Source organism: Rhododendron vialii, chromosome 6a (genome assembly GCF_030253575.1).
Source record: "Rhododendron vialii isolate Sample 1 chromosome 6a, ASM3025357v1".
Classification (NCBI taxonomy): Eukaryota; Viridiplantae; Streptophyta; class Magnoliopsida; order Ericales; family Ericaceae; genus Rhododendron; species Rhododendron vialii.
Window position 1 is genome coordinate 3,665,614 of NC_080562.1, and position 144,179 is coordinate 3,809,792.

Genomic DNA, 144,179 nt, shown 5'->3' on the forward strand with positions numbered 1-144,179 from the left:
GACTCGTTTAAAAAAGGACCAATGAAAATACTAAGCAAACAAGCGCTCATTAATTACTATATGTATACATGTCTAAAAACTGCTTCTCTTGAAGGTGTTATGTTGCGGAATTAAAGTTGTCAAGTCATCTTCCTTTCACACTTCCAAAATGGTTTTTGCTAAATAGGCATTTTGTTTGTGAAAAAAGAGAGGAAGCTGATAATGTTGACGATGACCTGTCTCCGATAGTTTAGGTACACAAGTGTGGTACAAGTCGTTGATGAACTAGAATTTTGACATTATCCGCATTCAAAATAAATTACCTTAAACAACGATATCTCGGTATATTAAGCAGGGAATATTGTGACCACATGTAGATTCTAGTCGTTGAGCGGTTTATTCACTCATTTAAAGACTATCAAAAAATCAGCACTTGTTTTGTCAACCTTTTGGGCATTGTAAATGCATTTCAGGCAATACCCAATGTAGAACGGAGGAGCTAATTTAGGCCAAAGTCCCCCTAAGTCATACCCAATGTAGAACGGAGGAGCCAATTTAGGTCAAAGTCCCCCCAAGTCATTTTGAAGAGTATGAAAAAGGCAAATACTAACAGTTGCCCCTGAGACCGAAAAAGGCAAATTTAATGCTAACAGTTGCCCTCGCTTGGTGCACAAGGAAAAACATCTACATAATAAGGGAGAAGAATTTTTGAATCTTATTTCTCTATAAATCCTAACCATTGATTTGCTTCATAAATCATATGGCTCTTCCTCTCAAACAATATTAATTGCACAATTGCTACTAATTAGATCTCTCGTTGCGCCGTGCCTTTAGGCGTTCTCCAACTACTTGTATTAATTGTGGTTGAGTAGTATCAACTATTGATAGTATCAAATCTACCCCGTATGCAGTTTGGTTTCAAAAATTAAACTCAAAGTTGATGTGTTTTATGCATTCACATATTCACATAATAAATGACTGAAATTTTCCGAGAGGAAATCGGCTTGCTATATTATTTGGATGGTTAAAAAACACAAGGATACGGACGGTTGTTGCTGTTGGACCCATTTGCATGCGGGTCCATAGTCATCGGACCTCCTATGTTTTTAATGGTCGTCAAGAAGATCAATAATGCTAGAAATCATGCACAACAGACGTCGCTCAATGCAATTTTTTTTAACACATATATATAACTTTAAAAAAAAATGGTAAACTAAATCAATTGGAAAAATTGATTGAAATTCGATGAAAACAGATTTCGACATGACGATTGTTCGCGGCAAGTTTCAAAGCAAGAAAGATTACCCAACAACACAACTCAAACTTTGAAAGAAACTCGAGAGAATCTCATTTTGAATTATAGATTAACCACCATGTAATATATCTACAAACTGAATCGATTGGGAAATTGAATGAAATCCGACCAGTACAAATTTTGACTTGCCACGGTCACAGCAAGAACGACTACCCAACAACACAATTCAAACTCCGGAAGGAACTCGATCCAGAGAATCTCATTTTGAATTACAAACTACCCTGTAATATCTACAAACTATAGATACAAATTTGGTTCTTGCAAATCCTTTAATTTCGTGCATGAAATGAAACATGAGTCGTCAGGTATATATTGGTCAACGGACTCGAACTAAACAAATTCGTTCATATGCCTTCAACAGAGCTCACCATCCAATTTGTTCATATGCCTTAATTACTTTCAAACTAAACAAATTATACCCGAACAATCAAGCAAACAACAAGCTTCAAAAAAAAAAATTAACCGAACAAAAAAAAAAAAACTCTGGCTAGAGACGATATGAGCACAGATGGTGTGTGGGGCCGACTCTGAAATTCTACACAAATAATTCAAGTCATTCATTAATTTTGAAATTATTTTTTAATTTGTCTTTTCTAAAATCAACTCAATTGGACAATTGTAAAAACTTGATCGAATTGTCTAATTTTCTTCGAATTTTCTATCTCACCGGAGTTGCGGTTGTGCAATTGTAGTTTTCTCTCTCTCTCTCTCTCTCTCTCTCTCTCTGGCAATGAAATTAAATTGAGAATCATGGGTTGCTATTAAATTGTTTATGGCAGTACTTCCCAATTGTTGGATTTTCATATTACGAAAATATACATTGTTTCTATTTCTTAGTTTTTTTTTTTCGAATCAATAAAATTGTTCATTTGGCCATAAATGATATATACTCTAGAGATAGTGTTGCTCTTTAATTCAATCTGTTCATTTATTGTTCATGTACGTTGTTCAATGGTAAGTGAAGAAAAAAACAAAACGAGAATCTGAAAGTCTTATATACTTATTATGATCTCACCTACCTAATTTTTAAAAGGACAATTAGGGTAATATTGTCATTAGAAAAGAGTATTATAAAAGCACTTATAAGTTTATAACTACTATATAGAAAATAGGAGTCTAACATTAATGTTTTGTGAGTTCCCATTAACACAACTCATATAGATAGGCATATTTTTTTTATTTTTTTTCCAATCGATAAAAGAGGCAATTTTACATCAGATGTGAAGTACATAGTACGAACCCGGGATATTGCATCAATTGTAAGAGTTCACGAGACAACCAAGCTCAACAACTCAACCAATACAAGAAATAGGGTAAAAACAAAAAAAGAAAAGAAAAGCCCTTTAAGGCAAAACACAAATGGGAAGACTCGAACTCCTGATCTCCTAGTGAGATAAAAGAGTTTTGACTAGCTGAATTAGCCTCAATTAATTTAGATAGGTATATTTATTACACCTAAACTATCGCCACCGGGGCACCTATATATTAGTGGGACCGTATCAAAAATCACGGATTGCGTTACCAACTTTGTGTGAAGTAAATGCGTTCCAACTTGCTTGCATTATTTCTTAGAAAGATGTTCACTTAAAAGCATTCTCATCAGACGATCAAAAAATTTGAGACCAAATTAAACCTCAAAATGCACTTTTGGGAATTATCTACTAGGGTTGTACACGGTCCGGATTGGATCGGATTCCTATAAATTCAATCCTAATCCGCAAGTTACGGTTTTTAGAAAATACAATCTATGTCTAGATCAAAAGTCCTACAGTTCGGTTCCAATCCAATCCAATCCGTGAGTCACAGTTCTCTTCCGATTTTATCCACGGATTGCCTTCCAAAAAATAAAATGATGCAACTGTCATGCCATTACATATGATATCATATTCAAACTAAAAATGCAAACCCTAATTAAATTCCATGACAGTACAACAAGTCATCATCAATGTAAATATTGCATAATCATATTCCAGATTACTAGTCCAGATACCTGCCTTAGTCCAGATACCAGCAACGCAACAACATTAATGTGAAATTGCACAATGTCAGTCCAAAGTTACAGCTAAGTGTTATATATTGCCACATTAATGTAAAATTATTTAAAAAAATTCATAACAATAAGTAAAATTATGGTAAATGACATAAGTAACTCTCAGAATGTTGAATCAAACGAAGTGAGTGTAATTTCAAAGCCATTTTTCTTTATTGTTTGGAGTGCATCCATCAATTTTTAGAGTGTCAACATCATTTTTCAAAATTATAATTATTTATAAACATTACACACACGCACATATATATATTTATATTTTTTGAAATATCTCATGGTCCGGTTCGGTTAATTCACGGTTTTGAAATGAAAATCCAATCCTAATCCGTATCTCACGGTTTTTTAACTTTTGAATCCGTGTCCAAACCATTATTCCACGGACAAAATCCAAAAGGCACGGATCGATTTAGTCCGAACCAGTTTCACGATTTACGATTTTTGTTGAATAGCGCTATTATCTACTCACTTTTTCAAAATTAAACACACATAATCAGTCTCTCTTTTTTGTTTCGAGAATCGACGTACCGGTGCTGGTAGTTCAATATGACCTAATAATAACATAAACAGTCCGGATCCCATAAGGGATCCCGCACGGTGCTACCGTGCATGACTCCTTTTTCCCAAGCCAATTTTGATGATTTGAGCCGCTCAAAATAATCAGAACATGATTTTAAGGATACCAGCGAGAAATCGGCAAAAAAAATAATCGGGAAGGGCTTGATCCGAGCAGTTTTTTATTGAATGGTTCAGCAAAAAATTACTCGGATTAAGCCCTTCCCGATCATTTTTTTTTTGCTGATTTCTCGCGGATATCTTTAAAATCACGTTCTGCACACTTTTAGTTGCTCGAATTGTTGAAATTGGCTAGAAAAAGGGGAGTCCTGCACGATAAGGCCGTGCGGAATCTCTTATGGGATCCGAAGTGATAAAATAAATTAAGGTACTGCCCTACTCAAGGATATTTGTCGCCACCGGAGGAAATTAGGTGTGTCCTATATAGAGTACATGGTCGGCTCCAACTTGGAGAACGTCGTCCTAGTACTGATCGATCTGAACTTTCTGTCTGAACCACATGTATCGTTGTCCATAAACTGCATTCATCTCAGAATTATTGTCCTCCTTTAACTAACCCACCGCCACTCACACACCGCACGTGTGCCGGGTCCACTCCGGCCACCGGACAGCCGATTCAAGTAGTTCCAAAATTCTATAAAAAAAAAAAACCGAGTGGGCTCTTGTGAGATTAAACGGCATCCGACGTGTGTAGGTGCTCTATCCGAACTTGCAAAAGTCAGATGATCCGAACCGTAAAAAAATGGAAGATTGGTTCGAGCACTTACACATGTTGGATGCTGTTGATTCTTGCGTAGGCCTATTCGTTTTTTTTATATAATTTTTGGACAGTTCGGATCGACCATCCGGTGACTGAAGTGGGCCCGAGGCACGTGCGGTGGGTGGTGTGGTGGGTGAGTGGCGGTGGGTGTATCATTACCGTTTAAGCAAGGTAATTGGAAGCAGCAGTGCTACAGTCACCGACCTTGGGGTCGGTGACCGGCCACCGACCTCGTGTGGGGTTCACTCCGGGCCCCGCACGAATGATCCGAGCCGCTCAATAATTTAAAAAAAAAAAACCGAGTGGGCTACGTGAAAAATAAGCTCAATCCGATGTGTGTACGTGCTCGTTCCAAACTTTCATTTTTGAACGGCTCGGATCATCTGATTTTGGAACAGCTCGGATCGAGCACATACACACATCGGATTGAGCTTATTTCACATGTAGTCCACTCGGTTTTTTTTTAAAAAAATTATTGAGCGGCTCGGATCATTCGTGCGGGGCTCGGAGTGGACCCCACACAGGGTCGGTGGCCGGTCACCGACCCTCCCGGTCGGTGACTGTAGTGTTTTCGAATTGGAAGTCCCACATTTTAAGAAAATGAGATAATTCTTCGTTTCTTTTTGAAACCAGATGTCTAGACGAGCTTATGCACACCTCGGTTAATTCCAGGGTTCTTAACTTAACGACGGCACAAACTCTACGGTGGCCCCCAAGGTTTAGAATGTTCAGCTTTGATGAGATTCGAATATGCAATCTCATGAAGGACAAACATTTACTATTTGTTTTCCCACGTTTGCTTAGCCAAATCCCTTCGGGTTTATATAATCATATATTCTTTTTCAAAATAGATAAATTTCCCAAAAGTATCAATTTTTTTTTTTTGTAATGCAATGAGTTTTTTTTAGTCTTTGAATGCATTTTTCCCTACACTTTTGTGTTTATCTGAAAATGAGAATGAAGGGCAAAAAAGAAAGCAGATCATTTTTTTGTGTGGATAAGTTAAGATAGACAGACCCTGTTTATTTAAAGATTTTGAATTTTGAATTCTTATCATTATTCTATTTTCCTCCAATTATTACTTTCATTTTTTGCTTCAATCATTACCCTTATTTCTTTCTACACTTATTACTTATAAATCTAAATCCAAAATCTCAAAACGAAGGGGTCACAAAGATTATGAAACATTTAAAAAAAAGAAAGATGGACTAAATGTTGGGACGGATGGTCTATACTCTATATATAGAGCAGCACAACTCCCATGTGTACAACTCACAGGCATATTGAAGTGAGTGTGTGTGTGTGTGTGAGAGAGAGAGAGAGAGAGAGAGAGAGAGAGAGAGAGAGAGAGAGAGAGAGAGATGGAAGTGGTGCAAGTACTTCACATGAACAAAGGGGAAGGAGAGACAAGCTATGCAAAGAATTCGAGTCCACAGGTAGTTGGTCGTTTTGTGTCTTTAAGATTATCCAGAGGCATCTTATAGGGTCCATAGTTCCATTCTTGAGTGGTTTGGCCGGTTTACTACTACTACTACTACTACTACTCTCTCTCTCTCTCTCTCTCTCTCTCTCTCTCTCTCTCTCTCTCTCTCTCTCATATATATATATATATATATATATAAGAATCTTTAGTAGTATTACGTAAATTTTTTTGAATTGTTGTTTGCTGGCCCGACACTCAGAGGAGAAATGCTAGCTTGCTAGATAACTGGTATTTTTTATTTATCTTGGTGAAAAGAATTTTAAAAACTAAAAAATTCATCAAAGAAAAAAATAATACAAAACAAACAGATTTTTGGATTATTTTTGTTTTCCATGAACTTTTTTTAATTTCAATTTCTTTACACATTTTTTTATTTCTTTGACTTAATTCTTTCGTTGAGACAAATGAATAAAAAAAAAAATTAACCCAATAACTGACACAATCATTGAGTTAAGTTTAGGGAAAATGACGATCACTGACGTATTTTGATAATTAATACTCGTCAAAGACATGCTAAAAATATTTATTAATACTAAAAATATTCTTAGTAGATATTAATTATCAAAATCGGTCAATCTAGTTGAAGCCCAATCGTAGGTGAGCTTTACCCACCCGCTAAAAGGCCGAAAAACAAGTTCAGATAAGTTTGACTAGAAAGTGTAGTTTTTCTGTTCCTATTGAACACTATACTCTCTTGCATGAGAGATTTTCAGTGCGAAACGGGTATATTTCACGTGGTATCCGTTCGGCGTAATCGAGCAGTCCGATATACTTTTGGACGGCTCGGATACCCTCTCTTTCCTCTCATCCCAATACTTTCTCTCTCATTTTCTCTCCAAATCTGAGCCGTTCAAAAACGAAATGGACGACTCGGATGCGCGAATGAGCACCATGTGGTACCCGCTCGGCACTTAAAAAATTTCCCTCTTTGCATGATTGATCTATCCAATATGCCAAGGAGAAGTTTGTGGGTGCAAATTGGGTATCAGATGGCGATACTCAGCACGCATCCTACTAAATATGTTTTAGACGGTCCAGATCCAAGCACTCTCTCTCCTCTTTCTCGGCCTCTAAATCCTGGCCGTCCAAAACGGTTTTTGATGACTCGGATGCGCGCTCATGTACGAAGTGGACTATTCCATATTTGCACCCAAAAATTTCCCATTTGCAAGGAGCCTAAAAGTGTAAAAAATCCTAGTATATATTTTTCTGGTTGTGAAACTGGTAAAACTAAATCCATCCTTCACTCCTGCACAGAGAATGTAGTAAATTCACTCGCTTTTTAGGTGGGTGAAAGAAGTAATTTCTATCAGTATTCGTAACCCGACTAATAGATTGGATTTTGCATATATGCAGCGAGAAATAATATCGATTGCAAACTCTATAGTAGAGGAAGCAGTAGTAGGAATCTTATGCACTAACTTTCCTGAGAGCCTCGGCGTTGCGGATCTGGGCTGCTCATCAGGGCCCAACACCTTCATAATAACATCGGAGATAATCGATATTGTTCACGCGACAAGTTGTCGTTTGGGCCACCCAGTTCCGGAGTTGCGGGTTTCTTTGAACGATCTCCCGGGAAACGACTTCAATTTCATATTCAAAGCGTTGCCGGAATTTTACAAGAAGTTGAAGGAAGAGAAAGGTGGTGGTTTCGACCGGTGTTTTGTTTCCGGCGTGCCAGGTTCTTTCTATGGGAGACTTTTTCCTAGCAAGAGTCTGCACTTTGTCCACTCGTCTTCTAGTCTGCATTGGCTCTCTCAGGTACTACTACTTGTTTGGCACTTCACGTTGAGTCTTTAGGCGGATGAACAATTAATAAGGGAAATGAATAAAACAATGTACATGCCTGTTCTTTTGATATAACAATTTGTTGAGAGAAGGTTAATGCTACGGTATCTCCTCTTAATCACTCGAAGACACGACATTATATCACCGGAATGCATGACATTTTTTCATAACATTTTAGGCATAACGTTTTTCAAAAATGGCATAATATTTGACCACTCGAAGGCATAACATTTTTCAAAAATGGCATAACATTTTTATTAGTATTATAGTGTTTTTTTTATTTATGGTGTACTCCCGTCATAACATAACAACTCAAATATATATGAGCATGGGCGGTTTCTCCTCTCATTGCCAATTAATTTCGAATTGGATGCTTTAACAAAGTATCAAAACTAGAGTTTCAAAGACTTTTCCCCTCTTGTTTGTGTTATAAGTGCACTATTGTTTGTTGTGATCCAAGTGTTATAGATCGTTTGTTTACCTCTCCACATGCAAGTCGACTGTTGCACGTGCGGGAGAGTGTTGAAGTTTATCCCACATCGGATAATTATCTCCTTCAAAACTAGTATATGAGTCCGGATGGTCTCTCCTCTCACTACCTATTGATTTTTAGTTGGATGCTTTAACACATAGTTAACGTATATAGTATTCCATAGACATATTAGACAAATATGTCTATGGAATCGGAATTCTCTACTCTCACTGTACCTATGGCCTATTCCAAGGCAGATTCCACCAGGTTTGGACAGCAGGGAGGGCATACCATTAAACAAAGGGAAACTGTATCTTTCCGAAACAAGCCCAGTTCGTGTGGTGGAGGCATACTTATCACAGTTCCACAAGGACTTCTCCCTCTTCCTCAAGTCACGAGCCGAGGAAATGGTCCCCGGCGGACGCATGGTGTTGTCGTTCATGGGTAGGAGAGATATTCACCCCACCACTCAACAAAGTTGTTTCCAGTGGGAGCTCTTAGCACTAGCTCTGATGAGCTTGGCTTCAGAGGTACCTACCTTTCTCTAGATCCGTACGTAAACTATCCATTTCTATTAACCTTCAACAACATATATATTTTTATGATGGGATATATGTATAGCCAACTTGTGCGCACCTTGACTAATTCCGAGGTTCTGAAGTTAACTACCAGGCAAACCTTTAAGCAGGGACGAAACAAGGGTTTTCTATACGAGGGGACCGGCCACAACATGAACAAAAAGATTTTAAATTTTCGATGTTAAAGAATATAAAATATTTGAATGACCAAATAATACCCAATCCTCAATAAAGACGGGATATAAATGAATGTGCGACTTGTCTGTGGAATTCCCAACCAAAAGGGAATGACTTGTTGGAGCTAACAAACACAATATTTAGGTGATTTTAACAAACCAAAATTAAACATGTAAAAGGTAGGAAAAAAATAGAAGTTTCTCAATACGTTATACCCAAAGCATGTATCAAAATAGAATTTAAAGATACCTTAGATTCGAAAGTAATATATGATTGAGTTACAACTAATTTTTGCTGTAATTTCATTCTCAATTAATATAACTAAAACATTTGTGAGAAATTCATCATCCATCCGAAGTAAGATTTTTGACAATATTCATAGTTGAAAATGCCCTTTTTGGTCCACTATTTTTTATTCGGTGGGGGCCACCATGTATAATTTTGGTATTTAGACAAAAAAAATACTTAGATAATTATGAAAATTCAGAACCATGGGGAGGCCGTGGCCCCCATAAGCCCACATGTGCTTCCGTCTCTACCCTCAAGCGACTTTAAGGTTTAGAATAATTTGATTTCCGTAGGATTCAAACATGCGACCTTATAGAGTAATCTATAACATGTTACAAGGTCGGTTCATATTTATCCAACACTAATTGGTGCAGGGTCTGGTTGAAGAGGAAACGATTGATTCTTTCAACGCCCCCTACTATGCCCCCTGCCCAGAAGAAGTAAAATTCGAGGTTCAAACAGACGGGTCCTTTCTAATAGACCGTCTGGAGACATTTGAATTTTACTGGGAGGACCAGATGAGGACTGAGTTTGAGGAACTTTCGAGCGGGCAACGAGTTGCAAAGACTATCAGGGCCGTGGTCGAGTCGATGCTCGAGTGTCATTTCGGGAGGGAGATACTGGATGTCCTGTTTCGGAGATATGGCGAAATCGTGGACGATCACTTGTCCAGAAACAGAGCCATGTATGTTGATTTGGTCGTCTCTCTGATTAGAATGGGGTAATTGATTGGAATGGAAAGAGAAGAGAGATCCTCAAGTTTGCAAAGCAGAAAATCAGTAAACAAACCTACAGTGTATTTTTTTAATAACTCAAGTGTCCGGGCCAAATTATATTGTATGTTTGAAGCATAAATAAGAATTTCCCGTATGAGAAAAAAAAATGATAAGGAAGAAAAATCTGCCTAAGTAGTGTATTTTGGCGTAACTATTAGCCTGGTGTTGATTTTTCTGAAAATATGATGCAGCGGAATTAATAATGAGATTAGTTACGTACTAATCCAAACGAATGATAAACTCGAGTCCACAAGAAAAAAAGACAAAGTCTGAATATTATTTATAAAAAGCTGCTTTTACATAATAAGGTTACAACCCTTTTATAGAGAACAGACGTAACTCTAGCAAAACCCTAACTTAAAAACAAAGTTTCCCGAAATTTGGAGAAAATAATAAAATTAGAAAAAGGAAAGAAAAATAAGGATTACAAACAAATTTGCCGGTCCAAAGTATCGCCATTAGAGTTGAGAAAGTTGATTGCTTGATTGAGCAGAGTCAGATTCATTTCTATGGAAATAGGCTTATCCCGGCAGGTAGCTGCCATAGAACAATTAGCACCTCTGATAGCCTATGCTTCTCCTGCCAAAGTCGAACCCACCTTGATGTTTCCACAAAATTGATGTCAATAACAGAGCCACAATGACTGGGACCATATAATAGACTTTAGTGATCATCCGGACCACCGAATAATATCCTCAATTTCTTGCGGAGAAACCCCTGATGTGGTTGATTGCGTTGGTTTCCTAGCCACATAATATGGGGTCCTGATATTCTCCAAACATTTCTCCCAAACCATCTGTCAAAGCTTTTCACTACAAGTTGACATCTCGTTAATGAAGGCATCTAGCATCTCGTTACCGCATACGACAGCCTACTTCATATCAACCGGTTCCGAACACTCTTGGAATTACTTTTGAAATTTGATTTTGTAATTGTTACGTATTATACTTGTTTATATAAATTCATTTTTTTTTTCATAGAAAAGCCACACAGAATGTTGGTGTTTTTCTGTGATCGTACACTAATGTTGAGTTCGAACTAGTAATTATATAAGTGGGCAAATTGAACTTTTATTTGAAGCATTTTCTCCATTTTCGGCGCATAAACTATCTTTGTCAACCAAGTTTGTTCAGTGGTCGTAACGTAAAAACGGGTTGGGATTCAAAAGAATTGGGCAATTTACTTTATACCTAATATTCAGTGAGCCTACTGCATGTGTGTTGACCCATCCAGCCCATCCAAATGAACAGCTAAGATTTCATCTCGGCAACAAACAAATAGACGGTTGGGATATGTTCGGCTGAGATGAAATCTGAGCCATCTATTGCAGAAAAAAACTGCCCAAATGGGGTCAACACACATGCTCGTTCTTGGTTTTTGGTCAGAGCACTTGGGTTTTTTTTTTTTTTTTTCAAACCATGAAGGCTAACAAAAACATTAGGTAATGACGTTAGAATCCAAACTTCAATTTGATAATGGTGCATATATATAGGATCAAGTCTTTTATATATATATAAATATATATATAAATATATATATATATATATATATATATATATATATATATATATATATATATATATATATATATATATATATATATATATATGGGAGGTAAAACCAAATAGAACAGATTTTTTGCGTGATCACTATATTTGTAACTGAAAAAGGGAATGGTACTGTGATGGCAAATTAGGCATGAAATGGACATTAGTGGATGGGGACCCAACTATTTCCGACAGCTAACGATAGGATAAGGAAGAAATTTGCACTCACAATAAGAATGATCAATCCGATACATATATGTTCATTGAATTTTTTTTTTCTTGTTCATTTATGTATCTTTTGAAAGAAAATCATCGTTTAGCTTAGATTTTTTTTGAAAGTTTAGATGAAAAGAATCGAAAAAGTAACAAGTTGGCTCGTTCAAAAAACTAAGCAAACAAGCACTCATTATTAGATGTATATACATGTCTGAAAACTACTTCTCTTGAAGGTGTTACATGTTGAGGAATTAAAGTTCATCTTCCTTTCACACTTCCAATAATATGGTTTTTGCTAAATAGGTAATTTTGTTTGTGAAAAAAAGAGAGGAAGATGATACTGTCAAATTTAGGTACACAGGTGTGGTACAAGTCGTTGATGAATTAGAATTTAATTTGACATTATCAACACTAAAAATAAATTACTTTAAAAAAAGGTAACTCAGTATAATAAGCAGGGAATATTATGACCACAAATTCTAGTCGTTGAACGATCTATTCACTCATTTAGATGTTCACTTAAAAAAGCATTCTCACCAGACTCGACAAATTTGAGACGAAATTAACCCTCAAAATGCGCATAATCGGGCTCTATTTATTTACTTATTTTCCCTAAGCAAAAAGATTTTATTAATCTTTGAAGAAGAATACAAAGATTAAACGGATCTCGGGCACACCGGCAAAACGCCACCCGAGAACCAAACCCAAGGAAGGCAAGAAACCAACCGACCAAAAATCCTACAACCAAAACCAAACATGCCAAAAGAACCTGAAATCGGGCTCTCTTTTTTGTTCTGATCAGAATCGATGTACCAGTGCTGGTAGTTCAATGACCTAACAATAACTTAGGTAACATTAACTAATTAAGGTACTGCCCTACTCAAGGATATTGTTGCCACTGGAAGTTAGGTGTGTCCTATGTACTATGGTCGGCTCCAACTTGGGGGGACGTCGTCCTCGTACTGATCTTTTAGTTTTAGATGATCAACTCTGTCCGAACCACATGTTTAGGGATCGTTGTCCATAAACTGCATTCATCTCAGAATTATTGTCCCCCTTTAACTGCTAATTAATTAGAAGTCCCACATTTTAAGAAAGGAAATTGATATTCACATTCCCTTTTTTTGTTATTTTTTTTTTGACATGCTTTTTTTTGTTATTCATATTTTAAGAAAGATGGAATAAAGGTTGGGACAGATGCTCCATATATAGAGCAGCACAACTCCCAGGCATATTGAATTGTGTGTGTGTGATTTAGAGAGAGAGAGAGAGAGAGAGAGAGAGAGATGGAAGTGATGCAAGTACTTCATATGAACAAAGGGGAAGGAGAGACAAGCTATGCAAAGAATTCGAGTGCAGAGGTTGGTCATTTTGCGTCACTAAGATAATCCAGAGGCATCTTATAGGGTCCATGATTCCATTAATTCTTGAGTGCTTTGTGATTTGTTTGGTTTGTGATTTGAGTAGTGTTTTTGGATAATAAGTGAAGAGAGAAATGAAAGCAATGATTGGAGAGAGAGGTAAAAAGTGGAGAGAGATAGAGTGAGAAAATCACACACACACTTTCCAGTATATGTTTCAAATATCTAATATATAACACATACATTTAACATTAAAATATACTTCGAACGACATTTTGAACCTTTAAATATTAAAATTAGCAATTTTTTTTTAAACATGAAAGTTGTAACCCTTTGTGTTATTGTTCAAACCCAATTTAATTTAATTGCCACTTTTTCGTTACCGAATATACTTTTCCTTGTAGTGCTATGAGAATTTTTATTAATATCACGTCAATTTTTTTGAATTGTTGGTTGCTTGCCCGACCCTTAAAGGGGAAATGCATTGCTAGCTAGCTAGATATCTGGATTTTTTATTCATCTTGAAGAAAAGAATCAATAAACTCAAAACTCAAAAATTTCAACAAAGGTAAAAATAATACAAAACAAACAGACTTTTGGATTATTTTTGTTTTTTATATGAACCTTTTTTATTTCAATTTCAATAGTACGGAGTACACGTTTTTTATTTCTCTGATCTTTCTTGTCGAGACAAAAAAAAAACAAAAATATATAACTCAATTATTGAAAAAAAATATCATTGAGTTAAATTTAACTCGGAAATCTAGTTGAAGCCCAATCCCAATAGGTGAGATTTACACACTAAATAAAAGGCCGAAAAACAAGTTCAAATAAGTTTGACTAGGAAGTGTAGTTTTTCGGTTCCTATTGAACACTATACTCTGATGCATGGTTGAGCTAACAAATACTATGTGCAAGGAGAAGTTTGTGGGTGCAAATTGGGTATCACGTGGCGGTACTCAACGCACATCCGAGCAGTACAAACTTGTTTTAGACAGTCCAAATCCGAGCATTCTCTCTTCTCGGTCTCTAAATCCTAGCCGTTCAAAATACTTTTAGACGGCTCGGATGCACGCTCATGTGGTTCTCAAGTACCACATGAACTATACCCTATTTGCACCAAAAAATTTCTCATTTGCAAGGAGCCTGAAAGTGTAAAAAAGAAGTAATTTCATTCCTGCATAGAGGATGTAGTAAATTCACTCACTTTTTAGGTGGATGAAAGAAAGTAATTTCTATCAATATTCGTAACCCGATTAATAGATTAAATTTTGCATATATGAAGCGAGAAATAATATCGAGTGCAAACTCTATAGCATAGGAAGCAGTAGTAGGTAGCTTACGCACCAACTTTCCTGAGAGCCTCGGCGTTGCGGATCTGGGATGCTCATCAGGGCCCAACACCTAATATCATCGGAGGTAATCGACATCGTTCACGCCACCAGTCATCGTTTGGGCCGCCCAATTCCGGAGTTGAGGGTTTCCTTGAACGATCTCCCGGGAAACGACTTCAATTGCATATTCAAAGCATTGCCGGAATTTTATAAGAAGTTGAAGGAAGAGAAAGGTGGTGGTTTCGACTGGTGTTTTGTTTCCGACGTGCCAGGTTCTTTCTACAGGAGACTTTTTCCTAGCTAGAGTCTGCACTTTGTCCACTCGTCTTCTAGTCTGCATTGGCTCTCTCAGGTACTTTGTTTGGCACTTCACGTTGTCTTTAGGCTGATGAACAATGAATAAAACAGTATATATGCCCGTGCCTTGTGAAATTAATTATACAATAGTCTAGGAGTACCGCCACCCAGTACTCCGGACCACTTTATAGTCACACATTCTTACGGGGTCTCATTAAGTGTATGAATCCCATATGAACGTGTGGTTGTAAAGTGATACAAATTACCACGCGATAGTATTCACAGACTATTGATATAACAGATCGTCTGCTATATATGAGAGTGAGACCCAACTACTACGTCTACAACAATTCGAGAGGAATCTTGTTGGCCAAGCTATATGAACAAGTTTTATTTGGGTGTTTTCAATTGAATTCAAAAAGTCTTTTGTAACCCTAACTTCTTCTCCCCCATTTAAAAATATGATATTCCCTTATCTTCACGAAATCAGTAAATTAATTTTATTCTGTGTTCTCCCATCAGCCACCACTATCAAAGCGACATATATACCCTTGCCCTACTTGCACCTCCTTCAAAATGAAAGGATATATGTATGGTGGTGGAAGGCCAACAATGAGTTAGGGTAGCGACTGAAATCGGTAGCTGATAGGTGAGGATAGAATTAAATTCAAAATTAATAAAGTTACGGATTGTTAAATGTGCGATTACTTTGAATTAGATTAAAACCTTTAATTAAGTGGATGTGGGGTGAAATTAGGTCCAAAGCAAAAAAGGATGGTAATTTATTGTGCCTTGTTTAGTTATTCTATCATGTGGATATTGCGGAAACAAACGATCGAACTAGAACACAAACACACACACAAACACAGAGACAGAGATTTACATGGTTTCCTATGAATTAGGTACGTCCACGGAGGGCAGCTGGATTATATTTAGGAGGAGGAGGATTACAAATCACTCTACTCACACTCTCACAGACTTAAACAAACAGAATACAGAACTCTTGCTCCCAGTGGAATATTCGAAATTCTCTAATATTTCTCAGTCCCTGTATACGGCCTATTCCAAAACAGATTCCACCAAGCTTGTATTCTTTAGTCTCACATTGGTTAATTATGTTGTTCCCGTTTTTGTAACCTATTATAAATAGGGCTTTTGGAGAACTTTTAAAGTATCTTTTGGGCTTTCATATTGTGGCATTTCTAGAGTTACGGATTATAGCCGGCTCTTTGTATCTCTTCTTCACGTTGGTTAGTGAATCCTCTCTCTCCTCGCCCGTGGACGTATCCATCTTGGGGAATCACGTATATCTTGTGTCTTTGTGATTTCTTGTTTAATTTTCAATTTCTCGTTCTTAACTTGCATTCATAGCGTTCGTTACAACAAACTGGTATCAGAGCCTTGGGTTGCAAAAATTAGGGTTTCGTTTTCGATTGTGGCTGTGGTGGCTAAATTCGAAATTGCGAAGTTTGATGGGCAGAGCAGCAGTTTCAGTCCTTGTAGAGTAAAGATGAAAGCGTTGTTAACCCAACAAGGATTGCACAAAGTTTTGTTAGGCAAGACTAGTTCTGGAATCAAAGAGGAAGATTGGGATGATACAGATGCCAAAACTCTGAGTTTTATTCAGTTGAGTCTGGCAGATGACGTTCTTCGAGAGGTGGAAGAAGAAACTTCAGCAGCAGAAATTTGGCTGAAGTTGGAAGGCATATATATGACGAAGTCGCTCACCAACAGGTTATATCTCAAACAATGTCTTTATACGTTTCGTATGCGAGAAGGTATACCTATTAAGGATCATTTAGACGAGTTCAATCGTATTATTATGGATCTAAGCCCTAATTTTGCTATGTTCTTTACCATTTTCGTATGAGCACTTTGTTACAACCCTATTGTATGGCAAAGACACGATATCCATGGAGGATGTTAAGGCCAGCCTATATTCGAAAGAATTGAGAAAAAAGGTATCAGGTGAGGGTGATGCACATGCGGAGGGTTTGTTTGTTAGGGGAAGAATAACAGAAAGGGTGGAGTCGAGTAATAGGGGAAAATCTAGGTCATTAGGTAAGAAGAAGGGAAAGTGCAATTATTGCGAGAAACCCGGGTACTGGAAAAGTGACTGTTTAAAACTCAAGGAGAAGGAAAAATAAGATCAGAAAGGGGGTAAAGTAATTGCTGAAATTGCAGAAAGTTCAGATGAGTCAGATAATGTGTTATCAGTTACAGAGGGCGATTCTCGCTCTAATACCGAGTGGGTTCTAGATTCTGGATGTTCATACCATATGTGTCCGCATAGAGAGTGGTTTTCTACTTTTGATGGGCAACAACATGGCCTGTAAGACTGTTGATTCAGGAACGATTCAGCTTAGGATGCATGACGGTATTGTTAGGATTTTATCTAAGGCTCGACATGTTCCAGATTTGAAGAAAAATCTTATTTCCCTGGGTGCTCTTGATTCTCATGGTTGCAAATTCCTTGGTGAAGGTGAAGTTTTGAAAGTCTCAAGGGGTGCATTAGTATTGATGAAGGGTCAGAAGCGTGGTAACCTCTATATACTCCAGGGCAGTACAGTTATAAGTGTTGCAGCAATGGTTGCTTCATCAAAGGTTTCAGATTCAGACTTGACTCGTTTGTGGTATATGCGACTTGGGCATATGAGCGAGAGGGGGATGACAGTTTTGAGCAAACAGGGTTTGCTATGTGGCTAGAAAATTGAGAAGCTGGATTTCTGTAAGCATTATGTTTACGGCAAACAGTACAGGGTAAAATTCAGTACAGCTGTTCATCGCACTAAAGGCACGGTGGATTATTTTCACTCGGATCTTTGGGGTTCCGCAGAGGTAACTTCTAAAGTGGTTTTCGATATTTTATGAGTATTATCGATGATTTCTCTCGTAAAGTGTGGGTGTATATGTTGAAACATAAGAGTGACGCCTTTAATACGTTCAAACAGTTTAAAATTTTGGTTGAGAATCAGACTGGTAAGAAAATAAAACGTTTGAGAGCTGATAATGGTATGGAGTTTTGTCTTGACGAGTTTGATAGGTTTTACAATGATGAAGGCATTATGAGGCATCACACAGTGAGAAAAACCCCTCAGCAGAATGGTGTGGCTGAACGTATGAACATGACTATTTTGGAGAAGGTACGTTGTATGTTGTCCAATTCCGGATTGGGCAAAGAATTTTGGGCTGAAGCTGTTTCCACAACATGCTATTTGGTGAACAGATCTCCATCGACTGCTATTGAGTGTAAGACTCCGTTCGAGGTATGGTCAGGTCATCCAGCTGATTACTCCGTCCAGCTTACGCTCATGTGAATGAGGGTAAATTGGAGCCACGGGCCAAGAAGTGTATTTTCTTGGGTTATGCAGCAGGTGTCAAAGGGCACGGACCGTCTAATAGCACGACGCGTCTTACGGAGAATAACCCATCTTACCCAGTTATCATAAAGCAATTAAGAATCATTGTATGAACATGCATAAAACCCAGGAAGTCATACACAAGATTTGATAGAGAAAATTAATACTGCAAATAAATCCTCAAGTCATACAACCACGATTCGAATAATAAAAACCCTAAAACAAAACATAAACATTGTTACTAGGAGTTCGAGCTTCATCTACGCCCTAGAAAAAAGATTAGCTGGACATCAGAGTCGGAATCCGTGACCAATTTCTATTCTGTTCCAGCCGAACTGTTCTCTTTTTCGCCCCCAAGGTTGACTGCCGCAGTCAGTAGGTTAACTTCTCATTATATAGGGTTTAATCAAAGCATTAATTACATTAGAGACATGGGACTTCATGTAATTACTAATCAACAATTCTTCTTTAAAGATCTTTACACTTCAGCCCCAGTCTTCCATTAAATTTTCTTTATATCCAATATTCTGAGTAACGAGCTTGATCATCCTGTAGACACAAAAAAAGAACAAAATAATATAAAGTAACATAGATAAATGACTAACAAATGTAGTCTGGAGGGCCATAATATCAATATTTTGGCACTTATCAATGCCGCTGTGTTACAACTTATTGTCATGCTTTCCGATGTCTTTTCCTTCAACAATGGAGTTGAATCCTTACAATATCATCTAATTAATGATCCACTTACGACCTTCACCAGTGAGACATGAAGTGAATATTATCTCATCATTGGAATCTTGTTTCTTCAACCTCTTATGTTTGGAGGAACGGTCAATTTTGGTCTGTATGATGTCCACAAAACTGCCAGTGACCAGGTCATCTTCCATACCAAGGTTCTCTATTTTTTGAGCTTCTCTTAAACATGGGGCCTAGTGGCGTTCTAGTCTGTTTTGGATCCACTGTTCTTGTTATTGAAATGCTTCAATCTAAGTTTTTTGGTTCCGTTATCTGGTTTTGGATTAAAGGGAGAGACATCTCTGTGATTTGGGTTTCGAAGATTAAAGCTACAGAAAAGCGAGGGAAAGAAATCATATGGCTCTTCTCTTTCTTCCCAACTGTCTAGCACGTAGTATGTTTGATTCGCCTCATGAAAAGCAGAATCCAGTACGCAATAAGACTGAACTAAAGGATCTTTACCTTTAGTCTTGGTAGTGGCACCGCTGGATAACTCAGAGGAAAAGTTGTGAAGCAAATTACCAGTGTGAAGCCTACTCACTTCCGTTTGAGGAAACAGTTGAACTCCAGTTTCCAGTCGGCCTTTGCAACTAAAAACCAGTCGGTCGAGAATCCATCTAGAGCCTCAACCATCCATTGAGGAAGCATAATTTGTCTATGGAACCAGAATTATGGAGTTCCTTGTTAAAACATTTTGTAGTTTCGAGCATGGAATTCAGTGATTCTTTACATCAAAAGAGAAAAAAGTGAATGCTCCCGAGGAGCAATTCATATGCGCCTGAGGCGCATTACAAAATGAGAGAAAATAGGATGCGCCAGGGGCGCGTTCAATTGCGCCCGAGGAACATTACAAAAAGAGAGAAAATGCGGATGCGCCCGGGCGCAACTTAAATGTGCCTGGGGTGCACTTGAATTGCGCCTGGGGCGCATGTGATGCAGAATTTTTTTTTTAAATTTGTTTAAGAAGACTAAAAAAAGGCAATCCCTTAAATATTATAAGGATGGTTAAAGCATAAGAGAGGCAAAAGAATCCCGTATGAAGTGATTCCATGAGTTCCGTCTATGAAGATTTCATTGACATATGTTTTGATTCTCAGGTTACACGATTCATAATTTGTTCTTTAATGCTTTGCATGTTGTGTAGGAGATCATGGAGTTTCTGAACCTTGGATTTGAGCTCACCCAAAAATCAGTTTCAGTTCTATTGATAATGCCAAATCATCCCAGTTTATCCATGCTTATCCTAAACATGTACGCAGGAAGCGGAAGCATTTCTTATGCTAGATTATGTTGTGATAGCGTGATAAATAGAGAACTCGTGACATGGAAATCGATGATTGAGGGCTGTGGAGCCCATGGGCTAGGTTTTGAAGCCCTGAAATTTTTTCGTCAAATGGTGGAAGAAGGAATGGAGCCGAATATATAGTATGACCTTCGATCTTAAGGTTATTATTTGCTTGTAGCCACTCTGGCCTTCTAAGTGAAGGCTGTAGAATCTTTTATGCCTTGAAATGGAGATTCGGAATGGGATTCTGAGAAGCTCAACGAGGATTTGTTGGGCCGGTCTGGGAATGGGCATTTGGTATGATTCTAAAACTTGTGACTTTTCCATGTGGCATGTTAGGATTTTGGGAGAGCTTTTGGCAGCTTGTAGAGTTCATGGGAACCATAAATGAGGGAAATATGTAGCAAAATGGCTCTTTGATTTGGAACCTAAAAATGCTGGCTACTACACTTGGTAAAGTTCAAGTTGTTGTTGAAAGTTGGTTTAGAGTTGAAGAACGGAGAGTATGAACGACAACGATATGATCGACCCATGGGTTTGTTTCGGGAAATCAATCACACCTTCAAATTCTTGAAATCTATGAGCCACTCGATGGTATATGTAGGAATGAAATTACATCAACAGAAAAAAAAAATTGAATGCTCCCGAGGCGGAATTCAAATGCGCCTGAGGCGCCCTACAAAATGAGAGAAAATAGAATGCGCTTGGGGCGCGATTCAATTGCTCCTGAGGCGCATTACAAATAAAAAAAAATTTTGGGTGCACTTGGGGCGCAATTTAAACGCGCCTGAGGCGCACGGGAATCGGGATGCATCAAATATTTTCAGTTCCATTTTCAATGATTTTTTTTAGTCCTAAATGGCTGGAGACTATAGAAGGCCAGCCTCGAAACATTATAATTGTTGTTTAGGCTGTTGTTAAGAGGTGGGAGGGGGTTAAGAACTATGGAGATGTATGAACGACAATGATTTGATGAAGAAGCCGGGGTGGAGCTGCGTTGAAGCCAAAGGATTGATCCATGGTTTTGCTTCTGAAGGTCAATCACACCCTCAAATGCTAGAAATCTATTAAGCCCATGGATGTCATATGTAGAAATTAAATTGTTTTGTTTCCTTTTGAAAGTGCCTCAAGGCCCAAATTTTTTGTTCAAAATTTGTCTCATAGACAAATAAATATGAGTTAATACAAGAACCCATGACCTCTGGAGTTGACAGTTAAAACATTTTGCACTTTTGAGCATATTTGCAGGGAATTCAATGGTTCATTACATCAAAAGAGGAAAAAAGTGAATGCTTCCGAGGAGGAATTCAAATGCGCTTGATGTGCAATTATAAAATGAGAGAAAAAAGGATGAGCCTGGGGTGCATTCAATTGCACCTAGGGGTGCATTCAATTGGACCTAAGGCACATTAAAAAAAGAGAGAAATGTGGATGCACCCAGACACAACTTAAATGCACTAGAGGCGCAGTCGAATAGCGCCTGACATGCATGTGATGCAACAAATATTTTTAATTTGTTTTCCGAATTGGCAGGAGACTAAAAAAGGCAATCCCTTAAACATTAGAAGGATTGTCGCATAAGAGAGGCACAAGAAGCCCGTAAGAAGTGATTCCATGAATTCCATCCATGAAGATTTCATTGACATATGTTTTGATTTTCAGGCATACATGAGCCAAAAGTTTAGAAATGGTTGAAATATGCAAGTAATCTGTGGTTCTTGGCTTGGGCCGGTTGGTTGGTGTTCTTATTCTCGTAAACTGAGTTAGAATTAAACACGAGAGTTCACCATTGATGAATTACAATTCCTTGATGTCCTTTCACTGTTATTGGCTTTTGTTGCAATTCCAATGGTTAAATTCTTCAAAATTTGCAAGCAGACAGGAACTGGTACATGTGTATGTACATATATGTCTAGGAGTATAATGCATTTAGATGTGTTTGTTCACTTTGTGGTGTATTGATTTTGAATCCTTTCAGCGGATGGAGGTGGCGTTAGAGCGAAAAGACGAAGACGATTGGATTTATGGAGGGGCCGATCCAACCGTTCATCTAGGCGATTGACGGCTTGGATATTGATCAAGCAATGAATGGTTGAGAGTTATATGCGCTCGGATTCAATCCGAGCGATCCGTGCCAAAATGAACGGTCGGATGCCACTTGGCACCCGCTTGGCACCGGGGTGCTTGGTAGCATCCTTTGGCACCGTTTGTGATCCATTGATTCCATTCAAGCGAGAAATTGGAAGGGCTAAAAGATTGTGGTGTATGCTTGGACAGTCACTTGGACAAGTCTCTCTATTAAAATGTTAAATGAATTGCGCAGACATTTTTATTTTCTTGTCAAACAGAATATTCTTTTGTCTTTATTCAATTTTTTTTGCATTTGTTAGTTTGTGTCAAATTTTTGTAAACTATTGATTCGTCTCGACGAGATGAGTCAGAGAAGTGGAAAATTATGGCCCAAACTCAAATATTTTTGGAAAAAATCCAAAAAAGGGCCAAACAATGTTCAAACTTTTTGGATTTTTTCTTGGCTTTTTTTTATTTGAGTTTGGGTCATAATTTTATAGTTCTTTGATTTCTCTTGTCAAAACGAACCAATAATCCATAAAAAAACTTTGACCCAAAACTAACTAATGCGAAAGAAAATTGAATAAAGACAAAAAAATTAGGGTAACATTAATCTTGTAAAAGTATAAATCCCCAAAATAGAGCTAGGAAAATATTTTGGGCAAACTGAAAGATTTTTAAAAGTTTTTTTCCTTGATCTATTTCAATGGGTTCGGCTTAAAATGAGGTGGGCCAACTTGTGAAGCTCAATTTAGTCCACTAAGTTCTAGAGGCCTACTTCAAAACCCAATTCCTCATTGGAAGCCCAACGCTCCGGCCACGATGACGGGTATACTAGTACGTCACGCTTTCATAAAAACATAGCCAGGTGTCAAACAAAGTGGCCAGTAGTAATAAAATGCGGCCAAGTGTAATAAGACCTGCAAGATTCCGAAAATGGACCATACACTAATCGTGCTTTTACCAGTAGTAAGCAAGAAGCAAACGCGTGTTCCACAAACACGATTCAAAAAAACACGGCCAGGTGTCCAAATAGGAGTCCAACAGTAATAAGATGTGGCCAAGATTTTCGAAAATAGGCCATACACTAATCACACTTTTACTAGTAATAAGCAAGAAGAAAACATGACTAGCTTGTCTCTCAGGTCACAGCAGCGTGTGTGTGTGTGTCTATATATATATATATATATATATATATATATATATATATATATATATATATATATATATATATATATATATATATATATATATCACACACACACATAGACATTCTTGCTTCTCCAATAAAACTGGCAAATCTGGGCTTCAGAGTGTTGAATTTGTAGGAAGCGTCTTCGTCATTGCCTTGCCACTTTCTCGTCGTTTTGAATTCGTTCCAATCGTCTTGTTTTAAGAGTTATTGCTGAAAACTATTGCAGTAATTGGAAACTTGTTTCTCCTGGTTCTTTATAGTTAATTAGTAAAAGCATAAATGAACACACACATTTTTGCTTCTCTAACTGGCACGTCTGGGGTTCAGGGTGCTGAATTTGTTCAAACCAGTCTTCGTCATTGTCTTACGATTCTCGCCTTCCTTTGCAATTGAAGGGGGCAAAAAAAATTGCATTTCTATGTGATGAAAAACTCAATTTTGAAATTGTATAGCAATGCGGGTAGTATCGATGAGGTAGATATCTTTTTCAATGAAATTGATGGAAAGGGTGCTGTTTCTTAGAATATGTCGATTTCTCGGTACATTTCAAGAAAGGATATTGTGGAAGGAGAAAATAGGTTTAACAAAATGAAAGGTGAAGTAAGGCCTAGCAGCTAGTGGGACATTGACCTCTCGTATCTCTGCTTCTCGGAAGAATGGTAATCTTTTTCAAGGCAACAATTTGTATGATTTTGCTATTGAAAATGGACTTTATCAAAGTATTCTCCAAACTTCATTGTTTGATTTTTATGCAAAGTGTGGGGACATGGAGAGGGAAGTTCATGGGAACCGAAAAAATGGGGGAATATGCAGCAAAAAGGCTCTTGGATTTGGAACCCAGTAATGCTGGCTATTACACTTTTAGTACTGTTCAAGCTGTTGTTGAGAGGTGGGATGGAGTTGCCGAACTACGGATGTATGAATGACAACGATTTGATGAAGAAGCCGGGGTGGAGCTGCGTTGAAGCCAAATGATTGATCCACAGTTTTTCTGCTGGAGATCGATCATACCCTCAAATGCCAGAAATCTATGAGCCCTGCCATGGATGTCATACATAGGAATGAAATTGTACAGTTTCCTTTTGAAAATGCCTCGAGGCCCAAATTATTTGTCATCAACGGTGGCAATCTTTGTTGGTTATGTTTTTGATACAAGAGAATCAATTAACCTCGTGAGTCCTTGTGTCCCAATTATAGTTGTAACTGCTGAATTTAGTGAGTATCAGATTGTTTAAGAACCAAAAAAAAAACTCTAAATTAGCTTGGAGAGAAAGTTGAACTCCTAATTTCCTTTCTCCTAGCATTTAAAGTGCACTCCTAATGCCGTTTACATCCGAGCATGAAAAACACCCCATTTTCTAAAAGCTGTATCTTATAAGCTTGGTCATAAACAAGTTATAATTGTTATCGGCTTCGAAGATTTGGATAGTTCTCTTTTTTATCACCTTTTCAACCCAAGTGCTGGGATTGTAATCGCGGGCCTCCAATCAATTTCATATAATTTTAGTTTTCAAAAAAATGATGTTGAAAATATGGATCTTGAATTACTTTTACAAGAAAGGTGTATTGGGGTGATAACAAAATTTTGAAGGGTTGTTTTGGATTTGCTTCTATAGCATTTGAAATGGAGGTAGGCTAAGTCCAATAGAGCTCAAGAAGTCTAATTTGAAGACCTAATTTTTTTTACCAAAAATCCGAAGTCACGGCCATGATGCACGACTTTGCGGCCATCTTGTTAAAGTTTGGGCCATGATACATAAGTTTGCCGCCATCTTGTCAAAGTTTGTGGCTGAAATTCCCTTATTAAAAAGGGAAAATGACGGCCCAGGACGTGTTTTGATAATTAATACCCGTCAAGGACATGCTAAGAACATTTAAGAACATTTGTTAATGCTGAAAATGTCCTTGGAGGGTATTAATTATCAAACACGTCCTTGGCTGTTATTTTTCCTATTAAAAAACCTCATGGAAGGAAAATTGAAAGCTGTTAAACCTTCTAATCCCATTTTCCAGAATTACTTGGTTCTGATTGGGGTTTTGTTTGGAAAATAAAATGGGTTTTGAATCAGATATGTATTTCTGCAATACAATAATAGATGTCTATGTGAACTGTCTGTTCATAGGTTATGCCTCTTGGCTGTTTTATGGAACGTCTAATAGTGATCTGGTCTCTTGGACTCTGATAATTGCGGGTTATGTTTTTGAAGGAAATATATGTGGTGCTTTCGACTCGTTCCAAGAAATGCGAATGGATTTGGAACCCAGTAATATTGACTAGCTATTACGACACTTAGTACTATTCGAGCTATTGTTGAGAGGTGGGATGGAGTTGAAGAACTAGGAGATGTATGAACAACAACAATTTGATGAAGAAGCCGGGGTGGAGCTATGTTGAAGCCAAAGGATTGATCCATGGTTTTGCTTCTGGAGATCGATCACGCCCTCAAATGCTAGATATCTGTGAGCCCATGGATGTCATATGTAGGAATGAAATTGTTTTGTTTCCTTTTGAAAGTGCCTCCAGACCCAAATTTTTTGTTCAAGATTTGTCTCATAGACAAATAAATGTGGGCTAACACAAGAACCAATGACCTCTGGAGTATTTTTTTTTGGATCCAGAATTATGGAGTTCACAGTTAAAACATTTTGAACTTTTGAGCATGTTGGCATGGAATTTAGTGGTTCATAATCATTACATGAGAAGAGAAAAAAGTGAATGCTCCCGAGTAGCAATTCAAATGCACCCGAGGCGCATTATGAAATGAGAGAAAATATGATACGCCCCGGGCGCATTCAATTGCGCCTTAGTCACATTACAAAAACAAAGAGAAAATGAGGATGCGCCCGGGCGCAACTTAAATGCGCCTAAGGTGCACTCGAATTGTGCCTGAGGCGCATGTGATGCAACAAATACTTTTGAGATTTTCCTTTTGAAGAGTTATTGGATTTACAAATGCATCCTTGTACTTGGTAAATGAACTTGAATTCTAGAATAAAGTGGAGATAAAACGAATCAGATAGCATGCTTCATTACGAAGACGGTGCAATGTAGCAAATGTCGCTCGGCATTCAATCCTAGTGATTCGTGCCGAAATTAACGGTTGGATGCCGCTCAACACCCGCTTGGCATCGGGGTGCTTGGCAGCATTCTTTGGCCCCGTTTGTGATCCATTGACTCCGCAAGAAATTGGAAGGGCTCAAAGATTGTGGTGTATGCTTGGACAGTCACTTGGAATGGTCTCTCTATCAAAATGTTAAATGAATTGCGCAAACATTTTTATTTTCCTGCCGAACGGAATATTTTTTTTGCCTTTATTCAAATTTTTTTGCATTTGTTAGTTTGCGTCAAATTTTTGTAAACTATTGATTCGTCTCAATGAGATGAGTCGGAGAAGTGAAAAATTATGACCCAAACTCAATTATTTTTGGAAAAATCCAAAAAAAGGCCAAACAATATTCAAACTTTTCGGAATTTTTCTTGGCTTTTTTTTTTTCGAATAATATTTGAGTTTGGGTCATAATTTTATAGTTCTTCGATTTCTCTCATCGAAACGAACCAATAATCCATAAAAAACTTTGATGCAAAACTAACTAATGCGAAAGAAAATTAAATAAAGACAAAAAAAATTAGAGAGACATTAATATTGTAAAAGTATAAATCCCCAAAAGTGAGCATGGAAAATATTTTGGGCAGATAGAAAGATTTTTGAAAGGGAAAAATGACGGTCCAAAACGTGTTTTGATAATTAATATCCGTCAAGAACATGCTGAGAACACTTGGTAATCCTTTGAACATTATATGGATTGTTAAAGCATAAGACAGGCACAAGAAGCTCGTAAGAAGTATTTTCAGCTTTTGGGGAGAATGGTAATCGTTTTCAAGGCAAAAATTGCATGGTTTTGCTACTTTAAATGAATTTTATCAAAGTGTTCTCCAAACTTCATTCCTTGGGTTTTTATGCAATGTAGAGACCCGTATTTTCTTTAATTATTGAAAATGATTAATAAATGTCTAAATGAGAAAAAGTGGTTTATTGGGTGATTATTTGATTTGGGAATTGAAGTGAAAGAATAGAGAATTGAGGGAGTGAGTGTGTGATTTAAGAATATATGAGTATATATAGTAGGTGTATAGTGTAGGAGATTATTTTCTCCCCTCCACTCTCTCTCATCCGTCTCTCTCTCCCCCTCTCCACCGGCCTATCTCTCCCTCTCCTCTCCTCACACAAAACCTCACTCAAATACCTCAAAACCTTCAAGAATCAACCTTCATTCGACCCTCCATTCGCATCCTTGAGCTTGGAAATCCTTGGGTCGGGCTCGAATCGAAGATTTGAAGTTCAAGAAAGCTAGGGCTTGTTCAAAACACGTAGATCTTGGTTATCGTCACGATGTAGGGATTTCTTTACCTTCTTTATGTGTATATATGTTGAAATGATGTAGAAATCATGCTTTGATCGTCCCCCTTTGGTGCTTTGAATGTCTGTCAAACTGCAGAAAATCGCCTCAAAACAGCGGGGTATTGTTACCCAAAAATGGGTATCGATACCCCATCCTTCTCTGGATTTCCAGCTGGTCAGGTATTGATACCTGATTCCGGGGTATCAATACCCTGTGTTGTCCTGGACAGCTTCGATGCAATTTTGCGTTCCTTCGATCGTTTCAACCCCCAATCGCTTTTAAACCTTTTCGGATACCTTCTAGTCTATCTTTTGCATATCTAATTGACGTCCTAAGATCAGTTGATGTTATTTGTGATCCTTAGGCCTTCCGTTAGTAGAAAATGATAAAGGTTTAATTGTTTAAAACTTTGTTATTTCGCATATTATTGATTGGTCGAATGTTTATGAACGTTTGTGACATATTTGCGATATGGTTGGCATGTCGTAACATATTCTATGTTTGATTGTGGTCTTGGGAAGGTCATAGCTTGTATATCGAGTAAGAAAATAGTTGTTTGTGTCAGAAGTTGATTTAGGATGTCTCGTAACGCAAAAGGTGGTAATACGACGACTTGGGAAGTCTCGTAACGCAAGAGGTGATAATACGACGACTTAGACGGTCCCGTAAAGCAAGGGGTGGTAATACGGTGACCCAAGTTGTTAGGGATCACCGTGACTCAATAGGTGGTAACACGGTAATCCTCGTGGTGAAGGGGTGGAAATACCGATGGAGGTGATTGGCGATAGTGAGTCGTGTCAAGGTTACTTGAGTTGTTTAACATCGTGTGAATTTGGTGGTACATTGAGTTATAAGCATGCATTAAGATGATCATATTGAACGTTGGAATGCTCTTAAATCTATTGTTATCTATCGATTGAGTCGTACTTCTTGTCTTTTTTTCACCTGCACATTTTCATCATGTTTACATATAGAGCGGTAAAGATTTTCCTACTGGGCTAGTGTATCTCAACCTAATCTTTTTTTTCAGGTTTAAATGCTGGATAGTAGATTGCATATGTTGAGTGCTTGAAGTGAACAACTTTTGGAAGCCAACCTCATGTAGTTATTTAATCATCTTTTGTAATGGACTTTCTTTAGAAAAGATGAGTTTGTAACTATTCATTTTAGAAATTCTATTTTGACTAAATTGTTTGTAACTTAAGGGTTAGTTCGTACAAATACTTAAGTTCTATTTGGGCCGGAGTGCCTAAGCTGTATAACTTTAATCTTGGGGACTTATTTTTGTAATTTGAATAGGTGGGAACTTCTTTGGGGTATTATATCTATGATAAGTGGAACTCTTTATTGAAATGTATTATTTAAATTATGTTAAAAATCGAGGGTGTGACATGCAAAGTTCGAGTAGATGGATAGAGCAGCTCAGATTGTTTAGACAAATTCCCTTTAAGAATAGCAGCACTAGTTTTAGAATCATACTCAAAATGCCCTCCATTTTGAGAATGCCATAGAACTGTTCCGGCAAATGGGCAATGGAAGTCTAGAATCTGTGGCTGATATCTTCTTTTTCTTTTTCTTTTTTTGAGGAGTTCTGCGGCTGAAATCTTTAAAAGTCTCATCGTTGTGTATACTAATATTGGCGGCTTGAAACTGTGGCTGATAGGATGATAAATAGTGAACTTGTGACATGGACATTGGTTATTGAGGGCTGTGGAGACCTAGGGCTAGGTTTCAAAGCCCTGCAAATTGTTCGTCAAATGATGGAAGAAGGACTGGAGCAGAATAGTATTGACCTTCTTGAGCTTATTATCTACTTGTAGCCACGCTTGGCCTTTTAAGTAAGGCTGTAGAGTCTTTTATGCCATGAAATTGAGATTCGGAATGGAACCCGATCTGAATCATTACACTTGTATCGTGGATTTGTTGAGCCAGTCTGGGAAGTTCAACGAGGCTTTCGGTTTGGTTATGAAACTAGTGGCTTTTCCATGTGGTAGTATTTGAGGAGCGCTATTGGCAGCCTGTAGAGTTCAATAGGAACAAAAAAAAGGGGGGGAATATGTAGCTAAAGGCTCTTGGATTTGGAACCCAATAATGCTTGCTATTACACTTAGTAATGTTCAAGCTGTTGTTCAAAGGTGGGATAGAGTTGAATAAGTACGGAGAGGTATGAACGACACCGATTTGATGAAGAAGCCGGGGTGGAGCGGCATTGAAGCCAAAGGATCGATCCATGGCTTCATTTCTTGAAATTGATGACACACTGAAATGCTTGAAATCTTCGAGCCACTGGATGTTCTATGTTGGAATGAAATTACATCAAAAATGAAAAACAATGCTCTCGAGGTGCAATTCCAATGCGCCTGAGGCGCGATTCACTTGCGCCTGAGGCGCATTACAAAAGTGTGTAATTCAGGATGTCTTAATACAGTGTTGATGTATGTCAACTGTCTGTAACCTTACATTTGATGCTTTTTAAGCCTTTTATTTCTTTTCAATGAAAATCTGAAACTTGGTAGGAGTAACACATACATGTATGGTAACTATAGAAGTTTTCAAGATCATGTTAACTACACTTCAGATATTGTTTGCCAATTGTCATGTTGGATGGTGACTTTTGATTTTCCATGAAAACAATAAATATTGCATCACATAAGGGCTTTTCTCATTTTAAAGACATTTGTCTGAGTCTGCAACTATTTTGCCACAACCACTTGCCTGCATGACCTCTCTCTGATTTCAAACGCATTTAGTTGACAGTTTGGCATATATATATATATATATTTGCCTGGCAAAAGATGATTTTATAAAAGCTCGATAAGTTTACAAACGCTGCTGTGTTACAACTTATTGTCATGCTTTCAGATGTCTTTTCCTTCAACAATGGAGTTGAATCCTTACAATATCAGCTAATTCATGATCCACTTACGACCTTCCCTAGTGACACAAAGTTAATACCATCTCATGTCTATTTTGGTTCGTATCATGTCAACAAAACTGCCAATACCTAGGCCATCATTCATACCAAGGTTCTCTATTTTTCGAGCCAATGAATCAAACATGGCCTTATGGTTTGTCATGGATGGCCTAGTGGTGATTGCAGAAGGATTGAACTTCTCTTAACACGGGGTCTTGATTCGTTGTGTATTCTGATCCGCTGTTCTTGTTGTTGAAATTCTTCTGTCCAAGCTTCTTGGTTCGGTTATTTGGTTTTGGGTGAAAAGGCACCTCTGTGATTTGGGTTTTGAAGATCAAAGCTACAGAAAAGCGAGGGAAAGAAATCATATGGCTCTTCTCTTTCTTCCCAACTGTCTAGCACGTAATATGTTTGATCTGCCTCATGAAAAATATAATCCAGTATGCAATAAGACTGAGCTGAAGGATCCTTTACCTTTAGTCTTGGTAGTGGCACCACTGGATAACTCAGAGGAGGAGTTGTGAAGCAAATTACCAGTGCAAAGCCCACTCACTTCCGTTCGAAGAAACAATTAAACACCAGTTTCCTGTTGACCTTTACACCTACAAACCAGTCGGTGGAGAATCCATCTAGAGCCTTAACCATCCATTGAGGAAGCATAATTTGTATTTGAAACCAGAATTATGGAGTTCACAGTTAAAACATTTTGCACTCGAACATGTTGGCATGGAATTCAGTGTTTCATTACATCAAAAGAGAAAAAAGTGAATGCCCCTGAGGGGCAATTCAAATGCGCCTGAGGGGCAATTCAAATGCGCTTGAGGCGCATTACAAAATGAGAGAAAATAGGATGCGCCAGAGGCACGTTCAATTGTTCCTGTGGCACATTACAAGAAGAGAGAAAATGTGGATGTGCCCGGGCGCAACTTAAATGCGCCTGGGGCGCACTCAAATATTTTTAATTTGTTTCTTACTGAGTTTTTCTAGTCCGAATTAGAAGGAGACTAAAAAAAGGCAATCCAACATTATAAGGGTTGTTAAAACATAAGAGTCGCACAAGAAGCCCGTACGAAGTGATTCCATGAGTTCCATCCATGAAGATTTCATTAACATATATATGTTTTGATTCTCAGGTTACATGCTTCATAATTTGTTCTTCAATGCTCTACAAGTTGAGTAGGAGATCGTGGACCCCATAGTTTCTGAACCTTGGATTTGAGCTCACACCAAAAATCAGTTTTAGTTTTATTGATAAATGTCAAATCATCCCAGTTTATCCATGCTTAAACATTTACGCATGAAGCGGAAGCATTTCTTATGTTAGACTATGTTTTGATAGCGTGATAAATAGAGAACTCGTGACATGAAAATCGATGATTGAGGGCTGCGAAGCCCATGGGCTAGGTTTTGAAGCCCTGAATTTTTTTTCGTCAAATGGTGGAAGAAGGTATGGAGCCGAATAGTATGACCTTCGTGAGCTTATTATCTACTTGTAGCCACTATGGCCTTCTTAAGTGAAGGCTGTAGAGTCTTTTGTGCCATGAAATGGAGATTCAGAATGGGAAGCTCAACGAGGATTTGTTGGGCCGATCTGGGAATGGGCATTCGGTATGATTTTGAGACTTGTGACTTTTCCATGTGGTAAGATTTTGGGAGCGTTATTGACAGCGTGTAGAGTTCATGGGAACAAAAGTTGTTGTTGAATGGTGGGATGGAGTTCAAGAAGTACGGAGAGTATGAATGACAATGATTTGATGAAGAAGCTGAGGTGGAGCTGAGTTGATGCCCAATGATCGATCCATGGGTTTGTTCTAGGAAATCAATCGCACCTTCAAATTCTTGAAATCTATGAGCCACTGGATGTTATATGTAAGAATGAAATTACATCCACAGAGAAAAACTGAATGCTTCCAACGCACAATTCAAATGTGCCTGATGCACCCTACAAAATGAGAGAGAATAAAAGGCGCCCAGGGCAACCGTCTACCACATATGGTGTGAGAGGAACAAAATAATTTTCTAGGGAAAGTCTCTGCACATACATAGAGAGCCTAGCCTGCAAAATCCTTGTTGACATCAAACCCTCTATGTTCTCTTGGAGAAGCAGCAGCTCTGTATAGAATGTGATAGAGTTGGTTCTAGCTTTCCGGTTTGTTTTTTCCTTAATGAAAGCAACTTACCAAAACAAACTTGTACTAAAGCTCTTTGAGTAGACTCGTGTTGTGCATCAAGGATCAAAACCAAATAATCACACAGGAATTAAGAGAAACTTAATTAACTATTATTGGATCATACGCAATAACATTAAAGAAAAACTCACCCCTCTGAGCTCTACTCCCTCTGCTATCTCTCACCCTCATACCAAGTACTCCTGCCTTAGGGCGAATCCTGAATCCTGATTATTTAATAAAGTATGGAAAGCCCAATGAACCTTGTGGACACTCTCACAGAATGATTGAGTATCCTAGAACTAGGGATGTGTGCATCGAATGGACCTTAGAATGTGTAAATGGGCGCGAAAACGTACTTTAGCCTTTGTCGCTCCAATGATCTTTTGAATCAGTCTCCCTTCGACCAACTTTTCAAAAACAAAACTTCAATATTTTAATTGGTCGTTTCCATCATCTTTTAATACAGTGAAAAATTAAACATTATTTATCATTATATAATTGGTCTTAATCCGATTTATAATGAATACGATACGAGCATTTTATTAAAATAATTTTAATTTGTTTTTCAACCAATTGAGGGTAAAATGGTCATGGATTTTGATGTGCAATTTTTTTTAATAAAAAAAAATTGGGTAGCAAAGTAGATTGGACAAGCTTTCTAATGGTTTAAACCACGGGCGAATTGGAGTTCGGGAGTGTCTGGGGTAAGTTTGCAAAGTTGGGACATGTTGTGCAACGTTCAAGATGCGCCCGGGGCGCATTGAAATGCGCCTGGGCGTGAAGGATTGCGCCTGGGATGCGTTAATGTTGCTCAAACTTTGCGGACTTGCCCCGGACATCCCCGAACTCCAATTCTAGCGTGGTTTGAACCGTTACAAAGCTTGTCCAATTTATTTTCTATCCCAAGTAGTTTTGATAAAAAATCATTTATACATCAAATGAAGTGACCATTTTACCCTCGATGGGTCAAAATATGATTCATTCCTGTAAAACACGTGTTTGTTTCTCATTTTAAATTGGATCAAGACACATTGTATATCAATAAATAAAGTTTTTAAAGTACTAAAAGATGGTGGAATCCAGCCATACAAATATTTTCGTTTCATTCTTGAAAACTGGATAGAAACAAGACAACTACAAAAATCGTCGAAGCCACTAAGTCTAAAACACGTTCTATGTTCGATTTGGTAATCAAATTACTATTCTAAGGTATTTCTTATTTTCTTCAGTGTTTCATAGTGTTCATAGAGTATCCAAACTTCTTCAAAGCGTAGGAAAAATTATTTCATCATTGACATTCGCCCAAAGTAGGGCTTAAATATTTTCAAGTTCAAATTTGGGTGTCTTGCTAGAAGTACCAACACAACAAAAATTGAGAATATTTATGAAAGAGAACACCGAAAATGATTGGCTGTATTTTCTATATTTCAGCCTACTGGCACCACATTACAACTAAGATCTTTATATAGTGCCGCCACAAGGGATTCCTAACATTCTCTGTCAGGAAAATATTTATTTCAACCCATTCCTCATTGAATCGCTAAAAATCACATATGTGTGCAAATAGCGGGAATATGGATGGAGAAAAAGGAACAGAAAACACTTTGAGATTAAATAGCTCCTTCATCTCCTTTTTGAGAACAACACAAAAAGAAAAACAAAACACTTGCTCGAACTTCTTCAAGGTTTGGTTATGCAATTATCTGCACATCGTGATCATATATTTCTCAGAGTATTTGAGTGTTGGGCAATAATCGGTTTGTAAAGTTTTGCTTCACTGTAAAAAAGTGGACTTAGAGATCATCATATTTTGAGGAAATAACATCATCCAACCCGGTTTAAAAGGAGGTGTATCATTCATGAGGGAGAGCGCAGTTCCGCGTGCCTCAACCAACCCCATAGGCTTTTCTAATATATTTTGGCTAACTATTTGATTACTTTTATTGGTGTGACTATGCAATTCTTCTAGCATAAAATCCTACATAATCTCGCATAGAATATAAAAATTTTCAACTGTAATTGGACATGACATGTTGATGTGCCCGGGTGCAAATGCGCCTGGAGCGCACTCAAATGGCACCTGAGGCGCATGTGATGTAGCAAATATTTTTAATCTATTTTTTTACTGAATTTTTTTCTAGTCCGAATTGGGAGGAGTAAAATATACACACACACACACACACCTGAAAACCGGAAAATATGTCAATGAAATCTTCATGGATGGAACTCATGGAATCACTTTGTACGGGCTTCTTGTGCCTCTCTTATGCTTTGACAATCCTTATAAAAGATTGCCTTATATACACACACACATGATTCAAAAGTTTAGAAATGGTTAAAATATGCAAGTAATCTGTGGTTCTTGGACATGGAGGCACTGTGCTCGTGATTCTCATGGAGCTCTATCTTGGGCCTGAAAAAAGCTATCAAAGAACCCCATTGAAATAGATCAATGAAAAAAAACTTATAAAAAAACGTGCAGCTAGGAGTAATAAGATGCGGCCAAGAGTAATAAGATACGGCCAAGATAAAAGTGTGATTAGTGTATGGTCTGTTTTTGGACATCTTGGCCGCGTCTTATTACTCTTGGCCACATCTTATTACTCATGGATGCCATTTTTGACACTTGGCCGCGATTTTATGAAAGCGTGTTCCGTAACCACGCTTTCTAAATATTGCGGCCAAGTGTCAAAACAAGCGACCAGAAGTAATAAGATGCGTCCAAGGGTAATAAGATGCGTCCAAGATGTCCGAAAACAGACCATACACTAATCACGCTTTTATCTTGGCCGTATCTTATTACTCTTGGCCGCATCTTATTACTCCTAACCGCACGTTTTTTTATAAGTTTTTTTTCGTTGATCTATTTCAATGGGGTTTGGCTTAAAATTAGGTGGGCCAGCTGGTCAAGCTCAATTCAGTCCACTAAGCACTAGGGGCCCGCCTCAAAACCCAATTCCTCAATGGAAGCCCAACGCTCCGGCCACGATGACGGGTATACTAGTCACGCATTCAGAAAATCGCGGCCAAGTGTCATAACGTGCGGCCAACAGTAATAAGATGCGGCCAAGATAAAAGCTGATTAGTTAATGGTTTGTTTTTGGACATTTTGGCTGTGTCTTATTACTCTTGACCGCATTTTATTACTCATGGCCCCACGTTTTGACACTTGGCCGCAATTTTTTGAAATCGTGTTCCGTAACCACGCTTTCTAAAAATTGCGGCCAAATGTCAAAAATTGTGGCCATGAGTAATAAGATGCTTCAAGATGTCCGGAAACGGACCATACCCTAATCACGCTTTTACTAGAAAATGCAGCCAGGAGTCAAAACATGCGACCATGAGTAATAAGTTGCGGCCAAGATGTTCTAAAACGGACCCTACACTAATTGACAGAAGGGATGTTGTTTCTTAGAATATCTTGATTTCTTGTTGCATACTTACATTTCAAGACAGGATATCATGGAAGTTGACAAGTGCTTCAACAAAATTCAAGATAAAGTAAGGCTTAGCAGTGAGACATTAAACTTAATTAAGTATTTTCAGCTTCTAGGGAGAATGGTAATAGTTTTCAAGGCAAAAAATTGCACGGTTTTGCTATTGAAAATGGACTTTATGGCAGTGTTCTCCAAACTTCATTGTTGGATTTTTATGCAAAGTGCGCGGACATGGAGAGAGAAGTTCATGGGAACCAAAAAAACAGGGGAATATGTAGCAAAGAGGCCCTTGGATTTGGAACCTAGTAATGCTGGTTATTACACTTAGTACTGTTCAAGTTGTTGTTGAGAGGTGGGATGGAGTTGAAGAACTACATAAATTTATGAACGACAACGATTTGATGAAGAAGCCGGGGTACTGTGGACCTGCGTTGAAGCTAAAGGATTGATCCATGGTTTTGCTTCCGGAGATCGATCACTGCCTCAAATGCTAGAAATCTACCAGCCTAGCCATGGATGTCATATGTAGGAATTAAATTGTTTTGTTTCCGTTTGAAAGTGCCTCGAGGCCCAATTTTTTTGTTCAAGATTTGTCTCAAGAATAATGGAGTTCCTAGTTAAAACATTTTGCACTTTTGAGCATGTTGGCATGGAATTCAGTGGTTTATTACATCGGAAGAGAAAAAAGTGGTTGCTCCCGAGGAGCAATTCAAATGCGCCTAAGGCGCGTTATGAAATGAGAGAAAAAAGAATGCGCCCGGGGAGCGATCAATTGCGCCTGAGCCACATTACAAAAACAGAGAAAATGAATCTGTTGGATTGAACTCCATGACCAAATAAACGAGAAGAGAATGTATTGTACTAAGCGTCTACTGAGTTTTCTTCCTCAATGAATATATATTTATATATGGTTTTTCAGATTTTCAACTTCTTACGGTGCATTCAATTGCGCCTGTAGCTTATTGGAATTATTTTTAGGTTAGACGGAGGCGTTTGGAGGAAATCATGAGAGAAAATAGGATGCGCCAGGGGGCGTGTTCAATTGGACCTAGGGCACGTTACAAAAAGAGCGAAAATGTGGATGCTCTCGGGCGCAACTTAAATGCGCCTGGGGCGATGTGATGCAACAAATATTCTTTTTGATTTGTGTTTTACTAGGCTTTTGTAGTCCGAATTGGCATGAAGAAGACTAAAAAAGGCATAAGAGAGGCACAAGAACCCCGTACGAAGTGATTCCATGAGTTCCATCCATGAAGATTTCATTGACATATAATTTGATTTTCAGGTATATCTATACTACTTCTTTTAAATGTACGAAGGTGTTTCCTACTTTTGATTTTTCATAAATGCCCCAATCACTTGCAATTAATACCTGCCCCATCCTACGTCTCTTTCCAAAATACCCTTAAGCACCGGCACCCTTTGACGTTTTTGGAAGCAAAAACCAACTGGTTCGTTACATGACGGTTCGGAAGGTTGGGAGCTTGCTTAATTCACGCCGAAGAGTATAGGCGCCCCCAACGGACATCAGTTTGTATCTTCATGCCTTACAACCTTTCAATCGAAAGAGTAATAAATCTCGCACTCAAACAAAATCTTCCATGACAGCAAGCGACAAAAGATCTGACTGAATGCAGGTTCATCTCTGTGTGTGTGTGTGTTGGGATTGAGTGGTTTTTCTTGAACAATAAACATATTCTTGTGCCACAGAAGTTTGACATATTGCCGCTCCCAGGTTAAAACACCCTGCGCATGCTAGCCCCGCAAATAAGTGAATTGAGCACCAGTACCCCCTTGTGCGGTGGACGATCCCCTGGATAAATTAATAGTGCAGAGTGCAGACCTATTGGAACTTACTTCTTAAATGCCGTAGTCCCTAGACTCCCTACTGGTATTGTTTGAAGTCTCCTTCTATGTTAAATTTTCTTTGTTTTAATGAATCCAATAGGTGATTTACTTCTCCAGTTTGAAAATAAAAACATGTGTGATTGTTCTTCGCCCCCCTCTCTCATCTTGTTTTCCATGAAATTTTTGTATGTTATTAGTAGACTTGATTTCACTGTGCGTATTTTGTATTGTGGTTATGACCTATTGTTATCAAGTCATCAATTGATCTTCATTACATACAAACGACAATTCAAGCTCCATCGGAGAAAATTCAAGAATAATTGTATGCATGATGACAAAAGTTGCACGGCAAACCAACTATATGCATTTGCATTTTGAGGGGAAAAAAAAAAAGATTATGATATCAATATATTACTTCTCACGGCCAAGTCCAAATAGATCCAAAGTTTTAGGCCTTTTCGTTTCATTTACTTCCGGACTTCAGTTTCTAATAAAAAATGAATTTGCCAACAATTATAATTTCATCCAACAATGCTACCATAGATGCCAAGAAATGAATAAACTTTTGTTTTCCAAAGTTATACAGTAAGAACATCGAAGAAAATGAAAAAGGCAGCCTTCGAAATAAATGGTAACTGGCCCATTGAAGAGTATATGATACAGGAAATTGATGAGCAAGTGCAATTCTAAGGATCCTAAAGTTCAGCCTCATCTAAACAGGTAAGTGCTACGTCTACTTCTTCTTCGGATATTTGTATAGAACTCAAATTATAATTAGGAACTTTGATACGGTCGTAGAGGTTGGCAAGATCATGGGTATTGTTGCCGATCAAAAAAAGGAAAAAAAAAAGATCATGGGAATTGTTTAAAAAGGGAATGAAGATAGTCACATAAACAGATTTGCAGGAATAAAAGCTAGGGACTTTGTAGTAGTTCATGCTTGATTTGGTCCACGATTTCTGGGAGATTTAGTAAGGGATTAGCGACGAGAAAAAGGCAGTGGGTTTGTCAAAAGTTCAAGCTGCATTTGGGGCATGCATATATAGGCCTTAGGTGGTGGTTCATTTTTTCAAGTTTTAAAGGACTGCGCTAAAGAGCAATTTGGGAAGATTTGGCGGTCTTTGGAGGTTTTGGCTGGGTAGGAATGACATTGCTTGCTATGGGACAATCTGGGTTGGGATGCTTTTTTGGAGCTACGAAATGTAAGGAGTGCATATAAAGAGTATCCATCCAATATTTCATCTATGTTCTTGAAGGGGTAAAAGCTTTTAAATAACCGAGAATAAAAATCCAGGTCTTTGGGTGATTGCAACTGAAGGCTACTCTATCATGGCTAACGAATTCGGTGCTGGAATTATCGGTCAAGATGTCGTATGCTTATGTCTTAGTTTGTATGGGGGATCATCTTTCGGTTGGTGTGTTACCAACTTTCTGTAGGTTTTGGCAAGCACCTGATTGGTCGAAAGGTTTGTACTAACTTAGTTGGAATATTTTTTTTCGATATTGATGCTAATTGTCACTTTCCTTATTAGCTTGTTGTCATATCTACTTAATAAAATTCTTCTTTCTTATCCTCCCCAAAAATTTATAAACGCCATACAACCTTTCTCCTGTGATATTATTCCCCCTACGGCCATACTTTGTGGCATGGGTACTGTTTGATTTGTCTCTGCTTTTTCTAATCCTAATAGTAGCTATTTAATTACACTTGATATGGGAAAGCATGAAAGAAGTCAAAGCCGATTTTTATTATGCTTTAAATTATTGCCTCGTGTGATGTTTCCAATATGTGTTGCTGGTTATACGAAACTTTTATGCTGGACTCACCGTGCGGTGCTTGCATTATCTCTTTTCTTTACACTTAGCACACATCTAATATGAAACCATCACGTTCAAAATCAATGAATTGTATTTCTATGCCGGATGAATCCAACTAGAAATCCATGTCAGCTATGATTTGTGGGTTGGCAAATGTTTTGAGTGTGCTTCATGATGTGTTTCAATGGTCGGTACTAAAGTAAACTACTTGAAGTTACATCTCTTTAGATTAAGTATCTTGTTGTCTGTCAAATTTGAACACTTTTTTAATCATGATCAATCTTTTTCTCTAATAGTGTGGGAAAATTTCCTTTCTATGTACACAAAAAATTGTGTTTGGGATTGGCCTCAATGTATGTGATTAATAAATTTATACACATTAGCTCATAGCTCATTTTGTCTAAAACCTAGAGCTTCTAAGTTTTGCCACCAAGGACACTTGCATATTCATTATCATGTTCCTTTTCTATGAACTCCTTGCACGTATAAATCCATGTGCGAAGCACGTGCTTAAACACTAGTATATATATAAAGGATTCAAAAGTTTAGAAATGGTTGAAATATGCAAGTAATCTGTGGTTCTTTGGACCTGGGGGTACTGTGCTCGTGCTTTTCATGGAGCTCTATCTTTGAACCAAAAGAGTGATCCAAATCATGTATGTATTTGACTCGTCAAGTTTGTCGCACATGCAAGAACTCTCACTGATCATATTAGTCTGTAAATTTTAAGCCAAACGTGTTTTTTTTCATGTTTAACACCGAATCACTACGATCATTACAAACTTTATGAGCCGAACAAGTAGGAACAAATTGAATAACTCATATGAGTTTCCAAAAGAACAGCAGGCCTACTACTAAACCCAATCTCGTGGTTATTCTATAAGCCAATGTATCTTCACGCTAAGTAGAAATTTAAATTGCTCGGTGCGCGCCCACATACTCAAATTGGTCTAAGAAACTAGTAATGTGGGAAGCAATTGCATTCTTGTGTGTTGAAAAAAATTGAATATGTAGCAAAATGGCTCTTAGATTTGGAACCTAAAAATGCTGGCCACAATACTTAGTGAAGTTCAAAGCTGTTGTTGAATGGTGCAATATAATGGAGTACAAGAAGTACGGAGAGTACGAACGACAACGATTTGATAAAGAAGTCGAGGTGGAGCTGCGTTGATGCCCAATGATTGATCCATGGTTTTGTTTCAGGAAATCAATCGCACCTTCAAATTCTTGAAATCTATGAGCCATTGGATGTTATATATAGGAATGAAATTACATGAACAGAGAAAAACTGAATGCTCCCAACACGCATTTCAAATGTGCTTGATGTGCCCTACAAAATGAGAGAAAATAAGATGCGCCCGGGGCAACTGTCTACCACATATGGTGTGAGAGGAACAAAATAATTTTTTAGGGAAAGTTTCTGCACATACATAGAGAGCCCAGACTGCAGAATCCTTGTTGACACCAAGCCCTCTATGTTCTATTGGAGAAGAAGCAGCTCTGTATAGCTTGGAATGTGATTGAGTTGGTTCTAGCTTTCTAATTTGTTTTTTTCTTAATGAAAGAAACTTACCAAAACAAACTTGTACTATAGCTCTTTGAGTGGACTCATGTTATGCGTCAAGGATCAAATCCAAACACTCACACACGAATTAAGAGAAACTTAACTATTATTGGATCATACGTAATAACATTACAAAAAAAACTCACCCCTCTGAGCTTGACTCCCCCTGCTATCTCTCACCCTCATCACAAGTACTCTCGCCTTGGGCGAATCCTAATTATTTAATAAAGTGTGGAGAGCCCAATGAACCTTGTGGACACACTTACAGAATGAATGAGTACCCTAGAACTAGGGATGTGTGCATCGAACGGACCTTAGAATGTGTAAATGGGCGCGAAAACATACTTTAGCCCCTGTCGCTCAAATGATCTTTGAATTAGTCTCCCTTTGACCAACTTTTCAAAAACAAAACTTCAATGTTTTAATTGATCGTTTCCATCAACTTTTAATACAGTGAAAAAATGATATTTATCATTATATAATTGGTCTAAATCCAATTTAAAATGAAAATGATACGAGCATTTTATTAAAATAATTTGTCTTTCAACCAATTGAGGGTAAAATGGTCATGGATTTTGATGTACAAATTTTTTTTAATCAAAACCAAATCGGTAGGAGAGTAGATTGGACAAGCTTTCTAACGGTTCAAACCACGAGCAAATTGGGGTTCGGGAGTGCTTGGGGCAAGTCCGCAAAATTGGACTTGTTGTGGAATGTTCAAGATGCGCCTGGGGCTCATTGAAATGCGCCTGGGCGCGAAGGATTTTGCGCCTGGGACGCATTAATGCGGAATAACATGTCAAACTTTGCGGACTTGTTCCGAACACCCCCGAACTCCAATTTTCGCGTGGTTTGAATTGTTAGGAGGCTTGTCCAATTTACTTTCTAACCGAAGTAGTTTGGATAAAAAATCGTTTGTACGCCAAATGAAGTGACCATTTTACCCTCGATGGGTCAAAATATGATTCATTCCAGTAAAACGCATGTACGTTTCTCATTTTAAATTGGATCAAGACCCATTATATATCAATAAATAGTGTTTTCAAAGTACTAAAAGATAGCTGAATCCAACCATAAAAATATTTGCGTTTAGTTCATGAAAATTAGACAGCTACAAAAATCGTCGAAGCCACTAAGGTTAAAACACGTTCTACGTTCGATTTGGTAATCAAATTACTAATTGTAAGGTATTTCTTCTTTGCTGAAGTGTTTCACAGTGTTCATAGTGTATCCACACTTCATCAAAGTGTAGGAAAAACCGTTTCATCATTGACATTCGCCCAAAGTGGGGCTTAAATATTTTTTCAAATTCAAAATTGGGTGTCTTGCTAAAACTATCAACACAACAAAAATTGAGAATATTTCCAAACGAGAACACCGAAAAGGATTGATCATATATTCTATATTTCAGTTTACTGCCACCACATTACAATTACGATCTTTATATAGTGCCGCCACAACGGATTCCTAACATTCTTTATTCAGGAAAATATTCTGCGTGCATGTTCTACTTCTAGACACTCTCTGCATTGGGAATGATTCTCTAACAATGAGTACTATTTATTTCAATCCATTCCTCATTGAATCTCTAAAAATCACATATGGGTATGCAAATATAGCTGGGAATATGGGATGGAGAGAAAGGAACAGAAAACACTTTGAGATTAAATAGCTCCTTCATCTCCTTTTGAGAACACAAAAAGAAAAAGAAAACACTTGCTCGAACTTCTTCAATGTTTGGTTCACATCGTGATCATATATTTCTCAGAGTATTTGAGTGTTGGGCAATAATCGGTTCGTAAAGTTTTGCTTCACTGTAAAAAAGTGGACTTAGAGATCATCGTATTTTGAAGAAATAACATCATCCAATCCGGTTTAAAAGGGGGTGTATCATTCATAAGGGAGAGCGCAGTTCCGCGTGCCTCAACCAACCCCACAAGCTTTTCTAATATATTTTGGTTAACTATTTGATTACTTTTACTAGTGCTGTTATGCAATTCTTCTAGCATAAAATCCTACATAATCTCGCATAGAATATAAAAATTTTCAACTGTAATTGGACATGACATGTTGATGTGCCCGAGCGCAAATGCGCCTGGGGCGCACTCAAATGGCACCTGAGGCGCATGTGATGCAACAAATATTTTTAATCTATTTTTTTACTGAATTTTTCTAGTCCGAATTGGGAGGAGTAAAAAATGGCAATCTTTTATAAGGATTGTTAAAGCATAGGGAGGCACAAGAAGCCCGAACAAAGTGATTCCATGAGTTCCATCCATGAAGATTTCATTGACATATTTTTTGGTTTTCAGGCGTGTGTGTATCTATACACACACATCATTCAAAAGTTTAGAAATGGTTCTTGGACATGGGGGCACTGTGCTCATGATTCTCATGGAGCTCTATCTTGGGCCTAAAAAAAACTATCAAAGAACTACAAGAAAATTACTCACAAAATGAACTGACTGAGAGTTCTTCGTATTTGGAGTCGGTTTGTATTTTTAGTTTTTTTTTTTTTTTGTGTAAGTTAAAAACTAAGAGTCAACCCAAAATACTGTTAGACAAAATACTACTTCTCAATTACACGCATCTGCAGATGTCAAGCCAACTAATTTGGTTCTAGACACGAAGTACAGAAACCTTTGAACTTGGTTTGGGTGGGGTGTGCTAGGCCAAGGCAATAGTTGGTTAATTTGTGTGGGGTGTGCTAGGCAAGGCAATAGTGCAACAACAAGGCAACGCAAGAGAGGCCCCAGCTAGTAGCGAGCTACTGTAGTGGGCCCTCCCCCTCAAAAAATTAATTTAATAAAGAGTGAGCCGATGGCCCACATATAAGATGTTAAACTAATAAGGACAAATACTACACTTGATCTTAGCCCGAAGGCCTAGAAAGGTATGTCTTCTCTTCTCTTTTGCTACTTATTTTATAGTCGCATTTTCTCTCCTCGTTTTTTTTTGCTTAGTCGATGTGGGAAAGAAACCCCAAAGTAACAAACTGGGTTTTGCTGCTTTTGCACATTCTGCTTGGTTTGTGCTCAGTTCGACTCGGTTGTTTGAACCCTCTAAATTAGCCCTGTAGATAGCTGGTTTCCCATCCTTTATTAGGGTTCAAAGGTTGAACATCTTAACGTCTTCCTACTCTCTTTTTTCTTCCTTCCCCTAAAACATGGTGATCAAGAGATTTTGATAATGAGTGCGCTATAGTTTGCGCATTTTGTACTAATCCATTGTTTTTTAGACTACATATTTGTGGAGGGATTTATGAATGGGGAGAGAAAAGGGCAAGAAATTTTGATTGATTTAAAGTGCGAGTAGGGAGCGCGGGTTTGAATTAGGTAGGTGAACTATTCACAATTCTACAATTTTATCATCCAAAGGTACACATACCCATTATTAGTTATTAAAATTTATTTTCCATATCTCATCTTCTTATTACCGTTGAAAGAATTGGATTCTCTGAATTACAGAAAACCGAGTGATCTAAAGCTGTGTGAAACTAACTATTATTGAGAAATGGTTTGGGATTCTCTCCTATTATTCTGGAGAATATCATTCCTCGGATAACAAGCCCGGCTAGGTGTTCGACCATGGCTAAACACTATCTCAATTTCTCTCTTTCAGCTCGCAACCATCTACCACATATGGTGTGAGAGGAACAAAATAATTTTCTAGGGAAAGTCTCTGGACATACATAGAGAGCCTAACCTGCAGAATCCTTGTTGACATCAAATCCTCTATGTCCTCTTGGAGAAGACAGCCCAATAATGAGTTCAATAAGTAGCTCTGTACAGCTTGAAATGTGATTGAGTTGGTTCTAGCTTCAGCTAGTCTTTTCTACCTCTTGAGTTCCCTTTGTTCTGCTTTTTAGCCCTGTAATTCCTTTCTTCTTTCTGTTTTGGTTTGGTGTCTTGTCTTGTACATGGCAATTTTTTGTGGTGGACTCTCAAGGGTATCCAATATCCCCTTGGTCCATGTTTTTTGGTTTCTTTTTTTCTTAATGAAAAGCAACTTACCAAAACAAACTTGTACTAAAGCTCATTGAGCGGACTTGTGTAGCGCTTCGAGCATCAAAACCAAACACTCACACATGAATTGAGAGAAAATTATTATTGGATCATACGCAATAACATTACAAAAAAAAAAAAACTCTCCAGAGAAGCACCTCTCCAAGATCGACTCCGGCCCTTTGGTTATCTCTCACCCTCAACACAAGTCTCGCCTTGGGTGAATCTTGATGATGAAACGATTTCTGATTATTTAATTAAGTGTGCAGAGCCCAATGAACTTTGTGGACACTCTTATAGAATGAACGAATACCCTATAACTAGGGATGTGCGCATCGAATGGAACTTAGAATGTGTAAATGGGAGCGAAAACGTACTTTATCCTTTTTTGCTCCAATGATCTTTGAATCGGTCTCCCTTCAACCTAATTTTCATAAATGAAATTTTATTATTTTAATTGATTGTTTCCATCAACTTTTAATACAATGAAAACCTTACTTATCATTATATAATTGGTCTTAATCCGATTTAAAATGAAAGCGATACGAGCGTTTTATTGAAAGAATTTGTTTTCCAACTAATTGAGGGTAAAATGGTCATCTATTTTGATGTACAAATTATTTTTCATCTAAACCAATTCGGTAGGAAAGTAGATTGGACAAACTTTCTAATGGTTTAAACCACGAGCAAATTGGAGTTTGGGAGTATCTAGGACAAGTCTGCAAATTGCAATGTTCAGAATGTGCCTGGGGCGCATTGCAATGCAGCTGGGCGCAAAGGATTGCGCTTGAGGCGCATTATTGCTTCATAACATGTCAAACTTTGCAGATTTGTTACGGATACCCCCAAACTCCAATTTTCGCCTAGTTTGAATCATTAGAAAGCTTGTCCAATTCGCTTTCTAGCTGAAGTACTTTGGATAAAAAATCATTTGTACCTCAAAAGAAGTGACCATTTTATCCTCGATGGGTCAAAATATGATGCATTCCGGTAAAATGCGTGCATATTTCTCATTTTAAATTGGATCAGAACCTATTATATATCAATAAATAGTGCTTTTAAAGTAAAAAGATGGCGGAATCTAACCATAAAAATATTTGCGTTTAGTTCATGAAGACTGGTTAGAAACAAGACAACTACAAAAATCGTCGAAGCCACTAAGGCTAAAACACGTTCTAAGTTTGATTTGGTATTCAAATTACTAATTCTAAGGTATTTCTTCTTTGCTCAAGTGTTCATAGAGTATCCGCACTTCATCAAAGCATAGGAAAAACCGTTTCATCATTGGCATTCGCCCAAAGCGGGACTTAAATATTTTCAATTTTAAATTTGGTGTCTCGCTAAAACTATCAACACAAAAAAAATTGAGAATATTTCAAAACGAGAACACCGAAAAGGATTGACAGTATTTTCTATATTTCAGTCTATTGCCGCCACATTAAAACTGCGATCTTTAGTGCCGCCACAACGGATTCCTAACATTCTCTATTCAGGAAAATTTTCTATAAGCCAAGTTCATTCTATGGTACTTGTTGACTGACTAGCAGATTAATGACCGTTGTATCAAAGTACGTTATAGGTAGGGGTTGGGGCTTTCGTTTCATCAAATAAGTTTTATTTTTCGCATAAGTTTGCTTGAATGCAAGCAATACTATATAATCTGTTTCGTGGAACGTTGTTGCATATATATGTGATGGATTCATGCACGAACTCTGCATTGTTACAACTTATTGTCATGCTTTTAGATGTCTTTTCCTTCAATAATGGAGTTGAATCCTCACAAGATCAGCTGATTGATGATCAACTTACTACCTTCCCAGGTGAAAGGAAGTTGACATACATACATCTAAACTTCCTCTGCTAACTCTGTGTATTTTCTTATAGGGGAAATTACAGTAAGCCCCCTCCAACTATACCTCGGTAACAAGTTGCTTCCTTCATTGTTTAACTCGGACACTTAACCCCCTTCATCGTTTATCGCGTGAACCACCATCCGTTAGTGAGCCGTTAGTCAATAATACATACAACGATACACACTCTCTTTTTTTCTATGAAATCTCTCTCTCTCTGCCCCTCCCAATGGTACTCTCTCCCTCTATCTTTTTCTCTGAAATCTCTCTCTCTCTCTCTCTCTCTCTCTCTCTCTCTCTCTCTCTCTGTGATGGAAGGTAGCACTGGGTCTCATTGTATTTGTGGTTGCAGACAAAATTCGGTTGTGAATTTTTCATCTGGGTCGACCCACCAAAATCCGAGAGCACCCAGTCCAACATAGAGAGCACCCAGAATTTACAGATCTACAAGTCAGAGTTGCAGAGAAAGGTTGATGAATTGGAAAGTAGAGTGGAAGTGTTGGAAGCAATGAAAGAACAAATGCATAAAGAAGTTCAACAAATGCAGAAAAAAATTTGGCAAATGTAGAAGGAAGTCCTATGTTTGAAGCAGTAACCGTGGTGGAAGAAAATAGGTTTCGTTTTGATTGTTCTCGTTTTTTTTATCCCACATGTACAAGAAAATGGAGACTGAAAAGTACCCTGCTTTGGCTTATGTACAATATGAATGAGTATTGGTTGATTAATGTAGTGCATTCCAATAAAGATTACAACCCAGAAACAAAGTACTGGAAATGGTAGTTGTTACCCAAAAAGGCAAGCTACTTTTTTTAATTGCCCCGTGCATCGAACGGACACAACGTTAGAATGGGTTAGTTTTGCCCGTGTATAGAATGGGTTAAACACTAGTATGGAATTTGTTGGTAGGAACTACAGTGGGAACTAGCCGTTGGAGGTCGTTTTACACTGGCCGGTTGACAGAGTGGTCGACCGGGTGGATGACCTGGTGGTCGACCGAGTGGACGACCGGTTTGTCATCAGGGCATCATCTTATTCAGGGCTGAAAGAGGGTAAATTGGTAATTTCAGTAATTCCGTTAACGGCATCTTCCATTTTGCGCGAGATAAAAGATGAAGGGGGTTAAGTGTCCAAGTTAAATGATAAGGGGGCAACTCATTACCGAGGTATAGTTGGAGGGGGCTTAATGTAATTTCTCCTTTCTTATAAATGAGGAAGTGACTATTTGTCTCAATAATCAAGGGCCATGTATGTGGGTTCAGGTTTGAGCGATTCGGCTTTTGATCTCTTTCCCCACATTGAACCAAGCTATATTATTGCTTCTGATTGGTATTTTGTTTGAAAGAAGGAATCTGAATGATATATTGTTTGGCAACTACCATAATGAGTTTTGAATCAGATTGATGGATGTCTATGTGAAATGTTTGGTGCATTGGTTATGCCCTCTTGGCTGTTTGATGAAAAACTGAATGTCTATTTCAGTAGTTCATTACATCATAAAGGAAAAACTGAATCCTCCCAAGGAGCAATTCAAAGGCGCTTTAAAAAATGAGAGAAATTTAGTGGTTCATTACATCAAAAGAGAAAAAAGTAAATGCTCCCAAGTCCCAAGGAGCAATTCAAATGCGCCTAAGGAGCATTACTAAGTTAGAGAAAAAAGGATGCGCCCGGGGCGCATTCAAAGAAATCAGTAGTGAAATTTCAGAGAAAACCACCCCAGAGCCAAGTCGCTATGGTATCTCCTACCCTGGCCATAGGCTTATTCTGTGTATCATAATGAGTTTTTTGAAAACAGAAATAGCGGAAATGGGACGAAGTGACAAGGAAACATAGCCCGACGAAATGGCTTATTATAGTAGATCACCCCCATATGGGGTAATTCACACAGCAATTTCGCCAGACGCACCGTAGAAATAAACCGAGTGAAATGAGAATATGTCGGATTGACGAGAAGCGGAAGGAGCTCGACACCCACGTTGAGTGGATCCCCGCTCAAAGAGAGAGAAGAAATCCAATTTTTGGATCAATCACACCCTCAAATGCTAGAAATCTGTACTAGCTTTCTGGTTTGTTTTTTTCTAGCTTTCTGGTTTGTTTTTTTCTTAATGAAAGCAACTTACCAAAACAAACTTGTACTATAGCTCTTTGAGTGGACTCGTGTTATGCGTCAAGGATCAAATCCAAACACTCACACACGAATTAAGAGAAACTTAACTATTATTGGATCATACGTAATAACATTACAAAAAAAAACTCACCCCTCTGAGCTCGACTCCCTCTGCTATCTCTCACCCTCATCAAAAGTACTCCTACCTTAGGGTGAATCTTGATTATTTAATAAAGAGTGGAGAGCCCAATGAACCTTGTGGACACTCTTACAGAATGAATATCCTAGAACTAGGGATGTGTGCATTGAATGGACCTTAGAATGTGTAAATGGGCGCGAAAACGTACTTTAGCCTTTGTCGCCCCGATGATCTTTTGAATTAGTCTCCCTTCGACCAACTTTTCAAAAACAAAACTTCAATATTTAAATTGGTCGTTTCCATCGTCTTTTAATACAGCAAAAAAACCTTATTTATCATTATAAAATTGGTCTTAATCCGATTTAAAATTGAAACTATACGAGCATTATATTGAAATAATTTGTTTTCCAACCAATTGACGGTAAAATGGTCATGGATTTTGATGTACAAATTTTTTTTAATCAAAAAAATTCGGTAGAAAACTAGATTGGACAAGCTTTCTAATGGTTCAAACCACAAACAAATTGGAGTTCGAGAGTGCCTGGTGCAAGTCCGCAAAATTGGACTTGTTGTGGAATGTTCAAGATGCGCCCGGGGCGCATTGAAATGCGCCTGGGCACAAAGGATTTGCGCCTGAGGCGCATAAATGTTGAATAACATGTCAAATTTTGCGGACTTGTCCCGAACACCCCCGAACTCCAATTTTTGCGTGGTTTGAACCGTTAGAAAGCTTGTCCAATTTACTTTCTAATTGAAATAGTTTGGATAAAAAAATCATTTGTACATCAAATGAAGTGACCATTTTACCCTCGATGGGTCAAAATATGATTCATTCCAGTAAAACGCATGTACGTTTCTCATTTTAAATTGGATCAAGACCCATTATATATCAATAAATAGTATTTTTAAAGTACAAAAGATAGCTGAATCCAACCATAAAAATATTTGCGTTTAGTTCTTGAAAACTGGATAGAAACTAGACAACTACAAAAATCGTGGAAGCCACAAAGGTTAAAACACGTTCGACGCTCGATTTGGTAATCAAATTACTAATTCTAAGGTATTTCTTCTTTGCTTAAGTGTTTCACAGTGTTCATAGTGTATCCACACTTCATCAAAGTGTAGGAAAAACCGTTTCATCATTGACATTCACCCAAAGTGAGGCTTAAATATTTTTTCAAATTCAAAATTGGGTGTCTTGCTAAAACTTTCAACACAACAAAAATTGGGAATATTTCCAAACGAGAACACCGAAAAGGATTGATAGTATATTCTATATTTCAGTTTACTGCCACCACATTACAACTTCAATCTTTAGTGCCGTCACAACGGATTCCTAACATTCTCTATTCATGAAAATTTTCTGTAAACCAATTAAGTTCATTCTCTATTGACTAGCTAGCGCAGATTAATGATTTTTTTTTATCAAAGTAATAGGTACCCCAATATTCGGTACTAATAGTCGGACTTGTGACCCAACTCTAATTGGAGGTGTATTTTACTAACTCAAATAATTACTTATTTTTTGAATTAAAATTGATATATTACGAGAGAATGATATATTTTGTAAAATAAAAATTAAGTACTTAAAAAATAAAAATCTTACCGGAACAAATAAATAAAAAAATATTTAATTTAGAAAATTGATATTCACACTCCAAAAAGAAAGAGCGTGAATATTAATTCCTTTAATTTAGAAAATTGATATTCTCAAGTAAGTTCTATTTTTTGCATAAGTTTGCTTGAATGCAAGTGATACTGTAAATCTGTTTCGTCGAACGTTGTTCTCTTTGTGAAGGATAAATGATTCGTTCACAAACTATGCGATGTTACAACTTGTAGTCATGCTTTCAGTCTTTCAAACTATGCAATGGATTCGTTCACAAACTATGCAATGTTACAACTCAAATTTAAAAATGTATAGTAATACGGGTAATATTGATGCGGTAGAAATCGTTTTCAGTGAAATTGATAGAAGGGATGTTGTTTCTTCGTACATTTCAAGACAGTATACTAGCGTCGTTCCCGTTCGATGCACGGGACAAACAACAAATTTTGTGTGAGCTCAATATTTTGTAGCATAATCACACAACTATTTTGTTCCGTGCATCAAACGGGAACCTGGGGTGCGTGCTATCCCTCTAGAACAACATGCGAGTTAGGCCATTCCGGACTGTCCATGCTCGGCATTAGACGGCTCATATTGCATCTCAGCAGAACAACAATGGATGGTCGAGAGCTGTTCAATTGAGATGCAATTTGAGTCATCCATTGCAAGTATGAATGGCCTAGATTGGCCCAACACACATGCTGCCCCCTTAATAGGCCCCCAAGAAAGATAGTTTAAGAAAAAAATATCAATGTGAATTTTTTTGGTTCTGTGTACTGAACAAATATTAAATCAAATTAAATTACTTCCAAAAATATTAAATCAAACTAATTTGTAACAAAAAATAAATAAAAATCAAACATTGTACACGTTTAATGCATGGGATAAAAAAATAATATTGATTTTTTATTTTTTTTTATCCCATGTATCTAATGGATACAACGCTAGTGATAAAAAAATATAGTTTAATAATTTTTTGGTCTCATGTTTGATGAATTAGGAGTACTACGTGAAGAGACTCCTGCTGGGCATAGAATAATTTTTCTAAGTCTCTCTCCCTCCCCCCCTCTCTCTCTCTCTCTCTCTCTCTCTCTCTCTCCACCTCCCCACGTTTTTCTCTCTCTTTCTTTTTTTGTTAAAAAAAAATTTCAAACTTCTAGGAATTTAGGATTGAGGATTGAGTGACTTTTGGTTTCAACTACATTTCTATATAGTATATTGATAGATAGATAGATAGATAGATTGTGGAAGTTGACAATTGCTTTAACAAAATGCAAGGTGAAGCAAGGTCTAGTTGTGAAACACAAGAACCAATGACCTCTGGAGTTTTTGTTCTTGTTTTTTTTTTTTTGGGTCAAGAATTATGGAGTTCATAGCTAAAACATTTTGCACTTTTGAGCATACTGGCATGGAATTCTGTGGTACATTACAGCAAAAGACAAAAAAGTGAACGCTCCCGAGGAGCAATTCAAATGCGCTTGAGGCTCAATCAAGAAATGAGAGGAAATGTGGATGAGGCGCATTTGATGCAGCAAATATTTTTATTTTGTGTTCTACTGAGTTTTTCTAGTCCGAATTGACAGAGGACTAAAAAAGGCAACCCTTTAATCATTATAAGGATTGTTAAAGCGTAAGAGAGGCACAAGAAGTCCGTACGAAGTGATTCCATGAATTCCATCCATGAAGATTTCTTTTCTTTTTTTTGATCAGCACCATGAAGATTTCATTGACAGATATTTTTATTTGCAGGTATATACATGATTCAAAAGTTTAAAAATGGTTGAAATAGGCAAGTAGAATATGTGGTTCTTCGACCTGGGGGCATTGTGCTTGTGATTTTCATTGAGCTCTATCTTGGACCTAAAAAAGTGATCGAAATTTTGTACTGAGAGTTTTTCGTATTTTTGGGGTCGGTTTTTATTTTTTTCCTAGGCAAGTCAAAATTCATGAAAACCAAAACCAAGTTACAAAAACTACAAAGTTTAGAACAGACCCACCAAAACAAACTGATAGGGAAAGAGACCTTAGCCCAGCAATTAAACGGATTTGGTTCTAGACACGAAGTAGCAGAAACCTTTGAACTTGGTTTGGGTCGGTGCTTCGTCACAACCTAACCTCTTAGAAAGGTTCACACCCCAAGCGTAGGGCTAGGTCGTTGAAAGCATAATAACCGGTAAGACCGGAATCGTTCCCACAGAGAAATCTTCTTAAGCGAATTTGGAATAGAAGTTGCGTAGAGAGTAGTGGCGTTCAAGCGGCCAACTTTGATATTTGATTGAATGACAATATTAAAACTTGGATTTAAACTAGATTAGAGATGATCAAGTCAAAGGGATCGATTACCCATGACTTAGCCGTCAAACGGTTCCTTCATCTAACTCAAGAGTGGACCGAAACCGTTCGGATTCCACTAGAAGAATTAAGAACTGGAGACTACTTATAACTTAACTCAAAACTCTGATTCAAATTGAACTCATTTAACGCAGGTGAGAGACGAAAAAGAATCGTTCGCACGCGTAGGATTATCAAGCTCGTAGCACGAGGTGATAAACTTCATTGATCAGAGAAGCCACCAACCCCATGATCAAATCTAGACATCATGGGTTTAATTCATTCAAAACCTTGAAATTAAGCTAAAGTTAAGAGAAACCATTTAAACAATTAAGTCATAGAGTACAACCTCACCCCATGACCAAACCTATATACTACTCACTCATAGCAAAAAGACTAGAAAAAGAGTTAAACAAAGAAAACATGATTCACCGATGAAAACAAAAATAAAGTAGATTTTATAGAAGATCCAAACCACACGAACAACTTTAATACTTGAGAAATTAACGTAACACAATTGCTTGCTGGTGTTCTTAAAGGAGACAAGTAAGAAAAGCTTGAAACAAAGCTAAGGAGAAACCTATATCAAAAACTAGAAAACTTAATTAGGCCTAAAAACTAACTAATGGCCATCCTTTCCATAAATGGCATACAAGCCTATTTATAGGGCTTATAAAATCAGCCTTACAATTGACAAAAAGGCCCCCAAAATATCCCAAAAACATACTAGAAGTAGAAACTTTCCATATATGGAAGGTTGAAAATTTCAGCAAAAAAGTGTTGGTCGAAGGGCATTGGTACCGGTACCAACTCAACTGTCTTCAATTTCAGCAACATGGTACCGGTACCATGTTTTTGAGGTACCGATACCTTTCTCTGTTTTCTGCAAAATGGGAACAACTTGGCACTTCAAGCCTTGTGGTGCCCCAATGGCCATTCGATGCTTGATTACTTGACCAATGGGACTTGGCGTAGGTGTGGCATAAGGCCTTGGTCCCACGGATTTCCTCGAAACCATCCTTGACGCGTTCGCCTTGCTTCATGAGCTATGGCTTGCTCCATGTCATAATTGACCACCTGCCGTTCTCCAAGGTTTCTTATACCTGCCATTCTCCAAGGTTTCTTATAGCACTGTTTAGGCTCCGTTAGCGATGAAATGAGTGCCGTCGGACGGTGGGATGCTAGGCCGCACTCCGGAGCGTTCCTTGGTGTTAAAAACCGCCTTATTAGCACGCTTTACCTGAAACACACATATAAACACCTTACGTGCAATATGGGATAAAAAACGACTACTTAAATAGATAAAAGCCACAAGTTAGAGGATTTGAGCACCAAGATTATACAATCTTGGGTGCTAATCAGTGGGGTGCGCCGAGCCAAGGCAATAGTGCAACACCAAGGCAACGCATGAGATGCCCCAGCTAGTAGCGCTACTGTAGGGGACCGTCCCCCTCAAAAAATTAACTTAATAAAGAGTGAGCCGATGGCCCACATATCTGATATTGATCTAATAAGAATAGATACTACACTTGATCTTAGCCAGAAGGCCAAGAAAGGTATGTCTTCTCTTCTCTTGGCTTGCTTATTTTATAGTTGCGTTTTCTCGCCTCGTTTTTTTGCTTAGGCGATGTGCGAAACAAACTCCAATGTAACAAACTGGATTTTGCTGCTTTTGCACATTCTGCTTGGTTTGTGTCGTCTATTCCACTCGGTTGTTTGAAGCCTCTGAGCACCTCGTGAATCCGTGTGACCCAATTACATCATTGTTTAGATAGCTACAGGTTTCCATCCTTTATTAGGGGTCAAGGTTGAACATCTTGCTACTCTCTTTTTTCTTCCTTCTCTAAAAACATGACGATCAAGATATTTCGATAATGATTGCTACATCATTCCTTGGATGAAAAGCCTGGCTACGTGTTCGACTATGGCTAAATACTTTCTCAAGTTCTTTCTTTCAGCAACCGTCTAGGGAAAGTCTCTGGACATACATAGGGAGCCTAACCTGCAGAATCCTTGTTGACATCAGATCATCTATGACTCATGGTCATGTACTATGTCAATGATCAAAACCAAACACTCTCACTCGAATGGAGAGAAACTTATAATAGGATATATCATACGCAATAACATTACAAAAAACTCACTTGAGGAGCACCCCTCTGAGCTCGACTCCCTTAGGTTATCTCTCACCCTCACCACAAGTCTTGCCTCGGGTGAATCCTGATGATGAAACGGTCTTTGATTATTTAATGAAGTGTGGAGAGCTCAATTAATCTTGTGGGCACTCTTACAGAATTAATGAACGAGTACCCTAGAACTGAGGATGTGTGCCTCAAATGGAACTTAGAATGTACGAAAATGTACTTTAGCCTTTGTCGCTCTGATGATCTTTGAATCGCTCTTTCTTCGACCAACTTTACATAAATAAAACTTTATTATTTTAATTGTTCATTTTCATCATCTTTTAATATAGTGAAATCCTTATTTATTGTTATATAATTGGTCTTAATCCGATTTAAAATGAAAACAGTACAAGCATTTTATTGAAATAATTTTTTTCCCGACCAATTGAGGATAAAATGGTCATGTATTTTGATGTACAAATTATTTTCATCAAAATTAATTTGGTAGGAAAGTAGAGTGAAAAAGCTTTCTAACGGTTCAAACCACGAGCAAATTGGAGTTCAGGAGTGTCTGGAGCAAGTTCGCAAAGTTGGGTTATGTTGTGAAATGTTCAAGATGCGCCCGGGCGCATTGAAATGCGCCTGGGCGCGAATGATTGCGCCTGGGACGCGTTAATGTTGCTCGAACTTTGCAGATTTGTCCCGGACACCCCCGAACTCCATTTTGTGCGTGGTTTAAACCGTTAGAAAGCTTGTCCAATTTACTTTCTATCCCAAGTAATTTGGATAAAAAATCATTTGTACATCAAAAGAAGTGACCATTTTACCCTCGAAATTGAATGTCTATTTCAGTAGTTCATTACATCAAAAAAAAAAAGAATAACTGAATGCTCCCAAGGCGCATTACAAAAAGAGGAAAAGTAGGATGTGCCCAGGGAACAATTCAATTGCGCCTGAGACACATTACAAAATAGAAGAAATTTTGGGTGTGCCGGCCGGGGCGCAACTTAAATGCGCCTTACGAAAAGAGTGCAAAGCAGGATGCACACCTGGGCGCAATTCAAATGCGCCTGAGGTTCATGTGATGCATCTTTTTTCAGTGGTTTTTTTTAGTCCTAGTTGGCTGGAGACTATAAAAGGCCAGCCTATAAACATTAGTACAAGGATTTTTCAAGCAAAAGAGATGCACAAGAAGCCAGCACGAAAAGTTTCCAAGAGTACCATCCATGAAGATTTCATTGAACAATTTGGATCGATCTCCAATCAAATTACTTCACCTAAGGATTTCATATACAATGTAAAATTACTCATCATCAAATTATTTCTCATCAATGGCAGCATTCTTTTCAAGAATAATTCGTTGAATAAATTGTTGTCAGTTTTTGGTTTTGTTCCAAGCTCAAACGTTCTTTTCACTTGGTAGGTTTTCTTCAATTAGCTTGTGGTACTAATGCTCACACCGTCACATGGTTGATGGGCTGAAAAGAGAGGGACTCGAACAAGTCGCAACCGTATCTAGCATAGCTTTCAACTTCTAACCTCGTACTTGTGTGTTGTACCTTTTGTTGTATCAATTAACCTTCTCCTTTTTTGCTAGTGAACGCGGAGGAAGAACCAATACCCGTGAAATCGGCTAGTTAGCAACATGCTTTAATCCGTGGAGTGGCCTGCAGAAGGAAGGTCTGCACTATTTTTATCCTTTCATGCTCAACTTGTTGAACTCTATCTGGCTTTATTTGTATCAAAGATCTTTGATGGGATATATCAAGGGGATTGGAACAGTTTTTTTTTTTTTTGTCAATTGAAAGGAGGGGATAGGGGAAGGGGTGCTACAATTCACAACGATAAGAAGCGATAGGGGAATGGAACGATTGAGAAACCAAAGTTTAACGTTAGGCTTTTCCCTTTGCCTGTTCCTCCTTAATTCCATCCAAGAATCCTTAACCCAAATACATACAGCCTTGATGTGATTTAAACTTGGTTTGGATGGAGTGCACCATGCCAAAGCGACACTCAAGAGACCCCAATAGCAAGCTACTGTAGTGGTCCCTCCCCCTCAAAAAATTAATTTAATATCATGTCAGCTAATTGATGACCTGCTTACAAACTAAGAGGGAAAGAGACCTTAGCCCCGCAATTAAACAGTTGACAAAATACTTACACACATCTATAGATGTCAAGCCAACTAATTTGTTTCTTGACACAAAGTACTGAAAGTAGCAGAAACCTTTGAACTTGGTTTGGGTGGGGTGCGCCAGGCCAAGGCAATAGTGCAACACCAAAGAAACGCATAAGTGCCTCCGGTAGCTTGCTACTGTAGTGGGCCCTCCCCCTCAAAAAAATAATTTATTTAATAAAAAGTGAGCCTACGGTCCACATATCAGATATTAAACTAATAAGAACAAATACTACACTTGATGTTAGCCAGGAGGCCGAGAAAGATATGCTTTCTCTTATGCTAGGACTCTTGTTTTATAGTCACATTCCGTCTCCTCTTTTTTTCTGCTTAGTCAACGTGGGAAACAAACCGCAAACTGGGTTTTGCACATTTTGCTTGGTTTGTGCCGTCAGTTTGAAACCTTTGATCAACTTGTGAGTCCTTGTGCCCCAATTACAGTTGTAACTACTGAATTTAGTGACCATCAGATTGGTTGGAATTAGAAAAAAAAACTCTAATTAGGCCTGTTGATAGCTGGTTTTCCATCCTTTTAGGGGTCTAGGTTGAACGTCTTTTTTTTTTCTCGGCGAAATTTATTAGTGTTAAATAGCTAGATCAACATCTTGGAGGGGGAGTAGAACTCCCAACTTCCTTTTTCCTAGCACTTAAAGCACATCCCCTTGATGCGGTTTGGCCAAAGGCCTCATGGCTGATTGAACGTCTTGCCAATCTCTTTTTTCTTCTTTCTCCTAAAACATGGTGATCAAGATATGTCGATATTGAGTGCTATAGTTTGAATTTACACTACATATTTGTGGAGGGATTTATGAATGGGGAGAGAAAAGGGCAAGAAGATATATCTAGTGATGCAGTAAATTGATTTATTTCAGGGGTTAGCAGCGAGCACAAACTTTGATTAAATAGGTGAGCCACACTTTAGTTGTTCAACACTCCGGAGTATCATGTAAAATTTCTATCTGCTTGCACTTCTAATAAATTATGTAGCGACATATTTCGTGGGCCATCAACACACTTTTTTTATTCAAGAAATTATTAAGTGACAGCACTATAAGTCCGTCTGCCTCATACATTGACACGAGGTCCAATATTACGTGTATGAACTTTACGGCAATGTGTGATAATAGAGGAAGGTGGTGGGGGTGCCCAGGGCACTAAATAAACACTCTTTTTGTTGATTTCTTTACACGGATCGAGTACACCACACAAGTTAGGGCTGCCCAGCAGATTAATCGAACCGTCGAAACCGACCAATCCGCCAAAACCGGCCTTTGATGTGCAAATTACCAGTGCGAAGCCTACTCACTTCCGTTCGAAGAAACAATTAAACACCAATTTCCAGTCGGCCTTTGCAACTACAAACCAGTCGGTGGAGAATCCATCTAGAACCTCAACCATCCATTGAGGAAGCATAATTTGTATTTGGAACCAGAATTATGGAGTTCACAGTTAAAATATTTTGCACTTTTGAGCATGTTGGCATGGAATTCAGTGGTTCATTACGTTAAAAGAGAAAAAAGTGAATGCTCCCACGAGGAGCAATTCAAATGCGCCTGAGGCGCATTATGAAATGAGAGAAAATAGGATGTGCCCGAGGCACATTACAAAAAGAGAGAAAATGTGGATGCGCCCGGGCGCAATTTAAACGCGCTTGGGGCGCACTCGACTTGCGCCTGAGGAGTTGTGATGCAGCAAAGATTTTAATTTGTTTCTTACTGAGTTTTACTAGTCCGAACTAGCAGGCTACTAAAAAAGGCAATTCTTTTATCATTATAAGGATTCCTAAAGCATAAGAGAGGCACAAGAAGCCCGAACGAAGTGATTCCATGAGTTCCATCCATGAAAATTTCATTGACATATGCTTTGATTCTCAGATTACATGATCCATAATTTGTTCTTCAATGCTTTTTAACTTGTGTAGGAGATAATGGACCCCATAGTTTCTGAACCTTGGATTTGAGCTCACCCCAAATATCAGTTTTAGTTTTACTGATAATGCCAAATCATCCTAGGTCATCCATGCTTATCCTAAACATGTACGCATGAAGTGGAAGCATTTCTTATGCTAGACTATTTGTGATAGCGTGATAAATAGAGAACTCGTGACATGGAAATCGATGATTGAGGGCTATGGAGCCCATGGGCTAGGTTACGAAGCCCTGCATTTTTTTCGTCAAATGGTGGAAGAAGAAATGGAGTCGAATAGTATGACTTTCTTGAGCTTATTATCTGCTTGTAGCCACTCTTGAGTCTGGCCTTCTAAGTGAAGGCTGTAGAGTCTTTTATCCCTTGAAATGGAGATTCGAAATGGGCATTTGGTATGATTCTGGGAGAGCTATTGGCAGCCTGTAGAGTTCATGGGAATCAAAAATGAGGGGAATATGTAGCAAAATGGCTCTTGGATTGGGAACCTAAAAATGCTGGCTACTACACTTGGTAAAGTTCAAGCTGTTGTTTAAAGAAGTACGGAGATGTATGAACGACAACGATTTGATGAAGAAGCCGAGGTGGAGCTGCGTTGAAGCCTAATGATCAATCCATGGGTTTGTTTCTGGAAAATTGCACCTTCAAATTCTTGAAATCTATGAGCCACTGGATGTTGGCATGAAATTCAATGGTTCATTACATCAAAAGAGAAAAAAAGTGAATGCTCTCGAGGAGCAGTTCAAATGTGCCTGAGGCGCATTATGAAATGAGAGAAAAAAGGATGCGCCCGAGGAACGTTCAATTGCGCCTGAATCACATTACAAAAAGAGAGAAAATGAAGATGCACCCTGGCGCAACTTAAGTGCGCCTGGGGCCCCTTAGGAGCATGTGATGCAACAAATATTTTTAATTTTTTTTTTTGCCGAGTTTTTCTAGTTCGAATTGGCAGGAGACTAAAAAAGGCAATCCCTTAAACATTATAAGGATCGTTAAAGCATAACAGAGGCACAAGAAACCCGTAGGAAGTGATTCCATGAGTTCCATCCATTAAGATTTCATTGACACATGTTTTAATTTTCGGGTATACATGATTCAAAAGTTTCGAAATGGTTGAAATATGCAAGTAACCTGTGGTTCTTGGTTTGGGCGGGTTGATTGGTGTTCTTATTCTCGTAAACTGGGTTAGAAACACCAGAGTTCACTTTGATGAAACATACGTAATTCCTTGATGTGCTTTCACTATTATTGGCTTTTGTTGCAATTCCAATGGTAAATTCTTAGAAATCTGCAAGCAAACAGGATTTGGTATGTGTGTATGTATGCGTCCAGGAGTATAATGTATTTAGATGTGTTTGTTCACTTTATAGTGTATTGATTCCGAATCCTTGCAGTGGATGGAGGTGGCGTTAGAGCGAAAAGATGCTGATGATTGGATTATTTATAGAGGGGAAGGAGCAGCCAATCTTATTCTTGCTTACTTCGGATCCTCTCCGGCTTGCATTTGTATGTTCATTTATTCTTCACTCTTTTGATCATTTCAGTTTGCCTCTTCGTTTCATTTTTTATTATACAATAATTCAACTGAGCATTTTACCAAACTCCAAAAGTAAAGCAAACAAGTTCTTCCTTCCGAGAATTGGGATCTTCCTTTTGAAGAATTGTTTGAATCTGCAAATGCATCCTTGTGCTCCGTAAAATGAACTTGAATTTTATAATAAAATGGAGATAAAACGAGTTAGATAACAGTGGGTCAATAGGGGAGGCCATAGTAACATGCTTCATTACGAAGACGGTGCAATGTACCTACATTCGTTACATACGACATTAATTTGCTTCGATTTTGAGTAGGTTGGGAAGGTACAGCGCATACAAAAGGCTCCTAGAAATGAATCTCCCAGAAACAGATATGATAGCTAGGATGGTCGTCCGGCTCTGACGAATGATGAGCGCCTTCCATGGAAAGAAACTTAAGACCTTGTATCGGCACCAACCAGGGAAATAGCCGAGCAACTGTTTGTACAACATGTATTGAGCCCACTGTTAGGTTATGAACATACTGATGCTGGGGTACAGCATGCAATTTGTTGCCACAACAAATTGCAAAGCTGCATGTAGACTTATTGTTGGTTAACAATACACTACTATCCTTGGGATTTGGAGATGTATGTGCTTGGCAACGGTTTCGAGTGGCCGATCCGACCGTTCATCTCAGCGATCGACGACTCGGATATTGATCAAGCAATGAACGGTTCAGATTTATATGCGCTCAGATTCAATACGAGCAATCAGTGCCAAAATGAACGGTTGGCACCCACTTGGCACCTCGGTGCTAGGCAGCATCTTTGGCCCCGTTTGTGATCCATTGACTCCATTCAAGCAAGAAATTGGAAGGGCTAAAAAATTATGATTTATGCTTTGGCAGTCACTTGGACAGGTCTCTCTATTAAAATGTTACATGAATGAATTGCATAGACATTTTTATTTTCCTGCCAAATGGAATATCTTTTTTTGTCTTTATTCAATTTTTTATTTTTATTTTTTGCATTTGTTAGTTTGTGTCAAATTTTTGTAAACTATCGTTTTGTCTCGACTAGATGGGTCGGAGAAGTGGAAAATTATGACCCAAACTCAATTATTTTTGGGAAAAATCCAAAAAAAGGCCAAATAATATTCAAATTTTTCAGACTTTTTCTTGCCTTTTTTTTAAATAAAATTTGAGTTTGGGTCATAATTTTATAGTTCTTCGATTTCTCTCGTCGAAACGAATCAATAATCCATAAAAAACTTTGAACCAAAACTAACTAACGCAAAAGAAAATTGAATAAAGACAAAAAAAAAAAATAGGGAAACATTAATATTGTAAAAGTATAAATTCCCAAAAGAGAGCCAGAAAAATATTTTGGGCCGACACAAAGATTTTTGAAAGTTTATTTTCTTTTTGATATATTTCAATGGGTTTCGGCTTAAAATAAGGTGGGCCAACTGGTTAGCTCAATTTAGTCCACTAAGTCCTAGAGGCCCGCTTCAAAACCCAATCCTCACTGGAAGCCCAATGCTCCGGCCATGATGACTAGTATCTAGTCACGCTTTCAGAAAATCGCGGCCAAGTATCAAAACAAGCGGCAGGAGTAATAAGATGAGGCCAAGATGTCAGTCACGATTTTACTAAAAAGCGCGGCCAGGTGTCAAAACATGCGGCCATGAGTAATCGATGTGGCCAAGAGTAATAAGAAGCGGCTCTATGTCCGAAAACAGACCATACAATAATTACGCTTTTACTATAGTAAGCAAGAAGAAAACGCATGTTCCGTAACCGCTCCTATTCACTGGTGTTGGGGAAACACGTAATTTTAGTGCACCCTCTCTAACTTAAGAACGTTAAGGAAAGAATCAACTGTAGTAGTGGTCTGCCTTGGATAATTCTTCCTCTTCTAGTTTCTCGTCGGTTGAGCCGCTCTCGTCTCTTGGAACGCCAACCCACATCGGAAAGAGAGAGTGGATTAACACCAGTGGGTGAGTGCAGTAGCAAAAAGTGATGACAACGGCAACAACTCTTTTATATGCCATCACGCTTTTTGCAAACCAGTCGGTGGAGAATCCATCTAGAGCCTCAACCATCCATTGAGGAAGCATAATTTGTATTTGGAACCAGAATAATGGAGTTTCCATTTTGAATTAATCCATCTCCAACACATCTCTATTTCTCCAAAAACGAAGAATGATTTCTTTAAAATAGCGAATTGTTGCACTCCAAACCCTCACCGTTTTGCAGTTTCCAGCATGTTGGCATGGAATCAGTGGTTCATTACATCAAAAGAGAAAAAAGTGAATGCTCTCAAGAAAATAGGATGTGCCCGAGGCACATTAAAAAAGGGAGAAAATGTGGATGCGTCTGGGCTCAACTTTAATGCGCCGGGGGCGCACTCAAATTGCGTCTGGGGCACATGTGATGCAGCAAATATTTTTAATTTGTTTCTTACCGAGTTTTTCTAGTCTTAATTGGCAGGTGACTAAAAAAAGGCAATCCTTTGAACATTATAAGGATTGTTAAAGCATAAGAGGGGCACAAGAAGCCCGTACGAAGTGATTCCATGAGTTTTATCCATGAAAGTTTCATCGACATATGTTTTGATTTTCCAGTATACATGATTCAAAAGTTTAGAAATGGTTGAAATATGCAAGTAACCTGTGGTTCTTGGTTTGGGCTGGTTGGTTGGTGTTCTTAGTCTCGTAAACTGGGTTAGAAACACCAGAGTTCACTTTGATGAAACATAATTCCTTGATGTGCTTTCATTGTAGTTGGCTTTTGTTGCAATTCCAATGGTAAATTCTTAGAAATCTTCAAGCAAACAAGATTTGGTATATGTGTATGTATGCGTCTAGGTGTATAATACATTTAGATGTGTTTGTTCACTTTGTAGTGTATTGATTGCAAATCCTTGCAGTGGATGGAGGAGGCGGTAGAGCAAAAAGATGTGGATGATTGGATTATTTATAAAGGGGATGGAGCTGCCGATCTTGTTCTTGCTTACTTCAGTTCCTCTCCGGTCTGCGTTTGTGTGTTCATTTATGCTTCACTTTTTTGATCATTTCGTTGTGCCTCTTCTTTTCATTGATCTATTTCAACGGAGAATGACAGGCCGGTTCCATTTTTTGAATGGGATTCCATGCCAACCCTTTTTTGTCAATACTATCCTATCTAGACCCTTTCTAAATATGCTGTTACTATTTTACCCTTGTCACTTTTTACACCCCCAGAATTCACACCTTTCTGAAGAATTTATACCCTCCAGAATTCACACCCCTTTGCAAGAATTCACACCCTTTGAATTCATACCCCCGAGAATTCACACCCCCAAGAATTCACACTTTGCAAAATTTACACCCCTTTGCAAGAATTTACACCCTTCGAATTCACATTCCTTTGCAGAATTCACACCCTCCAAAAATTCACGCTTTGCAGAATTCACATCCCTTTGCAAGAATTCACACCCTTTGAATTCACATTCCTTTGCAGAATTCACACCTCAACAATTCACACTCCAAGAATTCACATACCCCAAGAATTCACACATTGCAGAATTCACACCCCTTTGCAAGAATTCACACCCTTCGAATTCACACTCATTTACACTATTCACACTCTCATAATTCAAATCTTTGAAAAAAGACACAATTCGCACTCAAATGAAAATTCACACGTTCAGAAAAGACACAATTTGCACCCAAATGAAGAATTCACCCATTCGAAAAAGACGCAATCCGCTCGAAAAATTTGAACGCAAATTCAAATATTAGATCTTAAATAGATACAACCAAAACAAAATCAAATAGCAAATTCAAGAATCACTAGAGAAATAACCATTCCAAACGGAAATCTGATTACAACTGTTGGACTTGGGGTTTTTGTTTTTTGTTTTAGTAAATTTTGTCCCTGATTTGGCTTTTCTTGTAATGGTTGGTTTTTGTAGTCCCACCGCTTCACGCCATATCACCCCCCCGCCCTCTCTAACCGGCCATGAATACGTCCGATCGATTGACGCCAACGAAGGTTTTGATAAGAAGACAAAGAATATCAAGACAGAAGAAGAGACGACGTAGGCAGAGACAACGGATCCTCGCCGGCCATGACCTTGTCCGCAACAAGACCTTCACGATCTGCACCCGCAACTCCGACCCAACCCTCCTCAACTCCGCGTCTTCCTTGGACCGTTCTTTTAATTCTTACCGCCGCCGACGGTTGGACCAGGTCGTGTTCGGCAGCAGTAGCGGTTTGGTAGTGTTTCGTCCATGGTCGACTCCATCGCCGACGAGGACTCAAGCGTTGTCGTACATAGTGAGGATCTGATTGTGGCGTTCGTGCGTTGGGTTTCGTCTGCTGCGAAGAAGATTGGGGGACGGGTTTTGGACGAGAAAAGGTTGTGACAGGGGTACTTTTGATAGTTTACTTAAAGAGATTAAATTGTACACGTAGGGTCCGTGTACAATTCAAATTCCTCCCAACCAATGAGAACAAGACATCTCAGTCAAAAGTGGGGCAACTCACTTTTATTCTTACTATGCAAACCGACACCCCCACCACCACCACCCCGAAAAATACCCCAACCCCATTTTCTCTTATTTCTCCTTTATTTATTAATAATTTTTATATTTTTTTTCTCTTTTATTTATTTAATATTATTTAAGTGTTTTGATTTTCAATCCGGTTGAATCAGTGCAAAGATCTTGTTTTCTTTATCATTTTATCTTCAATGATCATAATAAATTTTTGGCTCTAAAGCCTTTCAACGAGAACCCTAAGGCTCTTTATTTAGTTTCAGGTCTCTCTTAGGATGCTCATTGAAAGGTCTTAGAGTCAAAAATTTATTACGACTATTTAGGATGAAATGATAAGAAAAATAAGATCTTCGCACAGATTTAAACGAATTGAAAATTGGAACACTTATTTTTTTACACCGTTTATATATTAAAAAATATAGTTAAATTCTTATATGAGCTTGATTCGCGTTCGATGGCTGAAAGGTTTTTTTTTTTCAAGATTAGCTCGTGATGTAGACAATCAAATGTGTCACAATCTGAAGGATGTAAATTTCTTTTAGAAGTCGGTAGGATGCTTCGCTGTAGGGTCACATTTGTCGTTGTTGCAGTTTTCATGTGCTTATAAAAGCTGTACAATATAAAAGCTGTACAACTAAAAGATGGGCTTCTTGGTTTTGAACAGCCACGCAAGTGTGTTCGGAGCGTGTCCATGTGTTGGACAACGTTATATATATAATTAATTAATTTTTTTTTGCAATTTTTTACAGGTAAGTAAGGAGATGGAGTTGCTTTTTGGAAGAACGAAAATGGAGCTGAAGACTTTTTGGTAGTTATGTTTGAAAGCTACGCAAGATGGAGTTGAAGACTTTTTGGTAGTTATTTTTGGAAGCTCACCAAGATGGAGTAAATGGAACACTTGTTTTGAGTTCTTTTTGGATATATGGATGTTTTGTAGTTTCGGTAATGTTAAGTTTGAAGTGGTTATTGTTAGAGGATGAATGTTTGAAACGTTTTGAAGTTGGATGATGAATGTTGACTTAATGGATATTTGATTTGAATGATATTTTGCTTCTTCGCAATTTAAGTTTTGCTAAGTTGAGTTATAAGATACAAAAAAATCTGAAATTTAATTTGCAAGCAGGTGAAAACAATATATGGAATAAATTGTATTGCTGCGAACGTTCTCTTTTTGGTGACAAAAGAGAGTGTCATTGTTGTGTGTCTACTACTACAAAAGGTTATTGGTGACACCCAATCGGTTGTCATGGTAAGTACTTTTAGTGACAATCTTTGTCAGAATAATCTCTCTTTCGTGACAATATGGTGCTGTCATTGTTACTCTCTGTGACAAAATCATATTTGTCACAGAAAATCTCTCTTTCGTGACACCATATTGTTGTCACTGTTACTTTCGGTGACAATTGTGTCACGGAAAATTTGTCTTCGGTGACACCAAATTCTTGTCACTGTTGATAACATTCCGTGACAACTACACAATTTTGTCACTCTTGACTTTCAGTGTCATGGATACAATGACACCTCTTCTTATGTCACCAAAGACAATAGGTGACAAAATTTGGACATTTGGTGACATTTTTGCATGTCACCAATGGTGTTTTTTGTTGTAGTGCAATTTCAAAAGGAAACAAAATAATTTCATTCCTATATATGACATCCATGGCCGGGCTCATGGATTTCTGGCATTTGAGGGTGTGATCGATCTCAAACAGGCCCAACAAATCCTCGTTGAGCTTTCCCTTCCAAATCTCCATTTCATGGCATAAAAGACTCTACAACCTTCACTGAGAACAAACAATTCTTACAGTTTTTGCAATGTATGTGGGAGAAAATGGTTGGATTCCTTGTGTCCAGAATGCATCCTTTGGCTTCAACGCAGCTCCATCCCGGGTTCTTCATCAAATCATTGTCATTCGTACATCTCCGTAGTTCTTCAACTCTATCCCACCTCTCAACAACAGATTAATTGAATAGTACTAAGTGTAATAGCCAGCATTACTGGGTTCCAAATCCAAGAGACATTTTGCTGCATATTCCCCCTCTTTTTTTGCTACAAATCCAACAACAATACTCGTCACGCTTTCCAAAAGTAGCGGCCATAAGTAATAAGATGCGGCCAAGATGTCCAAAAACAAACCATACACTAAAACGCATGTTCCGCAACCACGCTTTCAAAACATCGTGGCCGGGTGTCAAAACATGCTGCCATTAGTAATAAGATGCGGCCAAATTGTCCGAAAACGGACCATATACTAATCATGCTTTTACTAGTAGTAAGCAAGAAAAAAACGTGATTTACCATGAAGAAGTCTTTGGTCTTCTCTCACAGTTAGATTTATACGTGATTTTTTTTTTGTTTCAATTTCATGTTTCCTTTGATTTTCCTGCAACAAATTTCATCCCTAATCTACCGTGGAAATCCCAGAAATCCGAAATGCTGCTCGGTTACTTGAGTTCTTATCAGCAATGAGAGCCCTCTTCCAGATGGAGAAAGAATGCTTGTAATGAGGTTCATCATTTCGACATGGCCTTAAATCTCAGGAAAATGATTTATTGGTCAATATGAGTTTGATTCTTTTCTGCAAATAATTCAGAAACTACACATACTTCCCCTACTCAAGAGTCATTTTACAATTGAAATTCGCAGTGAACTTGATCAATCCATTGATTCATTGGATGGAGACCCAACTCCCTTCATACATGTATGCAAAGCCGGCTTATAGCCAAGGCGAGGGAAGCGAGCGCTTCCGGCCCTCAAAAAAAAATTAAAAACGAGGGCCCCCAAATTTTTAGGATTCCTATATATATATATATATATATATATATATATATGTATATATATATATATGGTCCAAAAAAAATTACACTAGCCTCTCTTTACACAAAATAGGCCCAATTGAAATTTAAGTGCCACAAAATAGGCCCAAATTGTGGACTATACTGGTTACAGTTGCATCGGGGGAAAGAAGCTTTTCAAAGTTGAAATTGATCAAAAATTATCTTCGGTCAACCATGTCTCAAGAAAAATTAAATGGATTGGCTATGTTGTCTACCGAGAAGGAATTGGAGAAGAGGCTTGACTATGGAGACTTAATCAGTGCATTTGCAGCAAAAAGTGCGAGAAAAATAATTTTCAAATGATGGATTTTGAGGTATGGTAAATCTTTTGTATTAGTTTTTTTTTTTTTATGACTCTTTGTAGACCACTTTTATATAAAAAATAAAGGGTGGCTTCATTCAAGAGGTTCGCTTTCGGCCTCCAAAACTTATGAGCCGGCCCTGCATGTATGGCAACTATAGAAGTTTTCAAGATCATGTTAACTACACTTAAGATATTGTTTGGCAATTGTCATGTTGGATTGTGACTTATGATTTCCCATGATAGCAATAAATATTGCATCAACCATTGTCTGACTCTGCAACTATTTTGGCACAACCAATGCCTGCATCTGCATGACCTCTCTCCGATTTCAAACATATTTATTTAACAGTTTGGCATAGTTTTTTTTTTTCTTGGCAAAAGATGTTTTTGTAAAAGCTTAATAAGGGTACATCAAGGGGAAAAAGAAGTGGATAAGCAACATGTTGCTAATCCAAAAAAAATAAAAATACAAGAACAGTACTATATGTGAAGGATTAGTTTACAAATGCCGCTGTGTTACAACTTATTGTCATGCTTTCAAATGTCTTTTCCTTCAACAATGGAGTTGAATCCTTACAATATCAGCTAAATAATGATCCACATACGACCTTCGCCAGTGAGACACGAAGTGAATATTATCTCATATCGTTGGAATCTTGTTTCTTCGACCACTTCTGTTTGAAGGAACGGTCTATTTTTGTCTGTATGATGTCCACAAAACTGCCAATAACCAGGCCATCTTTCATACCAAGGTTCTCTGTTTTTTGAGCCAACAAATCAAACATGGCATTATGGTTTGTCATGGATGGCCTAGTGGCGTTATGGTCTATTTTGGATCCACTGTTCTTGTTGTTGAAATGCTTCCATCTAAACTTTTAGGTTCGGTTTTCTGGTTTTGGATTAAAGGGAGAGGCATCTCTGTGATTTGGGTTTCGAAGATCAAAGCTACAGAAAAGCAAGGGAAAGAAATCATATGGCTCTTCTCTTTCTTCCCAACTGTCTAGCACGTAGTATGTTTGATCCGCCTCATGAAAACACAATACAATACACAATAAGACTGAGCTGAAGGATCTTTACCTTTAGTCTTGGTAGTGGCACTGCTGGATAACTCAGAGGAAAGTTGTGAAGCAAATTACCAGTGCGAAGCCTACTCACTTCTGTTCGAAGAAACAATTAAACACCAGTTTCCAGTTGGCCTTTGCAACTACAAACCAGTCGGTGGAGAATCCATCTAGAGCCTCAACCATCCATTGAGGAAGCATAATTTGTCTATGGAACCAGAATTATGGAGTTCAAAGTTAAAACATTTTGTAGTTTCGAGCATGGAATTTAGTGGTTCATTACATCAAAAGAGAAAAAAGTGAATGCTCCCGAGGAGCAATTCAAATGCGCCTGAGGCACATTACAAAATGAGAGAAAATAGGATGTGCCCGGGGCACGTTCAATTGCGCCCGAGGAACATTACAAAAAGAGAGAAAATGTGGATGCGCCTGGGGCGCATGTGATGTAGAAAATTTTTTTAATTTGGTTCCTACTGAGTTTTTCTAGTCCGAATTGGAAGGAGACTAAAAAAACGCAATCCCTTAAACATTATAAGGATTGTTAAAGCATAAGAGAGGCACAAAAAGCCCGTATGAAGTGATTCCATGAGTTCCATCTATGAAGATTTCATTGACATATGTTTTGATTCTCAGGTTACATGATTCATAATTTGTTCTTTAATGCTTTGCAAGTTGTGTAGGAGATCAGGAGTTTCTAAACCTTGGATTTGAGCTCCCTCAAAAATTAGTTTCAGTTCTACTGATAATGCCAAATCATCCCAATTTATCCTGCTTATCCTAAACATGTACGCAGAAAGCGGAAGCATTTCTTATGCTAGACTATGTTGTGATAGAGTAATAAATAGAGAACTCGTGACATGGAAATCGATGATTGAGGGCTATGGAGCCCATGGGTTAGGTTTTGAAGCCCTACAATTTTTTCGTCAAATGGTGGAAGAAGGGATGGAGCCAAATAGTATGACCTTCGATCTTGAGCTTATTATTTGCTTGTAGCCACTCTAGCCTTCTAAGTGAAGGCTGTAGAGTCTTTTATGCCTTGAAATGGAGATTCGGAATGGGATTCTGGGAAGCTCAACGAGGAGTTGTTGGGCCGGTCTGGGAATGGGCATTTGGTATGATTCTAAAACTAGTGACTTTTCCATGTGGCATGGTAGGATTTTGGGAGAGCTATTGGCAGCCTGTAGAGTTCATGGGAACCAAAAATGAGGGAAATATGTAGCAAAATGGCTCTTTGATTTGGAACCTAAAATTGCTGGCTACAGCCCTTGGTAAAGTTCAAGCTGTTGTTGAAAGTTGGTTTAGAGTTGAAGTACAAAGAGTATGAACGACAACGATATGATCGACCCATGGGTTTGTTTCAGGAAATCAATCGCACCTTCAAATTCTTGAAATCTATGAGCCACTCGATGGTATATGTAGGAATGAAATTACATCAACAAAAAAAAAAAAATGAATGCTCCCGAGGCGCAATTCAAATGCGCCCGAGGTGCCCTACAAAATGAGAGAAAATAAAATGCGCTCGGGGCGTGATTCAATTGCCCCTAAGGCTCATTACAAATAAAGAGAAAATTTGGTGCACTTGGGGCGCAATTCAAACGCGCCTAAGGCGCATGGGATTCGGGATGCATCAACTGTTTTCAATTCCTTTTTCCGTGATTTTTTTTAGTCCTAAATGGCTGGAGACTATAGAAGGCCAGCCTCGAAACATTATAATTGTAGTTCAGGTTGTTGTCGAGAGGTGGGATGGAGTTGAAGAACTACGGAGATGTATGAACGACAATGATTTGATGAAGAAGCCGGGGTGGAGCTGTGTTGAAGCCAAAGGATTGATCCATGGTTTTGCTTCTAGAGATCAATCACACCCTCGAATGCTAGAAATCTATTAATATGTAGAAATTAAATTGATCACACCCTCAAATGCTAGAAATCTATTAAGCCCATGGATGTCATATGTAGAAATTAAATTGTTTTGTTTCCTTTTGAAAGTGCCTCGAGGCCCAAATTTTTTGTTCAAGATTTGTCTCATAGACAAATAAATATGGGTTAATACAAGAATCCATGACCTCTGGAGTTTTTGTTTATGTATCTTTTGGATCTAGAATAATGGAGTTCACAGTTAAAACATTTTGCACTTTTGAGCATGTTGGCATGGAATTCAATGGTTCATTCCATCAAAAGAGGAAAAAAGTGAATGCTCCCGAGGAGGAATTCAAATGCGCCTGAGGCGCAATTATGAAATGAGAGAAAAAAGGATGCGCCTGGGGCGCGTTCAATTGCGCCTGAGGCACATTAAAAAAAGAAAAGAGAGAAAATGTGGATGCACCCAGACACAACTTAAATGGGCTAAAGGCGCACTCGAATAGCCCCTGAGGCGCATGTGATGTAACAAATATTTGTAAACCCCCCCCCCCCCCCCCCCCCCTAAGCATCCGAGTTTTAAAAATTTTATTTTGTATATATCTGATTTTGAATATTATTGATAATTATTCGTGTATAGCTACTTATAATCTTGATAATTTTGGTTTGATTTGATAAAAAAAATGATTATTTTACATTCTCATTTCTCAATTTCTTTCATAAATAATAAAAAAGCACGTGACAATAGAAGTAGCTTAAAGAAAAACACAAAATGATTGGTTTACTTTAATTGCATCAGGCTAGAATCATTTCAAAATACAAATGTAAAGTATTAAAAAGCAAAAACCTTATGATATAATAAGTTCCGATAAAAAATATGTCTAACCACTGGTTTAAAGCACTTTATAAGTGGCCTTAATAAGCTATAACTATAAGCAGTGTCATAGTAAACCCCTGTACTCCCAAACTGTAAAGGCTGTTTGCAGCATTGACAAGCTGCGACCTCTATAAGCTGCGCTAAATGCTGCATTAATCTACCAGCTAGCTCGTGTTCCTTTCAAACCCACATCTATGTCCACGTAGATTATACTATTCTTTTTCTTTTCTCTCGACTTCTGTTAGAAAAAAAATTCTCATTGGATGGTTCTATGTAAATAACTGTTGTCTCTGTTAAATTTCATCTCAATCCCTTTGATGTTCACGGGTCTAAAAAGTCAGGATGTAGTCTCGTTTGTCGTCGTGACTTCCACATTTTGGATGCCCACAGGCATTATCCAAACCTGGAGTGTATAAGTTCTCAGGTGGCTAGTTTCTTCCTCTCTTTTTTTTGTTTGGTCAAACAGAAACTAGTTTCTTCCTCCTTTAGGTATTGAAAGATGTTCAATGATCACCGGACAATAAGGATGATCACTAGGTTGTAGTATCTCAATTTACCTCATGCATGGAGATAGGTTGTTGTTTATGTACACATTTTGTGATCTCGGCATTTGTCATGATGCGGAGAAAAATCTAAGATGTCTAATGGTTTTGTGAGGCTACTAGTCGTTATTGTGGTTTCCACATCTCTGACTCTATAAGCATAGATAGTAAGATGAGATGATTTGGGTTTATATTCAAGGTCTAGTGAGGTGACATTTTCTTGTTGGGTTGGGGCTACCGGACTTGCAAGATAGAGTTGCAAAGGCAAAAGATTCGAGAGAAGAGATAAACATACGGAAGGAGATTGTGGACTTCCATGGAGAGATGGTTTTGTTGGAGAATTACAGTGCCCTTAACTATACAGGTAGTTCCCATTTTCATTTTCCTTTACCTTTATGCAGCGGCTAGTATGGTAGTTAAATCATCACATGTTTTTTTTGTTACGATGAACACTATTGGAGCCAAAAGCTGCAATTTGACTGATGCTATTCAAATCATGGTACGGCCTCATGCATGTATTGTGAGAAGGGTTCGGAAAAAAAGGGAATGTGTAAAAGTGGTGGATATTGATTTGAATCATCACCATAAAAGTGGTGTATTGGCATAAATGATCGAGCTTAGGAAAACGAAATGACATCAAACAGAGAGATTATGGGTATAGCTTCAAATTTCTGTGAGGCCCAGGTTTTACAAACTTCAACTGCTCATTGAGCTTGGAGAGTCGGTAAAATCTGAATCTTCTATTGGCTGAAAACTTTATGGATAGTGTGAAGCATGGTAATGATTCAATTGAAAGTTCATCTTACATTCCTATGTGACCAAAACATCTCATTTGTCATGCCAACTTGTGGGATTTCAGGAGATCCCAAATCTTGTCTATTTTTCTCCAATGGCTCAAACTGGTTCATTTTCACCTCGATATGCTGACAGGATTGGTAAAGATACTCAAAAAGTACGACAAAAGAACCAGAGCTCTCATCCGCTCTCCCTACATTCAGAAAGTCTTACAACAACCCTTCTTCACCACTGACTTGCTTTTCAAACTCGTGAAAGAGTGTGAGGCGTTGCTTGGTCGTCTCTTCCCCATGAACGAACCCCCAACTTCAACTGATCAGCTGGATGTTGGAGATGAAACCTCAACTTCTACCACGACTGAGAATGATGGCCTCCTTAGAGGTCCCAAGGAACTAGCAGAGATCGAGTATATGGAAAGCTTATATATGAAGAGCACAATCTCAGCGTTGCGTGCTTTGAAAGAAATTTGGAGCAAAAGCTCAACTGTCAGCGCGTTCTCGTTGCCACCACTCCAGGCTAATGGAATGGAGGATAGGTGGAGTACAATTCCTGTTCTGGAACAAATAGCAAAGTAGTTATATGCTGTGGAGGGCATTACAAAAGTGTCAGTTCTGTATCGTAATTTTGATTTTCTTGTTCTCTGTGTTCATGCATGTATTAGACACTACCACATGCTAAAAAATGCATACTTTTCAGCCCACTTGTGTAAGCATAAGTCTGGAAATTTAGTGATCTGCCTTGATAGTAATTCCAGTAATTCAGAGCTTACCACAAATTTGCATTGGAGCACCCAGTAAGATTAAAATAGCAGATTGAGCAATACACTTGTTGATGTGTATTTGGGTTGAATTAGATATGGTTCGTCTGTTTGAGTGTAAACCAAACACTGAGCTGAGCCAGTTCCTTCCGTTGGGAAATTTTCGTTCTAGAACAGAACTATTGAGCATAGAGAACGAGGCCAAACCAAACAGCATATAAATTTGGGTTGAAAATCAGACATGGTTTATCTATTCATGAGTAACCAAACACTTGGCTGAATCAGTTCCTTTGGTTGGAAATTTTTGGTACGGAATAGAACTTTTGAGCATAAAGAACGAAACCGAACCGAACTGCAGATTAACTTTTCTACTTCTGTGCAGTGAAAATGGAAAAAATGAATCAAGAATCTCACAGTAGTTAATCTCAACAGTTTTAGTATAAAGAAAACTTGGTGGATACAGTCTTAAAGACAACATAAACTTAGAATTATTGCACTTGAAAATTTGGTGGATATAAATTATAAACTATGTAAACAGGGAACCAAACTGACTATAATGGTTTATATTTAGCAAAACAACACCAAACTATTCCTAGAAAGGTCCAGAAGAATGGCGCCAAAAACTTCGGTATCTTTTGGTGGATTTCACACCTGGTATGAAATGGAGGACAGAGACCATGACCACCCGATACATCAGGTCCATCTCTAGTAGCATGACTCAGATGATTCCCAATACGGCAGTACTACTCAGACTGAAGTCATCACCATCTGCCAGTTGTTAATTTACTAGTTTGGTGTATTGTGAGCAATAAGTGCGACTCTCTGTCACTTTGAGTCTGAAGTGAAAAAAAAGTTATAAGTAAAGGTGAGAGAATATTGTTGCTTTGTCTTTACTCATTTAATTTCCTTTGAGAATAGTGAAAGTTGTTTGTCTTAAGTAAGATACGAATATATGCTTGTCTCCCATGTAAGATATGATTGTCTATCCTTGTAAGTTATGCTTGTCTTGTTGTGAATTAATGTTTCTCCTTGTATCTATAAAAGGAGAAGCCCTTCAATATTGTAATCCGACTTGCCTGAATAATAAAATCCCATGTGTTTCCAGATCCGTATTCCCTACTTTGTGTTTGTACCTACTTTGTGTTTGCACTTGAGGCTTATTGGTTGCTTATGTGAACAACAAGAAGACTATTGCATCAGAGCAATGATGAAAACAAACTGCTATATGTGCCACAGTTTTAATAAGACCAAGCACGGGAAATTTGTTGATGCTGTTGTGTGTGAAAATAGAAATTTTGGGATGTAAAGAGGAAAATGGATTCCGACTGTGGCAATTAAACAAGGGAGTTGGTGTACGATGGATGCATGAAAAACACATTCCTTTCGTTCTTAGGAAGAATCTATGAATGTAAATACGTCATCTTTGAGAGAGAAGATCAAGTAAGTTGGCATAGTTTCAATACTTGGAACCATTACCAAGTGTGGAGAGTGCAATTCAATACGCGAGACCAACTATTGCAGGTCTGCTCGCGTGTGGAGAGCTAATATCTGTAACCGGAAGGGTGACACTCGGTACCTTCTGTTTTAATATACAATTATGCAAGACCTTTTGAAACGCTTATGACTCAGCATGCCACTTATATATCTTTGTGCCTTACAATGGCCTTGGGTTCACACCTCAAAAGATGGCACTTTTCTCATGTTCACATTGGGCAAGTAGGATTTGCTTAGCCAAGTGCTTAGGCACCACAATCCAAACTATGTTGCCAAGGGGCTATCCATACCTAGGTACCTCTGTCCTCCCCTTTAAGGAATTTTCAATCACGTAAATCACCAGAGAATCTCAATGAACACAAAATTGGGGCGTTACCACAGAGTTGGGATTATATAAGGATGTAGATAATTATTTCGGTACAGAGGATCTCGGGCATCCCCAAACAATCTGGATACCACATAAGATGATAGTGGCCTTGAATTTCACGGTTTTCACCGAACGTTTTGTTGATCTGAACCATTTTTGTCTGATTACTCAATTAAACCAGTAAATGGCTTGAGGATAATAACCCTTATGTAGTGATTAAAGATGGGTGAAGATGGGGACTGGGGTGAGCAGATAATACATGGCTACATGTACTGATGACTTTGCATGCTCCCAGATTCCAAAATGCATTGAAATCTTAAAATAAACCTGCTGCCTCCCAGTATATAGCAACAAAGGCTAACTCTAGTAGTAACATATTACTCTCTTGTTGCAGTCCAGAAAATTCATTAGAATTTTTGCAATATCCTACCTAATTAGGAACTGAAGTAAAGGCAAATATTGCATGAGAATGATACTTGCATGTAATCAACCGACTCAAACAATCAAACACAAAAATAAAAAGTAAATGTGAATGCATGACAATATTTGCTAGGAATAAAGGAAAAGAACAAAGTAGAGAGAGAGAGGTCTAACGCGTCAAGTAGGAATAAAGCCAAGGCATCAAAGATAAGTGAAAGTTCCTTTCAAACTCTATATTCAGTGAACTCTCTCTCCAGCTCTCCAGTAACCACATGAAACTCTAAAAGATAATCCACCATCTTAATTTTTCTGGTTTGGATACCACCATCTTCAATGGTCCCACACGTCTCCACAGAAAGGAAGGGACTACCTCAATGGGAGAAAAGCCCAAAAATGTGGAGAGAAAAACAATCAAAACTACAGTAGAAGCTTAATGGAGTAAATCGTCTATAAATAGTACTAGTGGTGCAGGTGCACAATGAGTGTTGTGTTGATTTTTCTGCACTCACTAAGTATTGCAAATGGAGGTTGTTTTTTCAGTTTTGTTAGTGATATTGATAATGGGTTTTCATGTACAAGGCCAAGGGGGATTGAAAACAGGGTTCTATTCTTCTTCTTGCCCAAAGGCAGAGGAAATAATCAGGGCCACTGTTGAAGCACACTTCAATAAAGATCCAACCATTGCAGCTGGCTTGCTTAGGCTTCATTTCCATGACTGTTTTCTTCAGGTAATGAATCTTTGAATCAACACAAGGGTATTTCCAATTCTTTGAAATTAGGATTAACTACGGTGAAAACCAAATGCCTACTCTCTCTCCAACACCATGATCTTGTCTTGAGATTCATGTATTTTAAGATTTCACCACATTAACAGTTTGGAGTGCACTGGAATACCAGCTTAGTAGTGCATCCCCTTTGTTCCCGCGCATCTGGCCAATAACATGCAGTCACATCATCACTTTGCTCCTACTTTTCTTGAAAAAATATTCATTGTAACCATTATTAGCTACACGCATGATCACATAGAAGAACCACATATCTTCTTTTCTCTGAGGTTTTACTGTTGGCTGGAGCTTTGTGCACCAAAAATGACTCTTTGTTATTCCATAGGGCTGCGATGGTTCCATTTTGATAACAGGAGCTTCTGGTGAGAGGAATGCATTGCCAAATCTTGGTTTAAGAGGGTTTGAAGTAATTGATGATGCAAAAACACAGCTAGAGGCCTTGTGCCCGGGAGCTGTCTCCTGTGCTGACATACTAGCATTGGCTGCCCGTGATGCTGTTGTCTCGGTTTCTCTCTCTCTCTCTCTCTCTCTCTCTCTCTCTCTCTCTCTCTCTCTCTCTCTCTCTCTCTCATGGGCATACTACTTATACCTGATAGTTTGATAAAATGTCACTACAAGAGACGGCAGGGTCTCTTCCAAAGCAGAAGCCTCAAATTTACCTTCTCCTACAGATTCCATTGCAGTTCAGAGGCAGAAGTTCATGGCTAAAGGCCTAGATGACCATGGCCTTGTTACACTAGTTGGTAATGCTTTCAGTTTCTCTCAGTGAAGCCTATTCATTAACTGTAAAACAAATGGAGTAAGTAGCTCTCAACTTATTTTTGGCTCATTCAAGGTCCACTTTGTACCCAATCCAGATTCTTTAGAATGTTTTCACTTGTAATGGGGAATCGATGTAACATGTAGTATTATTTTGTGGTACCCCCCTTTTTTTTTGCAGGAGCACATTCCATCTGCCAAACAGATTGTTTGTTCTTCAGTTATCGTCTATAGAACTTCACAACCACAGGCAATGCAGATCCAACTATTAATCAAGCATTCTTACCACAACTACAAGCAATTTGCCCCAAAGATGGTGATGGTTCAAAACGCATGCCCTTGGACAAAGATAGCCAGTTCAAATTCAACGCAAGTTTCTTCATGAATGTGCACGATGGCAACGGAATTCTAGAGTCGGACCAGAGGCTGTTGGGAGAAGCTGCAACTGGTAGAATCGTTCAGAACTATGCAGGCAGCATAAGAGGCCAGGGTTGTTGGGATTGAGATTTGATTTGGATTTTCCAAAGGCTATGATCAAAATGAGAGGCATTGAGGTGAAGATTGGGGCACAGGGGGAAATTCGGAAGATGTGCACAAAGTTCAAGTAGGTAGCAAATGGGAAGAGTTGTAAGATGCATAATGTGTGTGAAAACTTGTAAAAGGTTTCATCAAAGTAATGAAGAAGGCAAAATTAAATATTTTTCTTGATGTGCTAGATATAGGGGTGCAAACACGTCAAATTGATCCAAACCCTGGGAGGCTCGGCTTAAGCATGATAAAATATTGGTTTAACTCGAGTTTGGCTGTCTAAGACTTTCAGAGGTTGGGCTCAAGTGGATTTGGCTTGTTGAAGTTTAACAAACTAAATCGACCTGAGATCAGCCTTGAGTTAGGGTCATTTAAAATTTTCGAAGCTCAGGCTCGGCTCGTCAAAACTTGTTAAATTCAAACGAGCTGAATTCTGACTCGAGTTTGATGATTTTTATTTTACCGCAACGTATCAATATTACCTAATATAAGCCAAAAACTTAAAAAACACGAAATCCATCAAGAGCACCAAAAACCTTATCTGAGATCTCCGCAACAAATGCATAAATACCCCACTAAAGTATTATCTATGAATAGTCCTCCACAAATTATTATTTATATTTTGATTCAAGGTTCGCGAGCCTAATCAAACCTTATACTTGAGGGCTTGTATAAATGAGCCTAATAATGAGGCTTTGGTTTGATTCGTTTATAGTAAATAAATAGAACTCGAACAAGCCCTTTTGCAGATTTGTTTTGGGTCTGTAAAGCTTCAATTGTGAACCACTATTTGGGAAGTTCAAACATAAATTGGCAGACTGATTCGGAAGGAGAGTTTATGCTTGAAGTCCCTAAACATTGACTGAAAAATAATTGAAATTGAAACTAAACTAATTAGAACTGAGAAAGGAGAGAGATGTACCTGTTCTTGTAAGATATGGGAGGGAGAAGAAAGATACCAGAGAATTCGAGAGAGAGGGGGCCAGCTGTCGGATCGCTTTTCACCATCTATCCTAAAACCAACCCGTGGCAAGGAAGGCTTCAATTAAGTTTTTATTGCCGCGAGAAATTACAGTTGACCGCTTATAATTACACTTAGCCGCTTAAAATTGCGTATGGCCGCCAAATACAGTAAGACGCGATCACCGTACACGATTCTTTTGTGTTTTACATGTATTATGGCCGCGCTAAATTACACTTGGCCGCTTATTACTAATCTTGGCCGCTTTAAATTGCATCTGGCCGCCAAATACAGAAAGACGTGATCACTGTGCACGATTACAGGTATTATGGCCGCGCGAAATTACACTTGGCCGCTTTAAATTGCATCTGACCGCCAAATACAGAAAGACGCGATCACTGTGCACGACTACATGTATTATGGCCGCGTGAAACTACACTTGGCCGCTTAAAAGTACCTTTGGCCGCTTGAAATTGCGGCTGGCCGCCAAATACTGCAAAACGTGATCACTGTGCACGATTCTTTCCAAATACGTAAAGGCGTTATCACCGTGCACGACGACGAGGGGAGAAAGGTGGGTTTATGTAAAGTCGTGGAGGTTTAAAAGCGAGTTACAAATTCTCCAAACGACATCGTCGTGATGAGATTGCGGCCAGAAGTTTAAAGTTTTCGGCCAGATTCATAAGTTGCGGCCACATGAAAAAGATTGCGGCCATTTGAAAAATATTGCGGCCAGGTAGCAAAACAACTTCTGGGTTCGAAGTTTGCGTCCAGCTATCTAAAACTTGCGGCCAGATGCAAAAAATTGCGTCCAGGTGTCTTAAGTTATCATCAAATGGACAGAGAAAGGAATTAGCGTAAATCCATTCCTTATCTTGAAACGAATTCCAGCAAAGCAGTCCCTTGCGCATTCCACAACAAGAACACATCCTTCTGTTTTCCAAAAACAAAAACAGAAAACACACACACAGTACAATGGAGAGCACGCTCTCTTATCGTCCCCTCGATTTCTCCCTTCACAAAGTAAGCATTTCTTGCTCTCCCGTTTCAAGGACTGTCCATTTGATGATAACTTTCGTAGATTTCCCATTTTCAAGCCTTCTTTTTATGGTTTAATGATTTCAAACTGAGGAGAAGTCCCAACAAGACAATGGGTTTTTGAAGAAATGCAAATTTATGTACATATTTCGAACTTGAACTGACATTGTTATGTGTATTCAAATACAGATAGAGAATTGGGTGGACTAGTAGGAAGTTTTTCAGAGCTCGTATTATGGAAAAGTGGAATTTCATGGCAGAAGTTTTGGGGGAAGAGATATCAGTATGCATCGAAGCGGCAACCGCATAATACTAGCTTCAGTGGTTCATTATTCTCCACTCTTTACCTCCCAAGTTTTCATTTTTATATCAATTTCACTTGTACCCTCTTGGAATTTTTTGTTGTTATGCTGTTTAATGCGATCGTATCTAAGGATAGTGAAGAGTTGATTGGGTAACAGGTTTTAAATATGCAAGTCTAGTTTTGGATGCTTTTTACCAAGTTTTTCTAGTTCGAATTGGCAGGAGACTACGAAGTGATTCCATGAGTTTCATCCACGAAGATTTCATTGAAATATGTTTTGATTTTCAGGAGTACATGATTCAAAAGTTTAGAAATGGTTGAAGTAGGCAAGTAACCTGTGGTTCTTGATTTGACAAGTTGGTTGGTGTTCTTATTCTCGTAAACTGAATACACTACTATCTTTTGGTTTTGTTATTGATCCACTGACTCCATTCGGGCAAGAAATTGGAAGGGCTAAAAAATTGTGGTGTTTGCTTGGACAAGTCGCTCTATTAAAATGTTAAATGAAACTGCGCAGACATTTTTATTTTCCTGCCAAATAGAAATTTTTTTTCTAAACTGTTGTTAGTTTGGGTCTAAATTTTATTCAAATTTTTTTCATATTTGTAAATTATTGATTCGTCTCAACAAGATAAGTCAAAAAAGTGGAAAATCATGACTCAAACTCAATTATTTTTGGAAAACTCCAAAAAAAAAGGGACAAAAATTCAAACTTTTCGGACTTTTCCAAATAATAATATTTGAGTTTGGGTCATTATTTTATAATTATTTAATTTCTCTCGTCGAAACAAACCAATAATCTATAAAATAAAAATAAAAAAACTTTGACGCAAAAATAACTAACGCGAAAGAAAATTGAATAAATACAAAGAAATATTTAGGGAAACAAAAGAGAGCCTGAAAAATATTTTGAGGCGACTGAAAGATTTTCAAAAGTTTTTTTTTTTTTCATCTATTTCAATTCGTATCGGCCAACTGGTCTCCAAACAACGCGGCCAGGTGTCAAAAAATTCGTTAGCAAGCATGAAGAAAACGTGTGTTCAGTAACCACGCCTTTCACTGGTGTTGGGAAAACAGGCGCCCGTATTTCAGGGTTTAGGGTTTGGGAGGAAGGGAGCGAGAGAGAGAGAGAATGAAGAAAATAGTGAAGAAGGGATTATTGGCGGAGATGGGTTTTATCAAGGGAGGTGGGACCATCAACTGGTTCCCTGTCCGCGACCGCCTCAAGGTCTCCGACCTCGTCATCGAAGTCCGCGATGCCCGCGTATTCCCCCCCACCCCCCCCCCCCCCCCCCCCCCCCTCTCGATCGATACAGAAGAATGTATATGTAACAATGCCTTTGGTTATTAAATTACATATCCTTTTACGCCTACAGATACCACTGTCCTCTGCAAACGAAGATCTCCAGCCAATGCTCGCTGGGAAAAGGCACGTCATCGCTCTCAACAAGAAAGATTTGGCCAATCCCAACATAATGCAGGTGCTGCTGTTTCTCCCTAATTTTTTTATTTTTTTGTGTGTTTATTTCTTGATCTTTGGATAAGATTTGAGTAAAATTTCATCTACAAGCAGCTTAATCTGATATGATGCATTCTACTCGTTGCTCTATTTAAATTGCCCTTAAAATTTTTCCCAAATACCCAACTTAGCTGAAACCGGACCGTTTCATTTTCAATAATGAAGCTTATGTTAAATAAAAATTGAGGATATACAATGAGGCTTTAGACAAAAAGGAACCTCTCAGAATTGGAGAGGCTGTGCCAAAAATCACTTGGAGATAAACCAAAAGGAAAGAAACCCGTCATCTGCGATTTCTTAGAAAGTTACAAGGCTTAAGGCAAGTTCCTCTCATGCGTGATTGAGAGGGTAGCAGTTCCTTTCTCCTAGCAATTCTGAAACAAGTGTGAATAAAACATTTGACCATTGTGAATTTGAAGGAGGAATAAAAACCTTTTGGATTGGCTCTCAAACAATAACAACGAGACCATTGAACACATTATTGTCTGGCTTGGACCTCTTTTGTTTACTTCTTCCTCTTCTAGTTTCTCGTCGGTTGAGCCACTATCATCTTTCAGAACGCCAACCAACATCGGAAAGGGAGAGAGGATTAACACCAGTGGGTGAGTGTAGTAGCAAAAAGTGACGATGACAAGAAGTTAACAACTCTTTTGTATGGTATCACACTGAGTATACCCATGATAACTGGCACCCCTAGTCTAGTCTATAAGCAACTAAAAGACAATAAAAAACCAATCTTTAGTGACGGGCCATACAAAGGCATCTCCAGCCAAACGTTTAGGTTGGTTTATCATTGATTTGATGAAGGGTTTGGTACTTCCTTTATTTGATACATGTTTCATGAACGGGATTGGAACTCACTTTTGGCCTTTCTTTGAACAAATTTGTACTTGATGTAAATATTGGAGATGCCCTCAAACCTTTAGTTTTTGGTTCTAGGTAATTGGTGTTGTAGGGATATTATCGATATAAAGGCAATGTAGACTGTTGTGATGATTATGGTTCTTTGCGGTTTAAATTTTGCAGAAATGGATTCGTTATTTCAACTCGTGCAAGCAAGATTGTCTTTCAATAAATGCGCACGGCAAAGGTTCTGTTATGAAGGTTAGCGAGTATTTTCCGAAGAAGATTAGTTGTACTTTTTGGTTAATTAAGATTAAAATGTTCTTTTCAAGTATTATCAGTTTCAGATTGTTTCTTTTATCTCTTTTCCTCGAAATTGTGAGGGCAGCGTTCTTCCACTTTTTTACTCCTCACAAGATGATTCTGCAGTACTGTTCACAACCCTCATATGGACAATCTAGCTGAAAACCCTATCCTATCAACGCACAAACAAGCCTAATTATTCTCTTTAATTTCGACTTACATTGATCCCAAAACTTGGTAGATTCATCTGATATTCATGAAATGCAAGTCTTGAGGATGGTTATTATGTGGTTAACTGTAATATTATACTTACTTGTTGGGTGCGTATGATACACGTTGTGTACCCCTAGTACCTTATCAAGTGTTTCGTCGAACACAAGTACAGGAAGACCTGAAGATGGATCTATTATTTTCTCAATTTATTGCTTTTTCAGAATCTAATCTCAATTTGCTTTTCCCTTTCACTGGTACACTGTACACTACAAGTAGCAGTCCCTTTTAATAGTAAGGAAAAATGCCTGCTCACAGCTAGCTACGACTAATATAAGCCTCTACTTTCCTATAGTTGGATATTGATAGTCTTTGAGTGCTTCAAGCTTTAAGTTTTAGGCAGAGTCGCAGAAAATATAGCCAGAGAAGCTATTTCGATTGCGGGAACCAAAATGCCTATACGAACTCAATTTATTATTTCAGGATAAGAATGGTCTTCTTTTGATGTTTGATCTATACACTTCTTATTTTCAGTTACTTATAAAATGTAAATGTAAATGTTCTGATTCTCGGTTTTCGTCCAAAGCTTCTTGCCCTTGTGGAGTTCAAGCTGAAGGAGCTAATCTCAAGGGAACCTACTCTCCTTGTTATGGTGGTTGGTGTTCCCAACGTTGGCAAGTCAGCTTTAATTAACTCCATTCATCAAATTGCTTCATCCCACTTTCCTGGTAAATTTTTTTACGCAGTTTCTCTCACAATCAAAGGAAATATATGTATTTGTGATTATTATTTCTAATTGAATTGTAGACAAATTCAACTCCCAGTGTTGATGGCCTTAAGGTAGTGTTTAAAGTTTCTAGATTTCTTAGTGCAGCAGAAGATGAAGCGTGCTACAGTGGGACCATTGCCTGACGTTACTCAAGATATTGCAGGATTTAAGGTCAATTTTGTGGAAGAATTTTTATTATTGTTCTTTGTTTACATCTTGTTCTTACTGTGTTGTGAATAATGATTGGAGACTAATTTTTAGAATGCATGCAAAGTTAATCTTGTGTGACGCCTAATTTTTCTGATTGTTCACGGTTTGTGTAGTGTATATGCTTCCCTACAATCAGATTATCATTTGTATTTCTATTTCCTATTTCATTGTTGAATCCATTGTTTCAGACTGAATCCAGGAAAGAGTGTTGCCAGGGAGAGACCAAGTTGTTCAGTAAATATCTACGATCAGTTAACCACGGCATCTTCTCATCTTTTTTTCCTTCTAATTTGCGACCACTCTCTCTCTCTCTCTCTCTCAGACTGGTGAAGCGTTCAGTGGTTAGTTTTGAAGGAATACTAAACAAGTGTGGGATCTGATCTACCACATTGACATTAGAATTCAGAATAGGCCATTTGTTCTAGAGCCTTCTTTCCTTGATTATATCTGAACATATACAAATTCTTACAGTAATGTTATTATTGGAGGCCATTTGATCGAGTGGTAATTTTTTCGTCTTTTGTACTTGCATTTGTACATTCAATGCAATTCCTCCACCTGTGACCTGCCTTCATCGCGGTGTACCGTTGTTCTAAATCATTTGTTACATTACTTGCTGTGCAATATTTTGGGTGCTAAAATTGATTATATTGCTCACAGATAGCCCACAAGCCTAGCATATATGTTTTGGACACTCCAGGAGTATTAGTGCCAAGTATCACAGACATTGAAACAGGATTGAATCTTGCTTTGGCAGGTATCTCCTTTACTTTCATATCTGTCAAATACTCTCAATACAGCTTTTCCAGTATGCTTGATTTTCAGTATGTTTGAATATGGATTGCTGGGCAGCTGATGTTGAATCATTCTCTCCTAAGTACTTATTAGAGTCGTGCGTTTGAGTTATTTCTTCCTTAACTCTGTCTTAGTATTAGCCAGGGTTTTCTTGAAATTGTATGGCAAGGTATCATAGATATGTGGGGGGTGGGGCTGATTAAGATCTGGAACCTATTTTCCCTATTTCTCCTTCATATCTTTTTCTCACTCTCCATTCTAAACCCTAGAATGGTATTTTACACTAACTGTATGATCTAAGGTATATTACGGAAAGAATCAATGATTTCTAGAAGTATTTACCTTAGTTGCAGGAACCTTCAACTATGCCCATGTTTCTTTGACGGAAACGCGTTTCCGCATTCCCGTCGAAGGAAACTCCAAGAAACTCATCCCAATGACGACAGAAACTCGTTCCTTACCTATACGGGAACTTACACCCAAAAAACGATTGAAAGACTTACGATTCAAGTTGCAATTGGTACCTTTAAAGTTGTTTTGTTCTTGTTGGTGTGCACATCTGATCTTAACCTTCTAGAGTCAAACTAATGCCTTCAACTTTCATGCCTACTTAATATGCACAAGAGCTCTATTGTGTAATCATGTGCTCCAATAAAAATGTTGAAATATAACTAGAAACTTATAATTTTAATAGTAATATTTTGTGTGGTAGAATAACATTTTTATATTGACATTTAACAATATAAAATTCCAAAATATATTTATAATTTTAATAATTTTTCCTAACCACTCCCAATGGCGCTCCCACACTTCTATGATCGTCCGCTCCCCCGTCCCCGCCCCCGCCCCTGCTCCCGCTCCCGTCCCCGCTCTCGCTTCGTGTAACTAAGGTATTTACTAGCAATGTCATGCTTCTATGGTGCACCTAAATAATTGTTTTGCATCATCATTGAGAAAATAATTGTAGTTATCTTAGTATGGTTACAATGTTGGAAAAGCTTCATGTTCATTTATTTCCATAAAGGTCAGTAATTCATGTGGAAATTTGCTTAAGATGGAAGTTGTGCCAAAGTTACCTAAAGACCTTGCCTAGAGAGGGAGCATCTAATATTCAGATGTCTTAAATTGTCCTAAATTGGAGTTGACCATGCATGTTCTGCTGCTCTTTGCCTCTAGAATAGCACGCAGCATGCCTAGAGGGAGAAGAACAATGTGCAAACGTCTTGAATTCGTCACTTTTGCCATCTGAAACTTTCCCACTAGAATTACACGTGTATATGGTCTAATGCTTCTCAGACTCTCAGTCCATCAGGATAATTAACTTATGTCAATAACATTCAGGATCTGTAAAAGATTCAGTAGTAGGTGAAGAACGTATTGCTCAATATTTACTGGCGGTTTTGAACACTCAGGGCACCCCTTTCCACTGGAAGCACTTGGATGATAGAAGAATGGAGGGCCTTCTGGTTGAATCAGATGAAAAACATGAGTATAATCTCAAAGATCTTCTCCCAAAGAGGAAGCCCTTGGATAGGTCTGGTGTGCGCTACATTGAGGTAAATACATGCTTGTCAAAAGCACCAGTATCTTTTTCTCCTTAGTATTAAAGATTGCCAGAAACCAAATTTCATGAATATTTCAACTATCCTACATGGCTATTTACCCAATGAGCATGAAGCTTTTGCGGCATTGTATGAAGCTGAGGGCCATAATGGTTATATTACCATCTTTGAGTCGAAGTTATTACTGAACTTGCTGGTGATGACTCTAATTTTTGCGGCAATCCTTTCTTTATAGGTTTTGTGGTATTGATTAGTTCTATGTGCCGTAAAGAACTGTTATGCAAAAATTGTTTCACGCCACAGTATGATAGCGTGAGATCTCTTTTTATTGCTACCTGGCACATTTGATCACTTGTGTATTGGTGAATAATGGGCGAATCTTTTTGCATCAGCCTCTTAACCTTTTGTGAAGGAAAGATATTACCCCTTTGTTTAACTGTCGCCACTTTCTCTGAGGACTGATATGTTCAGAAGAGCTTTCGTAGTTTGGCACATCTATGGATGCTTTTTTTGACCTCTTTGGGACTCTGAAACTCAGCTAAGTATAGAACAAAAGCCTTCCAAATTGGTTTGATCTGTTTTGTGTTGCTGAGGGTTGTTACACCAAAAGAGTTGTGGGTGCTTTGGGATACCTGTCATCCATTTAATTAGTCAGGACTAGACAATATAAGCAGAAACATAATCCTTTACTGGAAAATAAGGTGTGCTAAAAGAGTTGTCCCTGTGCCTGCAGGAGAGGGTTGAGTCAAGCCAAGCAAGACAAACAAAAATGAAATTCTTCACAGGAGAAATATGGCTGTTGCATTTGCATTTCTGGACAAAGTGGAAGATTGATGTAGAACAAAAATGGAGAATTTTTGTATTTTATTTTTATTGTTTTAGAATAAGATTTTGATTAGGAATATTTTCGTTTAGGTTAGAATTATTAACTTTCCGTATTCAGTTTGATTTTGATTTCTACCTTTATTAGGATTCTTGGTCTACAAGAATTAGGATTTTATTTTAATTAATTAGGAAATATCTTTTATTTAATGCCGCTTGTTTTGGCATGATTTATTATTTCTTTTACAGTAGGATTTCTAGGGTTAGGGTCTTATAAAAAGGACTGTAACCTATTCAATTATTAGACTTTTAAACTTTTATCAATAATATTACAAAGATTTTCTCTTTCTTTCTTGTGCGCAAGAATTGCTCGTTGCGACGAGTTGTTTATCTCGTTTGGACTAGTACGCTAACTAGTCTCTCGTGAATTCCGCCGCGTCAAGTGGTATCAGAGCAAGGCTTTGCCTGGTTCGATGGCACCAAACAAAGTTGAAGACACACCCATTGACGTTCGTCGTGGTGAAGTATTTAACAGGACTCGCACTAAGGGATTTGCCCATGGTCAATCTGTTAAACGCAAAGTTGATAGGAACAGCGTTGAGGGATTTGCCCGCAACCAACCTATTAATCAAAACGTCTCCGGAAGATATTCTTATTATCAACTTGATAGTGAGGATGAATCTGAAGACGAGTTATTTGAGGATTATTATGGATATCAGTCGAATAAGCGACATTCAAGGTTTGAAGGGTTTTACCGCACAGATGACGACTTTTCAACTTTTCAGGTACAACCAATAATTCCTAGTTTTAATGGGTATTGTCATCCTGAGAATTTAATTTATTGGTTTCGTAAAGTTGATAAGTTTCTTGAGTATATGGAAATTCCAGAAGAAAAGGAAGTTAGATATGTGACTTGTAAATTACAAGGCTATGCTTCTAGATGGTGGAAGCAATTGCAATATAATCGGGAGCGCCAGTATAAACAACCAATCAAGACATGGCTCAGGATGAGACGATTGATGAGTGATAGATTTCTTCAATCGCATCATGGTCAGATGTTATATGAAGAGTATCGAAGAAATCTTGAGTCCAAGCGATTGTCCCGAGATAATCTTGAGTTGTCTTATTCTTTTTCAAGTAATAAAAATTATACCGTTGCGGCTACTGAAAACTCGAGGGACACATCACTGAGACTGTTGGGTTCGGGTCACTCAAAGCGTCAACAAACCGATAAAAATCTTTCAATCTCAGATTCATCACGTTCCAGCTATTATGATGGATATGAGATCGCAGAAGAGGAAGGAGATCGAGTTGAACTAGAGGAGGTGATATTTGTTGAGCCCAACATCGAAGAAACAGTGGAGGTCGATGTTGAATGCAGTCATTGTGGGCACATTGAAGCTGACGGTAAAAAGAAATTTGACCTTGGTATTAGCAAAAAAGAGGAAACTATAATTGAAGTTGATAATAAAAAAAATGGTATCGATGTTGGTGATCAAGTTGTTGATGACCAAAATAATTGTCCATTGGAAGTGGTTGATACTAATATTAGTGTCAATGAGGAGATTTTGGTTAGCGACATTGACGAAAGTAAATTGGTGTCCGAAAAAGTAGATTCAAAAGATTCAGCCAACGATCATGTCGAAGAATACATTCATGGAAAGGATTCAAAACATGATTGCGGGCAAAGCAGAATTAATGATGCTAATTTTGTCGATTTTCTTGGTGTGCAACAATTTGATTGGATTCCGAACATTCGTCTAATACATCTTGTTAACAAGTTGAAGTACAAAGAGAAAAGATCATTGCATAAATACTTTTCTTTAAATGATTTTTGGAAGACGAACAAGAGGTTGAAGTATTCCAAATATTTATTTCTTTGGAATGGAAGGTGGCAAGTTTCTAATGAGAACTCGAGGTCGAGTTCTTTTGAAGAAAAGGAGACTGATGTAGGACAAAAATGGAGAATTTTTGTATTTTATTTTTATTGTTTTAGAATAAGATTTTGATTAGGAATATTTTCGTTTAGGTTAGAATTATTAACTTTCCGTATTCAGTTTGATTTTGATTTCTACCTTTATTAAGATTCTTGGTCTACAAGAATTAGGATTTTATTTTAATTAATTAGGAAATATCTTTTATTTAATGCCGCTTGTTTTGGCATGATTTATTATTTCTTTTACAGTAGGATTTCTAGGGTTAGGGTCTTATAAAAAGGACTGTAACCTATTCAATTATTAGACTTTTAAACTTTTATCAATAATATTACAGAGATTTTCTCTTTCTTTCTTGTGCGCAAGAATTGCTCGTTGCGACGAGTTGTTTATCTCGTTTGGACTAGTACGCTAACTAGTCTCTCGTGAATTCCGCCGCGTCAAAGATTCCATGTTACATTGATCTCACTTACACCCCATTTGGTTTATGAGATTCAGTGAGAAAAGATAAGAATTGGAGGGAAAAGGGAACCCCTTACTTGTTTCAATTGTGACAAACTGTAAGAAGTGAATAGAAACAGCAAGGCATGAAGAGAAATATGATTCATAAAAGTCCCATTCCCTTTCTCACCAAAAGTGGTGAAATTTGTTGAGAAACACGAATCATTTCTTCTCTTTTCCTGATGGACTGTTAGTGTGGCCATGTCAGAAAGGAAAATGTTGAGATACTTTCCCCTCACAGTGCTAACACAATGGCTGGTTATGGTGAACTTATTCATAGTACCACAATTCTTTGATGTTTGACATTACTAGCATGTGTTTGGAATTGTTCCCTTTTTGGCTTGCTTAAATCTTCTTGTCTCCCTCTATACAACAAGCGCTTTTTGTAACTGAAGTACAAAATTTTTCCACAGGATCTTGTCACTGAAGTACAACGAGCACTTTTTGTACCTCTCACGGATTTCAATGGTAGTCTTGAAAACGAAACCGACTTGGAGATTCTCATAGAACAGCAGTTTGAAGCTCTTCAGAAGGCACTTAAGATACCTCACAAGGCATCGGAGGCTCGGACTATGGTGTCAAAGAAGTTCCTCACCTTATTTCGGACTGGTAGACTTGGTCAATTCATCCTTGATGATGTCCCTGATGTGTCTGATTCTGTAGATTCTGTATCTTGAAAATCTCAAGCCAAGGAAAAATTACCTTTGGTGAACAGTGCACACACATATCGGCTTTTGCAGTTGAAAGTATGCATGTTATTGCTGTAAATAAGTATTTTTTGACATGCTGGCTTACTGGATCCGTGTGGCTTGTCTCCTTGTTTTTTGACCGACTTCTGTCCGTGTAATATGTTGCTTCTGGAGCTGCTCTCATTTGTATCACAATGTGAGGACGACTTTCATCACATCAATACTCTCTCTCTTAGATTGTTAGTCTAGGTTTTGCCCCGTTTTGTTTTGGATGTTCCTCTGTCAGTCTGTGGCGGCGGCAGTAAGTTTACAACGACATAAGCATCGGTGAGAGGAGCGGCGGCTTGTTAGGGCATTTGACTCTGGAACATTTGGTTTCCTATCTGGAATGGGAGACGACTGGTTTAACTCGGGCGTTTGGTTCAACGAGCAAAAGGGTTTCGTTTCATCACCACCGACGGTGGCGGCAACGATTTGTCCGTCCAAAGAGCTATTTATTCGATCACCGACTCGAGTCAACTCATTGTCCACTCTTGATCAAAATGGGTCTTACCTAAAAAGCGAGGCCTTCCGTTGAGTGGTAATATTGTCATGTGAAATCACTGTTTTACCCTACATTTACTTGTATTTGGGGGGCCTGAACCCTAGGCTTAAACTGTGCTATTATGGTGTGGGATAGTAGCCAAATTAGTCAGGGGACCAACCTACTTCCAATTTCCATCTCATGGTCAGCGTCCTCTATGATTTTGATGCCAAATAAAACCCTATTTGGTTATTGCTTCTATTTTCAGTCATCTTTTCCTCAAAATCAGGTCATCATCTTCAACCACATGATGTATCCAAGCCACTCATTAAATAATTTAAATTAACATTAGCATCACTTATGTGCCATTCTCCTTTTCATGACTAGGAGAAGTTTTTGGGTGCCGAGTAGATATCACGTGGCGATTTGAACCGTCTAAACATATTTTGGACGGTTCAGATTCATTCCCTCCTCCCCTCCCCTCACCACTCTCTCCTCTTTTTCCATCTTTAAAATCCGGACCGTTCAAAACACATTTGGACGCTCTGGTGTACCAAGTGTGTGGTACACTACCGGTCCCCAAAAATTTCTCCATGACTAGGTATAGGTGGACCTTGCGCAATTACATGTGCTTTACGCTGTCTTGTCTCAATGTTGGTTTAACAAATGGGATTGTGCCAATGTACTATTAGGTGTAGCGCACATTGGTGAGCTCTACAAGATTTCATCTCATGATTGAACCGTTCAATTTACAGAGTGTGCTGACTAAATCATCGAGAAAAAAAAAATTCATTGAGCTGATATACTTACCCACTTGATCGTAAGATGTTTATAAAAGAGGGAGTGACTATTCACTGCTCTTAGAGCGTTTGCTTCACGAGCCTTTTTTTTATCACATATTAGTGTGCAAACAACACACTGTGTGGTGGAGAGGGCCTCTGGAGCACAACACTGTACCAAAGGTGCAAGGAGACCTTATCACCTCAACTAGTGATAAGGGGTGCTCTGATGATTTGAAGTTTTTGATCAGTAGGGATGTGACTTTTGATGAAAATTATCTAATTAAGGGGTCTAAGCAGGTTGATGATACAGTTCAAGGAAGAAACACATTGAGAAGCCAATTGAAGAGGAGTTCAAGAGTTCAGACACAGATGTTGATGTATTAGTTGAGCAACCACACACTATTGCTAAAGATAGCCAAGGAGGGAGATTTGACCTCCTGAAAGGTATTCGGCTTATTCTGAGATGGTGGCCTATGCTTAATCAGTTGCTGAAACAATTGAGTGTGAGGAGTTTTCAAGCTATACAGAAGCTGTTTTGAGTGCTGAGTCTGCACAGTGGCTTGTTGCTATGAATGAGGAGATTGAGTCTCTTCAGAAGAATCAGACATGGAAGTTAGTAGAACCGCTGAAAGGGAAAAGGATTGTTGGATGCAAGTGGGTCTTCAAGCACAAACCAAGTATTCCAGGGGTAGAAGACGCTCGGTTTAAAACTCGGCTAGTGGCGAAAGGATACAACCAGAAGGATGGTGTTGACTACAATGAGGTATTTTCACCAGTTGTAAAACATAGTTCCATTCGCCCTTTACTTGCTATTGTTGCATGTTATAATCTTGAGTTAGAGCAACTTGATGTCAAAACTGCGTTTTTGCATGGCGAGCTTGAGGAACAGATTTATATGCGTCAGCCTGAGGGATTTGTTATTTCTGGTAAGAAGGATCACGTTTGTTTACTTCATAAGTCTTTGTATGGCCTCAAACAATCCCCTAGGCAATGGTATAAGCGGTTTGATACTTTTATGATAAGTCAGTCATATTCAAGAAGTGAGTATGACAGTTGTGTGTATTTTTGAAAACTTCCAGATGGTTCATTTGTTTATCTACTGTTGTATGTTGATGATATGCTTATTGCTGCCAAGAGTGTATCAGAAATCAATCGGTTGAAACAACAGTTAGGTGGTGAATTTGAGATGAAAGATTTGGGTGCGGCAAAACGTATTTTGGGTATGAAGATTTGCAGAAATCGAGTAGCTGGCAAATTATTTATGAATTAGAAGTCTTATGTTCTTAAAGTGCTTGAGCGCTTTGCCATGTAGAACTCGAAGCCAGTCAGTACCCTTTTGGCAGCACACTTTTGACTTTCAGCTGAGTTGTCACCACAGTCGAAGGATGAGGAGAAGTATATGTCTCAGGTTCCATATTCGTGCGCAATTGGGAGCCTTGTGTACGCCATGGTATGTACTCGTCCTAATATTTCACATGTAGTTAGTGTCGTTAGTCGTTATATGGAGCGTCCAAGAAAGGCACATTGGGAGGCTGTGAAATGGATACTACGGTATTTGTGCGGAACTGCAAGTGTTGGTCTATTGTTTGGAGTTGCCAATTCTAGTGATCATGCTGTTGGTTATATTGATTCGGATTTTGCCGGTGACCACGATAAGAGGAGGTCTCTGACAGGTTATGTTTTTACTCTGTCCAGAAGTGTCATTAGTTGGAAAGCTATTTTACAGGCTATAGTCGCGCTGTCTACAACAGAAGCAAAGTATATGGCCATTGCTGAAGCTGTGAAGGAGGCATTGTGGATGAGAGGTTTGCTTTGTGAGCTTGGTCTTGCACAGGGTGTGAGTTCAGTATTTTGTGATTCGCAGAGTGCTATACATTTGACTAAAAATCTAATATATCATGAGAGGACCAAGCATATCGATGTCAAGTATCACTTCGTTCGGGATATCATCTCACAAAAGCAAGTTGAGATGAAGAAAGTGGGTACAGTAGATAACCCAGCAGATATGTTGACTAAACCGATTCCGGTTGCCAAGTTCAAGCATTGCTTGGGCTTGCTTGGTATTTGCAATTGATCGCTCCTCGAGGGCATTTGGCGAGTGAGAGGTTAGAAGGGGAGAGTTATATTTGGTGATTTGGTTCAGTGGAATTCAAGTCAAGGTGGAGAATTATTAGGAATGCCTTGTATTCTTTAGTCTCACATTGGTTAATTATGTTGTTCCCGTTTTTGTAACCTATTATAAATAGGGCTTTTGGGGAACTTCTAAAGTATCTTTTGAGCTTTCATATTGTGGCCTTTCTAGAGTTACGGATTATAGCCGGCTCTTTGTATCTCTTCTTCGTGTTGGTTAGTGAATCTTCTCTCTCCTCATCCGTGGACGTACCCATCTTGGGGAACCACGTATATTTTGTGTCTTTGTGATTTCTTGTTTAGTTTTCAATTTCTCGTTCTTAGCTTGCATTCATAGCGTTCGTTACAACAAAGGGGAAGCTGTATCTTTCCGAAACAAGCCCAGTTCGCGTGGTGGAGGCATACTTATCACAGTTCCACAAGGACTTCTCCCTCTTCCTCAAGTCACGAGCCGAGGAAATGGTCCCCGGCGGACGCATGGTGTTGTCGTTCACGGGTAGGAGAGATACTGACCCTAACTTTGAACAAAGTCGTTTCCAATATTGGGAGCTCTTAGCTCTAGCTCTAATGAGCCTGGCTTCAGAGGTACGTACCTACTTCTAGATTCGTACGTAAAATTATCATTTTCTATAACCTTCAACACGTTTTTGTTATGATCGGATGTCCGGCCAGTGTGCGCAAACCTCAATTAATTCCGGAGCTTTGAAGTTAACTACTGGGCAAACCCTTTAGTAATTTCAACTTTTGGAATATTGGTTGGCCTACGTGGGGTTCTGACATGTGACCTCAAAGAGTAACCTCTAACATGTTACTAGGTCGGCTCATATTTATCTAACACTAAATTGGTGCAAGGGCTTGTTGAAGAGGAAAAGATTGAGGAACTTTCGAGCGGGCAACGAGTCGCAAAGACTGTCAGGGCCGTGGTCGAGTCGATGCTCGAGTGTCATTTTGGGAGGGAGATACTGGATGTCCTGTTTCGGAGATATGGTGAAATCATGGACGATCACTTGTCCAGAAACAGAGCCATGTATGTTGATTTGGTCGTCTCTCTGATTAGAATGGGATAATTGATTGGAATGGAAAGAGAAGAGAGAGGTCCTCAAGTTTACAAAGCAGAAAATCAGTAAACAAACCTACAGTGTATTTTTTTAATAACTCAAGTATCCGGGCCAACTTATATTGTATGATCGGAGCATAAATAAAGATTTCCCGTGTGAGAAAAAAAATGATAAGGGAGAAAGATCCGCCTAAGTAGTGTATTTTGGCGTAACTATTAGCCTGGTGTTGATTTTTCTGAAGAATTCACAAAAAAAGGTCTCATTATGTGTGAAAAAATTGTTCAGAATTAGTTCGCATGGGCATTACTGGCGTAGAACAGCAGCACATGAAGTTACGAAAAAATGAAGTGAACATGAAAAGGGCAAAAATTTGAACAGGGTGTAATGTAGATCGCCCTTGAAATGAATTTGAACCGCATGAATTGTTGCTCGCGTTTCAGGTACATTTGACAGGGAAAGTTGCCTATGTATGATTTGCGTTTGAAACAAGGTAATGCTGATGGTAATTGGCACCCATAAACAATGATTTGAATGTGTGAATATTTCTAACTGATCTAATCCATGCCTTCACCGGTTAAAACTTGAAGGTGCGAATCTCTCTTCTTCTTCTTTTAAGAGCGATTCATTGCGTAGAATGATCCAAACGGATCAAATTACAGAGATCAATTGGGAGATTACAAATAGGGGCCGGGAAAATACATCCATAATTAGAATTAGAAAACAAATTTCCCGGTCCTAAGTATCGCCATTAGAGTTGTGAAAATTTGATTGCTTGATTGAGCACAGAACAAGCACCTCTGATAGCCTATGCTTCTGCTGCCATAGAACAGAGCCGTTGGAATTCCAAACAATAACCGCGAAAGCTGCATGTAAAGCGATCGTGGTCTATAAACACTTCCCATGCTTGCTTAGCCAAATTCCTTCGGAATTGAATTTCTACTCATCAGAAGAGGGACGTTGCCACGAGTGGACATTACTATCCCTGAGAGTTCGATCAGTTGGAAAAGAAAAATGTGAAATTGTGAATATTCATTTATTAGTTTCAAATTTTCAATTCTCACTTCTTCTTTTTTGTTCCTATTTCCATGGCGTCCACTTAATTTTTTTAGATTTTTCTTTTAATCAGCCACTGTATGCGATAGATTTAACGATGGAAAGCTATACAATTTCGTTAGGAAAAATAATAAAATACTAAATATATAAGGGCTCTGAAAGTGGAAACAATGATTCATGAAATGACATGATCAAAGCCTGTCGGCCAGAAAAATGCCCCGCACTCCTCTTTCATCCCTACACTTGGCCCTCTTTGTTCCCTGCAAATTGCCCGATTGGACGTTTCGATTTTAGATATTTTGAGGGTGAATGATATCCGGACCGGTTAACGCACATGCATAATAATCCCGAACTCCTAAAACTAACGACTACACGAATCTCCAATGGCCCCAAATTGCTTTTTTCTTTTTTGTTGCAACCAGAGTTAAACCTGTAAGCTCGAGACTCGAGAGTGTAAGATTCTTATTTGCTGTCATACATTATACTCGACCGGTCCCTTCAGGTATACGTTCAATATATTCATGATGAACTCCACGATCTCACAAATCTAGCTCGTATGCATAAATATCTGTATGCTTGAATCAAACAACACCACAAAGTTGCATTCAGCCAGGACTGCTAGTTGGCTGGATTAAACAAGGATGGCGCTTAATGCTTCTTCTAATTGCCTTCTGAGTTGTCTCTTTCCAGCCTTGATATGGTTGATTTTCCACATATTGAAGAAGATCATACGGTGCCCAAATACGCGCGAATCGACAGCCGGGATTCCACCCGGCTATCGGGGCTTACCTCTGATCGGAGAAACCTTGCAGTTCATGGCTGCAGTCAATAGTAGCAACGGTTTCTATGACTTTGTAAAGGTTCGCAGACTGAGGTAAAATTTATTTGGTTTTCAGCTTTTTTTTTTTTTTTTTTGAAACAACAAAAAATAAATTTCATTAACTCAAAACACAAAATACAGAGATAATAGGAGCTTGGGTACACTGGCATGACCACCCAAAATCTTCTTCTCCTAACCACATGGAGGAAATTTAGACCCAACAGGCTAAGCCCAAACCACATGGGTTTTCAGCTTTGATTGAAGATCCACCTCTTTTACTTCATCTTCTTGTTTTCTTAATCTTTTGGGTCGGATATTCGTAGTACGATTCACCTTCTAAATTGGGTCATAGGTGATGAGCAAATCCAGAATTCATTTTCTTGAAATCGGTTCTCTTTCTTTTGTGGGCTGACTAACAAAAAATGCCTTGTCGTTCAGCCAATCAGAAAGTGCCAAGTCGTTTGATCGATAAAATTTTAGCTACCCGTATGATCCGAAGATAGAATATAGGTACGTCGTCCCTCAATCATAACAGAAAAAACGTCATAAAACATAAGCACGATGACTTCATTTTAAAATTTTTGTAGCCATATTAGCAACGAAACGATACTTATTTCGGCATTTTAGCAGGTATGGAAATTGCTTCAAAACCAACATATTTGGGGAGACCCATGTTTTTGTTTCGAGCACTGAGTCAGCCAAATTGATCCTAAACAACGATTTGGGGAGATTCACGAAGAGGTATATAAGGTCGATTGCAGAGGTTGTGGGACATCAAAGCTTGCTCTGCGCTGCTCCTCAGCAACACAAACATATCCGAAGCCGTCTAGCCAATTTGTTCTCCACAAGTTCCATTGCTGTTTTTGTCGAACAGTTTGATCAACTGGTTGTGAGTGCATTGAGTAGGTGGGAGCACAAGGGTACTATTGTCATTCTTGACGAAGCGCTAAAGGTTGGTTATAGTTTTAAGAGTAACTTTTCATCTTTGTTTTATTTTCACTGTCTTATGTCGCCCGAGCATGGCTAATAACGAGCTGAACGACCTGAAACAGTGGATTATTTCGAAAGGGAAATCTTCGTAAAGGCAGCTAGGGCTGTCACCTTCACTGTCTTATGTCGCCCGAGCATGGCTAATAACGACCCGAAACAGTGGATCAATTTATGAAATAATATGCCGAAAGAGCTAATAAGTAGTAGCATGTACAAGCTTGGTTTAAAAAAACAAAAAATTCAAGCTGATTTGTTTAGATGTCAAACGAATTTTAAACGAGTCAAAGTTGAAGTAAAACTTGAGTGTGGCTTGGTTCGATTACCAGACCTACGCCTTCTCATCAATTGTCATTTAAATCAGATTTTTGACTGGGCCTTTTTTTTATTGGCGGTGCAGATTACATTCAGGGCGATGTGCAAGATGTTGATGAGTCTAGAGAGAGAAGATGAACTGGATGTGATGCAGAAAGACATTGGTCTTGTTTGTGAAGCAATGCTTCGGTTCCCTTTGAGGCTACCCTGGACCAGATTCTACAAGGGCCTCCAGGTAACATTATCGTTTTCTGTTCGAACCCATCCGACAGATCGTTCTCATTTAAATTCCGCCCCCCTGAAAAAAACAACGATCCATAAAACGAAATTTGTCGTAATTGAGTATTCAATAAAGCAAGGAAAATTATGACAGGCAAGAAAAAGAGTCATGGGGGCACTGGAGAAGATGGTTAGTGAAAGAAGAACAAGAGGCTTAGAAGCTCATGATCATCCCCATGATTTCCTCCAACACCTCCTTCTAATGGAAGATGATCCCAATTCATGTGGTTCAAATGAAGCCTTATCACTATCAGATGCACAGATTAAGGACAACATCTTAACCATGATTATTGCAGGTACAATTGCCTCTGTTATTAATTGCCTCTGTTGCTCACTACAGGTCCCCAGATTGCCTTTGGGACCCTGTAGTGAGTAGTGATTATCCGGACAGTCCGTTCCCCCAATTGATGGTTCAAATCCGTTGTTAACTTTTAACGGTCAAAGTATACTTTTACCGAAAAGAGTTAACAAACATATTTGAACCATTGACTGTTGAGATGAACGGTTCAGATGGTTGCGCACTACTGGATGCGCTACAAGGCTGCTCACTACAGGGTCCCCGGACAGCCTCAAGAAAACGAGTATGGCTTTTATATGTGTGCAGGTCAGGACACAACTGCTAGTGCTATTACATGGATGGTCAAGTATTTGGGCGAAAACCAAGAGGTCCTCGACATACTTAAGGTAACAAGAATTAATGAAGCTAGTTTTTTGTATGCATATAACACATTCTTTTTGAGGCCATGACTTGGCACGATAAATAACCGTCAATCGTCGGTACTATTATATGTGAGTATGAGTCAGGAGAATTTCTACAAATTTAAGGACCTACGTGCTTACCAAATCTCATAGAGCATTTAAGATGCAATGTGTACAATGCTAGTACAGTCCCAGATGTACATAAGAATCTTGGAAGACTGATGATTCTATGTGTCCTTTTCCAGATTCTGATAGCATTTTGCAATCTTGATCGACCGACAAATGCCTCGCATTTACATTTAAATGTTATTGATGCATGCCATTTTTTTCGATCTAAATCTCTCTTTTTTCTTTTCACCTTACAAGACATTGAGTTGAAAGGATATTTTTGTTTAACTAAAACAGGCTGAGCAACTTTCCCTGGCAGAAAAATCTTCACCAAATGCATTCCTCAAGCTAGAAGATCTGAACGACATGCCGTATGCTTCCAAGGTTTCCAAACACTGAAAGTTTGAGATCATATGCTTGGTTTGATGATATATATGAACTAAGTAAACTAATTATCCCTTAATTATATGCAAATTAAGTTTGTCGTGAATTAACAGATAAGAGTTTCACAAACAGGTTGTTAAAGAATCATTAAGGATGGCATCCATAGTACCTTGGTTTCCAAGATTATCACTGCAGGACTGTGAGATTCATGGTTTGTTTTCCAACACCCACCCCCACCGCTTATCATTCACCGCCCAACATCTCACCGTCCATCTCGGCAATCAATGGTCCGAGAGGTTTAAAAATCTGGACCGTCCAAAACACTTTTAGACAATGAGATTGAGAGCAGTGGGAGAGCAGTGATGTTGAGCTCTGGGCGTAGCATTTTTGACAAATTTAACTGAATTAAGTTTTCCCAGAAATGAACACTTATTTTCACTTTTTAATTGCAAGGATATAAGATCAAGAAAGGGTGGAACGTTAATATTGATGCCAGATCATTACACCTTGATCCCACAGTGTACAATGATCCTGACAAGTTCATTCCTTCCAGGTTTGATGTAAGTCTCTTGTCAATAATTGTTTTCGCTACCAAAATCTACATCAATGAGAGGGCACTTAATAGCCACATTGAGGTCTGCGAAACTTCTTTTTGCTACAGTCATTGTGCAGTCTTTTCATTGGATTTGTCATCGTAGAGCGTGAACTGATTTTTTTTTCAAATGTGCATGAAATGGGCCTCGTTTTGATACACAGAAACTTGGAAACCGACGCAAGAGCTGAAGCTATTAGTTGGACAGTTCCTAATACTATTAGATTCAATGATCAACTGTATATCCTCCTGCCAACGAATATTGAACTATGTTATCAGTGTCTCTCTGTTTCTTGGTAACAGGATGAATCAAAACCGTACAGCTTCTTAGCTTTTGGACAAGGAGGAAGGACTTGTTTGGGTGTCAATTTGGCTAGAGCCATGATGCTAGTCTTTCTCCACCGTCTAGTCACCACATACAAGTTAGTTCTCCATCTTAAAATTACAACACAGAATATGCCAAACTCAACTTAAGCAATATTTTGCAAAAAAAAAAAAGAAGAAGAAGAAGAAGAAGAAGGATCTGATTATTTCTATGTCAAAAAAATGACTTTGATCAGGTGGAAGGTACTCAATTCGGATTCAAGCCTGGAGAAGTGGGCGCTTTTCGCAAGATTAAAAAGCGGTTGCCCGGTACACGTTACCAAGATCAGGGAGGATATTACTCCTCCATAAGAAACAATTACGCAGGTGGTAATGATAAGGACTTGAGCACTCAAAAGTGAACATGGCCAGAAAATCAATGATTTCTTAGGCATATATGTGTTTGCAAAAGTGAATATGTGTTTGTGCGATGAAGGCAAAGGTGAAATTAGGTAAATGTCACATATTGTATCTGAATACTATATCGAAAAGCCTATGTTTTGGTGATACTACTAAAAGTGTTCCTATAAAGAGCCGATTTGCTTTGACAATACCACATCCTATTGATGTGAAGTTGGTAGGTTTGATTTATGGGTGTTAGGGAGCATTTCAAATGAGAGTCAACACATGCATATGCATTCAGTTTCGTTACGAATTTGGATGAGATACATAAAACATGGTCCGGCAATCGAAATATGTTAATCACCTAACATATATTCACAGTACGTGCACAAGAATTCTGAGTCTTCTCGTGCCATAAGAACCATAAAAAGAAAACAATTGAATTGTTATCGGTACAGACACGGCGTATAGGAAAAGTGGGTAGTCACTTGACCCCGGTCCCCACTAGTTCTAAATTTCCTATTGGTCAATTGATTTCCACACCCACCGGCCACCATTGTGACAAAATTGTCTCAAACGTGAAGCACTCTCACTAAAGTACTCACGGATCACGGTAGAGCTCCCCTTCTGCACTACAATTTTGTTAACTAATGCATAATACGCACAAATAATACACATACCACGTGAAATAAGTTTAAATATCAATAGATACTTACAAACACTATGAAACGTTGCTAGAGATCGATTGTACACTTTTAACAAATATTGACACACACTACCTGCTTGGAAGGTGTGCTAATCAATTTTCTACTGATTGACAACGCATATATTTTTCTATTGACAACACAGCGATACCCGTTTCACCTCAATTAACCTTTTTCCAATACCAATACCAACATCAACACATCTCGTTCTGTCTGAGTCAAGAAGCACTATTTTTTCATCTCTCCATATGAAGGTGTTTAAACGTCGACCCGATTAATTCTCCAAGTACATATATATGATTTTTTTTACCTCACATACCTGAACTATAATCCTGAAAGAAAAAAATCCTGAAATTAGTTAGCTAGTACAAAGGAAGTGTGGAGAATGGAAGTTGTATTATCATGCACAATAGGGGAAAGGACAAGTACACCAATGCTGATGTTAGGGATGCCCCTTCTGTGTTCTATTAGAGGCAGTCAAGACCAGAACAAGCATAGGACATTCCAATTATGAGCCCTAGTAGGGGATAGTTGGCCGGTCCAAATTCCAAGTTTGGACCCCATATCACATTTGTCCATTTGCCTTTGTAGGAAAACCTCATTTTGTACTATATAAACCAACCAATCCCACAACCCACTCCCCCTCTTTCCAATTTTTTAGGCCATGAGTACACTTACTCTTAACTGAATCCAAACACCACAATGAATGAGAAAGGCCATACATTTTCATAACATACAATTTATGGTAAGGCACTCATAAGGGTACTTATTTAATTGGGTCCCCCCATATTATGACCCCTAGTAAGGTTCACATGCAGCCTCTTGTCCTTATTTTCTTTCCCTTCTGTAATCCAATACAAATATCCTTGTTCTTTGTTTGATAAGTGTACTACTATAACCCCTTTTAGGAATACAAGCCCCATTTTAGTAATCCAATACATGCAGCCTTTAGTTTTCAAATCACCATCGTTCAAAAACCTTCAGTATTGGATACATATCTACTATTCGTATCGTCTCCTTAGAAAAATTATACGTACCGCATCCCGTATCCTATTTGTACTAAAATCCCAAAGTACGATGACATATCCTAAGATATATACGCATATCTCTATTTGGTACATATTTTACAATTACTTATTAGAAAAAAAAAAAAGGGACCTTATTTTAATGAGAGGAACCTTAAATATAGAAGTGGGTCTATATGTTTGGAACATATCTATATATAGAGAACCAAAATTGGGTCTCGAAAATAGAGACCCAATATAGAGCTTTATTGGAGTAATTTTCTTCTCGTATTTAGAGATATAGAGCTTGATTGGAGATGCTCTTAAGAACAAAAAAGTGTCTTGTGTTTCCAAGGGCAATTTCGAGGATGATAGAAACTCAGCCAATTATTGCTTAGGAATATTACCATTGCCAAGCCACAATTGACCAAAAATAAGGATTGATGTAATTTCCTGCCGGATTTCTCTACCAAAGTTGTACAGATATGTCCTCAATGCTAGGATTCAAGTCTAGCTATATACCTACTTGATGATGCTAATTAAACATACTCTCTCACGCTTGTAGCACGTGAAGGACTTTAGCTTCGGGCCTTCGGCCCTAACAAAGTTGCAATGGAATAACTTACACAGATGGTTATGTAGTGCTTATGTAGTGCTGATCACAATAAACCATGACGGTTATATGAAATACCCTAGCTATCTACATTATCTATCTTAAACACCCAAAACCCAAAAAAAAAAAGTACAGTCATGGAAATTGAGGGGTAGGCCATTTCCAAGTAGAAACTAGTACTATATTCAAAATGAGAGAAACCTAACTAATGAGATTAAATTATTTATGCATGCAGCGTAAACTTGGGGTTTTACGCGCATTCACTGAAAAATTTGACAAGTCAGCTAGTACTCTAATTATCGGATCCGGGTTCATACTAGCACAAGTGGTGCAGTGAGCATATTGTTTGGCTCATGTTGAAAGTTCAATCCCCACTAACCTTCTAAAATATATCCCCACTAACCTTCTAAAATATATAGTGTGATGAGAGAGAGAGAGAGAGAGAGAGAGAGAGAGAGAGAGAGATGTTAACATGGTAAGATGTCATGATTTTACAAAATGCTACATGATGTTCAAGTCACAAGAAATACACTTGGTTAAGGAAACAAATAATAAGTCAAGGACGAAAAAACGACGTCCTGTATATCCATTCATAAATCAAATTCACCGGCATATTGCTGATGTCCCTTTCAATCTTTGAGGTCTTCTTATAAAAATATGGTAATTTGAGTATCTTGAATTTCAAGACGTCTGATTCCTGGCACAGAAAACATTTGAAAAAAATAAGACGAAAAGAGGTCGGTCGCTCACAATATAGTATCACTAAAGATAGGTAAACTACCTTTTTATACTACAAAGTTACACTACATCTTATGTGAAACCTATTTTGAGTCCCAAAAAAATCTAAAAAAATACCGATAAATTTTAAAATATTGTTTTATGAGATCTTATAAAAAATTAGCTCCAATGAATGTCGGTAAGTACTACTTTTGAATTCATAGGGGTGAAATTGCTTAATTGCGCAGTTTCGGCACTACAAATCTAGAAATAATACTTACCAATATCCGTTGAAGCTAATTTTTTACAGAGCCCTATAAAATAATATTTTAGAATTTTATGAATATTTTTCTGGATTTTTTTGAAACCTGAAATGAGCTCCACATAAAATGTAATATAACGTGTAGTGTAACTATGTAGTATATGTAGCATCTCTCATATCGAAATGCACCACCGAAGTTCCACATAATAATGCGTTTAAATATCGATAAAACAAGTAAAAAGGTTCGGCAGTTGGGTGTCAAACAAAGTGAACAAATGTGGGGTCAAAATTTCATATGATTAAATGTCTGGATAGAATTTCTTGTCTTAATTATGGCCATTTTTATAGCTTGTGATGTTGACTAATTGCCGTTTAATTAGAACCAAAAGAGTAATTAATACTTAATAGTCCGCTTTAGTTGTCACAAACTGACTGTAATCAACTGATCTTTTCTCAAATCCACTATGCATAACCCTTTTGTCATTTGGATTATACTGGACTAATGCCAAAGAATCCAAGGTCAATACTAGTAATATTTATTGACCAGGCTCCCCTATTAATTTAATTTTCTCTTTTTTTTCTTGTCAACAATTTAAAATAATAAAATTCGGAAACTCGGCTTGGGCAACTGTTGAATGTTGCTTATTTGCACTGCATTTCGAGTCAATAAGAGTAATATTGTGTTAAGTTAATCTTTTTGTTTGCAAAATTTGAGAGGTTCATTTTAACTTTGTCAGATTATTGAAAACATTAACAGACAACGTACTTTGTCAGGTTCATTTTAATTTGTAATAATAACATTTTTTTGTTTGAGTACGTAGTTGAAAGAGGAGAGGGCAATTGAGTAAATAATCCGCTTGGATGTAATAACGACAGGGAAGGCCTGGGTATATTATATCTGGCTCCTCCCCAATTTACAATTCACCGTGCAACTTATCCAGCCAAATACATATGTGGGTTTGCGATACAGAAAGTCTACACACACATACAATCTGTGCACAGATTGTGCACAGATTTTGTTGTGGGGCTCACTATGGGTCCCACACAAATTATTCGAACCGTTCATTAAATGTAAAATATTTTTTCAAGGGTCTCCGTAAAAAATAAGGGCAATCCGATACCTATAAGTACTCGATCCAACCATATAACTTTTCATTATCCGGAAATCTGAATGAAAAGTTAGATGGTTGGATGAAGCACCTATAGGTATCAGATTGAGCTTATTTTTTACGGGAACTCTTAAAAAAATATTTTACATTTAATGAACGGCTCGGATGATTTGTGTGGGACCCGTGGTGGGCCCCACAACAAATCTGTGCACAATCTGTGCACGATTGTCTGTGTGTATAGCAGGACTCTTTGCGATATTATATCTTGTGGATAGCGTATCCGGCCTCTACATCTGTTCGACAAACAATCAATCTGTTAAGTGTGGTTATTTAGTACTAGTAGTTTCAAATAGACTAGGTAGGACTCAGGGTCCGTTCCGGAAACCTTTTTAAAAAATAAGTATTTATTTTGCCACTTTTAATTCAAAAATAAGAAGGGGCATTTCACAAAATCCGTCTTAAAAACTTCATTTCACATTTTCAAACGCAAAAATAATGTAAATGAAAAAAAATTCAATTTTTTTTTCACCGTATTAAAGATCTCAATGAGATCTATCAAACAAGATCCATAGTTGTAGGAAAATTATTTGCGTAAACACATGATTTTTGAGCTTGAAGTTGCCTTATCCAAAAAATATGACTGTTGCTATGATAATGGGCGCCGGCGGAGGGAAATCGTACCTGCGGCCTCGCTGGGCCGTCTCCGGTCACCGGACGGCCGATCCGAGCCGTCCAAAAATTCTATAAAAAAAACCGAGAGGGCTCGCGGCAGAATCAATGGCATCCGAAGTGTGTAGGGTGCTTGATCCGAGCACCCCTTTATGATATATACACAGGAAAAGGGTGCTCGGATCAAGCACTCTACACACCTCGGATGTCATTGATTCTCGCAAGAGCCCCCTCGGTTTTTTTTTATAGAATTTTTGGACGGCTCGGATCGGCCGTCCGGTGGCTGGAGACGACCCGGCGCAGCAGTCGGTATAATTTCCCTCCCGGCGCCCATTTGTACCTATATAAATTCTATCAAAATAATTACTACCCTTCTTATTTTTCGGAACAACCCTTCTTATTCAACAAAAAATAAGTTCTTAATTCTTTTCTGGAACCCAGCCTAAGACTCCGTTCCGGAACGATAAATAAGTACTTATTTTTTAAGAATGCAATTTCAAGCTCAAAAATCATGTGCTTACGCAAATAATTTTTCTATCACTATGGATCTTGTTTGATAGATCTCATTGAGATCTTTAATACGGTGCAAAAAAATTAAAAAATTATTTTTCATTTACGTTATTTTTGAGTTTAAAAATGTGAAATAAATACTTATTTTTTAAAAAAGTGTTCTGGAACGGGGCCTAATCTACCCTAGGTTATCAATGTCCACCATTTCGAGAGATGTCCGGAAACTAAGGGGCGTACGATCGCTGAAAACATAAAATCACTAAACTAGGCATTGTCCTTTGGGTCAGGCCGCGAGGGCTTTTCTTGTGAATTTTGTAATCTCAACGTGCTTAACCAGAATTTGACAGGATTACAGACAGAGTTACTACTCCTTCCGTCCCGATTTATTTGTCCCCTTTCTGACTTTTTGAGAGCGTTTGACCTTTTAAAGAATTGTCTATAATTTTCAATTCGTAATGTTTTTAATATGCAATATGGATCTTGTTTGATAAATCTCAATTAATTTTATTATATAAAATCTTCAAAATCATAAATAAACATTATAAAATGTAAGATATAAGTATATTTTTGAAAGACACAAATTTCGACAATTAGACAAACAAATTAGGACGGAGAGAGTATTTAAGATAGGAAAATTCTAAAATCAGTCCAATGGGCTGACGATAGTAGGTGTGTGAATGTGTATTAAAAGATGTAGAAAGTGCACAGAAATACGTATTTTTCTTGTCTTTTAGTGTGTTTATCGTCAGCCCAGTGGCTGACAATAGCAAGACCGTTTAAGATAAGCGTACATATTTTCTCGGACACTCCTTATATATTGTTAAACAAAAGATAAAAATTCATAGCATTAGCCGCCAAGTGGACGAATTAAGAAGTTGGATGGTTAGATTAACAAACATTGATGTTGAGTTCCTGCGCAGCTCTCTAGTGGACGTGGTCGGAAGCATCGCAGGACAAAGAGGATTCGGAAACAAAAATAATTGAGTTGTATTATTTGGTTCAGACTTCGAAGCGCCCAGACAAAGAAGCCCAAGAAAAATCCAACAACTTAAGGAAATAGCTACACGAAACACAAAAAGAAGAGAGAGAGAGAGAGAGAGAGAGAGAGAGAGATGTAAGAATTTGGTGCATATATACCTTGTACAGACCAATGTGGATGAAGAGTAAGCCGCTAGATTTGTTGCCAATAGGTCCCATGAGAGCAAAAAATAATCAGCTGAATCTTTCTCGAATCCACTATGCAGAACCCTTTTGTCACTTGGATTATACTGGAGTGGTGGCAAAGAATCCTAGGTTAATATTTATTGACTAGGCCCCTCTGTTTTGTTTTTTTTTTTTTTTTTTTTTTTTTGTGGAGAAACATACCCAAAAAAAAAAAGTGTGTTGGAGTCCCTGCAGCTTCTCATAATCCGCAAATGAGCCCTGAATCATGGACATTTGAAAGATGGTGAATAGTTGAAAAAGACTCGATTAATTAAAAGATTGAAAAGACAAGATGTTAGCGGCTTCTCCACCGCAAAAGCTACGTCTCATCTCAGCTAAAGAACATAAAAATATCCGTGACCGTAACATTTCTTGTTTGTGATATTGTTATTCTTTGGTACATATTACCAATAAATATTACATGTTCATAAACTAGCTACGATGTTTGACATTGATCACCTCTAGACCTATATATACGTATGGTTAATGCCTGTAAAGCTTAATTTTTAGGACTAACAAACATGGAAACAAGATTGCAACTGTAAGCTATATTGTGCCCCGCAAATGGATGCAAGGATTGGTTCTCGGAATTAGTCGAATGACACGTTATCAGAAACATTGTAGCCTATTTTGAAGCCGCTACTGCATCTGAAGACAACTTTTTAACATCAAAATTGATGAAGAATTAACTACATGATCGAATGACCTTTCAATACAGTTGATTGTGAAACTATCTTGCCAAGGATTTAGAATGCTTTAATTAATCCAGAAATTCGGCAAAGGGCAACTGAATATTTTTCATTTGCATGCTTTTTTAGTCAATTAGTATACTATTTATCTATATAATCTTCTTGTATGCAAAATTTCGGGTGGTTTATTTTAAGTTTGTCAGATTATTGGAAATAGACATCAGAGCCCCCTTAAGTGTGGTTATGTAGACTAGAATAGAAGGGTAAGGGTTCTGTCCAGTTTACTTCCAACCAGTCCGGTCTAGTTTTGGACCATTTGTGGTGATCGGCATCATTCACTTTTTAGAGCACGTCGAGAACATTGACCACGCCAAAAATCATATTGATCGGATATTGTTTGATATCTTGCCTTCGACTGAAACGGAATTATCACTGGCTGAACGCTCTTTACTGCTAAAGTTGGAAAATGTTATAGAATTAGCCACTAATAAGTGGATGAATCAAGAAGTTGGATGGTCCAAATTAAACAACATTGTTAAGTTCCGGCGCTACTGTCTAGTGGGCATGGTCGAAACAGGGGAGAGGAGGATTTGGAAACAAAATAATTGACTTCTATGGTTCAAACTTCCAAGTAGTAGGAACTAAAGAATAACGTCACGTGGTGTTCCCGAAGCCTTTTTCACTGCGAGTTGTGTAGATTCTACAACTACGTCTGTCGCTCCCGCGCAAATGTCTGGTGAAAAGATCCAATGAAGCACCACGTGACGATGCTCCGAGAGCGTTAAATATATAATCACTCCAAGTAGTAGGTGTTAGTGCCCAGACAAAGAAGCCCAAGAAGAGACCAAAAAACTCAAGGAAATAACTACACGAAAAGCGAAAAAGAGAAAGAAAATGGAGACACGTATTCTTTTATTGCATATACCTTCCACAACCAAAGGTGGATAAGATTAAGCGGCTAGATTTGTTTCTAACAGGCCCCACAAGTTCAAAAAACAAAACAAATATCCCCCACAAGAGCCACACTCCTACACCACCAAAAGGAATGGAATTATGGGGTTTTGAAGCCACTATTAATAACATCGATTTGTTTCTTTTGACTCTCAAAGTTGGTCCCTTCAAATATTTTAAAGAAATAAAAAGAGAGAAAGAGACAGAATTTGAGCCAAAGAAACAAGGCAGGTAGAGGTTGATAAAGGACACTGATTTTGGCGCTCCAAAAATATACGCAGACGCTCCATTTTACACTGGATGTTAACATCAAATGCAAAGTGGAGCGCCTGCATACAAAAGCGGTGCGCGAAAATCAATTTCCTTGATAAATCCCTTGACATAAATTAACATCTTGGATCTTTGAATAACGCATGCGTCCCCGTTCAGTTTGGGTTTTGAGGGATGTTTTTTAGAGTAATGATCAGTGGAGAGAGATAGACAGAGAAAATTTATTGAATACCGTGCCCTGGAGTTTTGAGACTCCAAAACGAACAAGTCTGTCTCTCAAGATTCTTGATCCAAAAATCGAAAATACCTCAAAAAAAAAAAAAACCATTATAGACATTTTTCCTAACAAAGGATTTGAGGGGGAAATTAAGAAATGAAGACAAAGAAACTGAAATAGGATGCATGTTCTTAGAGCTTTTTGTGATAGGGGAAAACCCATGTGATAACTCTCTGGATTATATTTTATTTTGACTAAAGTTGAGGGAAAGTAACTTTAACCCAGGAGAAGATTTCAAACTTTAATATGTTAAGAGATTATAACCCAATTAGTAGGGATTAGTTCCATTATGCAGTTCTACAAAAGTCAAAAACTCCGGCTGTGGGGTTGATTGTCAATCATTTTATCATCAATACAACTATGGAATTCATGAAACAATTTATACACTCTTTTTTTTTTCTTTTTCGCCTCCACTTTTAACTTTAATAAAAGAAACTCTGTACGTAGGTAAAAATATCCTCATTAAAGCAAAAACATCACTATGAGAAAAAAATGCGAGTAGTACCAACGAATAGTCAAATATGTTGATGGTGTTGTGTAGTTTTTTAGCATGAACATAGTTGACTCTTTCTTTGGTGAATACAACACCTAATCCAGAGGGGTAAGAAAATTAATGTTAAAGCTTCAGCTTTGAATATCCATCAAACACAAAACTAGTTCTTCTTCTTAATTTGGACTAACTAGTTTATATTATCACATCAAATCCTCGACGGTAATCAATCAGTTGTACTAGTAAGTAGTAGTAACCTAAACCCAATTCATTTGTTCTTTGTCCCAGCCAAAAAGCCTATAACCTAACTTGCATGCCTATTGTGATCCAAGGGCTAAAAATATAAACTGTAAAAGTTGCATTCCTATTGTGATCACAAAGTCAGAATACAAGAGAGTTTCAAATCTTCTCTCAGTAAATTTCTTCTTTACTTATTTTAAAGTTTATTAAATCTAATAATTGAAAATGCACTAAAACACCGGTATATATGAATTTCGATGAAGAAGATTTCATGGGGATGCATGACAAAATTATCTCCACACGGTAAAGATTACATGTGACATGTTGCAGTACAGCCACCTCAAGTCACATGTACCCAACAAACGACTCTTTTCGAGAAGAGATTATTGTGTATTCTTGTGACTGAAATTGCTCGGGATCAAAGGCACAAGCACTTTTTCAGTGTAGAAGATTTGACATTAGTTCAACATGGTTTCCTTTATAACTCCTCAAAGAATAAGAATTGAGAAAGAATGAACCCACAACAGAACTCAAAACAGATACGTAGGCTCTCTGCCCTCTAAAAAACAGTCCTGTCTAAAAGCAAATTGGAATCTGAAGTAGGTGACTCCAAACATCTCCCAAAATTAGACCCATTTGTCTTTAGTTCCTTGGCTGCCAAGATAAAAATATGAAGCAACAGAGCATTAAAAATGTTGCAAAAGGAGCTTGAAGATTTTGAAATCAAGCACTACGAAAGCCACTATCCCAAAACCTTCCCAAAGCGTTTTCCTTAATCTCCCATGATTTAAGCAATCAATTTCAGTTTCATTTGAATAAAAATCCCTGTTTCCTCCTTTTGTGTCTTCTACTTGACCAACTTGAGCAATTCAAATTCAAAACCAAAAAAATCAACATATGGGAAAATAAAACTTCAAGCCAACGAAACAAAAACAAAAACGAGAATGCAAACAACGTAATCCATCAAATTTCCTATCTCAAGTAAATTGGAACTCGGGGGGGGGGGGGGGGGGGGGGGGGCGCGCATACAGGGCCCCCGGTTCAGTAAATTGCCCGAAATAGCAACTAGGGAAATAGCCTTGTACACCCGGATTTTACCTCTACCCTATTACAGCAATTAATCACATCATATCCTCCCTAAAAACATAGTACTAATTCCTTTTTACCCAACCAGGACGGTTAAAAAACAACAAGGTCCGAGAACACAATCTCCTGACACATTTCCCGACACAACCGTGTCGGAAGCCATATGGTGAATGTAAATCCTCGTGCATCAAATGACTCCGAACCCGATTGTGTCTGAAATCATGTTTTAAAGTCGCGTTACTAGAATTGGTAAAAAATACGTAGTACTGTAATAAAGACTGCACAGAGCCCTCTTTGTTCCAGGATGTCCCGGGCCGGTTCTGATTTTACTACTCGTTTTCATACGTTTTCTGTGTCCACAGACTCCTCCGATGTTCCGCAATGACGTCCTCTATCGTGCGCCTGAACTCCTCGCTGCTCAACGTGTCCACCGTGTCGAATGACGTAATTACCCTCTCAGTGGAAGACACCACCACCGACTCCGACCGACGGAGAATCCTGCCCGGCGCCGATCGCTGAGACTCCCGCTTCGTCAGTTTCTCCGATTTCGTCCGCTCAAAACTGCGGTTGCTACGTCGTATCACCTTCTCCCCCTCCTCTATGGTCGCGCAAACGGCGTCGCATTGCACTTCCCCCACCACATTCTCCGACACCACAATCTCCTTGTCGACAAACGCCGTTTCCCTGTCCGCTTCGATTTCTTCCGTCTCCACCGCGAGAGTAGGCGGCGGCGTCGGAACCGCTTCGTCGGAGAAGTCGAAAGCATCGCCGCCGCTGGCGACGGCGTTTCCGGGGTTGTTTCGGCGGGAAAGAAAAACGACGACGACGATGATGGCGTTGCCGATGACGAAAGTGATGTGAGGATTGACCAGGTATTCGTAGACTCGGACGAGAAACTGGGCGGCGAGGTTTAGGACGGAGGGGAGACGAGTCGCCGACCACGAGAAGAAGGCGAGGGCGACAAGGATCTCGAGCAATCGCCGCATTTTGGTGATGTTACGGAGGCGACGGTACCGCATCATCGCCGTGGCTTTCTCCGCTTGGATATTCAGATAATCCATTTTTCTTTTCCTCGAGAAAGTGAAGGAAATTTTTCGAGAAAACAGAGGAAGAGAAACTTCGGAGTAGATCTCAAAGGGCTGTGCATTCGAAGACGAAGGGGAGTAGATTGGGTGAAATTAATAAGGGGAGCATTTGGGTTTTATGTTTGGGGACGACGGCCGGTTTCTGAGAATGGAAAGGGAGAGAATCACGTCGGGAAGATTTTCCCGAGAAAAAACAGGGGTTGGGATGGAAAGGAAAAGAAAAAGGGATGGGAAGGAAAGGAAAGGAAAAAGAGATGGAAAGCAATGGAAGGAGATGGTTATGGTTATGTGCGTATAATTATATACACACAGGGGTGATACAGAGCGACCAACTCACTCTCTCTCTCTCTCTCTCTCTCTCTCTCTCTATAGGTTGTGAAGTTTTCTTCTCTGTTTACTTTCCTGAAAAAAGAAAACAAACTGAAAGGTCCCGTGGAGAAAGGGCACGAATTTATAGGCTTTTTCAGTCTACAATAATGGTAAACTGAAAGTTATGATTATGCATATGTCGGAAAAATATGTTTTTCATAGTTCATTCTTTTCATTTTGTTTGTCTATTTTTATTATTCGTGATATTTCTTAAATAATTATATGTTTCAATTTCTAATATTTTTCATAATTTAAAAACTTTATATTATAAACTTAATGGAAAGCTAACAAATTTATATTGCATATTTTTCAAAAATTCATATCAAAAGATATAAGCAAATTTAAATTGACACGAATTTAAAAACAAAAAAACAAAATGAGATGGTGAGAATAAAACATTTAGAGACCAGGTGCTGTTGTGAAAAATTGATCTGGAAAAAAATTCTCGTTGAAACTTGACGAATAAAAATACAACTATTGCAAAACAATTAAATTCGATGTTATGTGGTAATTCGGAAATATGGTTTTGGAATTGCACTCTGTGAAGAAATTTTATTCGATCCCTTAGTTATCGATTTCCGATCAACTCCGTTTCTTAATGCAAATATCCCTGAAAGAGATTAATTTGATACTGTTATATTAGCAACCTAGTGACAAAATATAATTCTGTATTGAAAAATAAACAGCAAATTGCATTTCAAATAAAACTGCATTCGACCATCTATTTACAGATTTTCAACCGCAAACTCGGACTTAACACATTCACAAGCCACAAAGTCCGTTAATGTTGCGATTTTAGTCGGATAATTCTTCAAATTGTCCAACGCTTTCACTCTCAAGAGAATGACTTCGGTGTTCCCGATAATTTTGGAGATATCGTAACTTTTGGCATAACAAAATCATTATGAGCATAACCAAAACCTATTATGAGCATAACCAAAACCATTATGAGCATAACAAAACCATAGCAAAACATAACTTATTTGTTATGCCTTGATTGGGTTTGGTTATGCCTCGGTTGGTTTTTTGGATATTCCTTGGTTATACCTTGTTTGGGTTCAGTTATGCTTGTAATGGATTTTAATTATGCTCATAATGGTGAAGTTATGCCAAAAATTACAGTATTTCCAAAATGACCGGAGACACTATTGCATCATCCCACTCTCAATTTTTGCTCTCGCGAATTTTAGTCTTCTGATATGTGATTTGAAGACATTTCTACGCTCGCACTCCGACTCTCGCTCGCGCACATGCATGCCCACGCGTGATGTGACTTTAGGTTGTGATGGAATGTAACGAAGTGAAAAGGGAGTAAGTGGAAACAGGAGACGTACATAGAACCGAAACCCACGACCACGCCCCCCAGGGGTTGGTACGCCTTGGTCTTAATTCGGTGTTTCGGTGGTTGTACGTTCTATTGTATTAGTCCGTCACGACTAATTAATACAGTACTGTCCTTTTAACAGCAGAGAGTTGGGTTCTTATTCCTCCGGCCAGACCCACGGAGTATTTCCTTCGCATCGTTATCCCGCAGGTTTTTGTCTTGTGGGACGGACGGTCCGATCTCCACGTGTCGTCGTACTGCGCTTTTAAGACTTGGTCGGGGGACCCATGCGCTATGTCAAGGACAAAACTACAGTAGAGAATTTACCTGGCGAAGTTATTTTTTTCATTTTTTGGTGGAACCTGGTGCATTTTTTATTTTATTTTTCAAATTTTTAGAGGTACTTTTTCTTTTTTTCCCGTTTGAGAAACTTTCATTGATAGAAAAATCATACATCAAGAAAAGGTAGCCAGCCAAAAAAAGGGAGAAAAGCGACTGCAAAAGAGGTCTAAACTCACAAATGAACATACACGACCTCACATATGCATTTTGTTGCATATGATGATATGATTGATGGAGTTCATATCCTCTCCAATCCTTCGAATGGGTTGATTTTGTTTGTAAAGAAAAAAAAAAACCTTCAAATGAATCGGAGAGAATAATTTGAAAAGCATTTTTTTCTATTTTCTAGGTTTGCATCAATAATCGGGATTGATCGTCTTGTTTAGCTCATTTAGAATATCAAATGATACGCGAAGAACATGATTTTTGGTATGGTGGATGCTCTCGATGATTTTGAAAATTTGAACATTCCTGATCATTGAAATAGGCTAGAGAGGAGTTGGACTCGAGTGATACGATAGTCATTTTGAGAAATAATTCCTCAAAACTCTTAACTTTGTTAGCGCACTATCACGTGGCATGCTTTAACACCCTTCTCTACTATACAAATTTTAAAATTTACTAGTATATATTTAGTATTTGATACCACAAGAGTGCGTGTTGAGAAGGTCTTAGGAGCACCACCTGGCGGTACCCAGACCATTGAATAATTTCTCCACAGTACTGCTAGCAATATCGACAAGGTGTGCAGGGAAAATGTATCGACCGAACGTGCCGGGCCGTCTCCAGCCACCGGACGGCCGATCCGAGCCGTCCAAAAATTCTTTAAAAAAAATCGAGGGAGCCTTCACGAGAATCAATGGCATCCGATGTGTGTAAGGTGTTTGATCTAAACATTCTATTTTCGTGTATATATGTATATACACATCGGATATACATATATACACGAAAATAGGGTGTTTAGATCAAACACCGTACACACATCAAATGCCATTGATTCTCGCGAGAGCCCCCTCAATTTTTTTTTATAGAATTTTTGGACGGTTCGGATCGGCCGTCCGGTAGCCAGAGAAGGCTCAGCGCGGCTGGTCAGTACGTTTTCCCTGCACACCTCGTCGGTACTGCTATCATTTTCGTTTTTAGACGCCACAGTCACACCTTAGAATTTAGAAACAAAGATTTTCTTTTCACCACAAATACTTTCAATCACTCACAAAATAATTGTCCCAGTGTTTGTAGTTGTAGAATTTGTCTTGAGCAATATTGAAAGCAAAACCCTCTGATGCGATAATTTGGACTTCGGGTTGGTGCTGTGCTACGCACCTTTGACCCGTCGGATCGTGCATCCGACGCGTTGGATCTCATCTTGTAAACCAACGATCGAGAGCCGTTCATTGCCGATATGAGATCCGAGCCGTCGGATGCATGATCCGACAACTCAAAGATGCGTAGCATAGTGCTGCGCACACCAATGCACAACATAACTTTACAAGTCTCATTCTATTCTTCTCTCAATCTTAAAACCCATAAGAGAGAATTGCCAAAGTGGTATGTCCTCACCTGTCACACAGCCCAACACATTATCATCCTTGCTTACAAAAATAGAAGATCAAATGCTTAAGAGGTTACTTTCATAAAGGTTTTGAGTGAGGTTCTCTGGTTAATAAGTGTAAGATCGAGATAGCTAGAGAGATAAGAGTAATATAAATGAAAAAAAAAAAAAAAAAACCTATCGAGTGAGAACACGAACATGTCCTATAGCCCAGACTTGGAAGATAGTTTTTGTAGAGAGATTTTGCATATAATGAATGCAGTGGTGCAAAGGAAAAACAAGAGATGATACTTTATGGTGTTCATCTTTTTGAGGTACCTGGTGGGTTTGAAAAAATAATTAGAAAAATCCAGTTGGGTCGGATTGGGTTTGGGTTAATATTAAACCGTCGTTTTAGATACCCATCTCAAAGTATGATATACAATTATATTTGGGAATTGATTTTGTGTCATTCTCTTTTTTGTTAATGTCACTCCCCTTATCTCACAAAATAAATTATCTAATAAAGACACAAAGGGAAGTGGCATTAACAAAAAAAAGAAGTGGCAAAATCACTCCCCTTATATTTCTCTAATATAATTATCATTAGTTATATTTTAACCATAATATTGTTATCATTGCACTAAAAAATTATATTTTTACTTTTATATTTTGACCGTCATACTAAAATACATCTTTATATATGGAGTAATTATTCAATATAACTATCTCCATTCAGTTTGCTTCTCAGTTAATTTTTTTTTTTTTCTCATTTCTTGCGGGCCGGGTAAACCCATCTGCCGACCTGGAAGAGAGCACCTAATAATTACCCGGTTGGGGTTCTGGTCGGAATCGGGACCGTGTGAGATACTTTTTTGGGTCAGGTTCGGGATACCCAGATATGGCAATACCTGCGCCATGCATCCCATCTCGTTGCCATACCTAGTCAGAGTGTTAGAGGGTGTTCCACTTTCTTTTTTAAAGTTCTTTTTTGAAAAAGAAGGTTTTTCAAGCTCAAAAATCATGTGTTTAAGTAAATAATTTTCCTACCAATAGTGATATTGTTGATAGATCTTATCGAAAATTTTTAAACGGTGTAAAAAAATTTAAAAAATTATTTTTTATTTTCATTATATTTGATCTTGAAAAACCTTTTTTTTTTTTCTAAAAGTTCTTTTTACCTCACATCCGAAACACCTCCTTAATTGGTTCAATGTATATACTTGTTGAGTCTTGAACACTGCCGCTGGGAGATTTCTGCATTTAAATCTCCGGATATACGGAGTATAAAAGTTATGAAGAACACAACGTTACTTATTCAAAAGAAAAGGAAAAGAACACACACTGGCACACATACAAAGAATGAGACCATTATAAGAAACCATGCACCAAATACCTTGTAGAATTAATCTTGATGTATCCGTAACAGTATACTACTTAGGAATTGGACAGCCCATCCGTTAGTTGAAGACATGACAGGGACACCCATTTAAGATCGAGTAGCTAGCTAGCAACAAATTAATCATCCTCATTAATGCATGAGTACTGCTCCACTCCAAGTCCAACCACATTTGATCGATTTCATACATAGTCTTTGTTGGTCCCGGGCTAGCATCTTGTCCACGCGAGTCGAACCGTGATGCTTGGGGCCTATTGTGCTTTGATATAAAGAAATAGAGTTGCGCCTTTACTACTATCTGTGAGTTTTGGTAAGATAGTAAGCATTTGATCCTACAAGTGGTAACAGAGCCAAGGTCGCGTGTTCGACTCCCCTCGATGGCATGCTGCTTGCAGGCAGGTGCTGGGGGGGATTGTTAGTCGCGGGCCAGTATCTTGTCCACGCGGGTCAAACCGTAGTGCTTGAGACCTACTGCGCTTTGGTATAAGGAAATAGAGTTACGTCTTTATCACTACCTACGAGTTTTGATAAGATGGTAAGCACTTGATCTTAGAGTCTTGTTCACCAGCTCACTGAACTGACAAATTTAGAGATTCATTCTATTGTCCAAGTTGATCTATTGGTAGCCATACTTTTCGATCGGCATCTCTGAATTATGGAACGAATCTAACCGAAGTGGGTCTACCGGAACAAGATCTCGATCTCACAACAAAGGAATTGTGTGGCTCTCATTCAGGAATGTGAAAACGACAAATAAGCATGAAAATGCACTTTGAGTTGGTTGGGGAGGGAGGCCCCAAACTTTGTCACATGCATGAATGTGAAAGCTACAAACTAATGTCTTTTTGGTGAATGTAAGGAGAGGAAATCATGATCATCTTCATTCTTTTGGAAAAAGAAAAAGAAATAAAGGGGAAGTTCAGGGTGGATGGAGGGGCACACCAGTGATCTCGTGTGGGGGCTCATCGTTTAGGGTACACACACCTATCTACTATATGCATCACGTGCATATCTCACGCTTCATCTCCTTTTATTTGGTTACCCAAAGTAATTTCGGTTGGTCGGTGGGTTCGCTCTTACATAATTGATCAGGATTCGGTTCGCGAGGTTAGACCGCAAGAAATTACTGTAATTAACATATTGTCAATCACCAGTCCCGACGTGAAAAAGAGAAGAGAAAAGGACTAGCTACCACGTGATTCCCCACAAACTAACTTGACCGAAGACCCCAACATTAGCAAAAGTTCTTGATAGAGTTAAGTTTGTGTACGTTAGTTTACCCCCCGCAGTACTTTCACAAGCACATTTTCTTTGGAACTAGTCATCTTTTTTATGTAGTTTGGAAAAACCTAATCATCTGATGGATATCAAAGTGCAGATGGAGTTCACGACACCTCTAAAATAAACCCTTTTTCCACTGATCCTTTTGAATTCAAAATTGTACATTTCGACTCTTCTTTTATTTTAATTTTGGCATCTGCCACTGCCCACTGACCTACTCGAGCCTGAATTTAAAGTTACCAAACAATTAATGATAAGAGAAAATAGTTTTCATGAGAGAGAGAGAGAGAGAGAGAGGGAGATCTCACAGTATCAAGCCTTTCGGTTTTAATTTCCATGATTAAGGGAGAGATTGGGATTAGGTAAAGTTGAGGATGATGGTCTAATCTAAGTTAAAAAGTAGCTCAATTTTCCATTGTTTGGCCCCACAAAATGAATAGGTAATAATTGCCTCCCCAGGGATCAATATTGGAGAACCCACCCAACACGTCAAATAATGAAACCTCTATTTTTCCCCAACCAATAGCCAACATTTCTAGGGATCATAGTCTCAATCATGTCTCTTCATCAAATCATGTTGCTCCCCACATTAAATCCCCTTTGAGCAGCCCATTTAAAAGCATGGTCTATTGTGATTATCTACACAGTTCCTAAACTTTTTAAGCCTCTCATATAAGGCTCCATTAATAAATGACTCTCTTCAAAGTGACTTTATTTTGCAGTTTCATCCACTCTATTTAAGGATGTTAACTTAGTAATCCATATGGGGCAAAGCTAATAATTTTGGATGGTGCAAGTGAAAAATAAATTAGAGTGGCTTTTTAAAACTAAAGCTTGGGACGATTTTGGGGTTTTAAAGGGGTTGAAATGGTCAAGAAATTGTTCAATATCATAATATTCTTGTAAAATTTCAAAGTTATTGGGTCAAGTGACTCCATTTGTACCTTAGTCTGTCTCCTCCATCCTTCCTCTCACGTATATTTTGAAGGTATAACATTTTCAATTCTAGTGAGCTAGTTCACTACACAAGTCAATTGTTTTTGAACGACTTAGGGTTTTTTTCCTAATAGCTCAGGTGTTCGAACCAGTTTACCAGCATCTCAATTAATTTTGAAGGACCAATCTCACAGTCCTTTATGACTTCGATAGTTTAATAGCATAACGTAGACGTAATATGATTTGAATGATGGGTCTGTTTTAGTTTCGTACTCTGTCGACTGTTTTGAATTCTTGAAAATGGAAGAAAATAAAAAAGGAAACTTTACTGTCCAACTATTCTAAACAAAATTTGTTCGTAATTTTTTTTTTTTAAAACCTCATTTGAAGGATATTTACTCTGTATTTTTGGGAAACCAAATGTTTTTTAAATTTTAACCATCTGTTTTTTTCAGAAAAATGGAATACGAAAACATCAAAGTGAAAATAACACCTCAAAAAAATTTCCATTGGTTTTCATAAACGCAAAAGGGCTAATCTTTGTGCCATTACCTACTTAACCGATCCACAATGCTGATGAAATATTCATGTGATTATCAAATAACCAAGGACAAATAACTTCTTCTTTTTTTTTTTTGGTAATGAAGGATGCAACTAAGATTACGAATTAAAAATAAGTCTGGGGTATTTCACCCCTACAAAGTCTTAATTTTAATTAAAATAACAATAAAGACGGAACAACATTAAAAGCTAGAGATAAAGCCCAACTCTTGCAACAATGCATTAATTCTTTGCTAGCATGTCGGCATATCGATCAGCCTCCAGACAGTCATGCTTGACGTTTACAGAGTCTTAATTTTAATTAAAATAACAATAAAGATGGAACAACATTAAAAGCTAGAGATAAAGCCCAACTCTTGCAACAATGCATTAATTCTTTGCTAGCATGTCGGCACATCGATCAGCCTCCAGACAGTCATGGTTGACGTTCACCGCCGCGAATCACTTCAACAGAAACCTGCAATCAGTAATCAAATTACTCAAAGGTTGAGCACTTGATTGGGTCTAGTCCTTGACAAATAACTTTAATTTCTTGTATCTAAGAAAATTTGACTTCCAAAATGTTTCTTTGTGCGCATAAAGTCAAAAGTAAGGCTTTAGAAGCTTAATACAGTGCTGAACATTCCATTGAAGCAGACCTTTCTGGGGAAAAAGTTAAGGAATTTGGCAGCCCAAATCTAGTACTCACCAATTATGTATCGACAACTCACAAGGTAAAATAACAATGGATGAAAAAGTACCATGGTAGCTAGGCTTTAAAATATTGATGTCTAATTTAAAAAGGCATAAATTTGATGCTCCATATCTAAAATATACATATTTTTTTGTTTTAGTGTTATTATGCATCACCATACTGACTCTATTGTGCTGACGAGTAGATTACGGTAGATATTTTGAGACAATAAGTACAAAATATTGATCCTTTGATTTTTTAAAATTATAGTATATATTTTAATTATTTTCTTAAATGACTTAAAAGAAGTATAGAACTCCAAAAGAGACAACTATTATGAGAAGGATGACGTCGAAGATATCGAATTCCAACTAACTAGCTCGTGCTATATGCCATGCCGTGCATAGCATAGCACGGGTTGTTGCTAGTTTTATATATTATGTTAAACGAAATAAAATATTTTTTTTATGGTTGAAAGTATACATTTTCTTGTGTGTTGCAATCCCGTGCCATGCATGGATTTGCTGCTGGTTTGATAAAATCTATTAATATTTTTTGGTGTAGTAAATCCTCATATTTTTGCGTGTGGTAAATTTTACGTTTCTTCAAGATCATAGAATATAAAAGTTGCGTTTCTAACTAGTAGACTTTCGCATCAAAGTCTTGCACAAAAGCCCCGAAATGGCATTTGTTTCGGGTCACGGCTAAGCCCAAATCTGAATGGGCTTGTGTGCTTTTGTGACAGGAAAAGGTATCATTTTGTTCTCCGGACGGCTAAGAACGTGTTTTGATAATTAATACTCATTAAGGATATATTGAGAACATTTGTTAATACTGAAAATATCCTTGACGGGTATTAATTATCAAAACGCGTCCTGAGCTGTCATTTTCCCTTTTTCCCTCCATTGACAACCCAAACCTAGTACATACTAAGAGCATCCACATTGTAATAAGCAAATTGGTATGGATAAGCAAACTTAACAACAATGCTAAGAAAATACCTCACATTGTAATAAGCAAAGTTACAAGTCTTTTAGCAAATAACCAAATTCTACCAATTCCATAACCAAACTTAACAACTTTTACCAATAACCAAAAAACTCAATAATCAAACCCAATAACCAAATTCAAAACTAAAAAACACCCCACATTAGAATCGTCTCATCGAGAAGAATAATTTGGTGTGGTCGGGTGCGTGATTAGAACTCGTTTGTAATTGGACATAGGTGCATTGCGTATTGTTGGGGTTTTTTTTATAGGGATGCAAAAATAACCAATGTAGAGGTAAAGTTTGTTAAGTTTGATTATGAACTAAATGGATAATCAAATGCTGACATGACACATTTTGATTATTGATTTTGATTATTCCCATTGCGGATACTCTAAGGAGCATCATCAAGATGTTCCAACAGCAAGAGGAGGAGGAGCCCAAATCAATGTAGTACATAATAAGGATCATCATCGAAGGTGTAACAGGTGTTCCAACAGCGAGAGGAAGAGGCCTCGCCCAAGGCGAACCCTAATCGATCTGTCATTATTTGAGAGGAGTGATTCTAAAAACGAGCTCAAATCCCCTTTTATGAAGAAGAAAAAAATCTATACCAGCGTTCTGATGCATTTTCCATTAACTAACAACATGAGAATCTTTCCATCTCTTAAGATTCTAGCATGATTCAATGGCTCAAAAAGCATGAAAACACAAGTACAGGCAAAATTTGAGGGCATAGGACTTTTTTTTTTACATAATAGAGTTCATTAAAAAAATGTTAGTCAAAAGCCAAACTAATTATGGATGTAGAAAAATTAATTATGGATGCAATCCCACTTAATGGGCTTCACTTTTGGTTCTTTTGGGTTTGGTGGATGGCAGGGTTGAGTCCAAGAGGCTAACTCGTGATGACTGATTTAAGTAGCCCTCACTTCTGGATTCTTGGAGTTGGGTCTAACGCCGACTCGCGATGACATAAACCACATAACCCATAAAAATGTGAAATTCTGCCGGAACGTCGTGAAATTCTGCCGATAGGGACGATACTCACCGGAAAATTGAACAGAACGAAATTTAACATGTAAAATACTAATTTCTCTTTAAAAGTATACGTACGAGCTGGTACCAGTCGATAGGCCCGACCGTGTTCCGATAAGATTTTTTAATTAGTTCTTAAAAAACAAGTACTACTTATATTATGAGAGAATGACATGTCTCGTAAAGCGAAAAATAAGTAATTAAAAAATAAAAATCTTAGCGGAACGGGGCTTAGTGACCCAAAAAGCACCAAAATGGATGTAGAAGCAAATTTCGGTTCAGGATTTCATGGAAATACGAAGAGCGTATGGCAAAAGCAAAAAGAAAAACTATGAAAAAAACAATCCTGACCAGGGCCGGCCCAGATATAAACTCCGCAAGTCCATGGGCTTGGACAACCCCAGGCCGAAAGCAGCCAAAATTACTTTTTCGTGAACCCATTTGCATTTTTTTCACGAAGGGGCGTTTTAGGCCCAGCCCAACTTTAGGGGTGTGGAACCTGTTTTCATGCTGACGTTGGTGTACATTATAAGTCTACGCGGGCTCTCTTCTTGGGTATCTGCCTTGGTCATGTGCAATTGTGTATTGTGCAACCGATGTGGCACTGGGTTTTTTTGTTTTTTTTTGTTTTTGTCATTGGTTAATCCTAACCTATTTTATTCTAGGAATTAGGGAAGAGGGATGAGTGTTTACGGAAATTAAACCCTTTCTATATGCATGAGAATATAAGGAAGATGCCAACTGCACTGCACTCCACTTGCTGACATTGCCTGTTGCAGGTGTTACATTTGGATAGAACTAGTTTTGTCCCACATCAGGAATGGATGAGGTCAAAGAAGCATCCCAATTCTTAAAAGCATTTTGTTGACTCCAACCTCAGCTCTTTGGGTGTAAAGATGAAAGGCCATAAGTTTACTGGTTAGTTGCTAGCTAGTAAAAGTTTAAGCAATTATACTAATAATAAACTCTCTATATATATAATAATTGGCTCGTGCCTAAATCGAGCCGAATCTCAACCAACTTGCGCTCAACCTGAAATTTGGCTCGAGCTTGTTCATTTAAGTCCTGTGTCAAGTTTGAACAATCTCTTAATAAGTCAAGTAGGAAAAAGAAGAAGAAGAAGAAGAAGAAGAAGAAACACAGAAAGTCAAGTGTCGAGTCTCTATTGTGTTTTTAGCTCTATTTTCTAAAGAAAACTCAAAGAGGAGTTGTTTTCTCTAAATTGAATTGTGCTAATCATAAAAAACAATAACCAGGGTTATATTTTAATTTTAATTTTTTTTATATAATTCAAGCTAAAATATCTAAAAAAATAAGACCACAACTATACCTAATGCCATTCTAGTGCTTAAACCTGTAACAGTAGTAATTTAATAACTAACCCTACAACCACGCACCAGCAAAATGACAAACTTGGGAAATGTCTAGATTTTACCTCTACCCTACTATAGTAATCCTTATTTACAGTAATTATTTTCAAAATTACATGGAAACAGATTCACAATTATTATAAGCTCAACCTATACGAAGAATAAAAATCACAGATAAGTGAGAAGATTCGATGCAAGAGTCTTGACAACAACTGAACTAGCTATATAGCTTCTTTTTTTTTTTTTTTTATACGGCAAAGAAATTTTATTAACCACAGCAAAATTAGGAGGAGTAAAGTTACAGTAATTAAAAGGATAGGAAGGCTATATATTACATAGTGCCATGTAGTAGTTTCTTTTTCCATTAAGGGACTTATGATGTCCTGTCCCGTCCCGCAAACAACACCCAAAGTGGGCCCGAGTCAGCACAACCACATGGCAATCCACACAAAGAGCAACAACAAACCATAAACCAAACAGAATAAAAACTCAACGGAAGACTTAGCACCCTAAATCATAAATGAGTCTAACGTCTCAACCAACAAATCACAACCTCACACAACTAAGCAACCACAACCTGTATTACAATACTTTAAAATTTCCATACTTCAACATGTCTGCCCACGAATTAATTACAACTTATACAAATCAACTTCGTAATTAACTACCTACAACTAGTTTGACCATCCACATCATTCAAAGCTACCCAAAAAAACTCATCCACACATTGACCAGTAGTGAACCCACTCTAAGCCACCTGCTACGTGACATTCCAAAAAGGAAAGTTCGAGTATGTGAGATATAAAAATGCTCGATAATATACCGCAATATCTGAAGAAAAATCAACATGAATATGAATATCCAACATTTCTGAAATACTCAAATGTATACAACCGTTATAACCAATAGATCCACCAAACACTACAGTAATATCTAACGTACAACAACATGAATATAATCACATCACATGCGATGAGACTATCACCATTAGAAAGTAAACTTTTAGCAAATAGATTTCGATATAAAAATTGCCAAAAATGGAGTCCAGATGACAAAGATATGCTCGTTGAAAGTTACACAATTAGTTGCACAATCGCAAATTCTACACGTCTACCAACTTCAAATCAAAAACTGATTTAACCTAGTACAAATTAAGCCACAAACCCAACATATTATGAAAGATATTTGAGTCTAAATTTAGAATCAAGAAACAGTTCTCAAACTCGATACCCGTGCTAGGAGATATGACAGCTTTTCTTAGAGGTTTCAGTGCAGTAAATACAAAACCCAGTAGGGTCACACACTTGTAAAGTCCGCCAAAACTAGCACATACAACGAAATGACCTAGGATTTGGTAGAGATCATACAAACATATCAAAGTTCATCAATGATTTTTCCCTGATTTTTCACAGTAAAGGAACCTAGTAATTCACCCCAAACTAAGAAATTCTGTACAGCAAAACACAATTTCCAGCAGAACAGTCCATGTTTGAAAATTCATTAAAAATCACATATTCAATATTTTTCAGTGATTCCAACGCCAAAACATCATCAACTTACTAATCTTTAAGATCCACGAGGACCCATAACAAAAAGAGTTGTTAAACTCTAACAAAATCGATATAAGACATAGCTCTGCAAACTGTCTGCACAAAATCCGAAACCTGATCACATATAGGTGCACGAATTTCGTAGCCCAATATGCTTCATATTATTTTCTGCAAATTTTCCCAATTGCAATATACACATAAATGAACATTCAATAAAAATCTTAGAAATTTACAAACTTTCTAAGTACCTTAAATTATTTCGTGAAAATCGGATCTGAAAGTGCCTTCTTCTTTCTTCTTTCTTCTTTCTTCTCTCTCTCTCTCCGTTTATTGAAGATGAGAATAGAGCAAGTGGGGAATGTTTCCCACAGGTTTGTTTTATTTGGCTAGGGGAAAGATTATTGTATGTGCTGGTGCCTATATAGCACCGTGCACCCAACTCCTTTAACCATTATTAGAATCTAGTCAACTACCCACATAAAACGATTAAATTCTGTAAACATATAATTCAATTTAAAATGTGAATTATTAAACACCAAATATCCGAACGGGTATTACATATGATTTTCAGAATTACATGGAAACAGATTCACAATCTCCATTCCGCTAAGGTTTTTAGTTTTTAAGTATTTATTTTTCATTTTACGATACATGTTATTCTCTCATAACACATCACCTTTAATTGAAAAACTTATCCCTTAGCAGATATTTAACAGCAGAAAGTCTATACACACAAACAATCTATATGTGCATAGATTTCGTTATAGGACCCACCACGGGTCTTACCCAAATGATTCGAGCAGTTAATTAAATTTAAAACAAGTTTTTGAAAGTCCCCTCAAAAAATCAGCTAAATCTGATACCTATAAATGCTCGATTCAATCGTCCAATTTTTTATCCAGTTTTTAGATTAACGATTAGATCGAGCATTTATAAGTATCGTATTGAGCTGAATTTTTTTTAAAGGACCCTCGAAAAATTATTTTACAATTAATGAATGGCTTAAATTGTGCATGGATTGTCTGTGTGTAAGCTGGGTTCGTTTAACAGTCGTCACTTTCCTGTTCCTTTTCATCCATACTCTCTGACAACCAAATCCTTTTTTGTTTCGCAATGAAAGCATCTGCATGGCTATCCACCTGGTAAACTGACGTACTAGCCCAGGTTGCCCTTTCATCATCTCCGGACACAACCACCGTCTCCGATCGCAGGAGAATGCTACCCAACGCCGACCGATGCTTGCGCTTCCTTTTCTCCGATTGCGTCCTCTTGAACCCACGCCGTATCATCATCCTCCCCTCTTCCATCGCCGTATTAGAGGCGTCGAACCGTATTTCCACAGCCGAATTTTCCAAGTCCACGTCTATATGTTCCTCATTATAATAGTCTGTTTCCGTTTCTGTATCCGTCACTGCCGCCTCTTCACAGGTGGGGGTAGAGTTGATTCTAGTGGCGTCATGGCGGGAAAGGAAGATGACGACAACGATGATGGTGTTCAAAATGACGAAATTCATGTGCGGAATACTGAAGAGATATTGGCAGAGGTGAAAGAGATATCGGCAGGCGCAAATGAGGAAGAAGGGAAGACGAGTCAATGAAGTAGTAGTACAAGACACGATCGCCTTGGCTTTCTCTGTTTGGACGCTGCGATAAAGTGAATGAAAGTTTAGTAGAGATATCAATCTTATCCGCGGAGCTGTAAGTTGTAAGTGTTAAACAGAATCATTAGTGTGTGTTAATAATGTTTAGATGCTAGTTAGTTAGCGGTTCGAGAATGGGGTTTTCTGTTCAGTTAGTTAGACAGATAGTGGAGTTGTATGCTTAGCTGGCATCTTGTGATATAAGTCCAGCGATGTATCTCATTTCAGATAACAATCAAAAAGGATCAACAACTAAATTCTCTCTCTCTTTCTACTTTACTCTTTCTTTCTCTACTTTTCCTTATGGTATCAAAGCGATGAAGACCAACGTCCATCGATCCTGAGGCTTTCTCGTCTTCTACTTCTTGCGATTAGGTTTTATCGTCTTCGTTTTCAATCGACAAGGATTCAAGCTGTTCTACTTGACGATTCGAGTTCATAATCTTCAATGACGACAACTGCGGTAATCTTACCACCTTCTCTCGCATTTCTCGTGTCTAATTTTCATGCTTTGGTGAATGTTAAATTGGATGGAGGAAATTACTTGTTATGGCGTATTCAAGTAGAAAATGTTATGAGAGCCAATGGCTATTTTGACTACTTGGAAGGCACAGTTGAATGTCCACCTGCTCAGATTCAAAATACAGAAGGGGTTCTTGGCCCTAATTCTGCACATACTCTCTGGAAATTGATAGATTCACAACTTTTGTCGTGTTTGACTGCATCTTTGTCCCAAACCACACTATCATATGTTCTAGGGTTAACAAGTACTCAGAGAGTTCGGGAATCTCTATCTAATCGGTATAATTTTCTGTCACGAAATCATGTACAAGAGCTTAAGAATAGGCTGTATTGTCACACCAAATTGACCACAGTGGAAGCTTATATTGACACAATCAAGGACTATGCTCAAAAGCTAGCTGCTGCGGGCAGCCCTCTTAATGAAGATGATCTATTTTTTCATACAATGCGGGGTTTACCTAAGTCATTTAATGGATTTAAGACTGCTGTACGAACTCGCGGGGATACTATCAGTTTTGAGGAATTGGTTACCATGTTGAAAGGAGAAGATCTTCAATTACAACAAGAATCTGAAGTTGATACCACTACTGTACTTGTTGCTAATCATTCAAACCAGTCTCAAGGTTCTAATTCTGGAGGGTCTTCTATGTCACAACCTATGTCCTCATCACTACAAGAAAAATTGCATTGGGTGACAAATGAAAATCGTCGCAAATTGTATGTTTTTCGTCACAAATAATATAGGTAACGAAAAAAAATTTGTCGACTAAAGGTTGTCGAGGATTCCTACCTGGTGACGAAATCTATTTTTCGTCACCTATAGTGCCTTTTGGTGACGAAAAATTTCGTCACGGAAAAATGACTTGGTGACGAAATTTTCTTCGTCACCTATTGTGGTTTTTTGATGACAAAAAATTTCATCACAAATTATTCCCTTTAGCTCGTCAAAGGTGACCCATCGGTGACGAAATTTTTTGTCGCGAAAGACATTCTTATTTGTGAAAAAAATCTCACTCTTGCGGGGTTTCGAACCTGAGTCTCCTAAGTTTTGCACGCAAGCATTAACCAACTACACCACACAAACTTTTCAACATATGTTTGAAATATCTAATATATAACACATACATTGAACATTAAAATATATTTTGAACGGCATTTTGAACTATTAAACATTAAAATTAGCAATTTTAATAAACATGAAAGTCGTAGCTCTTTATGTTATTGTTCAAACCCAATTTAAATTATCTCAATCAGAGTTCTGAGCAAAGAGTTATGCCCGAAATATATTTAGTGACAAAGCGTAATTCATAAATTTCGTCACCAAAGGATAAATTTTTCGTCACTGAAAATGTAAAAAGAAGACGAAAATATTTTTCGTCGCCAAATTGGTTCATTTGGCGACAATATTTTTTCCGTCACCGAATAGTTATCTTTGGCGACAAAAAATAATTTCGTCTCCTTTTTTACTCTTTTGGCGACGAAATAAAGATTTCGTCGCCAAATAGGAGCCTTTGGTGACAAAAATATCTTTTTCGTCGTTAAATAGTTATAATTGGTGACAAAATAATTTCGTCAAGGAAGTTATCAAAACAGTGACGAATTTATTTTTTTGTCGCTAAATATACTCATTTAGCGACGAATTTATTTTTTGTCGCCACTTTTTCGTCACTAAACATACTTTTTCTTGTAGTGCATCTACATCATCATTTGGGCAGCCTCAAATGTTTCCATCACAGTCATATGGTTCATCTCAGATGTTCTCATCACAGCTGAATGGTCCATCTCAGTTTGGTTTTCCATCCTCACACGCTCAGTTCATGCCTCAACAATATTTTTCTCCATTCAGAAATTTTTCTAGAGGAAGAGGTCGAGGACCAAGGTCACCTTGTGATATTTGTGGAAGGAACAATCACAGCACCAACTTTTGTTACTATAAATTGCAACAGCCTTTTGACTACTCTAGTTTACAGTGGAGAGGATCTTATCCTACTAATTCTTCTTGGGGCCCTAATCCTCCTTGGATTCCTATGTTTCAAACAGGTCAATCATTCTCAGGCATACCTATGTTCCAACCAGGCCAATCATCTTCTGGTTCTTTCTCAGGAATACTTATGATTCAACCAAGACAATCATTCAATTTTAGACCTTCTACTTCATCAGTGCCACAGCTGGGCTATCCAAGTGGTTCAGGAGAGTATTCTGGTTTTGGAGGAAGACCTGGGGTATCTTCACAGTCTCATCCACAAGCTAATCTAGCTGAATTTTCTGGTTCCTTTGCTATGCCAGTGTCTTACACAAGATCAAATTATGGTTCAATGGGAAATTCAGTTGGAATGCCTTCTCAAGTCTCTGGTCATCATTCTTCTGCAACCACATCCAGTGCTACACATCCATGGTATTTTGATAGCGGTGCTACAAATCACATCACCAATAACTTGCACAATATTGAACAACCTCAGCCTGTTCATAACAGTCATGGAGTGATGGTTGGAAATGGATCAAATCTGCAGGTTTCTCATGCTGGTAAGGGTATACTTCCAACATCTGTCACTACTTTTCAATTATCTCATGTCCTTCATACTCCTAATGTCACACATAATCTTCTTTCTGTCCATCATTTTGCTAAGGATAATAATTGTGTACTTATTTTTGACTCTTCTGGTCTTGTTATTCAGGACAAGATAACTCACAGAGTTCTATATCAGGGACCATGTCTCCAAGGCCTTTACCTTTTTCTGAACTTCTCTGAACATGTGTCTTCTCCTCAATCTCCAACTGGTCTTGTGCATACTTCATCTGCAGCCATGCAATGGCATCAGAAATTAGGTCATCCTAGTTTACCTTTGTTAAATGCTTTAATAAAACAGCAACAACTTCATGTTTCTCTTCCTTCTGTGTTGAATTGTAATTGTTGCAATCAAGCTAAGAGTCATAAGCTTGCTTTTCCTTTGTCTGAAACTCATACCAATGCTCCTTTTGAACTTGTTCATATGGATGTATGGGGTCCTTCCCCTATACCTTCTAATAAAGGTTTTCGTTATTACTTGTTGATTGTTGATGATTTTTCTAGATACAGTTGGCTTTTTCCTCTTCATTACAAATCAGAGGTCAAGTTTGTCATAGCTAACTTCAAGGCTTTTGTGTTTAATCATTTTCACACCAACATTAAAATTGTGAGAAGTGATAATGGAGGTGAATTTATCAATCATTTCTTACTTCATTTGTTTCTTTCTACTGGAGTTCTTCATCAAACATCTTGTCCTCATACTCCTGAACAAAATGGGATCGCTGAAAGAAAGCATAGGCATCTCATTGAGACTACTATAACTCTCTTACTTCAGGGTTGTTTACCAACCAAATTCTGGTTAGAAGCTTTAACCACAGCTGTTTACCTCACAAATCGATTACCTCACACTTCATTACAGTTTCAGGTTCCTTTCACCTTGTTGTTTAAAATAGAACCAAATTATCATCTTCTAAAACCTTTTGGATGTCTGTGTTATCCCTGGTTGAAACCTTATGCCTCTCACAAGTTAATACCCAAATCTACACCTTGTGTGCTCTTAGGTTATTGTGACAATACCAAGGGATATAAATGTTATGACCCTATTACAACCAAAGTATTTCTTTCTAGGCATGTAAGGTTTGTTGATACAGAGTTTCCATTCTCAGCTATGACAAGTGCAAATTTACCATCTACTTCTTCTTCTGAATCTCTTTATTTCACTGTACCTCTCACATCTTTCGATGATATTGTGATTCCTGTTTCTGTTTCTCCTGTTTCTACTGACTCTTCTACACCCATTACCTGTACTACTGAGTCTTCACATGTTATTTCTTCTTCCTTAGACCATGATAATCTTCAGTCACCTCAACATTCTCCGTTACCCAATACTTCTAGTTCTTCTTCTTCATCTTCTGATATGGTTGTCCCAACTGAGTCTTCCCCAGGGTCTCCTTTGCATCTTTCCATCCCTTCATCTACATCTGTCATTTCTACTTCTGATCTTGTTCCTGTTTCTTCTCCTATTCGTAATCAACATCCTATGACCACAAAGTCCAAAGATGGTATATTCAAACCTAAGATACCTTTTGGTTTGACAGCTGTTTCTTCTGTAGATCCTTTACCAGAAATAGAACCTGCACATTTTTCAGAGGCTATTAAACATCATGTTTGGAAACTTGCTATGGCAGAAGAGTATCAAGCCCTTGTCAAACAAGGGACTTGGACTCTTGTGCCTCCTCCATCTAATGCAAATATAATAGGCTGTCAATGGATCTATAAGGTAAAAAGGAATTCCGATGGTAGTGTTGCTAGATATAAAGCAAGGCTGGTAGCCAATGGAAATCAACAGTCTGAAGGATTGGATTTTTCAGAAACATTTAGCCCTGTCATCAAGCAACCTACTGTTCGAGTGGTATTAAGTTTGGCTGTACATCATAACTGGTCCATTAGACAATTAGATGTATCTAATGCCTTTTTACATGGAGTACTTGAGGATGTAGTATACATGAAACAACCCCTTGGATACAAGGATACAGAACATCCACAGTATGTCTGTAAGCTTAACAAGGCTTTGTATGGGCTGAGACAAGCACCAAGGGCCTGGTTCTCTATGTTCTCTTCATTTCTGGTACAGCAGGGGTTTTCCAATAGCAAATCTGATACCTTTCTGTTTATTCACAAGTCTGCAGCAGGGTTAACTTTGGTTTTGGTGTATGTTGATGATATTCTGATTACTGGTAGTAATACTCTCTACATTGCTGAGCTTATCTCCACTCTTAGTGCACGGTTTGTAATGAAAGATTTGGGTGCACTCAGTTATTTTCTGGGTCTTGAGGTTCTGAAAAATGGTTCTTCTATCATTCTCTCTCAAACAAAGTATGCTACAGATCTTTTGATCAAATCAGGAATGCAAGATTGCAAACCTAGTTCTTCTCCATCTTCTGTAAAACCTACTATCTTGTCTCCTGATCCAGTCTTTGAGGATCAACATTGGTTCAGGACTATAGTTGGTTCCCTACAGTATCTCACTCTTACACGTCCTGAGATTTCTTTTGCGGTGAACTTGGCCTGTCAGCACATGCATAATCCTAAGCAGAGTCATTTCATTGCTGTAAAAAGAATCCTTAGATATCTCAAAGGATCACTCCATCACGGATTAGAGTTTGTTCCAGGGCCTTTGGTTCTTACAGCGTTCTCCGATTCCGACTGGGCAGGGGACCATCTAGATGGCCGTTCAACTACTGGTTTTTGTGTGTTTCTGGGGCATAACTTAGTCTCATGGAGTGCTAAAAAGCAGCACACTGTTGCTCGCTCCTCCACTGAAGCTGAGTATCGAGCTTTGGCTAATACAGCTGCAGATGTCACTTGGCTTCAACAACTTCTGTTTGAGTTGGGCATTACATTTTCTCAGACTCCTGTGATATGGTGTGATAACTTGTCTGCTATTGCCATGGCTTCAAATCCCATTTTTCATGCCCGAACGAAACATGTGGAGATAGATTATCATTTCATACGTGAAAAGGTCTTGAACAAGCAAGTTTCAGTTCAACACATTGGTACTTTGGCTCAGACTGCAGATATTTTTACCAAATCCCTATCTGAAGCTCGTTTTAATTTTCTTAAGTCCAAACTAATGGTGGTTCACACCCCCATCAGTTTGCAGGGGGGTGTTAAACAGAATCATTAGTGTGTGTTAATAATGTTTAGATGCTAGTTAGTTAGCGGTTCGAGAAGGGGGTTTTCTGTTCAGTTAGTTAGACAGGTAGTGGAGTTGTATGCTTAGCTGGCATCTTGTGATATAAGTCCAGCGATGTATCTCATTTCAGATAACAATCAAAAAGGATCAACAACTAAATTCTCTCTCTCTCTACTTTACTCTTTCTTTCTCTACTTTTCCTTAGTAAGCAGTGGGGCTACTGGTACAAATGCCTGTAATATGTGTACCAGCACGTACAAATGCCTTTATAGATTTAAAAAAAATTATCAGAGTCGCTTATTTTGTTCAAAATATTTTATTTATGATCTTTTCAAAAAATAAGTTCAATCCGGTATTGGTAAGGACATTTATAAAACATCCAACTTTGTCACAGAATGTAGGCCTGAATTATAAAACAAAGTTGGATGTTTTGTAAACGTCCTTACCGATACCGGATTAAGTTTATTTTTTGCAAGGAATATAAACAAAATATTTTAAACAAAATGAACAATTCTGAACATTTTTTTGAAACTCAAAACATGCCCAAAAAAGCATTTGTACGCACTAGTACAGATTTATGTCTATACCTGTATCATTTCTGAGTTGTAAGTGTGAATGGGGGGAGCACACGGGTTTACGATGTGGAGACGAACACGGAAACTGATTTGCCAGGCTTGCACTTTCGGGCTTGTTTTGTCGGGTATTGTTAAAGTCTCTTTTTCAGAAGTCATTCAATTAATGTTTTTTATTTGGGTAATGCAGGTTGTTTCCAACGAATTTGCGCGAACCTCGAATTAGTTTCTATAGTTTCTCTCACAGCCGTTTTAAGGTGATCCCAAGAATTATTAGCATTGAGAATTGAATTTGAAACTTTAAAATTGAGCAAACACCCAAGTCGATCTTAAGCATGGCCGGCTTTGAAACAGATCTAAAACGAACTTATGAGGAAAAAAAAATATTCATATGAGTAAGAAAAAAAGAGGTCCCTAAGACTTGAACCACATACCTTTTGGATAGAAAAACTAGGTTTTTCCACTAGATTAGCTAGTTTATTTAATATGTAAGTGTTAGATTAAATATATATTACATATTTGGCTATATTTATCTGGGACCTTAATTTTGATCTAAAATTAGGGAGCTTAAATTCGTCGTCTTGCTCGTCTCAATTCAGAGCCAGCCCTAGTCTCACTCCAAGACCACTTGATCAACCCGTGAGTTATCGTCATCAATAATTTTTTTTTTTTTTTTTTGGTATCGTAATCATCAATTAATGTTAGTCTTAGGAAAGAAGGTTTCCCTTGACTATGTTCTTCTTGGGCAGGTGTATGCTTCTCGGCGGACTTGCTTCTTTTTTTTTATTTTAGGGATCATAGTCTCAATCATGTCTCTTCATCAAATCATGTTGCTCGATCCCCACATTAAAAATTCCCTTTGAGCAGCCCATTTAAAAGCATTATTATCTATTGTCATTATCTACACAGTTCCTAAACTTTCATTTGCGTTTTAAAACCTCCCATATAAGGCTCCATTAATATATGACTCTCTTCAAAGTGACTTCATTTTGCAGTTTCATCCACTCTGTTTGGGGATGTTAACTTAGTAATCCATATGGGGCGAAGCTAATAATTTTTTATGGTGCAAATGAAAAATAAATTAGAGTGGATTTTTAAAACTAAACCTTGGGACGATTTTGGGGTTTTGAAGGGGTTAAAATGGTCAAGGAATTATCCAGTTACATAATATTCTGGTAAAATTTCAAAATCATTGGGTCAAGTGACTCCATTTGTTCATTAGTCCGTCTCCTCCATCCTTTCTCTCACGCATATTTTAAAGGCATAATGTTTTCACTGCTAGTGAGCTCACCACACACATGTCAACTGATTTTGAACGACTTTAAGTTTTTTTTTTTTTTTTCCTAATAGCTCAATTGTTCGGATCAACTTACCAATATCTCGACTAATTTTGGAGAATCAATCTCACAGTCCTTTATGACTTAGATAATTTAATCGTATAACATATACGTAACATGATTTGAATGATGGGTCTGCTTTAGTTTCGTACTATGTAGACTGTTTTGAATTCTCGAAAATAGAAGAAAATAAAAAAGGAAGCTTTACTTTCGAACTATTCTAAACAAAATTTGTTCGTAATGTTTTTTTTTTTAAAAACACCTCATTTGAAGGACATTTAATTATTCGGTATTTTTGGGAAACCAAATGCTTTTAAACTTTTAACCATCTTTTTTTTCCGGAAAAATGGAATAGGAAAACATCAAATTGAAAATGACACCTCGAAATTTTTTCCATTGGTTTTCATGAAAGATTCACAATGCTGATGAACTCATGCAAGATTCATGTGATTATCAAATAATCAAGGACAAATAACTTCTTCTTCTTGGTAATGAAGGATGCAACTATGATTACGAATTAAAAATAAGTCTGGGATATTTCACCCATATATTTAAATATTTAATTGAAAAAACAATAAACATGGAATAATGCATTTTTTGCTAGCTTGTCGGCACATCGATTAGCCTCCCGATAATCATGCTTGAGGTTATAAACCGCCTCGACTCCCTCCAACAAAATCTGCAATCAGTAATCATTACTCAAAAGATGAGCACTTGCTTGGGTCTAGTCCTTGACAAATAACTTTAATTTCTTGTATTTAAGAAAATTTGACTTCCAAAATGTTTCTTTGTGCGCATAAAGTCAAAAGTAAGGCTTTAGAAGCTTAATACAGTGCTGAACATTCCATTGAAGCAGACCTTCTATGGGGAAAAAGTAAAGGAATTTGGCAGCCCAAATCTAGTACTCACCAATTATGTATCGACAACTCATAAGTGAAAATAACAAATGGATGAAAAAGTACCATTGTACCTAGGCTTTAAAATATTGATGTCTAATTTAAAAAGGCACAAATTTGATGTTCCATATCTAAAATATACATAATTTTTTTTGGTTTTAGTGTTATTATGCATCACCATACTGACTCTACTACTGTCCAGACGAGTAGATTACGGTAGATATTTCGGATAAATTTTTTTAAATTTTTCGGTACCGGATGAGTATCATGTGGTCGTGCTTACGTGGTGCCCGAGCACCCCATTCAAACCGTTTCAAAGATGTGTTGGATAGACCTTATTTAAACCCTCTCTGCCCTCTCACCCCATCATTTTCTCTCCTCTTTCTTGCCTATCACGTGGAACCCACCCGGCACCGAAAAATTTCTTGAAATTTCGAGACAAAAAGTAAAAAATATTGATCCTATTTGTTTTCAGTTGTAAGTTAAATTTTTTTAAAATATATTTTTTAATTATTTTCTTAAAAGACTTAAAAGAAGTTGTAAACAAGTATGGTGTAGCTTTTATAAACTTAAGTGTAAGTTCAAACTATTTGATTTAAGGGTAAATTACGTTAAACCCCCTTAAACTATGGCTGTTTTCCGAGTTGACCCCCTCATGTTTGAACTCAGACACTTAGCCTCCTTAATGTATTTGCATTTTAGCATTCTACACATTCTGTCAACATTCCGTTAAAAATTTGGATGACAAATGGCATGTGACCATCACATGACTTGATAAGTTCAATTTTGGGTCAAAAATACCCTTCATATGTGGGTCTCCAAACCTGGCCATCGTGTTTTTTCCAAAAAGTTCTCTCTCTCTCTCTCTCTCTCTCTCTCTCTCTCTCTCTCTCTCTCTCTCTCTCTCTCTCTCTCTCTCTACTAATTAAGTGTGAGAGAGATTGTTACAAAGCCCCAATTTTTTACCCACTACAACCAAAACCCCAAGCCCAGATATTCCTAATCTGGTCAACCACTTTTTCTGTCACCCATCAAAGCCTTCCCCTCCAAATCCCTTCCAAAACCCTTAAATTTTGGAGGTTTCAGACCATGAAATCCCATTTTTACAATGAAGATGAATATTCAATTTTTGTGATGGATTTTCATGTGGAAGAAAGCAATTCTTAAATCACTGTATTTTAGTTTTCAAACAGTCAAATATCCATCCAAACCCATTTTATAAAACAGAGTACAAAAACCTTGCTGATGGGATATGTACATACGTGAGTTTTTATGGGATATGTACAAGTAATGGTCTATATAATATCTTACTGCTCGACGAGATGCTTTGTGGAATTTACCGGCTGGGTACGATGTTGAACTCGGTGAGATCGGAGCGTTTTCCGACGACGGGTTGAATCAGCCATGAGGCTCGTCGAGCGAAATCCGACGATGACAACTAATTGGACCAAGCTTGTCGTGGAGGGATTTCAGAATCGCTTGGAGGGCTACGAAATAGATTGGATCTAAAATAGCGGTGAGAAACAGAGGGAGTGTTTTGGGGGGATTTAATAGTGGAAGGGTTTCTTTTTGGAGGTGCTTTTTTGAGAAAGGGAAGTTGTATATACCACCGATTCTCATGAGAAATTGACGATATATGGTGTTTGTGGGTTGTTCATGTCGTCATTCATGGTGTTGAGACAGGGGGACGTTCCTGGTGTTGGAAAAAGAAGAAGAAGGGATTTTGGTGCTTTGGAGGAAGATGATGATGCGTTGGCGAGACCAAAAGGTTAAATGGTAAATGCATATTCTATGATAATGGTGTCTACCTTATTTTTGATCCACATACTTTAAGGAGGTTAAGTGTCTGAGTTCAAACATGAGGGGGGCAAATCGGAAAACTGCCATAGTTGAAGGGGGTTTAAAATAATTTACCCTTGATTTAAAAAGTTTCAAAATAGCTTATTATGGAATGAATGTGTAAATTGTGTTTACTGATTCTATATATAGGTACGTACTTTAAAATAAAAAAGTAAAATCAAACCTCAATATATAACATAAACTGGGACATTTTTTAATGCCCTTACTAGCACACGAACTGAACCATTTCCGCATTGTTCACAATTAAAATGCAATCAGTGCAAACCTTTCATTTCAGCTCCTTGTGCATTTCCAGAATTAAAATCAATTGCATTTGCAAAAGATGCAATTAATGAACTAAACACCTTATGAATCTCAAATGAGAACTTTCTGAAAACTTAACTGAGAAAAAAAATGCATGAGCTGGAACTGAGCTTACGAAAACTATTAAGTGATGATCACTAAATTGGACCTCAACATTTACATGCTCGTTTACACTAATTGACACTGAACTTGAAGTAGCCCGCGGAGCTACATACAAGAAAGACTCTCCTCTTTTCTTTTCTTTTTTTGAACAACGAATTTTTTTTATTGACCTTTGAAAGTGATTACAAAGACTAAAAGGAGCAATGGTTGAAAGTATACATTCAATTTAGTTTTCTTGTGTGTTGCAATCCCGTTCCTTGCACGAATTTGCTGCTGGTTTTATAAAACTCTCTTCATATTTTTCCGTGTGGTAAATCCTCCTCTTATTTTTGCGTGTGGTAGATTTTACGTTTCTTGAAGATAAAAATAAAATAAAAAATTATGTTTCTTAACTCTACTATTATTAGAGTCCCTCCCCTATTATCAGACTTCTGCATCAAAGTCTTTCACAAAAGGGAAAATAATGGCAAATGACGTGTTTTGATAATTAATACCCGCCAAGGATATGCTGAGAATATTTGTTAATGCTAAAAATATTCTTGACGGGTATTAATTACAACATGTCCTGAGCCGTGATTTTCCCTTCACAAAAGCCCCGAGTTGGCGTTTGTTAGTATTAAATTAAATTAGAGCCCAAGGGCTTGTTTCCGGTCACGGCTAAGCCCAAATCTAATGGGCTTGTGTGCTCTGGAAAAGGTACCATTTTTTTCCTCCATTGACAGCCCAAATCTGTATACATACTAAGAGCATCCCCAATTGGGATGTATTTTAGAAAGGAATGGATAGTTATTTTAGATGTAAAAAGTGGTTAAAAGTTAGTTAGATGTAAAATAGAACCCTCCCCTATCCAATGTGAGATGTAAAAAAAGGATGGATAATTAATTAATTTTCCCTTCTCCTTAATTTTCCTCAACTTTCTTAACTCCAATTCAAGTACTACTTCCGTTGAAAAATAATTTTGGTATCCGCCTAATTGAGGACTTAAAAAAAAAATTTATTCCGAAAAAAAAAAAATTACTTCAGTCCCAATTTTATTTTTTATTTTTACTTCTCATCCACTTCAATTACATCATTTACTTCATCTATTTACTCTCATCAATTCTCAACCATGTCATTTACTTGATCCATTTACTCCACATTCTCAACTACGCCATTTATTTCAGTTATTTATAGGCATGAACAAAAAAATGACTGTTGCAAATTTTTTTCATCAAAACATCCGTTGGGAAGCCAACGGTCAGATCCTAATAAATAAAAATAAATAAATAAAACCAACGGTCGGATGAAAGACCAACCCTAATAAATAAATAAATAAAAACCAACGGTCGGATGAAAGACTCGTTGGCTGAGATAAACCCAACCCAACTTTACCTTTCATCTATTCTCTCTCTCTCTACGAACACAACCAGGGCCCAGGCCCCCCCCCCTGAACCGACGACCTCTCTCCCTCCTGAACCAGATGACCTCTCTCTCTCTCTCTCTCCAAAGATTGGGGAAATCGACGAGGGTTTCAGAAGGAGCACAGCCGGCGGAGATGGTGATCTCCGGACCTACGCCGTCCATGGATCGTCAAGAATCGAGGTCGGAGACGGTGATCTCTAGACCTGGAATCAGTTTTTGAGCTTCCGACGTGTTCTTGCAATTTCCGACTGACTTTCCGACGAGATTAGGTAACTCCGGCTCTCGAAAAATCTGGTACAATCAGTTGGTGATGACCTATCCAGTTATAGCTGCAGCCAAAAGGGGATGCAAATATACATCTCCCTTTCTATTTGTGCTAATTTACATCTCCGAAATTTCTATTTTACATTTCCATTGGAGCAATTTTTTTTACATCTGGGTGCTATTATAACTATAGCACCTGATTTTACATCCCCATTGGGAATGCTCTAAGGAGTACTATCATCAAAGATGTCCCAACAGCAAGAGGAAGAACAACCCAAATCTCTCTATATACCACGTACTACTAAGGACCATCATCAAGGTGTTCCAACAGCAAGAGGAAGAGGCCTCGCCCAGGGCGAACCCTACTCAGCCCGCCATTATTTGAGAGAGAGATAGAGAGAAGGGTGATTCTAAAAACGAGCTCAAATCCACTTTTACGGGGAAAAAAATCCTATTTCGGCATTCTAATGCATTTTTCATCATTCACTGAACAACACGAGGGCAAAATTTAATGGCTCAAAAAGCACGAAAACACAAATACAAGCAAAATTTGAGGGCATAGGACTTTTTTTTACATAACAGCGTTGATTACAAAAATGTGGGTCAAAACCAAACTAATCATCTAACTAATGCAAAACGATTAAAGTATAAGGCAATCGATGTCCTTCACCCTGATCTAGACATTGCAACGGACACATATTCTGTCGAAACTTCATGTCTTTCTAGCAATCTCAGAAGAGATAAAATACTAGCCAAAAACAAAAGCCAACGAGTACCCAAATGATATATTAGATGGACTTCAACAAAGTACGAACACACCAATGAACTTACAAAGTTATAGCTCTGACAAGCCACAACGAGTTGTCACGTCAAGAACATCATGTTGGGTTAGAGTAGTACTGTTGGCACAGAAATGATTGTGAAGCAACATCGCCTCTGAAAAAACATGATTTATATAGACGAAATATTTGTCCAATGACGAAACTAAATACTCTCGACAATTGAGAGACATAACTCTCATAGATCATAAATCAAGTCGTTGATCTAAAGAGATAGAATAAAACAAATACTAAAAGTGTAAAGGAAGCGGTTTGTAACTAGTTCCATGTCCTTCCCTTCCGCCGCCATATATGGATAGTGAAATCCCAGGGGAGGAGAAGGAAGGAGAAAAATATTTGCAAAGGCTAGGGTTTTGAGAGAGAAGAGATGATAAAACTACGGCATTGGACTATGGGTCTAAAAATGTTGCCAGATCGTCATAGTATTGCTCAAGTTTTAGCTATTGGGACAACGGAAAATTTTGGCCCGCTCCCTTTTTAGGAACTTATGCCTCACTAACTCACACACAATGACACAACTTTGTTTGTTTTTTATTTTTGAGAAATCCATTTTTTTCTCTGCACGTTTTTTAAAAACTTTCTCTATTTATCTCTTTCCACTCATTATCACTTATTATATTAAAAATATTTTTCAAAGATGGGAACCAAACAAAGGCCTGGTCTAATTTCTTTTTCATTAAGATTAGGATTATACCATTTTGACCATTTCTTCATGAGTACCTTAATATGTCTTGCCTGCTTGGCACTTTTTTGTTTGTTTATTTTATTATAAACTTCAAAATGTTACTTTGTTCGTCCATTAAAAATTGTACATTTTCACTTTTCGCACCTTTTAAAAAACAAAAACCATCAAATAGATCTATATTGTATTTTTTGACAAAAAAAAAAAAAGATCTATATTGTATAAAAATATATATAAATAATTTTTTAAAGGAGTTGGACTTGGGCAAAAGGAATATGTCTTATCCAGCCTGTCACCCATTGTGCAATTGTATACGCGAAAAGTATCAATACGCAATTGAGGTTGGTACTATTTTTTATGAGGGAATGCGCCGATAAATGGATGAGGTCAAGAAGCTTCTCAATTCTATAAAGCATTTTGTTGACTCCA

At 38.0% G+C, this 144,179-nt stretch overlaps 6 protein-coding genes, 3 non-coding genes and 1 pseudogene across 10 annotated transcripts; 7 read left to right on the forward strand and 3 right to left on the reverse strand.

Annotated features, from left to right (window-relative positions):
- Positions 1 to 5,946: 5,946 nt before the first annotated feature.
- On the forward strand, positions 5,947 to 10,359 carry LOC131330995 (probable jasmonic acid carboxyl methyltransferase 2). The gene is made up of 4 exons (XM_058364793.1): positions 5,947 to 6,110; positions 7,514 to 7,918; positions 8,675 to 8,947; positions 9,835 to 10,359. Exons 1-4 carry the CDS (start codon positions 6,036 to 6,038, stop codon positions 10,183 to 10,185), a joined length of 1,104 nt encoding a protein of 367 aa, XP_058220776.1. The 5' UTR covers positions 5,947 to 6,035; the 3' UTR covers positions 10,186 to 10,359.
- Positions 10,360 to 24,294: 13,935 nt separating this feature from the next.
- LOC131328274 (pentatricopeptide repeat-containing protein At2g03880, mitochondrial-like) lies at positions 24,295 to 72,199 on the forward strand. The gene is made up of 2 exons (XM_058361240.1): positions 24,295 to 24,527; positions 72,052 to 72,199. The coding sequence occupies exons 1-2, from the start codon at positions 24,295 to 24,297 to the stop codon at positions 72,197 to 72,199; spliced, it is 381 nt and encodes a 126-aa protein (XP_058217223.1).
- Positions 44,489 to 44,688, reverse strand: LOC131331702 (U2 spliceosomal RNA). The gene has a single exon (XR_009201501.1). It is a non-coding gene; the product is annotated as a U2 spliceosomal RNA (small nuclear RNA).
- LOC131331713 (U2 spliceosomal RNA) lies at positions 55,190 to 55,388 on the reverse strand. The gene has a single exon (XR_009201512.1). It is a non-coding gene; the product is annotated as a U2 spliceosomal RNA (small nuclear RNA).
- Positions 58,196 to 58,396, reverse strand: LOC131331592 (U2 spliceosomal RNA). The gene has a single exon (XR_009201407.1). It is a non-coding gene; the product is annotated as a U2 spliceosomal RNA (small nuclear RNA).
- A 1,394-nt stretch (positions 72,200 to 73,593) lies between the features above and the next one.
- Positions 73,594 to 75,118, forward strand: LOC131331000 (SPX domain-containing protein 2-like). Its single transcript, XM_058364797.1, has 2 exons — positions 73,594 to 73,953; positions 74,520 to 75,118. Exons 1-2 carry the CDS (start codon positions 73,914 to 73,916, stop codon positions 74,957 to 74,959), a joined length of 480 nt encoding a protein of 159 aa, XP_058220780.1. The 5' UTR covers positions 73,594 to 73,913; the 3' UTR covers positions 74,960 to 75,118.
- Positions 75,119 to 77,348: 2,230 nt separating this feature from the next.
- LOC131330998 (peroxidase 25-like) lies at positions 77,349 to 79,704 on the forward strand (annotated as a pseudogene).
- Positions 79,705 to 82,900: 3,196 nt separating this feature from the next.
- On the forward strand, positions 82,901 to 92,208 carry LOC131330997 (short integuments 2, mitochondrial-like). The gene is made up of 8 exons (XM_058364796.1): positions 82,901 to 83,061; positions 83,174 to 83,278; positions 84,343 to 84,420; positions 85,259 to 85,400; positions 85,542 to 85,612; positions 86,312 to 86,408; positions 87,788 to 88,002; positions 91,679 to 92,208. The coding sequence occupies exons 1-8, from the start codon at positions 82,930 to 82,932 to the stop codon at positions 91,940 to 91,942; spliced, it is 1,104 nt and encodes a 367-aa protein (XP_058220779.1). The 5' UTR covers positions 82,901 to 82,929; the 3' UTR covers positions 91,943 to 92,208.
- Positions 92,209 to 92,342: 134 nt separating this feature from the next.
- On the forward strand, positions 92,343 to 96,456 carry LOC131328275 (probable jasmonic acid carboxyl methyltransferase 2). The gene is made up of 3 exons (XM_058361241.1): positions 92,343 to 92,526; positions 95,727 to 95,974; positions 96,205 to 96,456. The coding sequence occupies exons 1-3, from the start codon at positions 92,343 to 92,345 to the stop codon at positions 96,454 to 96,456; spliced, it is 684 nt and encodes a 227-aa protein (XP_058217224.1).
- A 1,197-nt stretch (positions 96,457 to 97,653) lies between these two features.
- Positions 97,654 to 102,598, forward strand: LOC131330996 (abscisic acid 8'-hydroxylase 4). Of its 2 annotated transcripts, XM_058364794.1 has the most exons (10): positions 97,659 to 98,374; positions 98,951 to 99,272; positions 99,708 to 99,857; positions 99,996 to 100,197; positions 100,506 to 100,585; positions 101,006 to 101,092; positions 101,225 to 101,303; positions 101,546 to 101,652; positions 101,988 to 102,106; positions 102,245 to 102,598. In XM_058364794.1, the coding sequence occupies exons 1-10, from the start codon at positions 98,142 to 98,144 to the stop codon at positions 102,357 to 102,359; spliced, it is 1,494 nt and encodes a 497-aa protein (XP_058220777.1). In that variant the 5' UTR covers positions 97,659 to 98,141; the 3' UTR covers positions 102,360 to 102,598. The 2 variants fall into 2 exon arrangements, with proteins under 2 accessions (XP_058220778.1, XP_058220777.1); XM_058364795.1 differs by lacking the exon at positions 102,245 to 102,598 and having other exon boundaries at positions 97,654 to 98,374; positions 101,964 to 102,100.
- The last annotated feature ends 41,581 nt before the right edge of the window (positions 102,599 to 144,179 follow it).

Bases quoted from the DNA above. Each gene is read 5' to 3' on its own strand.
- LOC131330995 (XM_058364793.1), top strand. From the start codon at position 6,036: ATGGAAGTGGTGCAAGTACTTCACATGAACAAAGGGGAAGGAGAGACA. The intron at 6,111-7,513 runs GTAGTTGGTCGT...GCATATATGCAG, and splicing joins CAAAGAATTCGAGTCCACAG to CGAGAAATAATATCGATTGC. The intron at 7,919-8,674 runs GTACTACTACTT...ATTCCAAGGCAG, and splicing joins GTCTGCATTGGCTCTCTCAG to ATTCCACCAGGTTTGGACAG.
- LOC131328274 (XM_058361240.1), top strand. From the start codon at position 24,295: ATGGTAATCTTTTTCAAGGCAACAATTTGTATGATTTTGCTATTGAAA. The intron at 24,528-72,051 runs GTGGGATGGAGT...TGTTGTCGAGAG, and splicing joins GTTCAAGCTGTTGTTGAGAG to GTGGGATGGAGTTGAAGAAC.
- LOC131331000 (XM_058364797.1), top strand. From the start codon at position 73,914: ATGGTTTTGTTGGAGAATTACAGTGCCCTTAACTATACAG. The intron at 73,954-74,519 runs GTAGTTCCCATT...ATATGCTGACAG, and splicing joins CAGTGCCCTTAACTATACAG to GATTGGTAAAGATACTCAAA.
- LOC131330997 (XM_058364796.1), top strand. From the start codon at position 82,930: ATGAAGAAAATAGTGAAGAAGGGATTATTGGCGGAGATGGGTTTTATC. The intron at 83,062-83,173 runs GTATTCCCCCCC...TTACGCCTACAG, and splicing joins TCGAAGTCCGCGATGCCCGC to ATACCACTGTCCTCTGCAAA. The intron at 86,409-87,787 runs GTATCTCCTTTA...AATAACATTCAG, and splicing joins ATTGAATCTTGCTTTGGCAG to GATCTGTAAAAGATTCAGTA.
- LOC131328275 (XM_058361241.1), top strand. From the start codon at position 92,343: ATGGGAGACGACTGGTTTAACTCGGGCGTTTGGTTCAACGAGCAAAAG. The intron at 92,527-95,726 runs GTTGAGTGGTAA...TTGCATTCATAG, and splicing joins CCTAAAAAGCGAGGCCTTCC to CGTTCGTTACAACAAAGGGG. The intron at 95,975-96,204 runs GTACGTACCTAC...ACATGTTACTAG, and splicing joins TAATGAGCCTGGCTTCAGAG to GTCGGCTCATATTTATCTAA.
- LOC131330996 (XM_058364794.1), top strand. From the start codon at position 98,142: ATGGCGCTTAATGCTTCTTCTAATTGCCTTCTGAGTTGTCTCTTTCCA. The intron at 99,858-99,995 runs GTAACATTATCG...AAATTATGACAG, and splicing joins GATTCTACAAGGGCCTCCAG to GCAAGAAAAAGAGTCATGGG. The intron at 100,198-100,505 runs GTACAATTGCCT...ATATGTGTGCAG, and splicing joins CTTAACCATGATTATTGCAG to GTCAGGACACAACTGCTAGT.